Consider the following 144,179-nt stretch of genomic DNA (forward strand, 5'->3'; position numbering starts at 1 on the left):
AAAAAGTTTTCAACAAGGTCGTTTTAGACCTCAGTTTCAAACTAATTAACTCTGGCGGGAAGTATGTAAGGATCTTAAGTTTATTTTATTTTAAATCTTTACTATCACTTCTTATTTTCTACTTCCGGCCAGAATTAAAAGCTTTAACTTATTTATGTAAATTTGTCTGGCGAACGCCAAGTACTTAAGTTGTGGCTTTTTGCCAAGCGAGAGAGAGGAAGGAGTTAGTAGAAGCAGGCCGCTTGCCTTAGCAGTTGTACTCGGTTGCTGGTTGCCTTCCAGGCCAGAGGTTTAATCCTCTTGATAATTTTAAACGTATTGTAGTGTTAACAGTTCTCTGTACTACATACGGCTTCCTGTTAATATACGGCCAATCTTCCACGTAGGCCCTTTTTTATTATTCCAAAGTTAATTTAGAGTTTAGTTAATATTTTTATATTCTTACGTTCAGACCACAAGTGGTTGGTCTCTGTATTCCGAAGTACGGAAATCATTTAAAGAGTGAAAAATAAAGGGTTTCGTATACCCTTCCTGTGTATCTTGTCTACTTCCCACATTTATTGAACATAGCTTTAGTAAGCTCCCTGTTCCGAGTCAGGTTCTTGAATGTTCCCCAAGCAAGTAAGGTGGAACACGGAACCTGATAAAGTAAGGGAAAAAGATAAAATCTTGATTTGAAACAAAAGCGAGAACTTATGAATATTTATTTTTATTTGGTATTTTTACCACATTTATACTAAGCAAACTAGATTGCAGTGTACAGAAAGTAGAAAAAAATTGAAACAGGAACTAAGAGTTTATTAAAATTAAAAAAAAGCCATAGCAATATTTTAATAACAAGGTACAAAATAAAGGAAATTATTGCATCAAATCCGAGGGATTAAAAATAATACTTTGGATGTCGAAATGAAACCATAGCACTAATGAACGTAAATTTTTTCTAGATAATTAGTTAAGTGCAGAAAACTGTGATACGATTTCTGAATTAAAAAAGGAAACACAGCGGGCTATTATTGTAAACTTATACCAATATTTAATTTTATTTTGTTTATGTTCGGTTTTACTTGTTTTGTTACTTATTATTACTTATTATCGTGTTTGCATTTTTTGATTTTAACTTATGAATTTTACACTTTTCTTTTGCGTTTTGTTAACCATTAATTTAAGTATATATATACATATATACATATATATATATACATATACTGACATTTTCAAACTGTATATAATTTGTAATTTTCATCAGTTTGACAGATTTAGGAGCTTGAGTCCAGGTAATCTGATGTATAGCATTATATCTTTATAGGTTATACCTGCATTTTATGTAGCCGTATGTCTTATTTTGATTAATTACCTTTTCATCGCTATCGTTCATCCAGAATGGCAACTTTCAGTGCATGTTTTGACACAGCAAAATGAACCTCAAAACATTCATAAATATGAAATCATTAACTTGCCTACCGCAACTTATAAGGTATTTCTACCGCCTTCTTCGCATGCCTTCGTGGTGTGTTGGTCTGCACGCTAGGCGCGTATTCCAGAGGTCCGCGGTTCGATTCCCGGCGAGGGCGTTGCTAAGTTATCATCTTGCCTGTTTCTAAAAATACCTAATGTCTCTACAAACGTAATTTATATAGATATATGTGTGTGTGTGTGTGTATTTTTAACGCAGGTTTTGCATAATATATATATATATATATTACCGTGCGTCTATAATATACACTAGTGTGCAAAACGTAAGCAACTTACCATATTTTGGCCACAATTCTTCAAAAATCAACTGAGAGACATGAAATTCATACTACAGAGGCTGAAAGTAGTACTTAAAGGATGAGGAAAGTATATTAGCAAAAAATGAATAGGTCACAGTATTAAGTACAGAACGAATAAAAAACGTCTTTATTGAGAGAATGGCGTTGGCACAAAAATTTTATGGCCAAAAGGAAGAAAAACAAATTAAAGATCCTTAGTAAGGGGTATGACCTCTCCTAACTGCAACGGTTGTGTGTCGGTACTCAACACCACGTTATCTACTAATTCTTGGTGCAAGAGTTCCCATTCTTCAAGGAACATCTATTTCAGTTGGCTAGTGTTCTACGGAGGGTAAGATCGCTAAGCCAGGCATCTTCCTAAAGTATCTCACATATTCAATGGGCTTTCAATCACGACAGCACGCTTACCAAGCCATTCTGTTGATATCTTCACTTTTCAGCTCCTTAACAGCAAGACCATGTAAAGTTGTATATTGCCATCCATAAAAACAAAGTCGGTACCAATAGCACCTTGCAAAAGACGCACGTGGTGGAGGAAAATTTCATCACAGTAACTTTCTCCGGCAAGTGAACGTCTGTCGAAACTACAGAGCTCCATCCAACCGTTCATCATAATGCCTGCTCGTACAAGTACTCCAGTACCACCTCAACAGTTTCTTTCCCTGATGTTAGTGGGATGAAAGCGTCTCGCTACCCCTTTGCCTGTCAACTGGCTTGGAGAATCGTTTGTCATACCGAAACGACTCTCACGTTTAAAGAGGATGTGATTCCATTGATGAGGTTTCTAGTCTTTGTATTCTTTACACCACTGGAAACAGTGTAGTCGATGGGGGACTGCTGTTTATATTACGTAGCGTTCAGGACACGAGCGAATAGGACACCTTTATAAAGTTAATTGGCTGCAATAAACTGGGACTGCTGAGCAGAGTTCTTTGCTGTCTGGTTTCGATCCTTTTTCGCTTGCAGGGCGATATATCGATCACCAGTCACCGTTGCTTTCCTTGGCTGACCAATATCAACATTTTTTACAGCTGTACCTGTTGTATGAAAGTATTTCAAAGTTCGTTTATCAATTTCAAACACTCGGGCGTCAGACGCCAATTTAACCCTCCTCAAGCTTGCCAATCATTCTACACCTGTAAAGCCGTCCTGATTTTTTCTTGCAGCCGTACTGCGCGTACAATCTCACTCTCACTTACCAGAAGAATGCCTAAAAATGCGCCTTTCTTTCTTCTTTTTAAGCTGTTTCGCCCAGCACTGACGCCTTGCGTTTTTGCGTTGCCTAACGTACCCTTCGATATCATATTGCTAATATTTGCAATATTTGCATATGCATCATCTGAGTTGGATTTTTATTTTACTGGCCGTAAAAAGCTCTTTTCAACGATTTCTTAGTTTAAGTTGAAAAATGAATTTGTTACTTAAAATTTTGGATACCAGAGTACATTTTTTATCGAAGGATTATATATATACTAGCAGCTACGCGACCAGCCTTCGTCTGGCTTTTAAATGTGTCGGAAAAATACCTAAAGACAACATCAAACGTTAAATTAAAAAAACTGAGCAGAATTTTTCTCTGAAGAAAAATTTTATCAAAAAAATTTTTTTTAATTTAAAAAATGTATTTACATACAAGTATAACAAACTGCAATATCCCTTAATACAATATTAATTATTCTAATAAATAAACTAACCAACTTCCCGTTGCAAAATCTTCGGAATTCAAATAGTAAAAAGGAACTAATTCAGAAGTCAAACAACAAAAACAGCGTTATATTTACAAAACTTTCACAGGGCTAGTTTCGATGGTTTTCCCGAACCACCATCCTCAGCTGCAAAACCGCAAATGCGGTTTTGCAGTCCATATGCGGTTTTGCAGCTGAAGATGGTGGTTCGGAAAAACCATCGAAACTAGTCCTGTGAAAGTTTTGTAAATATAACGCTGATTTTTGTTCTTTGACTTCTGAATTAGTATTTATTCGGCGTGTTATTGTGTCTTAATTAGTAAAAAGGAAGTTAAAAACTTTGTTTCCTAAAAACAAATCATACAAAATATTTTATATAACTGAAATTATATATAATTAAAACATAATATAAAAAATTACAATGAAATAAGCAGTAAATCTCATATTTTCAAGAGATAACACTCCAGTCCAGTATCCAAAGCAATGAATCAAAAACTGTTGCCCAAACCACATTTCTAAAAGAATGAAACTATCATCAGAAAGCAATAACCAATCAAAATTGTGCTTTGTGGATAACATAATTCAAAATATACAAACCTCTTTACCATTAGCTAAGAGAGAGCGAAAAAAGAAGAGAGAGAGAGCGAAAAAAAAAGGAAATTCTTTCTGTTGTGCCTCGCGAGACACACTTGCACGTCAGAATAAGAAGATTGCGATGTTCGTGTTGCGTGTCCAAAAATCAAAAGAAAAAAAGCAGCATTTTATCTCCTACTTTCAACAGCCAGCAGTCCAGTATACAAAGCACTGAATGAAAAACTCTTGCCAAAACCACATTTCTAAAAAAATGAATTTATTCAAAATGATGCGATAAAATCGAAAGGATAACATAAAATATGATTCGAATTTTGAAACAATCGCTTCGAGGTGCACTGGCTCTTCTCTAGATGCACCTATATACCGAATTTCGTAGCCCTCGGTCTATTAGCACGAATGAAAGACACACAGACAGACTCTTTCTTTTAATATGCGTAGAGGTGTTACAGCAGGTTTGATTAATTGCTAGAAAGGAATTAGAAGAATTTTCTATTATAAAATAATCCAACTATTATTTGGTTCGTAAATGATTCGGCAGCCATTTACATAGTTATACTTGGTGTGAACCTGTAACTTTAAGTCTAGTCCTATAACCTTACTAGGAAAGTCATGAGTTATCGCTATGTCTAAAATAACATGTCAAAACATACAAAGGATTTTCATAGCCTTTTAACAAAAACAAGGCTCGTCTCGTGCTACAGGTAACCAATGCTTCTGGTAATGCAATTAAATCACAACGCTTAAATCAATTTATATGTTAGTGAGTGGTCTAAGACTACAAAGTTAAATAATGAGCTACAAGCTGGCTCAGATATTCTAATGACGCGTAAGTTTAAAATATCGGCTTCTAGAGCATATGAAAACGAGATAATTGCATTTATCTGGAGCTGGAAGCAATCTAACCACGCAGCGCAAATGCCAAGAACTGTCTCTCTCTACGTATATATCTAAAATCCTTAGCTTAAATACACAGCAGCCAGCTAATTTGCATTCTAGCGAGGAATAAGGAAACAAGAAATTAAAATTAAGATCAAAATCATAATAAATGGTACTAAATAAACTTTTTTAAAGAAATTATAATAAAATGTTAAATCATATTTTCTTCATTAGCATATTTATTAAAATGAGAATCAAATTACGAAAGCAATCTTTAATATTCAGTAATAAGTAAAGGAATAATTGTCACCAAAGACTTATTTGCTGACCAGTGGCAGAGTGGATAAACCCACTGAATACTCATAGTTTGAACCAGGCTAACGGTGGGTGACATAAATGCTTTATATATATATATTAAGCAGTCGCAGTATCTAAACTGCATCGAATTTAAAATATCAGATTAAATTATTATCTCTCTAGCTAGTCATCCAGACGGCATAGTGGTTAGGGGAGCCTAATGCGGTACCGAAGGACCCGGGTTCGAATCCCGGAGAAGGCATGGATGTTTGTAAATGTATAGTATCTTTGCGGCATGGGGCACTCTAAATATATAGCGAGCCGAAAGTCCTTTCGTGTGGATTGGTCGTAGGGGAGAGGGGTGGGAGACCATCGGGCATTCCCGCGGGGCTCTCCTTCAACATTGGGGTGGAAATAGTCTAACCTCCTTTAGGCTCTGGAAACCATTCTTCCATGAAATTCATGTACAAGAAAACAACAACATCTCTTTATCTAAGGAATACTAAATGGAACTTTATTTCATGCATTTTTCACTTTTATTAAGAATTCTTGAGAAAATACTTCTAAACAAATATGCTAAATCAGGCATATGTGGCATATGGTATGAATTTGGAATATCGTAGTACACAAAATTTTCAGAATTTCAGTGAAATATATATAAAACAAATCTGCAGACATAGTGAGAGTCAAACTATGCACCATCAATAAACTATTCAAAACCAGAACAAGAAATTCCTAAAAGCAAATCACGACGTTTCCTATTATCGAGCACGTTATCTTCAGGATATGGAGGACTGATATGCCCATTCATTGATCCATAAGACAATATGGATGGATATCTTTAATTCCTTATAAACCTCATCATTAAATATAAATGATGCAACCATCTCGATAAATACTAGTGCACATTTTAATTCTACAGCGAATAAAGTACAATAATTTTCATCAAATAGCATTTTTAAATACGCTTTAAGAACATGAATATTTGAAGAAAATATTACTAAATGGAATGGTTTAGAAACTCTAAAAATAGATCACGTTTCAATTAATTTTTGCTCGAATTATTGTAATTTATCCATTCTGCTTCCACGTGAATTATTTATTGTATTTCACATTAATATTATATTTAAAGTATTTTAATTTTCCCAGGAAATTTCCTGGAACGAAAATACAGTAAAACCGTACGAGAATTCTAATAAAGAGAGAACCTGGAATCTCAGAAAGAATTTAGAATTTCGCCTCCCCAAGTATTAAAACAAAACAGAAACCATTGGTAACTTGAAAATGTAGCGCCCTCTATAGTTTGCGAAACTAAAACCTCAAATGAATGGATATCGTCTCAGATCAATGATAACCTTAGTTTCGGATGGATGTTGGATGGATAAGTGTGTTGCGCAGTTTCAAGAAATTTAAATGTTATACCAGTTTTACACGTGAGTGAATGAAGTCGGAAAAGCTTAACTTCTCAGAAACACCGATACATATCTTTCGCTAGAAATTTTTAAAATATTTCAGTTAATTCTTGATATGTTTGAAAAATACTTTTGTACCAATAATAACCCATTCCTGACGAGTATTTTGTTCAATGATAAAAATATGAATTTGAGAAAAATTAAATTGCAGACTATAAAGAAAATTCTGCAAACGTTGAGAACGGAAAGTAAGCAATAGTAGATATAACTCTGAATGTTAATTATGCATTTAATACTAGTAATTTTATTATCTTAAAACTGTCTTCTAAGTTCTTTTAAATAACAGAATTATTATGCATTGCTGTTGAAACATTTTAGATGTTATTTGATAAATTTTTGCGATAACTTAAAGCTTCGTAAACTTTAATATATGTTTAATGATCTAAAGCTATTTTTTCTGAAATTCATTTTAAACAAGTGCATTATTATGAATTGTAGTTGAAATTTCGGTCTTTAAAAATAAAGCCGAATGAGTCCTTACAAATGATGAAGCATTTTTAATTAATCTTTGATGAAGGATTTAGTAGTTTATAAAATAAAAGAAAGGAAAGATAAATTTGCCAAAATGCAATAAATGCAGTTTATGAAAATAAAAAATAATGCAACTGGAAATTTATAAAACTGTATTTTCTAATTTGCATATAGTTAAAGCATATTAGTGAGCAAGTTTTTAGCATTTACGAATTCATTTTTTGCTGGCTTATAATACAAATTTCGGATCTTAAATCTAAAAGACTGTGATGCTAAATTACCTGCTTTAGCGTTTTATTCTTTATATGAATATACATGTTACACATATTATTCAGAAAAAAACAAATAAAACTTTAACGTAAATGTATTGCAAAAAAGGGAAACTGTATTTCTGGCTCTGCTCATTTCTAAAGTATATTATTATGATTAAGGGAAAATATATTTGTGACTATGTTCATTAAATTTCATTTTCCTACTTTTGTCCACTTAAAAAAATATTCAATTGATAAGCGGAGGAAAAGTCATAATTTTGTCTGTTTCCAGATAATGTTACTATAAACGAGCAAAAAATATTCTTCTGATATGTATCCATTTCTAAAATGTGTCATAATAAAAATAGAGAAAATAGCGTTTCTTCTTTCGGCCATCTCTTGAAAGCTATTATTATGATAGAAGAAAGAAACTGTAATAATTTTAATTGCTATTAGAACAATATTTTATACAGGCGAGAAAAAATTTATTACATTTTTGGCATATTTAAATAAGCATTGTTATGAGCAAAGACAAAGCTCATTCCAGTTTTCTCCACCTCTAAAAGGTGTTATTAAGACCATGTAAATAATTTCTTTCCTAATTTTGTTCTCTTCACAAAACTTTATTTGAGATGGATATACCAATCAAAGCCTCAGTGATAAGTGAACCTGATACGGAAATTGACACTTTTATCTTGAATGTTACGAACAACAGTAACTTAAATATTTCCAGTATATACCCGGACCTTCCTTATTACTTAACATTCAATGAAGAATCGATTAGAGAAGTCGTTCTATACAGCCTCATGTTTGTACTGGCAGCTGCCGGTAATCTTCCCGTTTTTGTGACTCTCATTCGAAACAGGCATCGGAAGTCTCGTGTAAACCTGATGATCATGCATCTGGCCATTGCTGATTTGATCGTAACCTTTGTCATGATCCCGCTTGAAATAGCTTGGAGGATTACGGTGGCGTGGCTTGCTGGGAATGTATTCTGCAAAATTATGTTGTACATGCGAGCTTTTGGACCTTACCTGTCGTCGATGATTCTTGTCTGCATCAGTTTGGACAGGTACTTTGCCATCCTTCACCCTCTAAAGGTTAATGATGCTCAGCGCCGAGGAAAGATCATGCTCATTCTTGCCTGGTCTATCAGCATCCTATGTAGCATTCCACAGGTAAATTTCATTAATAATTTTAGTAGACATGTATTTTATCAAAATATAAATTATATCTATATCGGTTTCCATAAATAATTATGATTATTTAGATTGTAACATAAAAAATATAAGTTATTGAACGTAGAATCTATAAGAAATGAAGCTTTAACGTTTACTGAGCCTAATTTCTATTACAATATTCGCACCAACTGACAGTTTTTTCCCTCGTAGTATACATTTCTGGAATATAGTTAGCTTAATGTTTAAAAACTATAATAAGACTATATACTACTAGTTTTTTCTAATTTCTTTATTGACTTAACTTAGCTTTAAATTAAGTAAGGGCATTTAAATCTCTTAATTACTTATCTTCTTTCAACTTGTTTCCATGTTTAGCCTTTTAATGACTTTTCTTGTAGCATTTTCATCTTATCGAGCTAATATATGTGAGGGCCTACTGCATGCAAAAGCTTAACTTAACCGGGAAACATCTTCAAAAAAGTAGTATTATATTACAGTCATGAATTCAGGATAATGGTGTAATTTTAAAACAGAATTGCAGCTAAAAAAAATTCAAGCCATGCATTACTTTAATTAAGCTTTCCAATCACCCCTGCAGCCAAAATGAAATTGAAATATCAGGGGAAATTTAATTAAATCTGGTGATGGCCATTATGTGAGAGTGAAAGATATAATTAATGAAATTGCAGAGTCATTAGTTATTTTAAGCAGGAGATGGGGAAAATGTGCAATACTCTTGCCGGGACTCGAACCTAAACCTCTCGAATACGTGCCGAGTGTGCTACCGTTACACCAAGAAAACATTCTGGAAGTAGAGAGAAAATATCTGATATACTCTCCCTTTTAAAGGGCGACTGGGATTAGGGCACCCAATGACCAAATCCTGATGGTGAAGAATTATAATCCACCACTTTTTAGTTCGGGGTCGCATTGTAGAAACATAAAGTTATTTTGAAGCATGGGACATGAAAAATGAGCAATGCCTTCACCGGGACTCGAACCTGGACCTCTTGAATACGCGCCGAGTGTGCTACCGTTACACCACGAAAGTATGCTGGAAGGAGGGAGAAAATGAATTATAATATTAATAACTGAGATTATAATTAATTGAGACCCCTGGTCTTTCATTAATTGACAGTATAATTAAATAATAGTTTTGAATATGATCAATGTTCACGTTCTTCAGATACCCATTTCATAGGAACCGTTAGGGGTTGTTTTATGTAGTTTTCACTGTAATTCTAAATTCAAGATTTTCGTTACGCAAACAGTTTAATTTAAAACATATGAACTCTGTTGTACTGCTTAATAACGAAAACAATTACTATTTTATGACTGTAAGATGATTAATGATTAAGAATTAAATTATTAATTATTAAATTAATGAAGAAAATTAAAGATTTCGAAATCTGTTTCAAATTACGAAAATTACTAAAGATCAGGGCAGTACATTTGACTACAATGAACAAAACATCCTCAAACTAGCAACATTTCCAAATCATCCTAATCTAGGTGTAAGACATATTTCAGAAGGGTAACGCGATAGGAAAATTTCAATTTTTTCCACCCGTATTTTATTACTATCTATATCAATTACTATCCTATATAAGGAAAGGTAGTTAGCGCTCAGTATTTACACCCTTAATTTAATGAGAGTTTAGTCCAGATTTGGTACTTTACTACGGCATAGCTCTCTACGACTGTCTGCTTCAGGAAGGAGCTTTCGAGAAGAACTTTCTAAAGAAAGCTGCAAGTTACTTACGAAGAAAACTGAGAAAATATAGAAATTTTAGGAAAACATTTATTTTACTCTGTTAGTTTAAAGCTACCTTTTTAGAAATTCCTTTAACCAAGCAATAGTGGAACGGTTGTAAGGCATTTCTCCCGCCTTCCAAGCGTGCCTTCGTGGTGTGGTGGTTAGCCCACTGAGCCGGTATTTCAGAAGTCCGTAGTTCGATTCTCGGCGAAGGCGTTGCTAATTTTTCATCTCTTCTGCTTCCAGAAAACACCTAATGTCTCTACAGTGGCACCCGAACTAAAAGGGTTGTGGATGATGACTCTCCACACCCAGGATTTGGCGATTGGGTCCCCTAAAAACCGCAGTCGCCCTTTAAAAGGGGGAGTATGTAAGGTATTTCTCCCGCCTTCCTAGCGTGACTTCGTGGTGTAGTGGTCAGCATACTGAGCTGGTATTTCAGAGGTCCGTGGTTCGATTCCCGGCGAAGGCGTTTCTAATTTTTCATCTCTTCTGCTTCCACAAATTACCTAATATCTCTACACGGTAAATACTTGAACTAAGATGATTCTCACCAGGTTAGCTTTCCAGAAAATAAATGACTGGCTTTTGAAATTTCCATGGACGTTTAAATGCGTAATGTCTATAAGAGCCGATTAGAAAGATTTCTATGCAAGCACCTGTTTCTAACGAAAAGCACTCTATTATTTTATCATACTTTATTGCAAACTGAAATATATTGTTTCTATGTGTAGAATTCATCTGAATGCTTTATCGCCAGACCTTTTGATTTGCATCATCTCCTTTTAAGTAAAATATAGTCATGCAGTAGCAGAGAATTGTAATTTGTGTTTGGTTTTAATTATGTTGTAGGGTTTATATTTATTTTAACTAACATTTATTTTAAGTTTAAACTATCTTTCCTGTCAAGCCTTACTTTCCCCTGGAACTGCCAATGCCAGAATATGTAAATTTGAGTAGAACGCGCAAGCATTCAAATTATCAGCGGAAGTAGTATGATTTAAATAGAAGGAAACTAGTTCGGTGAGAGAGTTATTCTTACTTAGCGAGCGCGGAGGTAGAAATCGAGAATTGAAGGACCCCGCGTTGCGGCCTATGTGCTTGGCGGGAAGTAGTTGCAATTGTTCCAGTGAGCTTCAAGTCTGCTGAATTAGCTGCGGTATTTGTAAAACGCGGTGAGTTAGTTATTTTAGAGAGCCTCGTAGTTAGAATATTGTTACGAATTTGGTATTTAAAAAGCAAATGTTAGTTCAATTATAAATTAAATGGTTTTATTTCTCGCGCAGTGCAGCGCGTGACGAATATTAAAAGAAAGCTAAGCCGGAAAATTGAAAATACAAGAGCGCGTGCATTAAATAAATAAATATCTCTTTTTGATTTCGAGAAAGTACTGGAAAATTCTAGCGCGTGATTTTAAAATCTTAGAAAAGGAGGAAAACATCTCAGTTTGTAGTAGTTGCTTAGTTTGTTGTTGTTTAAAAAACTACTGTTGTTGATTGTAGCGAATCGCGGATTAGCGTTCTTTAGCTGTTTTGAATTACGTTCTATTGGACATTTGAGTAGTTAAAAGAAAACTACTGTGAGATATTGTAATACTGCGTGATAATTTGAGAAAATTTAAGCAGTTTTGTTGTGATAATAATAAATTTTTGTTCATTTTTCATCGGACTTGTGCATTCATTTAGTAACGAATCCGTACGCACGCAACAATATTGTCTTTACTTTCTTTTTAGGTTTTTATTTTTATTTGACTGCCTAGTTGGCACAGTTTGTAAGCGTCAAGAGGACGCAATTGTAATTTAGTACGTAGAATAAAAAGGGACTTAAACCCTTTATAAGACTTTGTGGTTTATACAAGCTTTCACAGTCACCTCTTGGTTGCGTGCTAGTTAGAGGCGCGCAACGTTATATTGGCGCCCGAACACTTATCGAACTGAAATGGCCGAAAATTGGATGGAAGCCGCTGGACAACACCAAGAAATGACAACGCAGTTAGAAGGATTTGGATACCTGGTCCAGACTTTGAGAGCATCAATCAAGCCAAACGTCTATTTCGACGGAAAAAATTCGGTGGCGGTATTTTTAGAAGGTATAGAAAACCACTTTCAGCTCTACCCTGTGCCTGAAAGACAAAAAGTTGCCATCGCCACATCAGCACTAAGAGGACAGGCCACGCTATGGTGGAAAAATATAGGCAAATTTCTTCTAGGTGAATTTGGAAGCCCGACGTATAGATTTGAAAATTTCAAAAAATCGTTAGTAAAGGCCTTCCCCATAGTGAAAGATCGCGCACGGCTGGAAGCCGAACTATATAGTTTCTATCAACGGGATACAGCAGAATTGACGGACTTTATTTTACGAAAAATCAAGCTAACGGATATGCTGTATGGCAAGAAACCCGATGAGGAGATCATTGAAATAATATTACCAAGATTGTTACCCGCTGTCCAAGACTACTTTGAAATTAGAAACCCAAGAACATTGCAGGAACTTTTCGAATTGGCGGTGAAATTTCAAAATCGCAGAATAGCGGAAAGAGCGAGAGGGGAAACATATTCTCAAAGTACCAGAAGGAAGGAGGAAACCAGAAATGGAAATCGCTCATATGGGGGAAAGAACTATCAAGCTAACGCATCGAAACTCGAAGGTCAAGGCCCAAAAAGAAAATTTGAAAATAAGCATCCGCGTACCCAGAAGACACAGATTGAAAGGAAAGCTTTAAACGACTAGAGGGGCCTGTGAAAGGGAGGGTCCAGACCCCGGAAGTTTTAGAAAAACCCTCAAATAGACATCTAAATACAGTCATCGTAAAAAACTCACAGCTGCCAATTATACAAGTCCTGGTTGGCGATGTACCAGTAGAAGCCCTCATCGATACAGGGGCAGAAGGAAATTTCATGAGTGAAAAGTTCTTCAAAAAGAATTTTTATAGGATACGACTCTTTAAAACCAGAAATACGGAAATTATAGCGGCGCAAGGAAAAACATGTCACTGCATCGGGAAAGTATCATTAAACTTACAGATAAAAGAGGAAAATCTCAAAGTATTAATTTTTGTGGTGAAACACCTCCAACACTCTCTTATTTTAGGTATGGACTTTTTAAGGGCCGCGAGGGCCAAATTAAATTTTCAAGATAGTTCCGTGGTGCTGGAGATGGACCAGAGGGTGGTGGAACCTGCGGAGACACCTGAATTGGACCTTAGCCATTTGAATGACCAGGAAAGTAAAGCAATACAGCAAGTGGTGAGTAATTTTTCTCATTTGTTTTCAGAAAAATCGGGAAACTGTCAGATCGTGACTCAAAAGATTCAATTAAATGCCGAAAAACCTTGTAGGACTAAACCTTACCGCTATGACAAACAAAAAGACGTAATCATCGAAGAACATATTCAGGAGATGTTAAAGAATAAAATAATAACGCCCATAAATAGTGAATACGCGAGTCCAGTCGTACTATGTAGGAAAAAGAACGAGTTTCCTCCTTCGGATAAAAGGGCTTGGAGGTTTGCTATCGATTATAGAAAACTAAATAGCATAACTAAATTTCCAGTTTACCCTTTGCCGGTTATAGACGAGATCATTAGACAGATCAAATCGACGAGATATATGTCTACTTTGGACTTAACGTCTGGCTACTATCAAATAGCTATGAGACCCGAAGATGTACATAAAACCGCGTTTATAACAAAATCGGGCACTTATGCATTTTTACGCATGCCTTTTGGGTTGTGTGGGGCCCCATCAACATTCCAGAGAGCTATGGACATTGTTCTAAAGCCTGTCCTAGGAAAATCAACTTTAATTTATCTAGATGATATAACGAGTAGTACGTTGGAACAACACATTAAAGATCTAGAAGAAGTTTTTAAATTATTAAAAGAGGCCGGTCTTACAATTAACGCCTCAAAATGCAAATTCGCAACTAAAGAACTTAAATATCTCGGTTATAAAATTTCGCAAAAGGGTATAGAAACGCAAGATTCAAAAATAAAAGCAATCAAGAATTTTCCACCGCCCGATTTGGCGATTGGGTCCCCTAAAAACCGCAGTCGCCCTTTAAAAGGGGGAGTATGTAAGGTATTTCTCCCGCCTTCCTAGCGTGACTTCGTGGTGTAGTGGTCAGCATACTGAGCTGGTATTTCAGAGGTCCGTGGTTCGATTCCCGGCGAAGGCGTTTCTAATTTTTCATCTCTTCTGCTTCCACAAATTACCTAATATCTCTACACGGTAAATACTTGAACTAAGATGATTCTCACCAGGTTAGCTTTCCAGAAAATAAATGACTGGCTTTTGAAATTTCCATGGACGTTTAAATGCGTAATGTCTATAAGAGCCGATTAGAAAGATTTCTATGCAAGCACCTGTTTCTAACGAAAAGCACTCTATTATTTTATCATACTTTATTGCAAACTGAAATATATTGTTTCTATGTGTAGAATTCATCTGAATGCTTTATCGCCAGACCTTTTGATTTGCATCATCTCCTTTTAAGTAAAATATAGTCATGCAGTAGCAGAGAATTGTAATTTGTGTTTGGTTTTAATTATGTTGTAGGGTTTATATTTATTTTAACTAACATTTATTTTAAGTTTAAACTATCTTTCCTGTCAAGCCTTACTTTCCCCTGGAACTGCCAATGCCAGAATATGTAAATTTGAGTAGAACGCGCAAGCATTCAAATTATCAGCGGAAGTAGTATGATTTAAATAGAAGGAAACTAGTTCGGTGAGAGAGTTATTCTTACTTAGCGAGCGCGGAGGTAGAAATCGAGAATTGAAGGACCCCGCGTTGCGGCCTATGTGCTTGGCGGGAAGTAGTTGCAATTGTTCCAGTGAGCTTCAAGTCTGCTGAATTAGCTGCGGTATTTGTAAAACGCGGTGAGTTAGTTATTTTAGAGAGCCTCGTAGTTAGAATATTGTTACGAATTTGGTATTTAAAAAGCAAATGTTAGTTCAATTATAAATTAAATGGTTTTATTTCTCGCGCAGTGCAGCGCGTGACGAATATTAAAAGAAAGCTAAGCCGGAAAATTGAAAATACAAGAGCGCGTGCATTAAATAAATAAATATCTCTTTTTGATTTCGAGAAAGTACTGGAAAATTCTAGCGCGTGATTTTAAAATCTTAGAAAAGGAGGAAAACATCTCAGTTTGTAGTAGTTGCTTAGTTTGTTGTTGTTTAAAAAACTACTGTTGTTGATTGTAGCGAATCGCGGATTAGCGTTCTTTAGCTGTTTTGAATTACGTTCTATTGGACATTTGAGTAGTTAAAAGAAAACTACTGTGAGATATTGTAATACTGCGTGATAATTTGAGAAAATTTAAGCAGTTTTGTTGTGATAATAATAAATTTTTGTTCATTTTTCATCGGACTTGTGCATTCATTTAGTAACGAATCCGTACGCACGCAACAATATTGTCTTTACTTTCTTTTTAGGTTTTTATTTTTATTTGACTGCCTAGTTGGCACAGTTTGTAAGCGTCAAGAGGACGCAATTGTAATTTAGTACGTAGAATAAAAAGGGACTTAAACCCTTTATAAGACTTTGTGGTTTATACAAGCTTTCACAGTCACCTCTTGGTTGCGTGCTAGTTAGAGGCGCGCAACGTTATATTGGCGCCCGAACACTTATCGAACTGAAATGGCCGAAAATTGGATGGAAGCCGCTGGACAACACCAAGAAATGACAACGCAGTTAGAAGGATTTGGATACCTGGTCCAGACTTTGAGAGCATCAATCAAGCCAAACGTCTATTTCGACGGAAAAAATTCGGTGGCGGTATTTTTAGAAGGTATAGAAAACCACTTTCAGCTCTACCCTGTGCCTGAAAGACAAAAAGTTGCCATCGCCACATCAGCACTAAGAGGACAGGCCACGCTATGGTGGAAAAATATAGGCAAATTTCTTCTAGGTGAATTTGGAAGCCCGACGTATAGATTTGAAAATTTCAAAAAATCGTTAGTAAAGGCCTTCCCCATAGTGAAAGATCGCGCACGGCTGGAAGCCGAACTATATAGTTTCTATCAACGGGATACAGCAGAATTGACGGACTTTATTTTACGAAAAATCAAGCTAACGGATATGCTGTATGGCAAGAAACCCGATGAGGAGATCATTGAAATAATATTACCAAGATTGTTACCCGCTGTCCAAGACTACTTTGAAATTAGAAACCCAAGAACATTGCAGGAACTTTTCGAATTGGCGGTGAAATTTCAAAATCGCAGAATAGCGGAAAGAGCGAGAGGGGAAACATATTCTCAAAGTACCAGAAGGAAGGAGGAAACCAGAAATGGAAATCGCTCATATGGGGGAAAGAACTATCAAGCTAACGCATCGAAACTCGAAGGTCAAGGCCCAAAAAGAAAATTTGAAAATAAGCATCCGCGTACCCAGAAGACACAGATTGAAAGGAAAGCTTTAAACGACTAGAGGGGCCTGTGAAAGGGAGGGTCCAGACCCCGGAAGTTTTAGAAAAACCCTCAAATAGACATCTAAATACAGTCATCGTAAAAAACTCACAGCTGCCAATTATACAAGTCCTGGTTGGCGATGTACCAGTAGAAGCCCTCATCGATACAGGGGCAGAAGGAAATTTCATGAGTGAAAAGTTCTTCAAAAAGAATTTTTATAGGATACGACTCTTTAAAACCAGAAATACGGAAATTATAGCGGCGCAAGGAAAAACATGTCACTGCATCGGGAAAGTATCATTAAACTTACAGATAAAAGAGGAAAATCTCAAAGTATTAATTTTTGTGGTGAAACACCTCCAACACTCTCTTATTTTAGGTATGGACTTTTTAAGGGCCGCGAGGGCCAAATTAAATTTTCAAGATAGTTCCGTGGTGCTGGAGATGGACCAGAGGGTGGTGGAACCTGCGGAGACACCTGAATTGGACCTTAGCCATTTGAATGACCAGGAAAGTAAAGCAATACAGCAAGTGGTGAGTAATTTTTCTCATTTGTTTTCAGAAAAATCGGGAAACTGTCAGATCGTGACTCAAAAGATTCAATTAAATGCCGAAAAACCTTGTAGGACTAAACCTTACCGCTATGACAAACAAAAAGACGTAATCATCGAAGAACATATTCAGGAGATGTTAAAGAATAAAATAATAACGCCCATAAATAGTGAATACGCGAGTCCAGTCGTACTATGTAGGAAAAAGAACGAGTTTCCTCCTTCGGATAAAAGGGCTTGGAGGTTTGCTATCGATTATAGAAAACTAAATAGCATAACTAAATTTCCAGTTTACCCTTTGCCGGTTATAGACGAGATCATTAGACAGATCAAATCGACGAGATATATGTCTACTTTGGACTTAACGTCTGGCTACTATCAAATAGCTATGAGACCCGAAGATGTACATAAAACCGCGTTTATAACAAAATCGGGCACTTATGCATTTTTACGCATGCCTTTTGGGTTGTGTGGGGCCCCATCAACATTCCAGAGAGCTATGGACATTGTTCTAAAGCCTGTCCTAGGAAAATCAACTTTAATTTATCTAGAAGATATAATTATAACGAGTAGTACGTTGGAACAACACATTAGGGACCTCGAACAAGTTTTTAAATTATTAAAAGAGGCCGGTCTTACAATTAACGCCTCAAAATGCAAGTTCGCAACTAAAGAACTTAAATATCTCGGTTATAAAATTTCACAAAAGGGTATAGAAACGCAAGATTCAAAAATAAAAGCTATTAAGAATTTCCCACCGCCCAACACCGCCAAGAAACTTTCGTCTTTCCTTGGACTATGTTCTTACTATCGATCTTTCATAAAAGATTTCGCTAATATTGTTGAACCACTCTTAGTAATCAAAAGAAAAAAGATTAAATTTACGTGGACAGCGGAAGCGAACACAGCTTTTGAAAGATTAAAAGAAGCGCTTATTAATGCCCCTGTTTTAAAATTCCCTGAGGGGGACGAAAACCTGGAAATTGCGGCAGATGCATCAGACTATGCGGTGGGTGCGGTTCTTATGCAAAATAACCATCCGCTGGCATTTTTTAGTAAAACATTGAATCAAACACAAAGGAATTATACAGCTACAGAAAGAGAAACATTAGCCGTATTAATGGCTGTACACAAATTTCGAGTTTATTTCGGCAAATCGCCAGTAACAGTCTTTTCGGATCATGCGGCTGTTGGTAGACTTTACTCGGGAAAAAACCTAACGCCCAGGTTAATAAGATGGGCTTTAAAACTCCAAGAATATAATATCACAATAAAATATAAACCGGGTAAGGAAAACAATGTAGCTGACGCACTTTCTCGTATAAAACTGGACGATGAAGGTAATGAACTTAAATGCGCTGTGTTGACTTCAAAAATTTTAGATTCTAGAGATACGGTTATTACTGAACTGAAAGCTGATCCTGAATTTGGAAATATCTATGCTTATTTGAAAGACCCCGAAAGCTTTGAGCACACAGATATCGATGCGATAAAAAATAGAGCAAAAAACTATGAAATAATAGATAATTTATTATTCTATACGAAAACAACAAACGAAAATCTTGAGTATAAGCCTGTCATCCCAGCCTCGCTTCGATTAAGCATTTTGAAGGAGTTGCACGAAAAAAAAACAGCGGGCCACCTCGGGGTCAGAAAGACTTTAAAAAGGGTACGCGAGGCGGTATATTTCCCGCAATTATACAAAATAGTAACGGCGTATGTCAGGTCCTGCAATCAATGTCAGTTAATAAATGATATTAATTACAGCCCGGCCGGGTACTTAAATAGCATTCGCGCTACATTTCCGAATGAAATTTTAGGCATAGATCTCCTTGGTCCCTTCCCCCAGAGCGAGTTAAATAAAAATCGTTTTCTTTTAGTAATAGTAGATCATTTTTCAAAATGGATAGAAATTGTTCCACTTAAACGCGCGTCAGCCAAAACAGTCGCAGATGCATTCTTACACAGATACATTTTAAAATACGGTGCACCGATAAAAGTCATTAGCGATAACGGAAAACAATTCATTAGTCAAATATTTGAAAACATATGCAATGGACTTGATATACGCCATATCAAAATGGTTCCGTATAGACCACAGGCTAACATAGCAGAAAGAGTTAATAAAAACATTGTAAAAATAATTCGCAGTTACGTTAGCACACATCACAAGCGCTGGGATGGCTACATAAATGAATTAGCTTATGCTTTAAGAACGGCACATCATGATACTACGGGAAAAACTCCAGCAGAATTATTTTTAGGCCGAAAGTTAATTACACCTTTAGATAAATTATTCTTTGTGCAACAAAGAGAGCAGGAATTTAGACAAAAGGACGTGCAAAAGCTAATTGATCAGGCACTTAAAACCTCGGATACGGCAAGAAATAGGCAGAAAATTTATTATGATAGAAAACGCCGTGAAGCAGATTTTAAAGTTGGGGATAAAGTATTGAAACTGAAATTTTCAAGTGCCCCAGACAATTTTATGGCAAAGCTAGCTCCAAAGTTTGAAGGCCCCTATGTAATTCAGGAAATCAAAGGAGTAGTCTTATATCTTAAAAACGAGAGAGGGGAAATCTGTAAAGCAAGTCCCGACCAGGTGAAAAAATACTATAATCCAAATGATTTTGAAATCCTTAAAAGTTTTTTGCAGGACTCAAGTCTAAACGAAATAGAAGGGCCAGAGACTGCAACAACTATTCCACCACCCAAGAAACGGAGAACTGAAGAGAGACCTAGCACTTCTACAACCCGGACGTCGGTATCAAAAAGAAAAAATGAGTTTCAAACTCCGGCGTTTAAGAAAAACAAAAATACAGATGAACCGGGTAAAGAAACCGTGGTAAAGACGAAAACACCACCTACAAAAGATGGCAGGAGAAATTACACATCAAGGAGAACGCGCACACGGCCACAGAGTCAGGTGCCAGCAAGGCCGCCGTTCCGGAAACTGAAACGCCAACAGGAGGCACAGAAGTACGAGGAACAGAAGAAATCCAAGGACTCCAGACCGGAGGACGTCAAGACCAGCCGTCCCAGGCAGAAACGCAAAGGCCAACAACCAGACGATTACTCCGTCAAGAGGCCAGCATGTAGAGGACGCAAAAGAAAGATCAACGGGGACGACACGCGGAGATCAATAAGGAGAAGATTGACATCCATGACACCTCTAACTTGGGATCAATTTTGTCAAAAACGGATGACGGAGTTTCAAGCATCGAAAATTCAAAGATAAGTTAAAACCTTCTATAAATTTTTTTTCTCTTTTGTTCCGAAATGTTATGCATAAGTACGAAGTTCTATGTTTTGACGAAAGTCAATATGTCTCGGTTGAGACTTAGTTTTGTTTTACTTTATTTAGCTAAGGCAAAAGTATTATTTTCTTTAAGTGTAAAAGCTAAAAACAAGCATTTTCTGTTGGTCGAAAGACTAATTCTGTTATGTTAAAGCCAAAATTTGGCCGGAGATAAAAATAACTTCGTATTCTTGTACTAATAAGAATTTTAGTTTCAGTGCCACCAGCTTGGTGAAGAATGAGTAAAGTAAAAATTTATTTTCTCTTATTCATTTTATGGTAAATTGTAAAAAGCATATGTATTAAACTTTTGTAAATGTATGTAAATACTTGCATGTTATGTAAAAGTAGAATTTAGTCTAGAAGCATAAAATTGTAGATGCTAAAAGTGAATGCTTAAAAGCAATGAAGTCAAAATTTAAGTAGTAAATTGTAGATAAAGTCATGCTTTAGAGCGAAACCCTGCATGTTTAAAGATGAATGAAGGGGAAGTTAGAATGAATGTGTTTTGTAGGGTTCTCCACCTACATTTGAATTTTTAAGACTATTAAAGTAGCTCATTGAGTTGTAGAATGTCGAGTAAGGTGTGTCTATTTGGTTGTTGAATTCTAACAAATCATGGTGGTTAGGGGAAGTGTTGTAAGACTAAAACACGAATATTCCCGTTTGACACCACACATGGTGGAGAGCCAGGGTAAAGTTAAATTAATGCTTGAAAAATTGAATGAATGTGAAGTAAGCAATAACTAAGAAAAACGAATCGTTAAAAACAAAAATTTATTGTGTCAAGAAAGTGTAAATTATAATGTATGTAGAAAGATACTGATACTTATTGCTTCCAGATGCTGGAAGGAAAGACCAAGATTGATTGATGAAGTCCAGGAAAAGTTGCTGTAAGAAGAAAGCTTTGTAACAAGCAAAAGAATTTTAGTATATAATTGTTACATAAGATTTTTTTTTTGTGTAAACGAGGCTTTCGCCAGTTAGTTCAGAATTAGATAAACTTACAACAGGTCGTTTGTAGGACCTGCTTCCAAGTTTTCCAAATTCTGGCAGCGGCAAATGTAGGGTTTATATTTATTTTAACTAACATTTATTTTAAGTTTAAACTATCTTTCCTGTCAAGCCTTACTTTCCCCTGGAACTGCCAATGCCAGAATATGTAAATTTGAGTAGAACGCGCAAGCATTCAAATTATCAGCGGAAGTAGTATGATTTAAATAGAAGGAAACTAGTTCGGTGAGAGAGTTATTCTTACTTAGCGAGCGCGGAGGTAGAAATCGAGAATTGAAGAACCCCGCGTTGCGGCCTATGTGCTTGGCGGGAAGTAGTTGCAATTGTTCCAGTGAGCTTCAAGTCTGCTGAATTAGCTGCGGTATTTGTAAAACGCGGTGAGTTAGTTATTTTAGAGAGCCTCGTAGTTAGAATATTGTCTTTACTTTCTTTTCAGGTTTTTATTTTTATTTGACTGCCTAGTTGGCACAGTTTGTAAGCGTCAAGAGGACGCAATTGTAATTTAGTACGTTGAATAAAAAGGGACTTAAACCCTTTATAAGACTCTGTGGTTTATACAAGCTTTCACAGTCACCTCTTGGTTGCGTGCTAGTTAGAGGCGCGCAACGTTATAATGTAGAAATGAATGAATGAGTTTTGTGAGACGTATGGCATGGTCTCTGTTCAAAAATATGTCTTGAGCAAGTTTTATCTTCTCAAATTTAATTCTTTAAATGTATGAAAGACTGGCAATTATCTACATTTATTAAAATAAATAATAAAAGAAATGTTAATGGTTCTTGTAACAATTTAATTTTTCTTATTTAAATAACATGATTCTCATAACAGGAAAGAGAAAATTAATAACATGTTCATCGTCAATTTCAATTGGTCTCTGGACGGCACTTATTCGTTATTACGTTCATGAAGAACCTTTTAATATATTTTGAAAATTTTTATTACAGTTCTTATCTTTGAAAACGTTACAGGAGTTCAGGATTATATCTCGTTATTTGCGTAGCATTTTAATACAGGACTCCAAGTCATATTACAATTAGATCAACCAGTCAAGCTCAAATTATGAAGCCCCTTAGCCTCTTCATACAGCTTAACTGGCACATTACACGTCAGCAAGTTCTGAGTTTGATCTTCATTTGGTCCGAAATGTTACAATGGCCCCAAATAAAGAGAGGTTCGAAGGTTAGAGGTATCTAAATTCTCGATATGCATAGCCGAGACATGCCTCACTTCTAGGTGTAAGGAAGAATTTGCCACGAGCGCATCAGCTCACATTCTGTAGGTTAAATTACATGAACCTCTATGTTAAATTGGAAATTATTTGAAAATGGACAATGGGTTTTCTCAGCTCAGTCAGTAGAGCACCTGATCGAGTTCAAGTGATTTTGGGCTCAATATTTTATCTTCTTCAATTTAGCAGCTAACTCTTTATTGCTTTGTGCATTTAAACAGATTCGTTGTGCAGAATAATCTGCTTCTGTAACACAGAAACTGCTTTGCTCGTCTCAGAATATACAATGAGGCTTTTTATATTACTACAATCCAACTGACAACTGAAAGTAATGAGATATTATTCTTTCTCTTATAACTATCTTACGAAAATAAGCATATATAAATAAACGGAGGCAAAATATACCCACCACAGAACAATACCGGAATGATCTTTTAATTAAAATCTCGATTTAATATTCATCTTCGCTGAATTCATAATGTGATTAAGATCCAATGATTTAATTTTTATTTAGTACTCTCCGTCGACCCCGTACGGTACTAATATTCTGTTGTTTCTTTAAATCGATGCCATATGTATAGCGGTTTAAATTAAGGAAAATTTTAAACGGCATTCCTTTAATTATTTATCAGAAACCAGTTTATGCACTTCAATGGCGGATTTATGAAGTGAAGGGGCATATCAGTTGGATATTTGTGAGCTCTTTGTTTTATGTTTGTTATTTTAAAAAAATAACTAATTAATTGGAGCCTTGAAACAGAGGGGGCCGAAACGATTGCGAATTGCTCCTTTGAGTAAACTGAGATTGGTAGTTTGATGCAGGAATTCATTTTAGTAATCATATTAATTTTTAAACTGTTACACAGTACTGAAAATTCGATAGCAATGTGCAGAATATGTAACTTTCGTCTTCTAGTTTTAAATAAATAGTACAATTTCGTTTTTATATCATATCAACTATAGTAGTTGTTAGCGAATACAAGAAACAAAGCATTACCATGCATTTCTAATTTGCATTTTGGAAACTTTTCCAGTTCTTAAATTTACATATTATATATATGAAAGATAATGGATCTATTAACGATTTAAAAAATCGTTTTACACTATTTGACTGATCCTCACTGACATATATTCCAGAGACTCTATTGTACGGCACAGTTATTTTTCAGATGCGTACAAAAATAAGCTCCGAACTTAGCTTATCATCAAACATCATGTTAGAACATATACCGGGTGAGGCGAAAGTTCGTTAAAACTTTAAAAATTCATAAAAAGAGGAAGAAATTACGATAAAGAAGAGCGGTTTGCAAGAAAGGACTCACAAGGACAGAACATTGTGTAACACAATTAAGACGATTCATAACACCTGTTACAGCTGAATGCAGCATGTCGGACTGAATTTCGAAATACTTACGACAGGTAGAATCTTTGAGTTCAGCCGATGTTGAAGGGGATAAATGGAACACAAGTGGTTTCAAATAGTCGCACTACCAGAAGTCGACCGGAGTGAGGTCGGGTGATCGTGGAAGCCATACGATTTTGCCACCTCGATTGATCACTCTGTCTGCCCCAAAGGTACTCACCAAGAATCGTTTTACTAGATTGGCATAATGTGGCGGTGTCGCCGTCCTACATAAAGCTTATTACAGATAACACACTTATTTGATTTAATGCGGGCACGACTTTATCACTCAAAAGAATGAGATAACGGTTACTGTGCACGTTTTCGGCCAGATATGTTACACGGTTCTTCAAAAAAGAATGGTCTGACAATGAAAGATGAGGTGAAGCCGCACTAGATCTTCATTTTGGCTGGATGCAATGACTTCTTCGTGTATTCATGAAGATTTGACGTCGCCCATATACGAGTGTTCTAGGCGTTGACATGCCCGTTCAGTGTGAAGTGCGCATCCTCCATCCAGAAAACGCTGAACACGCTTTCAGTTCTTGCCTTAGACCACTCGGCAAATGGATCATAGCTGTGTCTCCCGGTCGTAACTCATACAGTGATTGCAATTAAAAGAGATAGAGATGCAATATACCGTGAAGGATACATCGAATCGATGAGTGAGACCCATCCAGTATCCTTCCAGCTATACGAGCACTGCCACTCCCTATGGATGATTCCTCCACTATATCATTCATAGTGGTTTCCACGGCAGTAATTCGGCGCTTCACCAACGAGGGTCTTCCACTTCGTGATCGATTCTCCAAAGAGCCAGTTTCTTAGAACCGTGGGACAAGCTTTAGTATTTCAGAACATGGTACAGGGCCATTCCTTGTCTTCAGTCCTTTCGTCGTGCGAAATTTCGTCATGCGAAAACGCAACAGTTGCCGACTCTCCCATTCAAATAGAACACCTTCAACAACAACGCTAGCTTGGGTAAATGATAGCATTCTGAAAGAGGAAGATAAATCCTCGTGTATGACAGTTTTTTACTGCAAGATTAATTTGCATTATTCTGCTAAATCTCTCGCATGTCAGCGCACTCTACCGGTGGCATTTTTAACTAAAATTGTTTTTGCTGCTAAAACCATCCGACTTCCTTGTGAGTATTTTCTTGAAAAACGCACTTCTTTATCATAATTTCTTCTTTTTTTTTTATGAATATTTAACGTATAACTTTCTCAGTTGTAGCCGAAGATTGAACGAGTAATATAACTCCAGTTCTATATGTGAATGCATGAAGTTTGAATGATAGCTTTTGCAAATAAATATATTATTTTCATTTTTCTAGTGTCTTATCTTTATAAAAATTAAGATTTTTCGTGTCTGTATACTGAAGAAATCTTCATTTGAATAAAATAAACATTTAAATCCTGCTACAGGATTCGAAGCAATAATAGAATCCTTTATAAAGATGTTAAATAAAATGTAGCTTATAACAGGTGTCTATAGAAAATCAATTGGTAACATAAACATTATGGTTATTTAACTGCGATGACTTTGTACTGAGAAGTCAGTCACCTACAATTGTCGATGTTGTTTCTTTTTACTGGAAATTTGTATACGGCAATTGCTTGATGATGATCTTCTGGACATTTGCTATGTCTCCTGCAGGACAGAAATGTTATCAGAACTAAAAACTAATGCTTATTGGATGTGCCTCAAATTTACTCTTCTGATAATCTAAGTCAAATCTGAGTCTGTATTTCATAATAAATATTTCTCATCTTGATGGGTACTAACAGCCCGCTTATTTCATTAAAACATTTTAAGAACCCCTTATACCCAGCAGACAGAACCTTTTTTTTTTTATCTAAACATTTTTAATAGCCTGGGTTAAGAATGCTACGTGCAAATTAAATAATCGACTTTAGGAAGTTCAGCCCGCTCAGAACACAATAGATTTTATTATCCCAAGTGTCAGTTTAACTTCGTTATTACCATTTTTTCCACAATTTTCCCCGAAGCGCTTGCACAAGTGTAGTCTGTAGTTTGCCAAACGTAACTATCTTGCATTAGAAGGATTTGAAAGCTCCCACCAAATCATTTTCTTTGCAATTTGGCTGTAGATATTCATAAATATTTTGTAAGGTATTTTCTACCTCCTTCCAGCATGCCTTCGTGGTGTATCAGTAGCACAATCGGCCCGTATTCTAGAGGTCCAGGTTCGAGTCCCGGCGAAGACACTCACATTTTTTACATCTCCTGCTTCAAAATAACGTAATGGTTTTACAGTTTAAAATACAGGTTTTAGACATTTCTTAACAAATATCGTTTTTATTGAATAAAAGTTTTGACAAAAAGCGACTTTAATTTTACTATTGCATGTTTGAACCTGATTATAGAAATGCAGCCGTTTTTTCATACAGATTGAACACATTTTTATGATTGTTCAGATTTTGCGAGTTTTAAACTATCTGTTTTATAATTGTTATTCGATATACAACATTTAAAGCGTACCGCTTTTCTTTAAAGCGTAGTTCTTTAAAAAGCTTGCTCGTTTTCTCCTAGCAATTGTACTGTATTGCTTTTGGTTCTATCTTTTTTAGAAGCCGATCTCTCTTAGCTTTTGCCTCGCAAAAGTCTTTGATCCGTAATCAACTTTTCCTTTTCTGTCAGCAGTCTTACATATTTAATGATAGTTTTTTTGAAGAGAAACAATCTGCTTTAATCTGCTGGTTAGAAAATCAAAAACGCTCTGCCGTAAATGCTAGACTAACTATAAAATGAGTTCCCTCCAATTTTCTTATTCAAATTTCCATGAGGTACTATGAGATTCAGTAGTTTTGCTTCCATATCTTTTGGGTTTTATGTGTGTCGAGAACTTGTTGGTAATCCTGGAGCAAAGACATTCTGTAGTATAAACGTAATAATGATATCAACGGGTGTATCCATTTAAGACAATGAGCAATTAAATTTTCCAAATATTCGTTGCGCAATACCGTTTGGTTAAATGCAACTCGTGATCTTTGAGCTTCAGCTGTTTTCGGTCTAATTTACAGACTCAACTTGATTTCCCATTCACCTTCTGGTTAATCTCCTGAAAATACTGACTGATGACGATTTTCAGATGAACATTCGTACAGATTTCAAATTTCATGCATGTCAATAATTACAATATCAGTATTAAAAGCACTGATCACGCAACAACTTCAGACGAAATTAAATCACAAACTTCAGATGAAATTAGATATGTTCCTACATCTTTAAGATTTACTTTTTTCTCTTGGTATAAAATTATATACAGTAATTTTAACCCATTAATTTTATATGAATGTGGTATTCATTAAAATGCTGCTTTAATATTCTAATATTTCTATTCCAGAGTGTCATTTTTCACGTAGAAAACCATCCTGATTATCCACAGTTTCTGCAGTGTGTCAGTTTCAACTTTTTTCCTTCGCTTTATCACAAGATGGTGTACAATATCTTCTGTCTGTTAGCTCTATATGGAGTGCCTTTGTTAATTATAATTGCGTGTTATTCTCGCATACTTTGGGAAATTTCAAGAAGATCCAGAGAGTCTGATGGTAAGTATAATAATCATCAGCAATTCATATAAAAATTTACAACATTTATATAAATAGATGTATTTTGTTATAATGTGGATATTGATTTAATATCTAATGCAATGATACTTAGGATGCCAAAGGCCTCACCTCACGAATAATTCGGTTCACGAGCAATTATTTGAACAAAAAACGCCTCGGATGACAAATGGTGTCTCGAGAGACGAAAACGCCTCGGATGGCGTATTTTCAAATGAGCAACTTACGGTTTTCGAAAATATTTCGGAAACTTCTGGAAACATCATTTTAATATTTTCCATTGTTTAACTGTCATTAAGAAAGCTGGCAGGGAGTTATTACTGGACCTTTTTCTTACTTACGATATTGTGTCTCCAAGCTTGGGTTGAGAAAATTAACAATAGGCACCTAATGAAATTACTGGAGAGCAATAAAAATAAGTTCAACAAGAAAGAGCTGAACAGCGTAAGAAGGAACATAAAAAGATCTTGAAACATAGGTCTCCAGATGAAGATGAAGAAAGATGTGAGAATCCTAATTCCCTGATTCACAAAATTTGTGCGAAATGGTGTAAGATGCAAAGCTTTCACGCAGCGATATTATTCTAATAAAGTAGTTGTAAACTAGAGCATAATCACTTTCAATGAAACTGCTTGTGTTGCACAACCAGTCGAGAAAAAAGGGATAAAATCCATACTTGATGTACGAAATTCAACATGCGTTTCTCATGTCTTAGGACATATGCTAGATTTATTATAGCATTGTTCTAATACATTATCTACCAAGAAGTATTTGGACACCCATGCAAATACCGATATTTGCGGTCATGATACAGATCACGTCCTCCACCATTAAATATTGCGTAGGAAAGAACATTGGCATTAGTGACAAGCAAGATGCTACAAAGTGAAGAGTTAACTGATTTCGAGAAAGGTGGAATTGTCAGGTATCACAAAAATTTCCGATCTTTAAGGGGCATATCTAGTAAGCTGAATTACCCAAATTCGACACAACATACTATGTATATGTGATTATGGTAAATGTGATTCAGAAGCGCATTGCGAGCGGTGATTAGACCTGAGAACCTGAGAGATATGGACCGACGGGTGCTGTCTAGAGAAATTCGGAAGAGCCGCACCCAGCTGATGGGCCACATACTCCAGGAGTTTCAACAGGCAACCGAGAATGCTATTTTGAGGAATACCATTCATAAGACAAAAGTACATCTACGTGGTTTTCATGGTCGTGCTGCTGCCTTTGACAAAATGTCCAACCGCGCTGCTCGGTTAATGTGGTGCAAAGCACGCTGACAGTGGACCATTATTCAGTGGAACCGAGTTCATTGAAGCCACGAATCAAGATTCACTGTCTGTGGTTCGGATTTCAGGGTCTAGAACTCGCTTTTGCCTGTAGAACGTCTGCTTCCAGAATGCATTTTGCCCACACTTAACTTCGGCGGAGTTAGAATTATGATCTGGGAGTGTTTCTCCTGGTATGGACTAAACCCTTGGTCCTCATTCATGGTAAACTCAACAGCGACGCATATTGAACTATTTGGTATGACAGTGGGATACCTACATTGTCGCATTTTTATGAATTGGGTCCATGTTACTTTCAGGACGACATCGCCAGCTGTCATGTTGCGAGGCCCACCATGGATTGATATGATGACAATGTATGAATGGGCTGACTTGCCCAAAGTCCAGATCTGAATGCTATCGAGAACCTCTAGGACGAGTTCGATAGCCGAATTAAAGGGCGCAACAACCGTCTGATATATGTGAAAAAGCTGACATGTCTCTTCCAAGCCGTTATGCACGGACTTGTGAAAAGCATGCCCCAGAGAGTTTCGCAATTTGTAAAACTGGTATGTCATCTCAGAAAAAGTCCGATTTTCAGTCAAAATTCTCATATTAGAATAATACTGTATATTAATCTTATATATATATATATTCTAATAGAGAATGAAAAGATTTTTTAGACGAATTTCGTCAATCGCCTGAGTAGAATGGAAAATATAGAAGTGTCTCCCTCTATTTTTTTCTTTTGAGTGGCTGTACATTGAGACACAGCTATGTCTCCTTTTAGAAACATCTAAAGACATAGGCACAATAAATCACACTGGACAAATTTTGAATAAAATGGAGGCTTGGTGAGTTTCAAATAGATATGACTTATGTTATGAGAAAAGGAAAAGATAAAAAAATAGTTGTTTGTTAAAGAAAATTACTCCACGTTTTTACAAAAGAAAATTCCACATTGTTCTCATCATTTTACACTAAAGCCATTCACTCTCCTTTCGTGTATATACCGTAGAATTAAGTTATGTTTTCGGCTTTTTATAGTCTATTTTTACTTCTTTGTACGAAGTAAGGAAGTATTGTAATCTCAAAAATTTTTCAGTATCTGTTTACCAGACGTACAGAATAAAGGACTCTTGCTCTGGATTAAGTTTTGCAATATACATGTCTTAAGCGGCATATTGCTGGTATCTTGACACTTGCATGGAGCTATACATTTTCTTCATTTCTTTCAACTGTGTTAATTATTATCATTTTGGAGCTGCGATATGGATCAGTATTCGTTTCCATCTCCTTTTATTATTCAGAAAATCATCCAATTAAGACGTAAGAATATTTTATACGAAAATGTTATGAAATCTCGTTTTCTTTGATAGTATATAATGTACGAAACTTTTAAGACCTTAAGCGAATTATCAATATAACTTGTATAATATAATTTCACACAGACTGAGAAAGGACCCTTTTATTGAACTCAAATAAAAGTTAACAGAACTCATCATTCGTGCTTACAGTATAGCCAGCATTTATCACTTAAACCAAAAATAATAAGTTTGACTTAACTAAGCAAATGTAAATTAGCCCAACGGCTACACAGATAGAGAAACGCGTAAGTTGGTTTGGACCTAAGGTCGGCGTGACAAGCCTAAATGACTCGAATTACGCAACGCAGCAGAATACAGCTCTCAAGAGAATCAAATTAATAATGTGGCATTCAGCAGGCAGAAGACGCTCTAATTCAAATCTCTAAAACCTTCCTTTAAATACAATCTCCTTTCTATCTCATTTGAATATACGTAAGTTAGAAATTTACATTCTGGCAGATAAATGGAAAACGGGAAGGTAAGAAATGCAAATTAACATAAAATAACTGGTTAATGAAACTAAATGAATCCTTACAATGTACCTGATGTGCCCAAATTTCTTTCCTCTTTTTTTCTACATTTACCTTGAGATTTTTTGCAATTATTTTTGAACGGTGGACTAAGCACATTCATCCTATTATTCCTTTCCAGTCATGTTTTTTCTTAAATTGAAAGTTCTATTCCATTAACTTCTAACTGTGCATCTTCAACTCTCTACTTTCAAATACTTAGGAATTTGTTGTTTCAACTTAGTGATAATATTTGTTTTAAAAAATCCGTACTTAGAGTTAAAATTTATTTCAGTGATTGAATACATTTTATTTTTACAGTCTGGTCCCATTTTAATGACGAACTCAAGCCATTTCTTGTTCTGCTAGTCCTTCAAATTATGTGACGTTAACAATTGCTAACAACTGCCAAAATATCCTATTATAATGATTAAAATATTTTTCTATAGTTACGAGAAATAAACTTTATATTATTTCGAAGTAAACGACACGTTCTAGACATATATACTTTTTTTTTTTTTTTCCCCATTTCTTCATTTCTAATTGAATCTAAATGATATACGAGTACTTTTCACATAAACTAAAGTACTTGTGTTGAACTTTTACTAGATATTTATTGTCCATTAATATTAACATATATAATGAAGCAAGTAATATCATTAAAATATTTACTAAGATCTAAGATTTTTAGATAATTACAGATAACCAAAACTAAATTATCTGTCTGATTCTGCTGCTATTGCCAAACATTAGAGCACAAAATTTAAATTCAGTATAAAACCTCAGTGATTAACTTACTACTTCCTGCTTCAGGAAAAGGATTGTTTAAGCAAAACGCGTTCACCTAAGCCTGATACTACAATGATTCCATTATTATTACCACTAGCAAAATGAGATAGCTGGTATCTTCTGTCTTCCTTCTAAGTGTATAAATCGTTCTCAACTTCATGCTAAGAGCAGTATTTTGGATATGTGAATAACATGTTGTGAATAGACATCTATCTTTTCCACTAGCTATACAGCAGCACATTAATGGGAAATGCTACAAATGACTCAGAATTATGCGTAAGCTTCAGTTTTAGAAGCATAGAGAATAAGTTATAATTTAAAACTTCCTCTGCAAAAGGATCAGTTCACATTTTGTAGATCAAAACTTGTGAAAATATGTGGGTGAAAATATTCTTCGATCCCTCTCTCTCACACACAAAGTACTAAACATTGCAGCAGCGAAAGTATATAGGAAAAACTTTTAAAATCTTAAAGCGCATGTCTACGATATTGTCATCTTGTGATATTTTGTAAATGTTTTATTTCTTACAACGAAGGTTTGTAAGTAGTAATTGTGCCATGTGAATACAAGCCAGTTTCCCTTACCAAGATGATTTTTTCCCCCGTGTTAAAATCTCAGTGACATCATTCGGCGGATACCGACTTTTACAAAAGCTTGGTTACTAATAATTAATGTAATTGAATTATACTAATTAATAATATATTTCTATTCGCCTCTCCTAATCATTAGTTATGTAGCTATTTTAAACATTTGTGACAGTCCATTCTGAAACACCATCATCTCAATTCAATTTTAATGAATTCAAAAATGCACTTCTTATTGAATTTTCTTCTCATCTTTCGTTCAAGTATTCTTTACTTTGTTTGCAGAAAAAATGATCATCAAGCTGAATTACGGTTCTCGAGATTTCTTTCATAAATTACAATGTTGATAAAAAGGGAAACGTAATTCACTTGTGCTGTAAATGATACATTAACGGATTTCTTTTAGAGTTTTCTACGATATTTTTGTCATTTTTAAAGGAAATAACAGACAATTAAGATAATATTTTTTTTAAAATTTCTTTTGCTCTTAACGAGGGGAAAACTTTTCTTTAGTGATTTCTAAATCCACGAAAGGGACATTTTTACATCACTTCTTTTTAACACAGGAAACAAACTTATGCTGCCATAATACAGCAAGTATTTGGCTGGAAACGATGCACTTCTCCTGAGGATATCAAACGCAAAATATCTTTTGGTTTAATGAATGAAAAAACTGCTAGTTTACACCTAGAAAAATAAGCTATGATTTATAAATCAAGCCTAATTATCTCAAGTTTATTTGATGCTTTTGAAAAATTATTTTTAGCTTGGTTTGGATCTTATCAGGTACTCTTCCAGATGTAAGGTCTTTATTTATGTAGAGAGTTCGAAAATTATAACTACAGTTTTCATTTCACCAGCAGATATGTACTTTCAAAATATATAAGTTCGAAAATTTTATAATTGCGATTAAAAAAGTTTGAAAGAATATATCTATTAATATAAGATTTAAATTTTTTATAGTTCCCTTGGAACAAAGTTTCCAGTTTTCACGTATAACAAACAGCCAATATTCACTTATCTTTAACAAAGCCAATATTCACCTATCTTAACAAAGCCAATATTCACTTATCTTTCAATAATTTATTTAATTCAATGGAAAAGAAAGGATGATTAGATACGTTACATTTCTTCAGCTGTCCTAATCAGTATATTAGTTAGTGCTTGTAGCTGCGTAAGTGAGTAGTATCTTTGCGGCATGGAGACACTTAAAGTACACGGAGAATCCTCTCCAGTGTTTCTTTGTAGGGAAGGAAGATATGATAAATCTGATACTTTACCCTTGTATGGCCATGTACTTTGACTTTGCATTGATTTCGGAGGGTAGCTTTAGATAGTTGCGATCTCCGGACGATATCCGATTAGTCTATGTAAGCCTCCCGGGTGTCCGGACCTTCTCTCACCTGTCACCTGTAGGGAAAGAAGGTGGGAAAATCTTGGATTTTTCCTTTAAAAATGAAACGGAACTAGGCAAAGTCGTATCTTCATCTATAAAGTGTCCAGGGCCCATGCCGACGACAGACGCAATTCTGTGCTTTCTCGCCATGATAAAATTCGTGGACATTTTCCGGTATTACTACGAGACAAGTGACATAAGCAACAATAATACCACTTTTTGAAGTATAATACACATCTTCATAGTAGCGTTTGATAAAAGTTTAGGAATATTTATTAACTCTGCTAGTTGTGAAGGTATTTTTCTCTTTCTGCTGTCGCAATAGAAGACACAACCTATTTTATAACTAGCATCTGCATGCCAGTAAGTAACAGAAACAGGGTTACTTGAAAATTTGCGTATGGTGTCACTAATTTACTGACACTTAAAATGGCTTACCATAATGTGATATCTGCTTTAAAATATTTAAAAACTAAAACTACTGCATGTTAAAATGCGCCATAAATATTATGAAAAGAAAGCTACGGTTTAGCCATGTGTAATTTATAGACCTTTGTAGGGTGACTGGAAAGATGGCATAAAACCACTTGAAATGTTAGTGCCACCAAGCAAATTTCACATTCCTCCAGTCCAGCACTTTCATTTTCTATGTTTTACTCAGCACATATGCATGACATGTTCTCTTATAATTCGGATGTATAAACACTTTCAAAATGTGCATATCTGGAAAATAAAGCTACTTTATATTTCTGAGTAAAAATCAAAAATCGTCAGAGGATTTTGTACCATTTAAAAGATCGGTTCTTCTTCGAACATCTTTTTATACCCAACAAGCCATCTCTATTAGGAGCTTTTACGTCAACGGAATACGCCAATGTTTTAATTGCATCAAATATAAATTTTTTCAAACCATTGGCATGTACTATCATATATCAATTGCCTGTTTTAAATTAAACAGTATATTTTCTAAAACAGATTGTAAGAGTTTAAAGGAATTTTCTTACATGTGACACATCCATAGATTACTCTTTTTAACCTCAAATGGTAGCAGCATATAATTGCAGTAGTAATGTGTGAAGAAAGATGAGAGTATGGGAGATTTAATTTTAAAATTTATCCTGCCTCAAGTAATAATGATGATAACTCTTTTTGAAATTTGATAATCAGAACTTGGTTGGGGTATTTCATATATTTTTATCGGTGCTACACATAAAACTCATATTTATATATTTTTTAAACTTCTGCGCTTTCAGTGGTTAATTGAAAGAAACAGAAGTTTTACTCTAAATATTGTTTCTTACACTTAAGTATGTATTTTTGTCACTATGTTGTCGAATACATTATATCAAACTGTTTATAAGCTAAGGAAATTGTTTACGAAACAACGAATTGAAATTAATTAAAATGTTCTTATCCGAAAGACAATGTTCCATCAGTGAATAAACAGTTACGGCTTCCGAATACTAGGCCTTGAAACTGGGATAAATACCAAGTGAACGGGCCGGCTATATGGTTGGCTTTGGAGGTTTTCCATATATAACGTGAATACGAGATAGTTTCCTTTAGAAAACTTTTCTCGAAAGCATCCTTCTTCTTAGACAGGTAACATTCGTGCTCTTTGCCATATTCCAGAAAACTATAACATAACTTAAAAGAAAAATAATACATTTTTTATTTGAATAATGGTTTTTTACATAAATAAATAGAGTTTTGAGCTCGAATGCATTTTTTTATCTGTTTCTATAATAATAAATATCAAAACAGGAAATAAAAGAAAAGTTTTCATTCGTTGTATTTTTCTCATTGTGTATTTTCTCAGCAATATTCATTGTATATCTTATTTTAGGAGACTTATCCCAGGAACCTCGCTACAGACAACGATTGTGTCTCAGAAGGTCTGACATCGCCCATATTGAAAGAGCCCGCGCAAGAACTCTCCGAATGACAATTATTATTGTACTGACATTTTTTGGGTGTTGGACACCTTATGTAGTCATAGTGTTGTGGTACGTTTTCGATCCAGTTTCTGCAGATAAAGTAGATTCCCGCATTCAGTCTTCGTTGTTCATGTTCGCAGTATCTAATTCTTGCGTCAACCCTCTCGTCTACGGGAGTTATGTCCTCAATTTCAAGCAGGTTTTTAAGAACATCTTTTGCAGAAAACAAGCATCAAACATCGGATCTGCGAACCACACTCAGATTACTACACCAGCTAAACGGATACCCATCAGAGAACCAATTCAGAAGGCTATATCCGTGCATTTGAGTTTGAATGGGATAGATACATATTCATCCTTGGTGAAGAAGGAAGACATACTTATCATGTCAAATCTGCAACATCATAACAGCTGTGGGAAGCTGCCGAATGAAAGCCGAACATGCTGTTCAAAGACTAAAATCGAAGCTAATATTCATAGTCTAGATCGTTAAGTTTGCGGATTATGCAAGAGGCAGGTTTTTACTTAAATAATCCTGACATAAATTTAAAACTTATAATTATTAAGGTATCCGACATTGTTCTAATCGTCAGTTTTAATGAAATGTTTCAAAAAATTATTAATTTATTTTAAAGCTTACACATGTGTAAAGTCATTAGGATTTTTGAGACAGAAGACATGAAAAATGAGCAGTGCCTTTGCCGGGACTCAAACCTGGATCTCTCGAATACGCGCCGAGTATGCTACCGTTACACCACGAACGGTTTATTTTAACCAAAAAATTCCGAGTTCCATGCTCGACTCCATTCCGGATATGAATTCCTGGGGTATCTACAGGATTCCTTGACAGTGTTTTTTAATTTACATTGGTCAAACTAAGAGAGCCTTAAAATTTCGCGTTAAGGAACATGAGGCATATCTGAGAAAAAAGGAAACACAGAAGTCTTCTGTTGACCAGCATTGCTGGTCCGAAAATCACACTTTAAATTTTTCTGCAGCCAAAGTTATTCAAAAAAAAACTTCCATTGGTGAATTAGATTTTTTAGAGACATTTCACATTGAAAAAAATCTTTCTGTTCTATTTAACGACCCTAATTCCAATCCATCTTTGCCTTCAGCCTTTGAGGAAATTATGTTTTATTTATCATTTCATCAACAGGTGGTGCCAGTAGCTTAATTTATGTCCAGTCTTTTATTATCTTATCTAATCAGTATATCTTATTTGGTTCCTTTGTGCTTTTGCAGTTGAGGATGATTGTTGGGTAAAACCATCGAAACAATTTCTGTTAAAATTTGAGAACATAACGCTGATTTTTGTTGTTTGACTTCTAAATTAATTAATGTTTAATGTTTTATAATTAACACTTTGAGCCTCAAAAATATAATGTTAATAATAATTCTTCCATGAATTCTTTGTATATACATTGAATCTATTCAGATTGTTATGAAAATTATTATTAATCAACATGATTTTTGAAAAACGGAGTTCGTACTTTCATATTCTCATAGAAATTGTGTCCTAGAAAACATGGATAATTTCAGCACTGGTAGATGGCCAATTCCAAATATTATTCGCAAAAGCTAAAAAATTGAAAATATTTATATTTTCATGGATTTACTGTATAATTATTAATTATACAGTAGGATTATTAATTATTAAGTTAGGATTCTAAAGTATTAAAGCTTTATGAATATTAATAGCATATTTTTATTTCCTGAAAACTTATAAAGTTTAACACTACTTGTGTTAAACTTCTTTCGGCATACAAGATATAACAAAATTATAATATATTAAAGAATGTTATACATTAGTAAATCACAAAAAAGGGGGGAAAAATCACTGAAGTTTGAGGGAGGAAATAAGCATTAAATTATCCTAATTTATATTTATTAACCGACCTCTCAAGGCAAATCGAAAATTATGTTAAAAAGTTCCAAATTTTTAAATTAAATATTTTTTTGTCGTGAGGAATCAAACGTTTTTTTTTTTTTTTAGGGATAGGGGAAAGTTAAACTTCATACATTTTATAAAACTGATTTTCTTTAATTTAAAAATGCCAGGCACGAATATTTGCGACATTATAAACATTTTTCCAACTGGAAGTGTATATCTGCGACAAAATGCTGCGAAAATAAAAACTGCTTAATAATTTTTGTGGACACTGCGTATATTGAACGAAATATATTAACCTCATAAAAGAATTCAGAAAAACCAACTACTAGATTAAGGATTTATTTACCAAATTTTAAGCCTAGTATGTGATTTTTAATGCAGTTTTAATCATAATATTATTATAATAATATGAGTTTTAGAATAATTATACGCTCAAGAGAAATGAATAAGTTGCTTTCATTAGTTTTTAGTAGCATATAAATATCTAACACTTCTTCAGGACATCGCAGAAGTTTCATGTCTTGTTGAAAGAACTCATGACAGTGCAAGTAAGTATAAATGCAATCCTTTAAAGACTGCTACGCTGATAAGACCGAATGTTATTCCTCAATACTCAAAGGTGACAAAGCAGTTTCAGCTGATGTATTGGGAATCTCCTAATTTTATTAATATTCGTGTTAAAGCTTAAAATTGTATGATTATTTATACAATTTACAGCTATGAATTTGTAATCCGTAATATCGTGTCTTGTTAAACTTAGTAATGTAACATGACTGCTTTAATTCAGAAGATGGGTAGATTAATTTTCTTTCTACACAATCACATTTTTCTCAGCTTTTACCCTTTAAACAACTAAACGATAACATTCGGTTTGAAGGATTGCATTTATACTTACTTACACTGTCATGTGTTCTTTCAACGAGACATGAAACTTCTGCGATGTCCTGAAGAAGCCTTAGATATTTATATGCTATTAAAAACTAATGAAGGCAACATATTCATTTCTCTTGAGCATATAATCATTTTAAAATAATAATCCTGATGCCCCTCAAACTCTTGTTTAAATTGTATGTTGAATCGCATAAAATGACTTTCGTGGTGCGTAGGCTCTTAACCCTTTGTGGCTCAGTGTTACATAGAACATCCAAATTGAATCGATTCTGAAACCTTTAAATTCAACCGTAAATAGATAAAAATGCCTTTATAATATACTTTGAACTTTTCTTTTTAAACAGTAGATAGCAGCATATCACAAGGAGACACAGAATTTTCATTTATTATGAGTTATTAAAATCCACTTTTTTCAAGTAATTTTCTCTAGTTTTTTAATGATATATAAAATTTTATTTGGAAAAAAAATTAGGCATAATTTTGCTGGCTGTACTGCAAATTATTTGTTCTATATTTTTTTTTAATCTTTCATACAAAAATCATACGCAGAATCCCTGAATAAAACTGGGTGTTCCATTAGCGGGAACACGGCGACTTTAGCGATCTCATGCTGTTACGAATCAGAACATCTGTGCTTAGGAGAGAACATCCGTTGTTTACGTTTTCTGTTTCTGTTGTGTTGGGCGGGAATGAATTCAAACAAAGCAGTATTGAGGGATGAGGTGTGTTTTGTGTTATGAAAGCCTTAATATTGGCATCTCGAATTTTTCGGGAGTAGTTTTATTAGTAGCTTGACTCATCTTTACTTAGACGTGCGCGAATTTTTTGCTGTTGCATTTTAGTCTCATTCCCGTTTATTTCCAACAATTGTGTATATATTTTTCGTGTATGTATACATTATAGGCTTATTTTTCTTTATTGTTAATATTAATCGTAGTTAATTTTTTTATTATTAATTTTCCATAAATGGCGCGGAGAGCTCTATCTCTTTCCGAAAATTTGTAAATATTTCTGTATATACGACTCGTGTATATAGATATTTATCTCATTTATCCGTATATATTCAAGAATATTGTGCATATCCAGGAAACCTTATATACAGCCATAATACAGAGTTTTTTTATTCTTATACAAACGCTTCTACTCATTTTCGTGCTTCACTGCAATGCTCGTTTAGTCGCACTTTTAAAAGCTCTGGCGGCGCAGTGTTCCACCTCATGGAACACCCACAGAATTAAAACGGTGTGTGCAATATTTACAAAATTTTACCTGTACACTCCTTTAGGACTAAATAAACTGCATACAACTTTTTTTGTTGAAATTCCGACGTTAACGTATAGTGCGCCGCAAAGGGTTAATCGCTCACAAGCATTTACCACAGCAGCCTGAATTCAACAAAGAATCGTTATCTTATCTTATTTTTCTTGAACACTGCGTGCAACAACATCACGCTTGTTCAGCATTGCTAAAAGTCTGTGGATCTCGACATCGAACCCGCTATCGACACCCTTCGCTAATATTATTTGCTCCACGAAGTGCACATGGAATCCTTTATGACAGCTTACTGATAGTTACAGTCTTCCTAATTATGAAAATATTTGAGATTCTATTAGTAAATTTACGTTTGCGCAGTCTCTACAGATTATCATTATATTACGCCCAAGTTTGAGCTGTTCTGGAATACTGGAGCGGTTATAGGATGTATTGGTTGTTATCACGCTCTTCAATATTCTTCATCGTAACTTCATTTGTAAATTGTAATATGTCTAACGTTTAATTTTAAATTACGCATTTTTTATATGTTTTTGCATATATTACATAGTTACAAAGTTGGAAATTTTCCTGTTTACTTTAAGAATTTTTATGTTTAACGGGAATTTCTGTTCGCGTTTTGTCAACAGTGCACATTCGTAATATATCTTAAAACTTCTGATTGGGCTTTTAACATTCTGTCTATAATTCTTATTTATAAATGCATCTCAAAGCTTCTGAGTCATTCATTCATTATTTAAATCTTCCTTGTGAAGAAAGTGGTGCTCTTTATAGTAAATAAATAATCATTTTATAAATGTATTTTTCAAGTGAAGTATGTAGAAACAATCTGAAATAACTAGCCAGTTGGTTTTGAAGTAATTGTTCTTTTTATTGATACATTCTTAAATTTCCTTGAACTATTACATAGATGTAATTTTCAGTTTTAATTGTTGTATACTAGGAATAATGTTTTATCAAAATGTAAGTATTTGCAAGGATGTACTGTTGAAAGAGTAAATAAATTTAATAAGCATGTCTCAAATTTATTTTTGGAGTTTGATTATATTAAATATTTTATTATTATAGATTGGCCATCAATGAATACGCAACTAATTTTTTTTTTTTAATTTCAGCTAAATGTTAATATTGGTTACCTGAAAACGCCGAAAGTTTAAGGATTTTCAAATTCTAAGCACTAAAATAATAATGTGAAAAAAGTTGGAAATTTAATACACAATTTTGGAATAAGTTTAAGAATTGTTATGTCAAGCAATACGTTTGAAGAAATTAAAAACACTACTTATTATACAAGATTTAAGAGATCATATTTTTGATTTTATACAATTAATTAAAAATCTTTTGATCGAAATTTGAAATAATGAAGTTTACCGGAACAACAATGGAAAAAATGCTAAAAAAGGATATATTTGGTTTTATTTTTACTCTTATTTTTTCCCCTTAATTTTCTTTTATGCATTGTTACCGAGCTTCTACTAATTAAAAATCTGACTTGAGTCTTGATAACAAAACCTTTTTCCCCAAACGGTGTTAACACTGATATTTTAAAATTAGATTATTTTGCATCGAACTAAAATAAGCTATTGAGTTACAAAGAAGTTTTGCTGCAGCTTTTTAAAAGCTTTAAAATTACTATTTTTTGATCAAAAGCTGTTTATGTATTGCTCAATATTCCATGCCATGAAAATATTTAAATTAATATAATGTGTTTATCGGAAAATGAGAATTTCATGTAAGGATTTAATTTTTGATTTTTATAGTTAAATAAACTTCTTACAAAACCCTTTCTTTCCGTTTGAAAAATATAAGAAGGCAAAAGAGGAAATATAATTTTATTACTAAAATGCTAAGATCTTTTCAGGAGTGAATAAAAAGTTCTGTATGTAAGAAATTTACATGAGTCTAAAAATTAAAACAATACGAAAACTATAGTTTTTTACACCTGCCCCACAGTCATACTATTAATATTTTTTAAATTCATATTTCTTAGGAGTAAAGATCTGTGCCTCACGAACATTGAAATCGTTGATCTGAGCCAAGTATCAGATTTAAGGGTATTTTAGGTTCTAAGAGACCTTGATGCTCTATGCGCTAACGCACCGTCATGTAATCAATAAGCTTTACTGCTCTATACCGTAAAATATGTTCTTTATTAAGTAATAGATATAGGCATTCTCTCAGGACCATAACAACTTGTGTGATTAATATGTTCAGAATCATGACTCTTGTAGTTGTTATAAAAACATGGTAGACTACGGAGAATATCATTAATGTGAAACTTAAGTACCTGTGTAGCTCACCGGTGATCGAATAAATGAGGTCGCTGGTAAATGGCAATTTGAGCAGAGTTCTAATCCTGACAAAGGGCTGCCAGAATATTTATGTGAATATTTTTATGTGTAATGTAAATCCGAAAACATTTCTGCTATAAACCCCTCCATGAAGGAATTCCTCTCCTTAAGCAAATAGATTCATGAGTTTTACTGAATTCAATTAACTAAAGTAAGACTAACCAAAGCACAGAAAAGTGCAATAAAATGGGTTTTATTAGTGAAAGATACAACATGCATTTTCTTCTCCATCGAAGTGCATTTATAAGAGCTTTATCGGCTTTGTCCCTTGTGTGAAGATGCCTTTTATGAACTATGAACTACTTACTCATTTAGTATACTCCCAAATATTTTATGAAAGTTAGAACTTTTCATTTACTGAAAGTCATGTAGAGTATGTTTTGTGTTTAAACGTAGGTTGTGTAAAAGGAATCCGGAGGTATTTTGTAGTGTGTTTCTGGCACAGTTTGCCCTCTGCATTCGTTTACTAATGGAAAAATGAGCTGGCTATATTAGGACTACTTCTTATACTAGATAGATACATGTGTACATTAAGTACACCAGCAAAATTGCTATAGCAGGAAAGAAAGCAAATAGCATAATCTCCTTTATTATACATATACAATATATTCACAGAAAGACATGATGGAATTTGGAATTGCTTTGGGTACACAAGGTGCAGAATTCAATACACAGATCTTCCACCTCTGGCAGCAACAATGACTGCAATCCTACTAAACATCGCTTTGAACTGAGCCTGAATGGTAGATATGGATATTTCATTCCATGCGCCTTCAAATCCATGCCAGAGTTCATCAGTCATAGTGACCGACGAATGGTGGCGTGCCAGTCTCTTGCCAACCTATGACCAGATGCTCTCAGTTAGTGAGAGATCTGCAGAACGTGCTGACAAGAGAAACAGTCGAACATTCTCTGTACCGATGAAGATCAGGACAGCACAGCAAACTCTCGGTATTGCAGTAGCTTATTGAAAGGTCGCATGCGTCTCGCTGTCCTAGAAGACAGAGCATAGCCGCGGGCCTTAATATGTCAGAAATGTAACGGCGGCTGCCCACATTACTAGCTATGCGAGCAAAGAGTGACGAGGATGTGTACCTAATGGTATTCTGTACCAGCACGCCAGGTGCTGGGTCCGTATATAAAGAGGATGTATGCAGCGTGCCTCTACACACTGATACGTCCACCATGATGTTGAAACCAGAACCGGAATGCGTGTGAGAAGACCTCTTGGTACCATTCCTGTGTCCAGTGTCTTCATTGGTGCAACCTTGTAGACATGCTTGTCTCAGCTGATGCGTTAATGGAAGCCGCAACAATGGTCCCTGTACTGACAGTCTGTGGTACTGTAGACGTCATCTTGGACATCAGACACGTTCTTGAATCAGGATACTTCACGTGGATGTACAATCCCACAAAGCATAGGACACAGCATGTCTGTCCTCTCAGACATTAGTATCCTGAGGCCGTTGAGATCTTGCATGACTTTCAGTATGCTCCTCAAGAACATATTGATTCTATATTCACCTGACAACCGTAGGATCCTGACTAACGTGAGCAGCAGTATCTCGGAACCATAAACCGTAGTCCTTATACGCCATGACCCTCTCCCGATCGAATTTCGATACATTGCTGATAGGAATTTATTCTTCTTACAAGAGGCATAACCTCACATTTACACAAACAATCAGCATTCAAATGTGCTTTACAAATGATAAATCAACTTTGCAATCTTCCCATTTATAAAAAATGCAGATAGTGTCTCTCGTACCTGCACTGTGGAAATGCGTTAAAATGTTAATCATCTGGATGTCGCAGTATGTAATAGACTTCATGCAAGTTTGACGTTTGTTGCATGCTGCCTTCATGATATAGCAATTTTAATCCCAACTGTGCATCTTGAGAGTAGGGAGAATAAATTTTGAATTATATTTCTAGCATATTTTCATTTAGAAATACTCCATGAAACTCACGTACAGTCTTCTGCTTGTTTCAAGACGGCTTCACGTAAACCTCGTACATAGGAGACAGTCACATGCCTTCCAAAATATAATTTCCAAAATATAATTGCACTCCAAAATATAATTGCACTCCAAAATATAATTGCACTCCAAAATATAATTGCAGCCGCCCCTGTTACTTGCTATGCAAAGAAAAGATGATCTGGATGTGTACCCAATTGCACTTCATACCAGCACGCCAACCGCAGGGCCCATATGACGATGACGAATGCAAGTTGGTAACGTTCGTTCTTCTCATTGCATCCACGCTTAAAGTGATGCTGTACGCAGAACAGAATTCATCTAAAACGACAGTGTGGTCCCACTTCTGTGTTCATTGTCGCACAACATATCTGTGCTCTCGGGTCACCCTCCCAAGTACTGACCATTAGTGTCCCAGGACCATTGAGCTCCTGGATGGCGTTCAGTATGGCTTTTCCGAATTCGTCGATTTCACACTTATCTGACAGCGGCGGAATCGCGGCCAAACGAGCAGCAATGTCACAGAACGATATACCTTTGCTTCGATAGGCCACGATCCTGATGAGGTTGATTTTCGAGACGGGCTGGGAGAAGTTTCTTCTTCTTGCACGAAGAATAACTTGTGTATGCGATGGAATTTTAATTATTTCGTCATCCAAGTATGTAGTACCTTTCACTGAAATTTGACGTTTGTTGTATGCTGTTTCCATGGTGTAGCAATTTTAATGGAAAAATTGTATAAAATCTGGTTTAGAGGTCCTCTGAAAGGCGCAATCTTGCGGGTTTTCGTTCAGTAAATCCAATCTATTGTCGCATGAACTACATTATACTAAAAATTTGAAGCAGAAATATTAGAAGAATCTTTACAAGCTCTTTATTGACTTTTACCTTATAAAAGATTAATACAAAGTGGTAATTTTATCTTAAGTCCTTACATACGAAGAAGCCTATGATTAGTTTGGGCATAAGGAGTATGTTCAGCTGGCATTCCTTAGATAATAGCTATGATAACATGATTTTGCCCAGGCATACAAAATTTTGTTTAATAGTTCCAGCGGGAATAAAATTCAAGCGTCATGTACCCTTCCTCTTCTTCCACAAATCCCTTGACTAGATTTTTCATATGAAGAAGTATAAAGTGCAGTGATTTCGCGCAGACACTACAATTACACACGTCAGCATTTTACATAGCATTTGCACTTAGTCATTAGCTCAAAAGCTGGCAATGCTAACCATCCTACCGATCGGATAACATTAGTGCGGGCAACAGGTATAAATAAAGCATGCCTTCAAAGCATGCCAAGGCAAAGTTTTGCATTTGATTACAATTAGATTTATAGAAAATGTATGCAATTTGAAGAATCATTCTGCTCTATAATTTGCTGCTTGAAATAATGGCAATATAAAATTTTCCTTTGAGAAGAATTCTCCAAGTTAAATTCCTTTGAAATATATTAAATTTTTCTAGAAAAGTTTCTCTAGTTTAAATCTGATCTTACCCTGATTTATAATCATTTACTTGTCCAGTGAAACATAATTTACGACCCTTTTTTCAGTAGAAAGGGAAAATTCCAATCAACAAACATATGAACGAATTGAAATGTAAAAATAGTGCGTACGTAATAATATAAAATAGTGCTACGTGAGCGTCAGGGGTTCGTAATGGATTGGTTGCCCACAGAATTGATGACAGATTGATAAAATTTATAAGGTATTTCTGCCGATTTCTTAGCATGTCTTCGTTGTGTAGTGGTCAACTTACTCGGTGCTTATTCGAGAGGTCCGTGGTTCGAATCCCGGCGATGGTATTGCTCATTTTTCATTGCTCCTTTCAAAAAATATCCTAATGACTCTACAGTGGCTCCCGAACTAAGAAAAGGTGAGGGATCAGGATTCTCCACCGCCGGGATTTGGCGATTGGGTCCCCTAATCTCCAGTCGCCCTTTAAAAGAGAAGTATATGAAGTATTTCTCCCGCCTTCTTAGCATGCTTTCGTGGTGTAGTGGTCAGCATTATGGTCCATGGTTCGAGTCATTGTTCGGGCGCCACTGTAGAGACATTAGGTTTATTTTGAAAGGAGAGATGAAAAACTCGCAATGCGCTCGAACCACGGGCCTCTCGAATATGTGACGAGTGCGCTGACCATTACACCACGAAGGCATGCGAAGAAGGTGGGAGAAATATCTTATAAATTAATTAAAAAAAAACCTTTTCAGTTATGAAACTCTTTGCAGAAGAGTACTCGTGCAGTTCTTCTCGTAAGACAGAACACAGTCAGTAATTACTACTTCAGACTGCTAAGAACGTTGAACACAAGACAGTGCAAAAAGCTTCAAATACGTAATCTCGCACACTGATCTCTCAATACTCTGAGTTAAATTCTATCCAGTACCTTTAACTTCTCTAAATTTCTGGAAAGCATACACAGTTATAGTCACATACGGCCGGATACTGTGACATATAGATTGGGATCGGGGCAGTTACAATTAAACAGGTTTCGGACCAAAATGTTGCTAAATGGTAGCCAAGTTTAACGATTTTTGGCGATATTTCAACAGATCTGGCAAAACGTTTGGTCGCCAAAATTATAGCCAAGTTGGTGCTATGTCGTCGGTTTTTCGAGATAGCCATTTACAGAAGCTGTTCGAACATTCTTTAGGCGTTTTTACTTTGCTGTTTAAAAAACCGTCTTCTAATTGCAATTTTTTTAACTGCATCTATACTTTTGAAAGCATAAATTATCGTCTGCTGCTTGAAAATTTTGCTTTCATGCGAAATATCACTTTTAAATTGCTATGATTTTGTTCTTTCCAAAGAAAATTATTCGTATCCATTTATTTAAAAATGGTGTGAAAGCCATGGTTTGTCGATATCTAAATATACGATAGGTCATGTTGTCAGTAACAAAGGAAAAAAACGTCAAAGTTTAGCTTCAAGTGGATAAATTGTTCCAAATACGGAATGAAAAACTGAATGTTTCGAGTATTGAAAAGGTAAGATCGTTACCTTTAACGAAGATCCGCCAATTCAAAAGACATTTGCAAAATCACTAAAATTCTCAATGATAACTGTAAGCAAAGTGATTAATACTGATTTGAACCTAAAAAGACGAAAAAACACAATGTGCATCGTCTTTCTCCACGACATATCGCCGAATGCAGAACGCGCTGCAGAATTCTTTATGAGAAATATTTATCCGAACAAAAATGGAAAATTATTGTCAAAATAGACTAATCTTGGGTGTACTTAAATAACTGCAATAAATAGAGATCCATTTATTACCATCAAAGAGGAAAACAAATCTTAAAACATGGTTCAAGGAATCTAAAGAAAGTTTCCTTAATGGTTTTATGATTGTTGCTGGTTTTTATTACAACGGCAGATTAAAAATAAAGAGAGGGGAGACAGATGTTAAGATCAACTCCACATATTATTAAGAACACACTTTATACCCAATTTTCAAATATGTAATAATTCTTTTTACACGCAGTGTGATAAGTCAGTAGAATTGCATCAAGACAAAGCAAGCAACCACACGTCAAAATCATTTTAAAATATGGGCTGTTCACACGTCAACTTACAACCTCCTTAAACTTTGAAAAGCTGTTGGAAAGCATGGGTTTAAATACATCTTCCGATGATATAAATGACTTTATTGTCTTGAAAAATACCGTAAAGGTAATGAAAAATAGGAGTTATCAAATGAAACATTTAAAACATAAAAAGTTTAGGTAAAATATTTCCGTAATTACAATAAAAATCGTCTAAAAAATATGTGAACAGTGTCTCTACTTCTGTGCTAAACGGACTTATCCAATTAATCCTGTTTTTCGGCAATGTTTCGCAATCCATGTCATATTATACAAGAAACACTACAACTTACATGTAATTCTATTAAAACTATTTACATATATACATACATTCCTTCCATACATTGTTATATACATTCCTAACATTATGTAATATTATTTTCCTGATTAAAATTCAATTTTTCCTAGAACGGTAATTCTACTTTAAATTTGATTTTAACCTGATTTAAAATTATTCATGTGTCCACCGAAATATAATTTACATACGTTTTACAGTAAAAGTAAAAGAAGAAACTTTCACTTAACAAATGTGTGACCAGTTTTAAACTTAAAAATAGTATATGCTATAATATTTTTTCTCTTTATGAATATGAAACTTTCCTTACAAATTTCTCACTGCGAATTCAGAAACAGGAATTCTTTCTTTACTAATTAATGGTGCAACTGACGCAGCATGCAGAATTTTGCCACACTCCATCCTTCCCTTGCAGATACCTTCTGTTCTTCCAAACCTTCGTATTATTCGTTTCCCTTCTACAAGACTTATATTAGCATCTTTTTCGATTAACGAAAGGAATTTAAAAAGGACTTTCGACATACGAAAAAAAAAAGACGACATTTGAAAATATCATTCAGCGTTTTCTAATTTGACGAGCATTGTTAATAAATTGGCGGCATTATTAGTAACAGGTATTATAGATGTGACTGATGAATTACAACAAAAAGGTAAGACTGTTAAGTTGTGTGACTGCAAAGCAATTAGTGTCAGATATTACTTTCAATATTCTAATAAGAATCAAATACATAATGTTCTAATGTATAAAATCATTTGCCGCCTAGATGGTAAAGTGGTTAGGGAAGCCTACTGCGATACCGAAGTGTCCATGGATGTTGTACTAAGTAACTAAGCTAAGACATACAGGTTTTCTACTGCACTGTTGCAGGTACTTCCCAGTAACAGGAGAGACCTGGCTTTGTGGAGAACTCAGGTGGATCCTGTGGCAAGAGGTCGTGAGGAGGAAGCTAGAAGAGAAAAGAGAAGAAAATGCTGAATTGGTTGCCCTCTGATGTCGGTGGAAGTGAAGAAAAGCAGTGGAAAAGATGGGAAAACTTTCTTGAAAGTGCATGTAGAAACTGTAGCCGCTTGGGTGATGCCATCTCTCGTCAGCCGTGGAAAGGGTTAAATGTGGATCTAGTCTGTCGCCATCTGGTGCTGAATGGATGTTGTGCAGCATGTGGGACCTTCAAATATGCGGCGAGCCGAAAATCCTTTCCAGAGGTTAGTGGTAGGGTAAGAAGGGTGGGATACCCTCAAACCCTTTCCCCGGGGTTCTTTCCTTCAAAATTGGAGCCGGAAATGAACGAAATCGTACTCTCACCTGTATAGTGCTCAAGACTTTTCCAACGACAGGCGAAATCTTTTTCTCCTTGCCAAGATAAATTTCGTGGGCTTGTTCTGATGCCACTATCAGACAAGTGAGACATAGAGTGGTTTCAGACATTCAGCATTTAATGATTTTACCTATCATCCGCTCTCGGACAGAAATGGACAGAAATGGTGACCCTCAGCTCAGCAATCCAAATTAATAATAAATTATGCTATAACACTTTCATTTCAGAAGCTGCAGCAGAGATAAGAGATATTAAAAAGTGAAGGATATCTACGCTACCAGGGAATTGAAATAATTCTTCAAACTACTTTATTCACAATAACATCCCAAGACCATATGTGACTAAAGGCAAAAAATAACCTTGCACACTGTTGCAGCGTTAAAAACGAATACTTTTATATTATATGCTCCTTTATTATTATGTCCGTTAATTTTTTTTCATTTTTATTATTTTCTTTTAATTTTTAAAACAAGCAGTTATAGCTGCAATTTCTAACAGTAGTTTTACCTAGTCAAGAAAATAAAGCGCACAATGTTTTAGTTTTTACAAGTGGATAATCAACGGGAAAATTAGAATAATTAGTATAAAAGATGGCCATTAATGAGGCAAAAGAAAGTTCTCTAATACGTTTACATAAAAATAATTATTTTCTATGATTTTTATGTATTATGTTTTCAGCGTGGTAAAAATTAATCATTAGTACTTTTTTCAAGAATCATTTTTATTACTTAATTAGCTTTCAATAGAAAGAATAACCATAACTGAAGTAATTAATATATGTGAATATACATCAATGTTTTTTTTTTTAATCTAAATTTCTGAAACGGTCCTTAATAGGACGTCTTTTATTTTTTGATTAATGAAAGTGGGCCTGATGCTAGTTTCCTATAAATGTAATGTCTGATTTTCTAATATTTACAACTATCGATCCTCGTTGATTGCAAGTGATATATATCTTAAATTGTGAACGAGGTGCACACATAAAGTAACCGAGCAAATTCTTATAAATGAGAAAAAGATTAACTTATAAATAAATTTATCTCCTTCAAAATGATCGCCAGAGGAGCCTACATTATTTTTTTAAGTTTCTTTAGTTCATCGCTTATAAGTTATGGAACTAACCTTACGTGTGGATTTGGAGTGAAAAACTATGACACTTGATGAAGTATCGAAACACACTTTATTTGCCAGTATTGTCAGGACAGCTCCAAAACACGTTTTACAGTCGTCGATGAACTACTATGAACACGCTGACATGATTAGCGACACAGCCCTCAGGTTATCAAGCTATCACGGTGGAGACAGCTTCCTGCAAAGCACCCGACTCTGCTTTCCGGAGTACAGCTCCCGACTCTGCTTGGTCGTTCTCGGAACTCCACGTAATCTCGAGACTCTTCACGCTACAACTCGCGATGCACTCGACGACACACAGAGCACAGCTCCCGACTCTTCGGTTCAGTCGTTTCTGGAGCTCAACACGCTCTCTCGACGATGCACTAACCGCGATACACTAACAGACTCCTTCGGTGCACTCGACGACCCACTCGGCACTCGCTGCCCGGCTGTCAACTTGATCGACTCTGCAGGGATTGACTCGCTAGACGAGACACCAACTCGATACTAACTAACTCGCACTCTAGACGAGGCACACACACACTAGCTGACTGCGGAACAGCAGGGTTTATATAGCTTTCGGCTTGTGTTCGGGAACATTCTGGGCTAAACCGGTAAGAATTCGTTCCAGAAGTTTCTCCAGCCGTCCATGGTATATCGCCAATTTTGTCGCCAAATGGGCGATTTCTCGTCAAATGTTGCAACCTTGCCTTCCCTTGCCATTTTTATGGCAACCCTAAACTACTTTGCGGGGATCTTACAGCGCCTGTACATTTCGTAACAATATTTTGTGGGAGTTTTGACTAAACCATCTTTGAAACTAATTTGACTCCATACTTAAGTATGCATTTGATTCAGATTTAGATATTCTTTCTTAGACTTCATTTTTATTTGATTTAGACTTCATTTCTTCACGGATTCAAATATCCGTGAGGCCGTATATTAGTAAAAACAGTATGCAATATCTTGATACTCTCCTGCAATCAAATTTGACGCTCAACTCCATGTAAATCGTTTCTTCCTTTCGAATTTGCTCATTTTATTCTGCACTATGCAGGTAAAACACATGTAAATTTTATGTTTAAAAATCCTAACGTTTACTACCTTTGTTAACTGAATAAGCTGTTCATTCAAATGTAACTGTAGGTATTTTCAATGCTACTCTCATATAATTATTGGCTGAAATACAGCTCACTAGCAAGTTCTAGTAAGGTGAAATTACACGGGACTTTGTTCTATAGATGGGAAGAGATAATAGTCTGAAATAGTAGAAAGAGTAATACTAAAGAAAATTTAATTTTGAAGGCAACTGTCAAAATTATGAGATTATGTAAATATTTCAGCATTTAGCATTGTTTAATTAGTTATTGCATTTTATTTTATTAGAGTCATGCAATTTTTCTCGACATGTCAAACATGTATAATACAATTATACAATTTTTGTACCATTGTGAAAATCAGTTACATAGGACATAGATATACGATAATTAATTACCTCCTTTCTCGTGAATCAAGCCCATGCGAGGACATCAACGCTCGATCCCCTCTTTCTGGTCGTTCTTTAAATGTGGGAGAATATAAGGAGTTAATTCTGTTCCCGTGGCATGCTCTCGTGATGTGACTAGTAGCAGGTTCGGTTAACAATCGAAATATCCACAATTCCAGTACCGGCGAGAAAATAATGAATTTTTCATGTTTCCCTCGCTGAAAGCATAAAAACTGCACAATGTTCTGTTGGTAAACTGATATTTAAAAGCAACTAGCTTCACATTTGATTTCTAATTTACCTCCACAAATAATTTGATAAGCAATAAAGAAGAATGTAATACAGCAGCTAATTTTCTATTTTCTTCCGCTAATAAAAATTAAATTATCCGGTTAAATTATCCGGTTGCTTTGCAAATTATTATAGAAACGTATTGGAGAAAGCTTATACAAATCCAGTCTAATAATTCGAAAAACGTAGTGAATCCCCACTGACTATGTAATTTTTGTCGTTTCTACGAATCACCTGTTCATTTACATTTTCTTTCATAGTAATTATTTTCTATTAATTCGAAGAATTGTAAAAACAGATGAAAAATATTTCGAATTTTTTATTTCCTCTTCTTTAAACTTCTGTATCTTCATAAATTCCTTAATTCAGATTCATAATCAATTAGGCATAAGCATTGTCAATGAAATAGGCATACGTACCTCTTGCAATAAATTCGTTTTTTTTTTTTTTTTTTTTTTCCTGTTACAGAACAAAATACCTTTTACAGTAATATTATTTTTTCTTTAAAGTAAGCACTTTCAATGAAAAGTTTTAAAATGTAGTTTTTTTGAAAATTGTTTTAAGCAGTTAACCTCAAAGTTATATTTCTTACGTTTAAAAAAACTTTTACAACAGTCGAAATGAGTTGGTGACGAAATTATGTTTCCTCGCTAGAAGTATTAATGTCCGGAAAAGTTAAATCCAAATCTATTCAGAAATTTTATTCCTTAACGTGATAATTATACTTTTCCAGTTTGATGTGACGGGAATAACTCACATTAACGTACCTAACAACAAAGACGTTACATCCTTTTCCTTCACAGCATAACCATGTTTTCATTGTTACTCTTGCTACTATTTCTGCTGACTGATTTCTACATACAATCCCACAATCTAAAAATCATCTAGTGCCAATTTTCTACAAAGGCCTGTGTCGAGAGTATGTGAATCTTCAAATTCTCATATGATCTCTTTTTAAATTTGACGGTTTTTCGAAACTAAAGTGGCGACAAACTATTCCCCCTATGTTAAAGTTTATTCTCGATTTAATGCAGAAATCCTCGATACAAAGTATTTCCTTGGATTATTTGTGGATACCTTTTGTAATGATTCTGTAAAAGTCTAATTTTTTTATTTCTTTTAAGAATAGTTAGTTAGATAAGAATAGAAAATAGAAAGTTATTCCCATTACCTAAGCAGGAATTCGAAGAGAAATTATCTAAATTCTTTTAGAGATTTTGCAATATGCTTTTAGCATGAATATTGTCTAAGAGAAGTTCTAAATTATACATAATACACTCAAATATATATAGCTATGAAACTCTTAACATTTTTTTAAAAAGTGAAAAAGCCAATAAATTATTTTTACTCTTTTTATGTTTAATTTACAATGTTATCCACTTCAAGCTGATTAGATATTGCACTGAAAGCGACAGTACAGATAGTAAATCCCAGTTCTTAAAAGTTGTGTTGGATTTCTTAGCAAACTGTAGAATTAATTTTGAGTTCAATACACTATTATCGAAAAATTATAAAAATTCGAAGTGCATATGAATTACGAATGATGTAAAATTAATTCTTTAATTTAACATTCTAAAGCTCGCTGAAATCCCTAAATTCATGTAATTTTGTAAGGATTATGTTAATTTATCTAAAAGTTAATTTGAGTTAAAGTTACTGTCCTATCCTTTCTTAATTTCAAGCTTACAACTTCCGGCCAGAATCTATTTTTAGCATCGCGTTTGAATGCAGATGAAGAGAAGTATTTAACTGTGAAGTTCTAGTGACTTCGAGAGAGAGAAACAGTGATTCTGACTAGCGCGCGTTCGCCTTTTTAGGCTACTCTTTCTTAAGCTATTATTACGCTCGGCCATACTTTAGGCCCTTGATAGCTTTGCCGTTATTTAGCGTTAAGGGGCTAACTCTGATAGAATCTTGATAGCTTTAGCTATATTTTTACTTCCTTGTACGAAGTAAAAAGGAAGTATTGTAATCGCGAAAAGTTTCAGGAAGCATATTTCAACGAAAATATCCATTTTGACTTCTATCGAATGCAATTTAACGATGTTTTTGCGTTATATCTGTACTTAAGGACAGAATAAAATACTCTTTTCCTTCAAAAAAATTATAAAACTGCTTTAAAATTAATTCTGAAGAGAATTTTTCGTGGCGTCTGTACGAACGTATGTACGTACGTTCGTGCGTACGTACGTATCTCACATAACTCAAAAACGAGTAGCCTCAGAACGTTGAAATTTTGTATATAGGACTGCTATAACATGTAGATGTGCACCTCGTATTTTGGTTACAATCGGCAGCACCAAACGTATATAAATATATTTATATATTGTAAGGATCCTAAGTTTTACTAACGTTTATTTTGTTTTAAATCTTTACTATCACTTCTTATTTTCCACTTCCGGCCAGAATTAAAAGCTTTAACTTATTTATGCAAATTTGTCTTGCTAACGCCAAGTACTTAAGTTGTGGCTTTTTGCCAAGCAAGAGAGAGGAAGGAGTTATTAGAAGCAGGCCGCTGGCCATAGTAGTTTTACTCGGTTGCTGGTTGCCTTCAAGGCCAGAGGTTTAGTCCTCTTGATAACTTCACACGTATCGTAATTTTAGCAGCTCTCTGTACTACATACGGATTTTGTTAAATAACGGCCAATCTTAAAGTTAGGCACTTGTATATTAATCCAAAGTTAGTTCAGTTAGAGTTTTAGTTAGTAGTTTTATATTCTTACGTTCAGACCACAAGTGGTTGGTCACTGTATTCCGAAGTTCCGGAAATCACTGTAAAGATAGAAAAATAAGGGGTTTCGTATACCCTTTCTGTGTGTATTGTCTACTGCACAATTTATGGAACATAACTTGAGTAAGCTCCCTGTTCCGAGTTAGGACAGTTCATGTTTCCAAAGCAGGTAAAGAGGAACACAAGACCTGATAGTGGCGAACGACGAAGAAGAATAACTATGGCCGAGTTTCAAGAAGAACCTGTGGTGCCTGCAAAAGCGGCTCAGAATCCAGAAATGCCAGCTGCCGCCCTGGAAGGATTTGGGTATATCGTACAGACTGTGCGCGCATCGATGAAACCTGAAGCAACATTTAATGGAAACTCACCGGTAACCAGTTTTTTTGGAAAAATTGGATGACCGCTTCATGCTGTATCCAGTCCATGAGTTCCAGAAAGTCACCTTAGCTACCAGCGCTTTGAAGGGCCAAGCGCTTAATTGGTTCAAATGTATAGGCAGAAACCTCTTGGGTCAAGCGGGAAGCCCACCTATACTTACGAACATTTCAAGACTGCCTTAGTAAAAGCCTTCCCTGTCGTAAAAAATCGTTCAAAATTAGATGCGGAACTCTTCATCATATACCAGCAACGAACTGAAAATCTCTCAAGCTTTACTTTAAGAAATATTCACGTCTTTAGACTCTTGTATGGAAGCCGTCCGGATCCTGAGATAATCCAAGTGATTTTGCCGAGGTTACTTCCCCAAGTACAAGACTTCATTGAATTATGGAATCCGACTTCACTGGAAAAGTTATTTGAGCTAGCAATCCAGTTTGAAAGTAGATGAACGGCGGACATTGAAAGAAGACGCCAGTATGAGCAACGAAGCCAATTTAGTGCGCCAAGACCACAGCAAAAGCAAGAACACGGCTACGGAAGCAAATCGAATCAGTGGGCAAGGAAACCTGAGTATCCAAAAGCAACCGGCGAACGTCGACAGTTCAATAGTAAGCCAGAAAAAAAGTCTGAAGGCCAGCGGAAAAAGAAGGAAGGCATGGAAAAGAAGACAGAAAATTTAAACTAAAACGGATTTCTGCTGACGGGAGGGTGCGGAAATCCGAAGACCAAGAAAACCTCTCTTCCTTCAAGTTAAATAGAGTTATTGTGAAAAATTTGACTCTTCCAAAGATTGAAGTTTTGGTGAACAACATTCCAGCCACCGCCATCCTGGATACAGGCGCGCAGTGTTCCTGTGTGGCAGAAGATTTTTTTAGGAAGTATTTCCGTAGATACCGAATATATAATTAGGATAATACGAGAGTGTTAGCTGCGCAGGGAGAAAAATGCAAATGCATAGGTAAAATACCATTATATATTCGCATTAAGGACGAGCAAGTAAAGATCACGTTCTTTATCGTAAAAAATTTACAAGAACATGTCATTTTAGGGATAGATTTTCTTTCAGAGGCAGAAGCAACGCTGGATTTCAACCAAGCGTCCCTTAAGCTGACCATGCAACCAGTTCGGGAAGAAAAAAGAGAACCACCCACATTAAACCTTAACCACCTACCTAAGGGAGAGCAACAAAAAATTCGACAAGTGGTAAGTGAATTTGCTTCGTTATTTAGTGATATTCCTGGATTTACTCAAGTTACTGACCATAGTATCGACACAGGAGATTCACTGCCAGTTCGCCACAAGCCGTATCGGTATGATAAGAATAAAGAAAAAATTATAGAGTGGCACATTTGAGATATGTTACTTAAAAAGATCATAATGCCCATCTCAAGTAGTTATGCTAGCCCGGTTGTGTTATGTAAGAAAAATAATGACTATCCAGTAACACATCCGAAAAGGGGGCGTTTTGCAATTGACTATCGTAAATTAAACTCCATGACTAAATATCCGGTATATCCGTTACCTGTTATTGAAGAAATTTTAAGGAACATAACTTCTACGAAATATATGACTACGTTAGACTTAACGACTGGTTATTTTCAAATAGGTGTTAAACCAGAAGATGTGCCTAAGACTGCTTTTATAACCACGTCTGGCACTTATGCATTCTTGCGTATGCCGTTTGGCCTTTCAGGGGCACCGGCAACATTTCAGCGATGTATGGACATTGTGCTAAGGCCTGTTCTAGGAAAGACCACATTTATCTATTTAGACGATATCATTATTACTAGTGATAATCTGGACCAACATGTACAGGATTTAAGACAGGTGTTTTCATTATTAAATGAGGCCGGTCTAAAAGATAATGTCGAAAAGTGCAAATTTGCAGCCCCTGAATTAAAATGCTTAGGTTACAAAATATCTCAGAAAGGAATCGAGACAGACGAATCAAAAATAATCGCTGTGCAAAAGTATCCGCCGCCAAATACGGCGAAGAAGCACTCTTCTTTTCTAGGACTTTGTTCATATTATAGGTCCTTTATAAAATATTTTGCAGCTATTGCTGAACCATAGTTAAAGTTAAAAAGGAAAAAGGAATGATTCTCGTGGACGGTCGAAGCCAATAGTGCTTTCGAAAAATTAAAGCAAGCATTAACGCAAGCCCCTGTTTTGAAATTTCCTGAAAACGATGAGAATTTAGAAATTTCAGCGGATGCTTCGGATTATGCGGTAGGAGCTGTACTTTCGCAAAATCAACAGCCCGTGGCATTTTTAGTAGAACTTTAAATCAAACACAAAGAAATTATTCCGCGACTGAGAGAGAGGCACTTGCAGTTCTGTTAGCAGTGCAAAAGTTCCGAGTCTATTTTGGAAGGGCGCCAATAACAGTGTATTCTGATCATGCGGCGGTAGCTAAATTGTACTCAGGGAAAAACTTATCCCCAAGGTTAATAAGATGGGCACTCAAGTTACAAGAGTATAATCTGGTAATTAAGCACACCCCCCGAAAAGGAAAATATCGTAGCAGATGCCCTATCCAGAATAAAAATAGATGAAGAAGATAATACTGTAAAGGTGGCAGTGCTCACAGCATGTACGATACATTCCCGAGAAATTGTAATAACCGAACTGGATGAGGATCCTGAATTTAAAAATATTTATGATTATTTAAAGGATCCTGAAAATTTTAGCCACCAAGATATTGTGGCGATAAGAAATAGGGCGGCCCATTACGAGCTAATAGATGGTCTATTATCTTATACAAAAACTATGAATTCCAACAACGAATTTCGACCTGTTATCCCAGCTAGTCTTAGATTAAATATACTTCAGGAGTTACACGACCTCCCCTTTAGCTTCTCATGCTGGTATTCGAAAAACCATCCAACGCGTACGCGAAGCAGTTTATTTTCCTGAGCTGCAAAAGTTAACAAGGGCGTATGTCCACTACTGCCCAACATGTCAAGCAGTTAATTATATTAATTTCCGCTCGGCCGGGTTTCTAAATAGCATTAAATCGGAATTTCCAAATGAAATAATTGGCATCGATTTATTGGGCCCTTTCCCAAAAAGTCAGTTAAATAAAAGTCGGTATCTCCTTGTTATGGTTGATCATTCTAGTAAGTGGACCGAATTTGTTCCCTTAAAACGAGCCTCCGCGAAATTATTTAATGATTTTATTTTAAATAAATATATTTTAAAATACGGGGCGCCCCTAAAAGTTATATCGGATATAGGTCCTCAATTTGTAAGTAATATATTTGAAGACATGTGCCAAAAACTGAGCATACGTCATTTAAAAATGGTTCCGTATCGGCCGCAATCAAATATAGCGGAACGGGTCAATAGAAATATAGTGAAAATTATCCGTAGTTATGTTAAAAAGTTTCATAAAAGCTGGGATAACTATGTCAATGAATTAGCTTTCGCCCTTAGGACCGCAAAACATGATACGACGGGCAAAACTCCTGCTGGGTTATTTTAAGGCAGAAAGATTATAACGCCGTTAGATAAATTATTTTATGTTCAACAAAGAGCCCCAGAATTTAAAATGGGCGATATGGAAAAATTAATTAAAGAAGCAAAAAAGAACTATCTGAAGTAGCACAAAGAAAACAGAAGCTCTATTATGATATGAAACGACGGGGAGTAACTTATAAAGTAGGGGATGAAGTGTTAAAAATTAAGCATTCACTTTCTTCAGCACCAGAAGATATAACTGCCAAATTTTATCCACGATTTGAAGGACCATATGTCATAGAAAAAGTAACTCAGGCTGTAGTGGTGTTAAAAGCCAGGAATACTGAAACCTGCACTGCAAACGTTGACCAGATAAAACCATTTTATAATCGTAATAAAATGCCAATATTTCAAGATCTTTTGCAGGATCAGGCACGGCAGGCACAAGCTCCAGAGGTGGAACAACGACAATCACAAGGGCAAGCCATTAGTAGACAGGAGCAATTGAAAAGAAAGTTCCCCCGTTGGAAAACTGAAGGTAACAAGAAAAAGAAACCGTTCCACCGACCAGAAAAGAGAGGGCATGACCACCCCCAGAATGAAGGGAGAAGTACGACTAATGCAAAGAGGGCCAGGAGAAATGATAATTTTATTTAATAAATTCTGGCAAGAAAGAAGTTTTAGTCTGAAAGACTTTTGAAATGTAGTATTTCAAAGTAGAAGAGTTGGCACTTGCTTGGAAAAGAACAGAAGTTAACAATGTACTACTAATGTATGTTTTAAAATGCGTAAAATTAACGGCATGTTAATATGTCCTTATATACAATGTGAACTGTTATCTTTAAAGTTAAGAAATACTGTGATATGTTAAAAGTGAAAATATTAGAGTAATGCCAAAAATTTTAACTTATTGGTGTGACTGTAAAAAGAGCAAATTATTGTGAATATGTGTTAAAGGTTGAATGAATGTAGTTAGGCTCTCTGACGCTACACTTCAGAGTTAGCCACTTTTCAGAATAGTACCTCAGGGTTTAGAGATGAATATAAGGTGTGTTCTGAGGTCTTGTTATGTTGAAGTTTAACACGTTAGTATTTTGATTGCAGGCGGTAGTGTTGAACATTTGTACATAGACACGCTCGTGTTTGGTGTTTTTCTTCACAACACATGTCAGAGAGCACGGGGAGATAATTAAATAACGTCATGAATGAAATAAGAATGTTAAAAGAGAAATATAAGTATTCATGTTACTTGCCATTTAATTGTGTAACATTTCATTAAGCATCTGGAAGGGACCAGATTTCAACTAAGAAACTCCTGTTTAGATGCAGTACAGATGAAAAAATCTTGTCCATGGAGTTGATAATGTAAAAACGACTTTTTTAATTTCTAGTTTCTAGTGAGAAATGTTTGTAAAATATTGGCCTCGCGTTAGATTCTAGAGCTAAAAGTTTTCAACAAGGTCGTTTTAGACCTCAGTTTCAAACTAATTAACTCTGGCGGGAAGTATGTAAGGATCCTAAGTTTTACTAACGTTTATTTTATTTTAAATCTTTACTATCACTTCTTATTTTCTACTTCCGGCCAGAATTAAAAGCTTTAAATTATTTATGTAAATTTGTCTTGCTAACGCCAAGTACTTAAGTTGTGGCTTTTTGCCAAGCAAGAGAGAGGAAGGAGTTATTAGAAGCAAGCCGCTTGCCATAGTAGTTTTACTCGGTTGCTGGTTGCCTTCAAGGCCAGAGGTTTAGTCCTCTTGATAACTTCAAACGTATCGTAGTTTTAGCAGCTCTCTGTACTACATACAGATTTTGTTAAATAACGGCCAATCTTAAAGTTAGACACCTGTATATTAATTCAAAGTTAGTTTTAGTTAGAGTTTTAGTTAGTAGTTTTATATTCTTACGTTCAGACCACAAGTGGTTGGTCTCTGTATTCCGAAGTTCTGGAAATCTCTGTAAAGATAGAAAAATAAAGGGTTTCGTATACCCTTCCTGTGTGTATTGTCTACTGCACAATTTATTGAACATAGCTTGAGTAAGCTCCCTGTTCCGAGTCAGGACAGTTCATGTTTCCAAAGCAGGTAAAGAGGAACACAAGACCTGATAATATTGTTGCGTGCTTACGAATTCGTAATAGATTGAATGCACAGAGGTCCGATGATTGGTTGATCAAATTTATTTTGTCAAAAGACACACCTCCGAGTTCTGGAACTTTACACAGAAATAATTTTACAGGTGTTCGCAGTATCACAGAGTACAATCAGTAGTTATACTTCAAACACTCTGAAGTCGCTATTAACTAATAGCTCACAACAACAACAACAACAGAGAGCAGATGCTCTTTCGGGTCTCGTAATAGTTTTCATTCGGCCTCCGAGATATTTCTAGTACTTTCTGCTTCTCGAAATGACTGGAAGGAACATAAGGATCAAATACAGTTATATTTATACATGAAATCAATTGCATTTATTCAGTTACCATACTTATTACAGTGATACAGAACCCGGACCAAAATGTCACCAAACGGTCACCAAGTTTGGCAACTTTTGGCGATTTTTCTCCAAATTTGGAGACAAAAATTAGTCTTCAAAACCATTGCCAGCTTAGTGATATCTCCCCAAATTAGCGAGATAACGATTTACTCAATGTTAAATAGACTTGCCTCTGTATTCTAATTTTTCCGGCAAGCTTCGTTCCTTTAGATTTTCATGTTACACTGTACAAAAGAAATAGAACAGTTTCACATATAACTGCACTAAAAGCATCTATCTATGTATGAAATTTAGCAATATGTATCTTTCAGGCCTCTTATTCGACTTATTGTGGAAACAAGTTTAGACACAAAGAACATGAGCATTGCGCATTATAACATCATAAATTCTCTACTTCAATGGTTCCCTCAAAAAATGGGTCGTGATACAATATTTGCCTGGTCAAGAAGAGTTTTGAAATATTTTGTTTTATTATATAACTATGGCTATTTATATGAAATTATTCATTCATTTGTAGTTGTTAACTAATTATACACGATTAATTAGTCCATTTCTATAAGTATGCATATTCATTTCTTTCATTTCTTATCGCCATACCCGTGGCCGTGTAATTAAGAGAGCTGAATATTGGAGTTCTACCTGGGTTCGATCCCATTCGAATGCTCTGGCTTCATAGTTGGTTTCCACTTTTTCCCCATGGGAATGGGAGCCAGTATCAGTTAGAAAGTCCTCCACAAAGGTATCCTTTCCCTTAGGGAGATTACCTTCGTGAGTTTTGCCAATATTCAAATAATCTACTCGAATCTCAGTTTTCAATGGTTCCATGAAAAATGGGTCATGATAAATATTTGCCTGGTTAGGAAGAGTTTTGAAATATTTTATTTTATCATAAAACTATGAATATTTATTTGAAATCATTCATTCATTTGTAGTTGTTACTGATTATACATGATTGTTTAGTCCATTTATATAAGTATGCATATTTATTTCTTCCATTTCTTATCGGCATACCAGTGGCCGAGTAATTAAGACGACTGAATATTGGAAGTTTGACTTGGGTTCGATCCCAATCGAATGCTCTGTCTTCATGGTTGGTTTCCACTTTTTACCCATGGGAATGCGAGCCAGTGTCCGTTAGAAAGTCCTCCACAAAGGCATCCTTCCCCTTAGGGAGATTGCTTTCGTGAGTTTTGCCCATATTCAAATAAGCTACTCGTTTCTCAACTTTCTGCTTTTCTCTGTTATCCTTTTTCTATACGTACATGTGGGTCGCAAAAAGGATCGTTCATGTATGGATATGCATAAAACACTAAAAGTTTAGGAAACATTGATCTACCCAAATGTATTTAATGAAACCGGATCCTCAAACAATTGGTTATTCGGAGCCCATACATAGATACCGTTTGTGTTTCTAGGATTGTGTAAGGAGTTCGAATCCTTTTGAAGTCACTGCACATTTTTCAGATCTTCTACTCCGAAGCCAAATGCCTAATGGTGACGAAACATTTTTACGTTAATGCAGTTAAACATTTTTACGTCATATTCTTTACTTGTATTTGAAAATTAAGCATAGTTTCGGTTTGAATTCCACCAGACATTTTTAAGGTATTCGACTTTACGAAATTGCAACTAACCTCGAATAACAGAAAACAGAAATCATTAAGAAGTCTGTTAAAAATATCCATCCGTAAACATAAATAAAAGAAAATTTAAAAAGGGGCAGAAAGAATGCAATGAGTGAAAAACATGTTTCTTTATTTACGCTTTTCCACTTATTTGTTTCCATTCCCCTCGTTCCAAATGTTTAATTGCGTTTCTTAAGAAATTTATTGTATTTTTTATTCATTTCATTCTACGGGTATATAATTCTGTAGCTAAAATTAAGATATGGAATTTCGTTTTCGAAAATAAATTTATAAAAGTCTTCCATTCATATGTAGGCTCACCAGCAACTAGAGCTGAAATCGCTTAATACTGGTAGTTTGACTCAAATCCCGTTAAACTGGTTGCATGGGAGTTTCAGTGCTTCTCCATCTGAAGCGTGAATAAGAGCCATTTTATGTTAAAATATCCATGGAAAAATGCATTTTAGGTAGATAACTGTTACGTGGTTTGGTATTTTCAAAATAATGCTAATCTCATACGCGTGTTCCATAACAACTACATGTCGTTATACAGTTAGTCAGCGCTTACTCTAACAAAAACTCTGTGATATATTTAAACAAAACATTCATGAAACTATATTCATGAAATCTAAGGACAAAAGAAAAAACATGATTAAATCAAAATTATCAGTACAACGTATTTTATTCAGAAAAATATTTCATTACAGTTGCAAAAGAATTGTTAGAATTCTTAAATACATGTTATATTTGGCATGTTTTCAGATTTCAGTTCATCATTTTTTCTTCTGTCTTGAATCAAAAGGAATGCCGCCTGCATTGTTCACAGTAGAATGAATTCAAGTATCTCATAATTCTGTGGAAACTTTGATTGTAACACGAATTGCTAATAAAAGAAGGTTTATTTGGTATAGCTAATTCATTATGGTTGTACAACGTAGAGTTTATACCGTTAAATAGGATTTTATTTTAAATTGGAATAGGATAAGGGCGTGGAAATCTCTGTGTCTAAATAAATTGCTATTAATTCTCCTTTGTATACCGGTTTTTGAAGCTGCTTCTGTATTGCAGCTAAATTGAAAGAATTCAGATAATTTTAGTTTAAAGGAAATGGAGGGTTTGAATTGGGGAGGGAATATGTATCATTCACATCAAAGTTTCGGTTTGCAGAAAGGCGATGAGCAAAGGAATTAATTTGATTGAGATATTGGTAATTATTGGTAATAATAACTTAATGTGATAATAATAATGTTATAATTCTGGTTTACATTTTAAAATGAAAGAACTGAACCAACTCTGGTATTTTTATCACCATTATGATCTCCAGCTTCACCTCGAGAAAAAGTGGATTCAGTTGTCAGTTTTCCTTGTCAACAATTAAGTTTATTCTTAGCTTTACAGCATGATACTATGAAATGAATTAACCACTCTGTTTTCACACCCATTACTATTTATTATTAATTATTGGTAATAATAACTTAATGTGATAATAATAATGTTATAATTCTGGTTTACATTTTAAAATGAAAGAACTGAACCAACTCTGGTATTTTTATCACCATTATGATCTCCAGCTTCACCTCGAGAAAAAGTGGATTCAGTTGTCAGTTTTCCTTGTCAACAATTAAGTTTATGCTTAGCTTTACAGCATGATACGATGAAATGAATCAACCACTCTGTTTTCACACCCATTACTATTTCCACCTTCCTTTTTAGAAAAAAAATGGATGTGGAATAGATTTATGCATTTGAAATATAAGTTGGTGCTTCGTTTCATAAGTTAAGCTGAAAATACTAATTAATATCTGTGATTTTAAAACCATATTTATCACTTTTGCCTTGAGAAAAAGTTGAATTCGGAAAAGGCTTTTGATATTCGCTATTTAAGTTAGTATTTTGGTTTACAACCTAAGGAAACGAAACAATTTATGTATTTTCAAAACCATTAACATCTCCAACTTTACCTTCAGAATAAAAGACATTTGGAAGAAGTTACCTGCCTTGGTTAAATTAATTTTTTCTTGAGTAAGGCTGGGGAATCCATCAATTCTTGTATTTTGATAACCATTGTTATTCCAACCGTCTTATCAAGAATAAAGTGGATTTGGAGTAGGTTTCTGATATTCATTATTTAATTTCATGTTTTGACTTATAGTGTGAGGCTGAAAAAAATGAAATCTGTTCGGATAACCTTTATTATTCAAACTTCCTCCTTAAAAATAGGCTGGAATTGGAATAAATAAATTCCTGGTATTCATCATTTAAATTAATGTTTTGATGTGTGTTTTGATAACCGTTATTATTTCAATCTTCCTTTTGAGAATAAGGAGAATTTTGTAAAGGTTCCTGATATTCATTATTTAAATTAGTGTTTTGATTTATAGCATAAAGCTGAGGAAACGTATTATCACCTGCGGTTTGATATCCGTTATTATCCCAACGATCTTCTTGAGAATAAGGTGGATATTGGACGGCTTCCTGGTACTTATTATATAAGTCAATGTTTTGATTTACAGCATCCGGCTGAAAAAATGAATCACTGTCTGTGTTTTGATAAACTTTATTATTCAAACTTTCATCTTGAGGATAAGGTGGATTCAGAATAGGTTCCTGATATTCATTATTTAAATTAGAGTTTCGATTTACAGAGTATGGCTGAGGAAAGGAATCAATCCCCTTTTCTTGATACTCGTTATTATTAAAAGCGTCTTTGAATATGGTGGGTTTAGGATAAGTTTGGGAATATGGGGGTTTAGGATAAGTTTAAGAATATGGGGGCTTACGATAGGTTCGAGAATATGGTGGGTTTAGGATAGGTTCCTGATATTCATTATTTAGTTTAGAGATTTGATTTACAGCGTAAGGCTGAGGAAACAAATCACTCCTTGTGTTATCATAACCTTCATTATTAAAACTTTCTCCTTGAGGATAAGATGGATTCAGAATAGGTTTCTGATAATCGTTATTTAAATTAGTGTTTTGATTTACAGCGTATGGCTGAGGAAAGGAATCAATCCCCGTGTCTTGATACCCGTTATTATCAAAAGCGTCTTTGAATATGGGGGTTTATAATAAGTTTTAGAATATGGGGGTTCAAGATAGGTTCGAGAATATGGTGAGTTTAAGATACGTTCCTGATATTCATTATTTAGTTTAGAGATTTGACTGTAAGGCTGAGGAAACAAATCAGTCCTTGTGTTATTATAACCTTCATTATTAAAACTTTTTCCTTGAGAATAAGATGGATTTGGAATAGGTTCCTGATATTCATTATTTAGTTTAGTGTTTTGGTTTACAGTGTATGAGTGAGGAAACGAATCAATTTCTGCATTTTGACTCCCGTTATTACTCCAGCCGTCTACTTGCGAATAAGATGGGTCTAGGATAGGTTCATGATATTCATCATTTAGTTTAGCGTTTTGATTTATAGCGTAAATCTGAGGAAATGAATCAATCCCTATTTTTTGATACACGTTATTATTCCATCCGTCTTCTTGAGAAAAAGGTAGGTTTCGGATAGGTTCCAGATAGTCATAATTTAGTTTAGTGTTTTGATTTATAGAGTAAGGCTGAGGAAATGAATCAATCCCTGTCTTTTGAAACGCGTTATTATTCCGACCGTCTTCTTGAGAATAGAGCGGGTTTAGGATAGGTTCCTGATATTTATTATTTAGTACAGTGTCTTCATTTATAGTATAAGCCTGAGGAAACGAAACAGTCTCTACTTTCTTATAACCGTTACTACTCCAGCTACCTTCTTGAGAATTAGGTGGGCTTAGGACAGGTACCTGATATTCGTTATTTAGTTTAGTGTTTCGGTTTACAGCGTAAGGCTGCGGAAACGAATTAGTCCCTATGTTTTGATTACCTTTATTATTCAAACTTTCTCCTTGAGAATGGGGTGAATTCGGAATATGTTCCTGATATTCATTATTTAGTACAGTGTCTTCATTTATAGTGTAAGCCTGAGGAAAAGAATCAATCTCTACATTCTGATAACCGTTACTATTCCAGCTATCTTCTTGAGAAATAGGTGGGTTTAGGACAGATACCTGATATTTATTATTTAGTTTAGTGTTTATATTTATAGCGTAAGGATGAGGAAATGAATCAGTCTCTGTGTTTTCATGATCTTTATTATTTAAACTTTCTCCTTGCGAATGAACTAAATTTGGAATGGTTTTCTGATATTCATTATTTAATACAGTTTTTTTCATTTATAGCGTAAGCCTTAGGAAACGAGTCAATCTCTGCATTTTGATAACCGTTATTACTCCAACTATTTTCTTGAGAATAAGGTGGGTTTAGGACAGGTACCTGATATTCATTATTTAGTTTAGTGTTTTGGTTTATAGCGTAAGACTGATGATACGGATCAATCTCTATATTTTGATACCTGTTATTATTCCATCCGTCTTCTTGAGAATAAAGTGGATTTGGAATAGATTTTTGATATTCAATACTTAATTTAGTTTTTCGATTTACAATGTATGGCTGAGGAAACGAGTCAATCCCCCTATTTTTATAACCATTATTATTCCAGCCTTCTCCTTGAGATAAGGGTGCGTCTCGAGAGTAAGGTGGATTTGAAATTGGTTCATGATATTGACTTTTTAAGATACTGTTTTGATTTATGGCATGATACTGAGGAAACGAATCAACCACTGTATTTTGATGATCGTAATTAAGCCTACTTTCGGTTCGAGAAAAAGGTACATTCTGAATGATTTTCTCGCATTCATTATCTAAGTTAATGTTTTGATTTACAGGATAAAGTTGAGAAAAAATATTGTGCCCTATGTTTTGAGAACCGCTTTTATTTTCTGCTTTGCCTTGAGAAAGAGATGGTTTTGAAGTTGATTGTATATGTCCATTTTTTACGTTCGTGTTTTGTTTTCCATTGTAAGACTGAAAAAACGAATTAACTCCGATATTTTCATAGTTATTATTAGTTTCGTCTGCTGAATCTGATATAGTATTTTGACTTTTAACTAAAGATTCTGAATCACCTTGAGAAACAAATAAATTAAGTATGGTTGAGTGGTTTTTATTTTTAAAATTAGTATTTTTATTTACAGTGAGATTCTCAGAAAGCAGTTTACCCTGTTCGTTTTTTTCATCATTGTTGTTTGAAATGTTTTCATCTAATATAACGGTTTCGGGAATTTTATTTTTAACTAAATAGGGAAAAATTTTGTTGTTTTGATATACATCCGAATTTTGAGACACTGTTACAATCTTTACTCTATTATCGCTTGCACGTTTTAGGCTAGCTGTGATAGCAGTTGATGCGAAGGATGATGCATCTGATTTATTCACATTACTTTCGAACTTTATATCGTCTGTTTCAGGATTAGAAATAACAATAAATTCTTCACTCTGATCATTATAATTATAATAATCTGGATTATAATAATTTAAGTCCCAGTTACAGTCATATTTTAAGTCACCGCAATAATAATCGCTGTAGTAATAAGCACAGCAATAATAATTGTAATAACAGTCATCATAATTGTATTCCGAGCCATCATAGTAGTAATCTAGTACGTTATACAGGTATTCTAAGCAATTGTTATAATAGTCGTCGTAGTAGGAGCCATTGTAATAATAGTCATCGCAATCGTCTTCTGATAGCTGACATATGGCTGCTAAGCACTATATGATAAAAGAAAAATGAAGATTAAAATCAAATTGCTCAAAAATAAGAAGATACATTTAAACATACTTTTTATTTTTACCTTATTTAATACTTCTGTTTATCACATTTTTCTGTTTACGTAATGAGAAAATTCAATGAAATAATACATCCTTAGAATTTCATTGCATTTTTCCATTGGTTGAAAATAAATTATCTGTTCAGTTGTGGGAAAATAGTGTTTTCTCCAAATCTTATAGTAATTAAAATATCCGTTTTTGGCAATTATACTGATTTGTATTAAAATTTTCATTATTCTTTTGAACTAAATTAAATTTATTATGGAATTAGATAGTTTTCCTGATATTCGTTATTGCTAATATAATTTGTTAGGAAAAGAAATATAAGATATTCTACATTTATTTAAACTTTCGTGATATTTTTATTATTGATGTATCCCCAATGTGTGTTTCCTTAAAATAACAGTAATTAATTTTTCATTTTGTCCGGAAACTTATCTGCAGTTTTCAGAATTTCTCAATATTCTCCGAAAGAAGAGTTAAAATTACAAAGCCTAGACTTTATTCCTTAAAAAGACTACTACATCATCTTATCGTTCTGTCGAAATGAATTTTAAGTAACAAATGTTCCATTTCATTTTCTTGATTAAGATGTTTAGCAATAAACTAGCTCTATAACATGTACACTGCACAAAAAAAAGGGGGAGGACAGTTCTATATCTCCCGTTCTACTGGGCCGATTGACAAAATTCAAATTGCGTTTTTCATGTCTCGAAAGCGCGACTTATGATATATATTATATTTATATATAGCACTGTTCTAACATAGGTATTTTGACACAAAATCGGACATTTTCTGAAATAACATACCAATTTTTTTCACATTTCGATTCTGCCACTCAAATTATGCCTAGATATTAAATTTTGAAATATTTGGTGCTAAATATATGGAGAAATTCAAAAATTCATGTTGGCGAAATTTTTTCAGGTTGGCCAAGAATAATTCACTTGGCGAACTTCTTAATATATGGCAAACAAGTTTCCTTTCCCTTCCACTATGCCGGAGCGGAAAAAAAAAAGACACCTCGTTCCTACCTTTTTACATTGTGTATTAGCGGGAAAAAAATTCACATCGTTTCTACTTCCAAATAATTTTAGCAAAGTGTTTAAACCACATCTAATGTTTTATCGCACTCAACAAGTATGCGAAATTTCAAAACGCGCCAATACATAAATTCACGTATATCTTCGGAAATTTTGAATAAGAAATTGTAATTTTTTGCAGATATGCTTAGAAATACGTCTACTTTAAGATGATGGTAAAAATTTTATAAATTATAATTCAAATTTGAGAAATTTATTAAAATTATTTAAAAACACAAATTTTAAAAACAAATCATGAAAAATGATTGAATTTTATTTGGAATGAACTTGAATTTCGAAATGTAAAAGGAAGAATCAAATAAACTTAAAAAAAAGAGAGATTAATAAATATATACCAAACTCAATTAACATTGAGGAGCTAAAATTTTGAGAGCTAACTTTTTAAAAAGCACTCGTGCAATTTAAAAAAAACTTAACAGTTTGGCGTATTTTAAGTCGTAGAATCGAAATATGGAAAAACATTTGTATATGTTATTTTAGAAAAGGTCCGACTTTGTGTCGAAATACCTATAATAGAACAATGCTATATATAAATCAAATACATATCCTAAGTCGCGCTTTCGAGACATGAAAAACGCAAGTTGAATTTCGTCAATCGACCCAGTAGAACGGGAAACATAGAACTGTCCCCCTCCCCACTTTTTTTCTCTTTTTTTCGCAGTGTACATTATAAGCGGAGTAATAGCAGACCAGCGTAAAACTACTTGAATCATCCAAATTTCTCCTTCTATGATAACAGGTCAGCGGCAGTACAACGCAAGTAAGAGAAAAAAGTATATTTCTAATAAAGTCCATGGTAATTATACTCTGATGCCACTGGAAAGAAATGGGAAGAAATGTCCCCGGTCGACAAGTTTTCATTCTAAAATGTGGATTTGATTTTTGATGTATTAATGTTTTAGAGAAAGAGAATGAATTAATATAGATTAGAAGATTTGGCAATTAACAAATGTCTCAAAATAGCTATGACTTAATTAAAATATTTACCATCTGATTAAAATTCTGCTGTTAAAAATAGAATTATTCCCCCCTCTCCCCACCTTTTTTTTTTTTTTTTTTTTTATATATATATATAATGATATTTGTAAAGAGAAACGCATCGATACTGTTGCATTTATATAACTTTCATACTGTTAAACTTGAAAGAAAACTGAATAGCTATATTTATATGTTAAAAACACACGTAACATTATTAATGCGCTTATCCGAACCCTAGATTTTTTGCATTTTGAAAGTATTCTCTTAAATAAAAAAAAAGTACATTGCAATGCAATCGATAATTGACTCAAGAAACGCAAAAATTATATCAGGATTTTATTTTGAATATTTTGAAGTGATTTAATTAAAAATTTGTGCTTAAAATATTTTCTTCGGCATATGAAGTTAAACATACAAAAAATATTCTGTTGTCCATAATTCTTAAAGTCCTGTAAAATTTAAGCTACTGAAAGACATTAAAGCACACCCTCAAAAATGAATTGCATACATTTTAAACATTTGAAGAAAAATTGATGAAGCTCAGACATCTCATTTTGTGTTTCTACAATATTTGTTAGCTGATGCATTTTAAATCTTACTTTATCATCTGATGCTATAATTTTAATTGTACGTTTGTTTCTTTGGAAGTATTTTCCACTTGACATCTGATAACAGAATTAAGCATTATTTATATTATTAACTAGGCATTCTAAATCTGAATTTCTTGAAAAGAGTGTAAATTAATGTCAGTTTTTTAGCTATATATGATAAATAAGAATTCTTGTTTCCCTACGCATAAATAATATCTAAAAGATTTATCAGAAAAAATATTTAAAACACGCTGCTGAAGATTTTGTAAATCAGTTTGTAAGAAAGAAACGTATTGAAAAAATATATTAATTACTTTCTGAATTTTACAGCAGATTTAACTTTGCACGCTTTTTTAATGAATTGATAAGGTTGTGATAATTAAAGACAATTTTTAATTTGGAAACTATGAATGGAAGATTCCTGATTTAGGAATTTTCTTGTGGATTTTGTATTTAATATTACAGAAATTTAGGAACGTACTTGCAAAGGGGAGAAACAGATTGAAAAAGCCCTCTTTTCTTGATGCTGAGTCTCTTGATAACAGTGGCATTTTATTATGCATAAGACTGCTATGAAATTTGAATATAAGCTACAGAAATTCAGTAGCAAGTAATAGCAGACCAGCGTAAAACTACTTGAATCATCCAAATTTCTCCTTCTATGATAACAGGTCAGCGGCAGTACAACGCAAGTAAGAGAAAAAAGTATATTTCTAATAAAGTCCATGGTAATTATACTCTGATGCCACTGGAAAGAAATGGGAAGAAATGTCCCCGTTCGACAAGTTTTCATTCTAAAATGTGGATTTGATTTTTGATGTATTAATGTTTTAGAGAAAGAGAATGAATTAATATAGATTAGAAGATTTGGCAATTAACAAATGTCTCAAAATAGCTATGACTTGATTAAAATATTTACCATCTGATTAAAATTCTGCTGTTAAAAATAGAATTATTCCCCCCTCTCCCCACCTTTTTTTTTTATTTTTTTATTTATTTTTTATTTTTTATAATGATATTTGTAAAGAGAAACGCATCGATACTGTTGCATTTATATAACTTTCATACTGTTAAACTTGAAAGAAAACTGAATGGCTATATTTATATGTTAAAAATACACGTAACATTATTAATGCGCTTATCCGAACCCTAGATTTTTTGCATTTTGAAAGTATTCTCTTAAATAAAAAAAAAGTACATTGCAATGCAATCGATAATTGACTCAAATAATCGATAATTGACTCAGTTACGGAATTCGATTACTTTTGGAGGCCCACCAGCGGCCGAGCGGTAAAGTCGCTGAACACTGGTAGTTCGGTCCGAGGTTCGAATCCCGCGAACGGGCTGGCTGCATGGGTGTTTTCATGGTTTTCCCCATGTGTAACGTGTGTACGAGCCAGTTTCCCTTAGAAAGTCCTCCACGAAAGGCATCCCTCCTCTTAGGCAGATAGCCCTAGTGTGCTTTGCCATAATTAAATACACCACCACCGATTACTTTTGGTTATCAAAGAAATGATTTTTGTGTGTCATTAATTAATGAAATTCTTGTAGATCTTGAAAAGAAAATAAATTGATCCCATAGAAGCAGATAATTAAAATAATGAATACTTCAGATAATTCATATGGTGAGAAAACATGGGAGACAAAAAAAGTGAATTTAAAAAATACTAGTAAAAAATGTAATCTTTGATGAATTGAAAAATATTTAAAACTCAATATGCACAAGCAAAGCAATGTGCAGGTATATTCAGTAGAAACGAATAATGGTATTTTGTTATACATTGATTTATCAGGTGAATATTTGTATATAAATCTATAGATAAAACTTAACATATGTATTAATTTGCAGAATTTTATATTTCATAACAGATTGTTGAAAGAAAGAGGACGATATTTTCTAAACTTAAAAAATTTTATATATTTAGAACTAATTAAAGTCAAACAATAAACAGTTATCGGAGAGGTCAACAGCAAGAATCAGGATAATATTTGTAAATTTTGCAGGACTAGTTTCGATGGTTTTCGTTTGGATATAAGGGAACTGATATCAGTTTTTCTTATGTGCGTGCTCATTATGGATTCTATGGAAATGAAAGAGCTGATTTCTTAGCTAAAGACGCCTTAAATTTACCCATAGATATCAATATCATTCCAAAGAGCTATTGAAAATGCTTTCATAAGAAGAAACTTTAGTCTCAGTGGAATGATAATATATTTCATCTTATACTGCTGATTGCACAAAAAAGATCTTTCCCTCTGTTTATTATAGACTGCAAAAAAAAAACTTACTTCAAGATGTGGAACATTTGAATTTTTTCATGTCCTACCTTTGATGGCCCTAGATTATACTTGCAGAATGATTTGAAATTGCTCGGCATGACTTCGCCAATGAGCATATCTGTTTTCGTGAAATCCAGACTGCTGTTTTTCTTCGTTTCGTTTGTACATGCAATATTGAATGTTTTAGTTAATTTACTTTTATAAGCCCTCTGTTGTACATCTGTGGCACACTGGAGATTGTATGCGTTCAAAGTAAAAAAGACTACAGAGCCATTGAAACTAGTCCTGCAAAATTTACGAATATTACGCTGATTCTTGTTGTTTGACTTCACCATTAGTCATTATTCGGCGTGTTAAACAGTTGTTCATACTGATGCCTATATTATTAGGTAATTTCTATTGTATGAAAAAAGATTTTAATATGTCTGAAGCTTTTACGTTCATTATTTTACAAATCGTTCTTATCGAAACAACATTTTGTTAAGATATGTAGTCTTATATTAAATATATACTTTTATTCAGATATTCTGAATACAAAGTAAGTAAATATATGTAGAACTTATAAAAACAGTGAGTTAAAAAATGAAATAATATTTTATTACACACAGTGGTCCAATAAAACAGACTATATTCAATAAAGGCGTTATAGCGAGCCTTTGCAACAGTCTCAGATAGGTAAGTTATAGAATAAATAAGATGTGAGTTTTATACTTTCCCTTTTCAACGCCTAAAATTCGCAGGTCGGTCCAACCTAATATCCTAAGTTTTTGAGATAAGAATGTGGTATGTAAAGACTCGAAAGAGACGTCTTAGCGTAAAAGTAAATGAAGGCAAAGACTTGAAATAGATGTCTTGGGGACAGTCGCAATGGCAGAGATTTTAGCGGACATATGGGCGTCTTAAAGACGGCATGATGCGATGTTTTTGCAACATTATGCGCGAAGTGATTGCTAACCGTCATTACATCACCGTGCTACTTGAATTCCTCTATCGGAACTCACTCACTTGGTTTAGTACTTTTGATACTCATGGAAGTATAGATGTAATGTCAGTTTGTTAACATTCTTCATAAATTAGCCATCGCGTTGTTTTGGATAGCTCAAATTGTCTGAAAATGTTTACTCTATAGAATCAATCATCTTAGAGAGAACGGCAGGGTTAAAAAATAAAAACTTTGAGAAATAAGATGGCTGTAGCATCATAAGAATCTGCTTCTGAACAAACAGACGAAAACTTCTTTATTAAATGTCTTTGATCAAACTGCAACATCGCTCACAATAGTAGAAAGTTGTTTTAATACTCTTTGAACTCAACGCGCAGTTTCGGATGATGTCAATAGTCATATTTCTTCTACACATAATATTCTAACGACCAATCAGTTTTTAACAGCCAGATACAGCCATTTTCAACAAGCTTTAAGCACATGATATGGCTTTGGTTTGAAATCTAAGCTTAACATACATAAAAATATGCTGTTTTATCTTTTTAGTTTTAAATCAACGGGAACACTGCAAACATTTAAATAAATTAACAGCAAACTTAATTTTGAATGGTATCGAAAGAAACATAAGCGATCCGAAGAACAAGAAAATTTGGTAAATTGGAGCTCTCCTGTACTTCTGTTACAGGCATTTAAAATCAACTTAATCCACAAGTGCAGTTGAATTTATTTAAGGTAATGTTATCCAGTGTTATTTAGGTAGCTAAAGACATTTTCACAGAAACTTTCCTGAGAGAAAAGGGCTCACATTCACATTATACATGATGTAACCTCGAAAATATCCATGCGGGTGCTCATTTGTCTGTTTCATAGCCAAGAAGATGCTGAATATGCCGTCAGATGACTTTCATCAGCAAGATCGTTAACAATATCAGTGATAACAGGTAAAATTTGGATTCATAAACTGGAATATAATAAAAATTGTTAAATTATCTGCTAAAAGTAAATTATTCATTCCCAAAATTAAATCAAGGGTGAAGCTATTAACCTTGTTTTAATCTTGACTTTATCTGAAATACATGAATAACGTAAATAAAGATAGTAGGTGCACACAGGTAGGAGCTCTCCTGTTAGCTTCACCCCTTGTATCTTAGAGCTGGCAGCTCTTCTTTCAAATTTTTTTTAAAAACTACACCACTCTACGCGCATTAATTTTGGCTTTGATTGTTTCACGACTACTTGAAAGGTTAACACTCCGATCTCTTTGAGTCTAAACTGATTTAATCCATGTTCTGTTGTAAATAATGTTCTTTAATGTCATTTATAATTTCAATTTTACATTCCTTATGATGTTTATATTTCCTTTATTGCCCTGTACTTTTTTATTTGAATACTTATTTAATTTCTAAGTGAACTTATACTCAAGATTAAACTTTTGAAAAATTATAGATAAATTCTAATTTTCTGCTTATTATAATTTTGGTTATTACCATTTCCTACGTTTTCTAACTGCTTTCGGATTAACCATGCCTTTGCATTAACCCTAGAGAGTCACATTAGAGCCTTAACGTCAGTCCTAGAGCCCTGTTAATCGTTAGTCTACGTAATGTGAAAAATATTAACAACTGAAATAATTTAAACTAATAATAATTTTAATTATACAAAAAAATGTTATTTTTTGCATTAATTAAACTTTTCACTATGCGCATACGACTCGGAATTTTCTTGCAGTTCTCAAAAGTCTCCATCTTTGTTGCAGGCAGTTCCGGATGAATATCGTCCTTTCTAATATCACCTTCAATTCTGCCCAGAGCACTACTGACGCATTCCTAGCTAATAAACGATCGATTCTGGACCTCTCTTTTTCTTTCTTTTTTTTTTTTTTTTTAGTCCAAAGGGATTTGAATCCCGAAGGACTATTAGTTTCGTTTTGGCATTTTGCGTCGGACTCATAAATGTCGGTTCACTTTTCAAACTGTTGCCACAAAATGTTAAAGTCCTGCATTATATTTGAAGAAATTAAATAATGAAAAATCTGCATAAATGTATGTACATTTCTCGTATTGTGATAAAACAACGGTACATAGAGTCATCGAATTTTGAATAACGTAATCCTCCAACGAATATGAGCATGTGGAAGACCAAATTTGAAATTTGTTTTATGATCGATTTCCTATTTTTTAAAACTTTGACGAATTTTTGATTAACAAACTCAAGGATTTCAAAGCGAGCAATGGCAACGTTGTGCAGAAAAAACATTTTTATCTCCAGCGCGTGAGTCTCTGTATCGGAAATTCTAAAGATATGCTCGTTTTAAAACTATTTTGCGATATTGCTGTTGCACTGGATCTTATGGTTTAAGTGCGAGGAACGTGATATTTAATAAAGAAAGGTAACACACAAAATGTTAAAAAACGCCCCTTTGGACGTAATTTAAAATCTGAAACATTTCAGATTTTTTTTTCGTTATTGAATTAAGATTTCAAAATCCCCCTTAACTTATCTGATAGGTCTATCGAAGTTAGATTATTAGTTAGGCGACCGATGTTTTAGTTTTAAATTATAGGCAGGTTTCCAATTTTGACTAAATTTTTTCAACAAATTCTTATCCTCGGCCTATATTCGGAAATGTATGCTACATATTTCCATACCTTTAAAAATGGCTACTAATTCTTGAGATCATGGCTTAAAGAATATGTCAAACTGTGTTTAGTCTTCTTCGAATCTTACGACCTTTCGTCACTTCTAGCCTAATTTAAATGCGTGGTACTTTGTTTTGGCTAGTTACTCATAAAACTACTCTTTCCTTCTTTTAACGCCTTCATTCTTATAATTTTGTGAAACAAATTAAATTTGTGTTTCATAAGGATATTTATTATTTCTTTAGTTAAACTGCGCTAAATGAGTTTAATGGTGAGATGCATTTGAATTTTTTACGTCAAATTTCAAAGTAAGGCTGTAGTGACATTACCTGCACGCGCATTTCGTGTTTGGAACGAAGTACATATTCAGTTTATTTGTTGCATAAACGATTTTTTTATTAGAAATGACTGGAAATACACTGGACTTTCCAAAAAACAGACAGACGAATTTTTTAAAATTTTTTTGTTGTTGATGTTGCTTTTTAAGCTTTATTTACGTCTGATTCAATGAAGTCTACAGTAGCAATTTCGAACCCTACTTTCAGTGTTCCCCGAAAGATAATTTGAAAACCATTGATCTAAATATTGTCTTTTAGACATTTTAACAACATATGACTCTTTTCAAGCTTACAATTTTGCGCTTAGCCAGATATGTTTTATCTTATATGTGCTTGAGGTTTTTGTACATTTTGGGTGCAAAAACATGGCTAATAATATGTTTTTGTGTTTAATAACATTACTGCTAATTATTACTTTCCATGGAATTTTGAACAATCTTTGTATAGTTAAAAACACTTTTACAATTATCTTTTTATTTCAAACACCAGCGTAAAAGCATCATGGAGCCTTTATTCTATACTTAATCATGTTTAGCGCCTTTTGATAGATTTCTTTTGAACTTTTCGCTGTGTAAATTTAAAATAATTGCTTCTTCGATTTACAAAAAAAAAAAAAAAATTACGTCACCATTCAACTTACGAAAATTTTCTATGAATGTTCTACTTTCATAAATCGAAAGGAACATTATTTTCTCTTCCTAGTAAAAATTTAATTTTTTAAATAAACAAGATGGCTCGTAGTTACTTTATTCCGAAATTTATTGAAGTTGCAGTGTATAAATTTTGCAACGCAGTACTCAGACAAGTTATTAGTTTCTGTTTAATGTATTTAATCTTTTAGTAGCTCTTTAAATTTTTCTCTATATATATATTTATTTTTACACGCTTATAAATACACCTTTAAAATTATTCCCCAAACTGATTGTAAACTTAATTTTCAAACATGTTTGAAAGCTATTTTACAAACTAAATTTTAATCCCAGTCTGCAAAAAAGAAGAGAGATGAAAATAGTAATAGCTTATTTTTAAATAGTATGTAAATTTCTTTAGAAAGTCTTAAATTTTGCATTATTTTAACCCTTCCCCCCCCCCACAAATTAGTGGTGTATTAATACTTCCCCCTCCCAGCAATGTCTTGCTGAGGTGAAAAGTATCAATACACCACTAATAATGTGTCAATACAATTTCATTTGGCCTCCAATTAAAACAAGGTTTTGCGCACCCACCGTTCTAATAACCTAATGCCATTTATTATTTTAGCTTCATGTTCAACTTCATGTTTATTTTAGCTTCATGTATTTGAAGAAATTTTCAATTTCTGTGTTCAAATTTAAAAACAGAATATGAGATTTTCTCATGGTCTTTTACAAAGCTATTGAGTTGAATCTAATAACAGGAAGCGTATTTCGTGTAAAAAAAAAATCAAAGAGGATTTTAAAGGTGTGTTGTTGACAATGAATTATGGCAAAGCACTCAAAATCCTGAGAAGTCTAAAGTTTTATGACCCATAAAATAGTTGGTTGTGTATACTATTTGTTAAAGATTCGTAAAGATGAGAAAATATCGATACTAATTATCGATATTTTCTCAGACTACTGTATTTAACTTTTTATTGCAAAGCAAAAAAAAAAAAACTTTTTGGTACTTGTATTGAATTTCAGTACACACCTAATTGACTTTCAACATTTAGCATGCAAAATTTGAAAGACGGTTAACTGAAAGTTTTATCCTTATTTCAGAAAATTTTACTGTGTAATCAAACGATGTGATTCTCTTTCGCAACAAATGCAAAATTTCTTCTAACGGTAAGTTAAAAATCCGATTTATGAAAAATATATCATTATGAAAATAACATGTCTATTTTGTTGGATGATTATTGTTGCGATTTTCTTGTTGAACATAAATAAAAATAGATCAGAATTGTAATTCTGCAGCAATCTTGCATCATTCATTCCTAATAAAGTTCAGCGGCAAGACAATTTTTTTAAACGTGTCTTTTTTAGTCCAAAGGGGCTTTGTCCCTGAAGAACTATTGTTTTTGTTTTGCGATTTTACGTTGAAAACTTTAAAAGGATGTATCACTTTTCAAAATGTTGCCACCTAATGTTAGAGTCCTGCATTATATTTGACGAAATTAAATAATGAAACATCTGCATAAATGTATGTCTATTTCTCGCATTGTGATAAACAACGGTACCTAGAGCCATCAATTTTGAAGGACATAATCCTACTGCGCATGTGGAAGCCCAAATTTGAAATTTGTTTTATTATCGATTTCATATTTTGTAAAACTTTAACGAATTTTTGATTAACAAACTCATCGATTTAAAAGTGAACAGTGACAATACTCTGTGGAGGGGGGGGGGTTATCTCCAGCGCGCGGAACTGTGTATCGGAAATTCTAAAGATATACTCATTTTAAAATTATTTTGCGGCATTGCTGTTGAACTGAATTTTATAGTTTAAGCGCAAAGAACATGATGTTCAATAAATAAAGGTAACACACAAAACGTTAAAAAAAAGCCCCTTTGGACGTAATTTAAAATCTGAAACCTCTATAATTACGTTATAAAATACATTCTCCCTCCTTTCCGCATGCTTTTGTGGTGTAACTGGGAGCACACTCGGTTTGCGTATTCGGAAGGTCAGGAGTTCGAATCTTGGCGAGGGCATTGCACAATTTTCACTGTCTTCAGCAACAAAAAACCTAATGTATATAGTGGCGCCCAAACTAAAATTTGGTGGACGATCATTCGTCACCACTAGAACTTGGAGATCGAGCCTCTTTATCCTCGTGGAAGGCATATTATATTTTTGACATGTCCAGCAACAAAAAAAAAAAAAAAAAAAAAAAAAAACCTAACGACTCTACATTGGTGCCCGAACTGTAACGTGGTGGATGATAATTCATCATCACCAGGCGACTGGGTCCCCTCATTTCCATTTTGTCCTTAAAATGAGGAGTATGTAAGCTATTTTCTTCCTCTTTTCCACATGCCTTCGGGGTGAAACTAAAAGCACACTCGATGCGTATTCGGAAGATCTGGAATTCGAATCCCCGCGAGGGTTTTGCAAATTTTTTACGTTTCCCGCAACAAAAAGTCTAATGATTCTACGATGTTACAAAAATCCTTTACATATACTGCTTTTGATAACGATATCTTAAATTAAACAATTATTTTTTTTTAAACAGTTCGAAGTCGATCTACTATGTTCCGAAAACGACGAGAGTTTGAGGCCATCTAATATAAGCAAAAAAGCAGAAAATGTGGCAAAAAAAAATTGCAAAATTTCTCTAGGAATATCAGTGCTCAACAATCCACGAGCTCCCAAGTTTGTAATCAGTTATTAAGTTTTTCAAGAGTTCTTAACAGGAAATTTGAACTCGCTTCGCATTCTCGTGAGATTTGTTTCTTTGCTCCTACCAGCAAATCTCTAAACACATCTCAGTTTTTGACTAATAATCACATTATTGTCATTCCCCGCGCTTCTATACACTGAATTCAATTTCTAATGATTTCGTTTTCCTCTTCAAACTGGAAATGTAACTAAAAGGACGATGCTTTAGTAATGTTTTGTATTCAGCTGAAATCGACTTTTAACGGATTAATAGAGAGTTTGAGGAATGGAAATACCATGTGAGATCATTGCATGCTTTGGTAGCGAAAACAGAATAAATAAATTCAGTATCTATTTTTGTAAAATTCTAAATCTTTACGTTATCTCTGATGTATAGAAATAAATTTAAAAAATAGTCTGAATGCAAAAGAGCCTTCAATACTTTGTGATTTCACTTTTTTATTTAACAAAAATATGAAATTTGATGTTAAAATAATAATGATTGTATATAAGTTAAGAGAACACACCCCTTTTGCTAACATTCAAAGATACTTTCTATTACTAAGCCAGGAGACTCCCACAGTCGTGAAGAAATAGCACACAGAGGAAAGTATTTAAACTGCCCTTTTATTTGACTTGCCAACTCTTCAACAAAAATGCTTAAGACTAACAGGCTGACTCATCAACCTACACCGGTGAATAGACTTTAACTAAACCGCCAAAACGGCGTATCAGCAACTCAGTTTAACAGCAGAAAGGACACAATAGCCAAAGAATCTCTAATCTTAGAGATTCTTTGCAATAGCCACGTGCGCTAGGCTAGCGAAATCACACTCTGACTAACTTTTTCTTTTCACCCGTTTAAATTCTCTTCTTCACTTTAACTTAATTTGCTTGCATTCTGGAGAGAAAATGCGACGGGAAATTTAGGAGTTCAGAAAAGATAACAAAAATTAGAATAATTAATTATTTAAACTAAGGGAAACCTTACAGTATGCTGCATTAATAAGGATTTAATTCCATTTATAACTAGAACATTATATTTGTGATAGATGATTTTTCAACTGTCATTTACTTTATTGAACCATTTTCCGGAATAAAGTCTTATAAATACGGAGTTATGATTTTCATTATATTCTAACTAAGAAAATATATATTCGTATTTATTCATTAATTCAAAATTTATGGCGGAGCCTTCAGTTATGTACAATTCCAATTATCCGAAACGAAGATAATTGGAATTCATGTAATCTAGATCTATCGTCCTTTTTCAAGATTTAATACGCTTCTCTCCAATATATTACCACATTTTCAACTTTATTAGCTTATATATTTGGTGAAAATAGATGATACAGTGTACAGCTTCTTAAAATGCTTTAAAACTGATTTTTACAAATGCATGGGACGTATGTGGAATATATAATCCATAAGTCCCAAGGGATTAGAAATTATTTATTGTGCATAGACAAATTATTCTTTGCTTACTTGGTGAGTAATTTTATCATATTGCATCAGTCAAAGTATAATATCATGGTTAAATTTTTGATGGCTAAAACAAGTTATGTTTTACATAAATAATAATTTCTTTATTAAATTTTAGACAGTGAAACTCAAAAACGAAATTGTACTTGCATATTTAAGTTTTAAAATAAATAAAAAAATTAATTTCATCGTTTTCTATTTGTATTTATTTTACATTTTATTCAATATGCTTATGATTGTTTTCTATTTTATATTTCGTTCTTTTTATATTTATCTTCATTATGTTCTCTTTTTATTGTTTTTAATGCTATTATTGTGTGCTCAAGAAATTAAAACAATTCTATTGTTTAATATCACTAAAAATGTTTTAAAATATTTCAATTTTTTTTAGCTGTACAATTGTTTTTTGGAGCGAAACGTGATAAATGAAAAGATAAAACTCCCACACTCACATAAAAATAAATAATATCTGACTTAGAGGGAAAAAGACTACCAAATTATTTGGATTTTTCATTTATCTTGATGGGCTGGGATCTTCGTGAGTCCGTGTATCTGGTGCCCTGTAGAATTTCAGGTTTAACACTGCTGTACATCAACTGATAATCAGTTCAACAATTTAAAATGTATTTCCTACAAGTAAAATGGCTTAGTCAGACCCAAATATTTAAATCGTAATTATAAAATTTGCGACAAAAATTTTTAATTTAAATTCTGAAATAATTCACTGATCCAAACCCATCATCATTTAATTAACCACTGTCCCAAATTTGTATTACTGGATATTAGCTGTAGATTATTTATCCATAAATTCAAGTTTTTAACCTCTATGCAGAATTTAAAATCTTGATAATAACCATTTGTCAAATCAGTACGATCATAGTTTTTTTAAAAAGGCCTCTATAGAAATGCAACGCGAAATCTTTCAAATTTAGGGATGATAATGCTTTGTTAATTTAACTTCACGTTATACTTTTTATGATGATTTTTTCTTATGACAGTTTTAAATTTTCTTTTGGTACCAGTAACTACAATTATCAGAAAAATTTGAAACACTTTGCATAAAACATTTTACTAAAACAGCTGAATTCAACTAGAAAGTTTCACGCTTCTAGAGTTTTTTAATTTGTAAATTATCTCATCGATATCTCTCATTGAAATAATTATAATTTACCTGGATAAATCAAACTATTTATAAGTATTAAATATTTTCTTCAATGTTGTTCGTGAATCTCTTGTAGATCTCAGAGAAATCACAAATTTTCGTGAAATTTGTCTTCGAAATATAAAATAAAGAAATCTGAAATTTCCTGAAAAATCTCAGCAGCCTAAAAACTTAATTTCTTTAAAATTCATAAATTATCTGCCATGTCATAAACACAAGTTAATGGAGTTTCAAATTCACTCACTAAAACTATTAGTATAATAAATATTTATTCTCTGACTGTTCTTAATCTTCTTTAACTGTTACAGTTTTTTCCGATTCGGATGGAATTTTGTTGAGTTGGTCTTCATATTCCAAAGGAAAATATAATTCAGAATCGAAGCTATATTAATAATTGTCCTATATAATATTGCAATTTAAATCCAAATTAAAGGACATTTATTTGTGGTTAAAACTGAATCCATTCTCATTAAACCTCGCTTAAGTTTTAGCTCTGCAAATATTGGGCTGCGACCCTTCCCAGAAAAAAGCTATCGCAAAGCGAAATCACTTAACGAGGTATTCTTATAGCAATTATTTTTTTATTGTAAAAATAATTTGAAAATTAATCTGGCAATGAGGAAAAGCTAAAATCAAAGTTTTAAAAATAATTCAATCCATAAGCGAGGTGATCGCAAAAGATAGAAAGAATTCTGAAGACATTTTAATTCAACTGTGGATATTACATGTGTGAATACAACAGCTTTTAGCCCGTTTAAAAAATATTCTTATTCGTAGCCCAAAAGGGACGTTAGTCTCGAAACGACATTTTGCGTCGAAACATTTAAATGCGTTGTATCACTTTTTTCACTGTTGCCAACAAATGTTATCGCCCTGTATTATATTTAAAGAAATTAAATACTAAAAAATTAAATGAATTTATGTATATTTCTCGCACTGTGAATAAAACAACGGGGCCTGCAGCCATCAAATTTTGAATAATGTAGTCCTCCACGCAAATATGACCACCTGGAAGCCGGAATTTTGAATTTAGAATTTGTTTCATTACCTATTTCATATTCTGTAATATTTTAACGAATTTTCGATTAAGAAACTCAACGATTTCAAAGCGAGCAATGTCAACACTGGGCGGAATAAAACACTTTTATCTCCAGCACGCGAAACTACTTATTGGAAATTATAAAGATATGTTGTTTTAAATTATTTTATAATTTTGTTGTTGAATCAAATTTTATCTGGGGTAAGCGCGAAGAACGTGTTATTTAATAATTAAAGTACACGCACAAAACGTTAATAATAAAAAGAAAAAAAAGAAAAAAAGAAGATTTTGTAAAGCCATCTTAGTAAGAATACTGAGCATTCATTTGATGAATTGAGAAAATACTGAAAAAAATTATGCCAACACTTAACGCTGCTTCGGGAGTTCTAAATGTACACTGTTATGCTGCTTTCAAAATTTTTGTAATTTTGCTGTTGAATTGCATATGGTGTAAGTTCAAAAACAATTATGCGTAATAATAAAGCTAAAAAGTCAAAAGTGATAGGTTAACAGGAGTGAGTGTAACATCAGACTGGTAGACTGTGAGCTCAGTGAGAGCATAAAAAACCTTAATAAACCCTTTTGAGCGATCATTAAAATCTGAAACCTTTCCAATTTTATTTTATTATTGTTATTTCTGGAATTAAGTAATTATGCGTAATCTTCATGTTTTTGATGCAAAATGTTTGAAAATTATTCTGATGATAGCAATTATTAATACTAAAAGAACTTTTTATTAAATTTCCTGAGAAACTAAATAGGAATCAGTCATTCTCATAATATAGGGCCTAGATAAAGCGAAAATATATCGGAAATGTAAATCCCTCTTTCAATTCATACAGGAGTGATCTCACTCGTAGCACATGAAACAGAATTATAAAATACTTTCAACTGTGATAAATATTCAATAAGAAAATTAAGTTTGAATTCACATCATCTTGTTATGAATTGTTACAGTTCTGTTCGAAAAATAATCAATAATTATGTTACAAATTTTTTAGCCTTAAGTTAATAGTAGACAATATAAAATACTTAAAGGATGATAACACATATTTAATTATTTGGAAAAAAAAATTTTTTTGTCAGCATTAACAGCACTGTGAAACAAAAAGCAACAGTTTTGACAGCAAATATAACAGTCATTCTAAATTTTAGATTTATTGAATTAAATGTTCTCAATAAAGTATATTATGACTTCTTTGGAAACATAAATCTGCGCCCATGAAGTACATTTACAAATTTTTTATCAATTCAATCACTGTTTCTTGTGTCCTTATTTTAATTTCCTTTGATTTTGATCTTCCAGTTCATATGTCGTAAGAAATCATTTTCAGTCACCATTATCCCATACATATAACTAATTATTTTATGAGCACTGGTGTAGAAATGCAAAAGATGCATTTTTCTTTATATCTCTGGCTATTCTTTTGTATGTTCGAGATCTTTGTATAGCATTTACAGCAGCCATTTTAGCTTTTCAATAAGAATTGCGTCCTTTATTCTGCTAAGCATACATAACTCTGGAATTTATGTTGCTGCCTTGGTTTGCAAAATATTCATTGAGTAAATCATAATATGAATCAAAATCATAAAATCCACTATATCCGCTGATACCGAAATCGTCACCGTAATTTGCAAGATAATCATATATATTGAAAGGATAATAAGGATAAGCACCTAATGCACCATAATAATAAGGGAAACCAAGTCCTAAACCGAGGCCAACATTTTCAATGTTACTGTCAGCAGCTCCACCAAGTCCCAGTCCTAAACCAAGGCCAGCATTTTCAATGTTACCGTCCCCGACTCCACCAAGTCCCAGTCCCAAACCAAGGTCAACATTTCCACCAAGTCCCAGTCCCAAACCAAGGTCAACATTTCCACCAAGTCCCAGTCCCAAACCAAGGTCAACATTTCCACCAAGTCCCAGTCCTAAACCAAGGTCAACACTTTCACTGTTACTGTCAGCAAGAGATCCATCAGGATTATCATCATCGCTATCGGAGTCCAAGTCCGAGCCATCAGATTCTGTTGCAGAAGTGCTTCCTGAAGGTTCTGTACTTGCTCCTTCACAGACTGAATCAGGCACAGATTGTAGACACTCTCCTGTTATGCACTGCATTATAAAAGAAAGGACGAAATCATGCTTCTCATCAATAAAAATATTCATTAATAAATGTCTTTAATTTATTGTTAAAAACTCTGGACATCCTTTTGTTATCAGGTTTTACTGTTAATAACATGATTGAAATTACACAGGGTATTCCAGAATAAAGGTGCCAAACTTAGGGTATATTCTAGGATAAAAAAAGATAAGCAAAAATAAATCTTACCGACATAAGGCGAGAAATGGGTAACTTAGAGTTAGCAATGAACTTGGCAACGAGAGCATGCAAAGGTGGCACTGTTTATCCTTAAGCATACAGATCCTTTTTGTCACAAATGTCTTCTTTATATGGAAGACACCTTCCAATAAGTCTGCACAGGCTAATCAGCTAGCCTTCGCATCCTCTTGTCAATAATGTTCAAAGTCTCGCTCATAAACTGCATGTTGCCTGCTGTATGTTCAACAGACATTTTTTGCGTATTTTGGCCACTGCGCACTGCCAGCGTTTATCGGCTTCAGTTTAAGATACTAAGATACTCCACAGATTAAGATAGCATTTGCAACCGCTTGTCATAATTGACCAGCGCCTCCTAGCTTGAAAATTAAAGCATTTCCCGCTTAATGCTGGGGGTTGCCCTGACTGATGTAGTGGTTAGCGATGCTGGCGGCTGGCGTATTGTTGGGTCGGGGTTTGAAACCCATAGATGTTTGTAAATACATATCGTCTGTGTGCCATGAGGGAACTAAAAATACAGGAGTGCCGAAAGTCCTCTCCAGTGATCTGGTGGTAGGAAAAGAGAGGTGGGAGACCCATGAACCCGTCCCAAGGGATACTTTCCATCAAAATTGGGGGGGGGCAGCTTTGCCGCCAGTTATTGCTGTGGAACTATATCTAAACAACCAGATCTGAAATTATGGTGAACGGCTCACTTCTTTCTCTGTTAAGTAGTTAATAGGACACTGTTTGCTTGTTTTCTGCCGCAGCATGTACTCTCGCTGTTTACCAACTTTATTCTGGCATACCATGCATTTACTGAAAAGCATTGTAATCAGTATTTTATATACTCAGTAATTCCTTCATAATTTTATGTATAGAATTTCAATTCGAAAAGAGTTTATACTATCTTTATTAAAAATTTTAGCCGCCCAGAGGGGATAGCGGTTAGCGCCTTTACCTGCCGTACCGAAGGGCTTGGTTCGAAACCCGGAGAAAGCATGTATGTTTAGAAATGCTTAGCGTCTCTGCGACATGAGGGCACTCACGTGTAACCCAAAAGTCCTCTTTTGTGGTTTGGTGGTAGGGAAGAAGGGTGGGAGAGCCTCGGTCCACCCCCCCCCGAGACAGCTCTTTCTCGAAAGTGGAGTGGAAGTAGAAATTCAACCTCCCTGAGACCCCGGCAAAATTCTTGTTGGATATATGGACTCGACAACAAACACACATTAAAAATTTTAGAGTAATTTATTTGGAATTTTAGACAATACTTCTTTGCTACATTTTGATATCACGATCTGCTTTTTAGCTCACCACTTGTAAACGAAAGATATTAAAAATATACTCTTTTAATTCTGATTTTTCTAGGAAAACTGTCTTAATATTTAACTTGACCAAAATTATTGAAAATGATGACCAGATTTCAAATTAGATGATTTCAAACCTATTATAAATGTATCAATTTCATATACACCAAATAAAAAAGGAAGATCTCTAAAATTTAGAATTTCGTCAAAATCATATTGCAAAATGTTGTCATATTTTCTTGGATAACTCACACTGGGCACAATGATTTTGTGCTTCAAGCTGCATTCTTATGAAACCAAATTTTATAAAGTAAATTTCATGTTAGAAATGTGTTAAGGTATTGAGTTTGTTCAACACTACTTGCAAAACTACGTGATCTCATCAACTATTATTACTGCTGTAGGGACATTAGAAAAATATGCTAAAATAAATCTGAAAGGAATTTAATGCTTAGTTGTGTAAGTAAAGTAACATCGGTAGAATATTTACAAGTAAAATTTATTATATTATTTTTCATTTATTTCATTCTTTCTCGTTTACTGTTTATAAATTTAACATATGAAGCCGTTTGAAATCATGTCAGCCATTCTGAAAAATACCTAATTCTTTTAATTTTTGATTTAAAAATTATTTTATGGCTTTGATTTTCAAAACAGAATATCTAGATACAAAGATTTTAAACTTATACGGAAAATTCTCTCTTTTTCATTTCTTATTATAATACACACAAATACCTAGGAACATTAAGTTTCCTGATTACCGTAAATTAATTATCTTGTTTTAGCCACAGTTCAGAAGGGCTGTCGCTTCAAAGTGTATTCTGTGATAAGGAATTAATCAAAGTTATTTATCTAATTTTCCAGTTTCAGTAACTGTACAAATAAAGTTTAGCAAAACTTAGATGAAGCCAAAAAAAAAGTTTATGTTTTGTTTTAACAAGTCACTTAGCATTGTGCATCATTCTATAATTTAGATGAAAACTTTGGGAATGGTTTTGGAACTGACCACGTACTGTCTTTAACGTATCCTTTATCCGCAGCAGTAATGATGTGATTTTTGATTTGTTTCAAAGTTTGCCGCAATATTCAGCTGATTACATGCAAACATTTCTTAGAGAACTAAAAAATTGCTATAAGCTAAAAAATTACTTTATTACTGTTGTGGAGTTAGTGACAATGAAACTGTGGAACACATATGAGAGGAATTCGAATAAAATCTTGCTGTTGCTTGTGTAACTTTAAGTCACACAGATAATTTATAAAACGAGACACAAAATTTAGGACAATTTTATTTTGCTTGATATATTTCTAATCATTGTGTTTTGGTAATCATCGAAATTTAATCTTTTGATATAGTCATTTGAGTAAGCCATGTTATACAACCCAATAATAAGTTACGTGCTCTAGCATGACAGGTTCTCTAACAATAAATATTGCAATTATTATGTTTCATATAATTTTAAAGGTGAGAGATCCGAGGCAATGCCTTATTTTTTTTTTTTTAATTTTTATTAATCTATCCTTTTCAAGTTGCACTTTCTAGTGCTGTTTTTAGTGCGAAAAATTGTAATATTTTTTCGCTCTCTTTGATCATTTCAGGCATTATGCAAAGTTATCTAACGTCGAAGAAACCTCATCATGATTCAAAAAAGAATAGCAGTTAGCTGTTAAACTGTACATTATATCCTACTAATGCGTAAACTTCGCTCTACCCGCGTGCCTCTCCAAAAACGGAAACTAGGTTAATAGCGGGAATAATTAGAATAACATACCAAATTGGTCATTAAAAGTTTAATATAAGTATTTATAAGTAAAATATAACAAGATCAGCACGCGTATTCTTCTAGATTAAAATGCTTAAATTCGAGAGGCACTAGCATTAAATGTTGGATTGTTCAAAGCGTGTATTTTTCCACCTAGGAATGATACTACTACTTAAGAAACTGTACTTCTTGATATTTTTTCGGAGTTATAATCCACTAAGTACAGCTGCACATGAAATATAAAGTTAAGAAGGGTATATATAATAAGGCAAAGCATAACAGACAATAAAATTAATGAGTATCTAAATGCAATGTAATATAGTATTTATAAACACATGGCATTCAGTTATATGAAAACTGCTCAGGTATTTAATTTCAAACAGTACTTTCTTTTTTCTTTTTCTTCAAGTTTTATAATTTTAGATCAGTATTAATTAAATAACTTGATATTAATTTTAACAATATTAATTTATTTCTAATTTGTTTTTAAATAAAATTGCATTCGTTTTCAAATAAAGATATTAGTAAAATTATCAAGTAAATCATTACAAGAAAAAAAGACGATCTATAGTGTATGATATTATGTAATATCTTGTGACTAGTTTTGCAAGATATACTACGTTTTTTAATATTACACGGGTGTACTTAAAACTACGCGTAAAAATAATTATCTCAGAATAAAGCGCTTAGTAAAAAAAAATCAGATTATCGTCATAGAAATTTTACTTTATAAGCAATTTGAAAATTCGCCGAAAACAGAACAATAACTGAAAGTGTGAGAAAGTGCCATTTTTAAACTGGATATTAAAAATCATGGATCGTGGAGAGGTGAAATCAAATGTAAGACACCATTTATATTAAAATCACATGCAAGCATAAAAGAACAAAACGGTAATTCAAGATGAACACAAAATACAAATGAAAGCTAAAAATTGTTAAGTTTTTTAAATAGTTATGTAAAACCTACTCATATGGTGTGATTTTGATTTAAATATACATATAATCGATTCTCGAATTTTTTGTGTGCAGATTGAGTTCTGTCAAAAAACAAATTTGCTTATTAGAGAATGACGAGAAAAATACTATCTTAAGATATCAAACAAACTTGTGTGCGAAAGGTGCAGAATGAGAAAATTGCTCTTTATTGCTATTTATAATATAGTTTCTACATTCCTAATCACGTTTGTATTTACAGCATCTGCATTTTTACTTTAAATACTGTTTAATATACGTTAACAAATTAACTTATTCTTCAGAATCACAAGCTCATTCAGTGTTTGAAAACAGGCTACATCATTAACAGTGCCTATTTAAACTCTCTCACTAGCACGGAGTTTCACTAAAAAGGCTCAAATTTGTTCTTGGAAATATTTCAGGATGTACGTATATATACGTTCTTATAGACATCATCAAAAATATACTAGGCTCTATATATACGGCCTTTGATGGTCAGAGGGTTAAGTATAACTGGGGTTATTCTGTTTCCTTTTCGGATTAATCGTGAATTTGAGTTAATCGCGGAAGTCGATCTCTAAATTGAACAGGATAGAAAAAGATTTTTTACTCTCATAATTTGCTGAATGAAGTATAAAGAGAGAAAGTAAAAAGTTTAAAGAGTTTTAAATTAATTTTTCAGACATCAAGTAAATTAGGACAAAAAAGGTAAATTGCAGGAAATTTTTAATTTTTTATAATATGTTTTTTTCCGTAGGAGAATTTCAGTGTCAGACAGTTATCCTTATAATATGGATATAATCTGACATCACCTTACGCATTATGACAAGGAAGCACCTGTACATTTCAATTTCTAAAAGGAGAACTTAAGAGCTTCAAATTCCCTTCAAGTCCGACTGTCATCTCAACGTAGAGAATTTAAAATTTTGCAAATAGAGAATTAGAATTCTCTATTCGCAACATTTTTAACCAGCAGCCGAGGGGTAAGATAGCTGAAAACTGGTAATTCGTTTTCATGGAACTGGCTGCCTGTATTGGTGCTTTTGTGATTTTATCTCTGTGTAATTTGAATACGAGCCACTTTCTATTAAAGTTTCCTCCACGTCGGCATTCCCCTTTCTAAGACAGATAGCCCGCGTGTGCTTTGCCATTATTCAAAGTAACAGTACATATTCTAAAGTAGCAATCTAATGTTGATTGTTCAGTGGAACGAATTCTTTAAAATCTACTTCAACTAGTTTTAAATATTTGGTATTACAGTATCACAAAAAGTTTGTAATTCTGCACCTTTTCATCTGAATAACACTTATATAAAAATAGATTTTTAATTGTATTCATAAAACTCCTTATACTAGATTTATTCTAAAGCAATTTCAGTTTAATATTGTTTCTTGAAGAACTTAAACAATTTGCAAGCATTTAATAGTACTTTTGTAATAATAATAATAATATGTTCCAAGAAAAGTGAAGATTCGTAATTTTTACACTTTAATTTGACAATATTCCTTTCCTCACACCTTCTCACATCCAGTCAAACAGGAAAGAGGATAATACGTTCGATTTCCTTCATACGTTCGATTTTATTTCATATCATAATTTTTGAATCAAACAACGTGTTTTTGTAATTAAAATGTCATCATATAAAACGAATTCAATTTTGTATAAGCATATAATGAATTCTAAAGATAAGAATTAACTTTTTAAACTATAACTCAGATTTAACCAACTTTAATATGAAGTATAATATAAACTATAGTTTGCTTGCCCATATGTATGACAACGCTAAATTTATTTTTACCTATTTTGATACCATTAATGTTCTTGGAAAGAATAGGATTTGTAACATTCAAGAGAGCCAAAAAATTCTAAACCTTAATAAAATTTGTGTATAGAAAAATATTAACTAGGAATAGAAACAAGCTTTATTGTGCTACATTGTAAAATAGCGTTTAAAATTATCATGTCATTACGAAAATTCCATTAGTGTGGCATCGTTAAATGCACAAGTGAGGTAAAAGTACATTACTGCAAACTGTCGTATTTCTGTGTAGCACGACAGGTACTGCCAATGTCAGAACCAAAAAGGCTGTGCCACATGGAAATCTCCGCCATGTTTAAGGAAAAGGATAAGCATTTTTCTGTGCAATTTTAAATAGCACTAAAGGAATTACGAGTGCATTCCCATATGGCAATAAAAAGAAATACAAATGAATCACCATACGGCAGTACTATCCCTGCATTTGATAATTTCTGTGTGGCATTATAAGCCAATAACGTTGAAGCCTTGTCTTGTTTACATTAACCATTTAGATTAAAAGAAATAATATTTTTAATCCAAAGAAAAAAAAACATAATTTATAATAATTTTTTTTTAATTTTTTTAACCACATAAAGCATTTTTTTTTAAATTATAAGAATGCAAATTCCTGTACATGCAGTTACATAAAATTGAAAAAAATCATACTTTTATTTGAATTACCATCTTGAATAAGAAATATTTTTTTCCAAGAACATCTTTAAGCAAATTTAAATTTTTTTTTAAATTCTTTAATTTTCGTCTGACGTGTCTTTTGATTCTGAATCTTAAATAAAGCGCTATTAATCGAATTCAGTTCTTGAAATGTTTTCTCGCTTCTATTATTATACACAAAAAAATTCCTGAGGATGTCAATTCAGTGGATAGCAGTGTGAAAAGAAGGTGAAATTATTTTTTCATTTTGTTCTTCATCCTCGCTACTTATATTTACCTGGAAAAATGTTTTCAATCGCTTCTTCGACTGTGCATAAGTTTGACATCATTACATTGGCACCACAGTTTACGAATTCCTCGACTGTAATGTCTAATTCTATTAGCTTCTAATCTTCAACATCCATAATCACTGCTTCATCATCGTTTTCATCGTCAACGTTTTCACTTGACACTGGGTTTGAAAAATCTCTCTTTAATGAAGTTATTTTTAATTGTTTGTAGCTTTACTTGAGTCCAGGCAAGTAAAATCATATTCTTATCCTCAAAATTATTAACATTTTTCTGTGTTGTATTTCTTTTAGTTATATTTTGAAGGGCTATTTGAATCAATCTAGAACATTTTAAAATTCTTAATGACAGCCAGATGTAAAGGCTGTACTACACTAGTGCAGTGTGCTAGGAAGAAAACAATATTCATCTCAGCAAGAAATCTGTCATTTGGATAGGCGGTACACTGATCCATAAAAGGTAAAATTTTGTGATTTTGTCTGCTGATAATTTTGTCCATTTTCTTGAGCCATTTTGAAAATTATCTTCAGTCATCCAAGCTTTCTTATTTAATTTGTATTCTAATGGCAGAGTTTTAACATGTTTGAGGCAGCCTGGTTTTTGAAACTTTCCAGTAACTAAAGGAGTTATTTTCCCCGTACCTTCAGTATCTGCACAAATTAAAGCAAAATGAAACATTCTTTACGTTGCTTAGCTCCATGACACTGGTCATCTTTGAAATCTACGGTTTCTGAAGGCATAAGTTAAAATAATAGAGTAGTTTCGTCAACATTAAAAATGTCTTTAATTCATATCTATCTATTTTAGTGCATAAATTCTTGAACCACTCTTCAACTGACCAGGCAAGCTTTTTGATTCTCCATTTATTATATGACATGAAATTCCATGACACAGTTTAACCCTTTGAAGGCCAAAACGCTCGAGACAGCCCTTCATTCAAAATGGAAGCTTCCTTGTTAGGAAGTAGAAAAGATGATATTTAAAATCTTCGCACCTCTTTGTGCGTGAATGAACGGAGAGGGAAGGAAACGGACGGGACGGTTAATGGACGGAAACGGGCGTTTCGGTATTTTAAGCATACAGATTAACGAGCCGAAAAGGAAGGATTTTCAAGCTGCTGAAAACCTATTTTCTTTAAGAAATAACATACAGATTAATGGCTTTATCTAAAATCTGAAACTTTGGAATATCTGTTAAATGCGTTGTGTTCATATTAAGCAGTATGTAATTTATTTAATGATTCAGCCCGGGAGTAAGAAATAAGGACTGACACTTCAAAACTATTCTTCATATTCAAAGCAACAATCAGTAGGGTTTAAACTGAGAATAAATAAACTGAAACTTTCAAATACATTTATTTCCATAATTAGCCATAAAAGTCAAATATATAAGATATCTCACCTGCAAAACACTTGCAACATCTTCGATGGTCAACGCTTGCTGGAAAAAATGTATAATTAACATTTACATATTTTTATGTAAACTTGCAATGAGTAATACATAATTATTAACGCAAATCCCTTTCGATAAATTTGTTACTAAGAAAAGATTCATTATTGACACAGCAATCGCTTAGAATAAACTGTAAATAATCCTTTTTTTTCTTTGATTAATAAATAACATTTTACGTATTTCCACTTAATTTCGTGACGTAATAAAGTGTGATACTAAAGTGACATAATAAAATTTAAAATGTTTAACATAAAATTTCAGTTAATTTATGTAACTAAATTCCTTGCTCAAAAGCGGGGTTTTTTTTCTGACCAATGATGAAGGTAGATTATTACAGATTAAGCTACAATTGTTATTTTAATAATGATTAATACCATAGCATAAATGCATGTACTAGTAGGAAAGGTTAGATTTTCCGAACATCCTTTTGCAGTTTATTAACTTTTCTTTATTCAAAAATTTCAAAAATCATATCTTATATTAACAAAAAAATTAAAATCATATAAATATTTTTAAATATCTACTCCGCCACCAATTCGATATTTATAATTAACCTGAGTCGTTTTATAAAAAATTAATTTTTCTTTCAAATCTCTGTTAATGTCTAACTTATATTTTACTCAACTGACTTAAAATGAACCATACTACGAAACTTTTCAAAATATAGAAAAAGTACTAATATCATAGGTAAGTATGGTACACAAAATAAAATGGGCCAATAGAAATGTTTTTGTCAAAGAAATTTGTTAGTGATAATTTTAATCAGTAGCTATTATTTGAATAAATAGGCTTGAATATCATATAAATGTTTGTATATATTAATATACATTTCTATTATTATACAAATAATATATTCATAAGATAACAGTGCCTAAGAACAACGTACTTCGATCTTACCGAACGTATACCGAACTTCGAACGTACTTCGATCTAGGACTTAGCATTTAAAAAGATTAAAAAGATTTTTTAAAAGTTTGACATTGTTTTCTTTGCAAAAACCTACACAGAAGCGAAGGTAGCTTTTGCAAAATACGAAAGATGCATTCATAGATTGTTGCATTAATAGTATTTGCATTAAGACATTTCTGCCTAAAAAAGTATTTTACTCAAATATAAATAACATCCATATACTATCCTGTTCAGTATCCTATTACAAGTATTAACATTAAAACGCCTAGATAGAGTTACTTGAACTTTTCGAGACGTATTGGTACATTATGAGTACATTATTAGATCATTTTCACCGTATTGTAGTTAATAGAAAAGGTTTTAAAACTCGTTATCTAATAACATCCATATATTGATTAAGTGTTGCATAATATTCAATATCAGTTTTCCATCTTAGTTTACATAATATCATACGAATCAAGATTAAATATTTCTCATTGTTCCTAAAATCCATCTCAATATTTTGATTGCAAGATATAGAATGCAAACATAGAACTTTAAGCGAAATTTTAGGTATTAATCCGAAATTTGAATAATCCTATTGTAGAATGTTTGATAATATATAAATGTGAGATAAAATTTTAATTATAATTTGTAATAGCTTCTTAAGCCTCCTTTTGAAATTTGAAATTTCTAGTTTGGTTATTTATGCTTTCCTATGGTACAACTAGCAATATATATTATATAGCTATATAACGATCTATACTATATAATGAACTAACTTTCTGAAGTGCGTCATTTCAGAATTATTTCCCAGTCATATGATTTCTATATAAGGCTAATGATGTAAGTTTTTTCATAATGTTTAGAATGAAACTGAAGTGTTTTACCCAATAAAACTGAAAAATTTAAACAAACTGGGTTTTTTTTTTTTTTTTTTTTTTTTTTTTTTTTACCAATAAACATGTAGATGTATATAGATAAGCACACACATCTAAACATATACATAACATTTTAGAAGTTTCAAAATAAGGATTATTAATTATAAAGCACGCAGTATGCAGCGAAATTAGTTAAATAATCAAGCTATAACAATTAAAGTAAATTTAGTGATTCACAATCTAACAGGAAGAGCATACACCAAAACTGGAACAAAAACAAAACAGCTCAATAAAGTAAAATAATAAAAATAGTATAATAAATAGATGGCGATTCTTTGGTTCTTTTCAAGGAGCAGCAAAAACGTTTCAACGGAGCCACGTTTCAGAATTTTATCTGGCTCATTTTAATAAACCAAAAGTAAATGCTAAATAAAAGACAAATTAAAATAATGAATGAAACTGGAATATTTTAATAAATAAGACTGTAATAAAATATAGTACAATTTTTTTAGAAAAACAAATATTAACTAAAATAATACTTTGATAAATATTGTACTATAATTAATAATTATACAATTAATTTTTTGAAATACTGATTTTATTAAATATTTCTAATTTGAATAATTGCTTAAATGGTTTCTAATTCTGAAAAATTCTTATTTTATATTGTTTAAGTTTTATACGGCATTTTTTATTTTGGGTCACGTAAAAGCAGATTATATTTTTATGCTTTATTTAAAAGGCTAAAAAAATATACTTTATTTTACTTCATGCTTCATTTTCATTATAGAAATGTTAATAATCTTGATTATTTTTAGTAATTTAATTTGCTTTTATTTGGCGCTTACTTTTGATTTATTTCATGAATTCTAATCATCCAGATATAATTCAGAAACGTGGCTCAGATGAAAATTTGTCAGCTGCTCCCTAAAATAGACCAAAGAATTTTCAACAATTTGTTATATTCTTTTTATTATGTTATTAAAGGGAGTTTTTGGTTTTCATGCATATTTTCATGTACGGCCGAAGGCTGTACGGTAGGCTTAAAGTTACGACGTGGTCCGAAGGCAGAACATGCTGTACTAAGAACTTCTGATCTCTTCTACGGAAGTGACTGAACTTCCCAATCAATACTGGTTCTACCTCATTTACATAAAACGCGACACTGAAAACTCATTCTGGTAGGGAGTTGTAGTTAGGAGAAAAGAAAGGAAAGGGTTTCAAAATTAAAAATGTCTGTTAGAAAATTAAAATAATTCCTACAGCCTTTCAGATGTACACCATTGGTCATCCAAAAGACAACATGAAGAAGGACAAGAGATAATAAAACAAAATTAATTTCAGAGATTACATATAGTATCAGTGTTAATTGATTTGAAATACAGCCTTTATTGAGGAGAGGAAGCTAAAAAAATCAGTAATGAGTGTTGCTTGCATGTTTGTCGATAACCATTGCTACACAACACAGCAGTGAATGAAAGAGGCTTTGGATGTGTTGTTGCGAATGGCAGACTATACTATCTCCCCACGTAACCAAAGTTCATCTCGTGTGCGAGTGCGACATGCCGTGCTAGGCGTTCTCCAGTCATTGATCAGACATGTTCGATGGGGGATAGATCTGGAGAATGTGTAGGTCAGGATAACAATGCAGTATGATGGGCTAAGCTGAAGACTTGAATATTGAAAGCAACGCATGGTTGTGCGTTTTTCTGTTGAAATATGGCAGCAGGCAGTCCCTAAAGGTAAGGAAGGAGAACAGATTGTAAAACCTCGCATATATAGCGTGGGCTGATATGTGTACAGATAATGCATACTTGGAGTACGTCGAAGTGGAATACAATACCACCCCACACCATATCACCAAGTGCAAGACCAATATGACTATGCATAACACAACGTATGACGATGCATAGTCGAGAAGCCTCTCTCCGCGATGTTCTCAAACTCTAATCCGACCATCATGGCACTGTAGACAGAAGCGTCATTCGTCCGAAAACGCAATGTCTGCTATTCGGATGTCCATCTCCGCCGTTCAGACAGACAGACAGACAAAGTAGACAGATGTCGTGCACTACTTTCAAACGAAAACGCCCGTGGCTTAAAGTTAAAGGTAAGCGAAGCAATGGACGCCTACACTACAGTCTATTGTACTGTAACGACGTCGAATTGTTCTTGCAGACACCGATTATTATGTCACAGCCTGCATTCATTGTGATACGGTTGCGGATGTGTCAGTGCCATGCATGCAATATACCTGTTTTCTCGCGGAGTGGTGCGAAGAGGCGGTTTCAATCGTTCCTGTCCGTTAGTCTTTCCCTCTTGCATCCATCAGTTTCATATTCGTATGACTGTTGCTTGCGTACGTCCGACACGTGATGACCGATTTCCTAGAAGGATAAGCAGCAATCTGTGTATGCAATGATTCTACCTCGGTTGAACTCAGAAGCATGCTTAAATGATACTCATGCTTTTCTACGAGCATACTGCAGTTGTAAACACACACACACAAAAAAAAAAAAAAAAAAAAAAGAACTCATGAACAGAACGATAACGATTCATGTTATTCAAAACGGCAGTCTTTCCTCTTCTTATATAAAGATTGTGAGGAACGTTGCAGTCGCCCATGATCTGCTCTAAAATCATAATTATTTGCATGTTCCAACGCGGTATACACATGATACAAATTTCATGCTGTTTTAATGTTTCCTTCATGGTGTTGCGGTTTGAATGGTATATACAGTGGTGGCTAAAATTGTGGACACTTTTGGAAATTTTTATGTTTTGAACTTTGTATGCTTATAGAAAATGTTACGTTTCGCAAAATGCAAATTTGTATATATCATTTTAAAGAGAATTTATTACTGAGTTCAATACAAAACACAAAATTCAATTATTTGCAATACAAAAAAAAGTTATATGTACTTTAATATAAATAAAAAACACAGCTATGAAGTGGTTTGTAATGTCCAGCTTTTCTGGCCAATCACTGTTCTTGTTCTCAGAACCAATCAAATGTTAGTAACTGCCAGTAGAAGCTGACATCATGTTTACATTTGAAACAATTCGTTATTTTGCTTTGTTCTGTAGAAGGAGGACCTGTTTCTTATACACTGCAATTACAAGTAGGAATTTTTGTAAAAATGTTTAATATTTAGTCAAGAAGCAATGACATCAAATAAAAGAGTAGATTGGACACCTAGAAAGAGATGTAATATTATTGTGTTACGAGAAAGTGGTCTTTCCTATGCTGAAATTGCAAGACAGGTGGGTGGTTCAGTGACTACATCTGGAGTCCGAAAGTTTTGTTTACGATATCAGGAGACAAATTCAATAAAAAACAAAGAAGAAAAAGGCCGAAAAAGGTGCACCACATCTATTGATGACAGAAGAATAAAAAGACTATGTCTCCAAGATAGAAAAATGTCATCAGCGGCCATCAGAAGTGATCTGAATGATGCTGGTGTTTCTGTCAGTTCAAGAACAATCAGAAGAAGATTAACAGATGTTGGACTTAGAGGTAGAATTCCACGAAAAAAGCCTTATCTTAATTTTCAGCAACGAAAAAAAAAAAAAAAAAAAAAAAGACTACAGTGGGCATAGGAACACATTAATTGGACATATGATCAGTGGTCACAAGTTATATGGAGTGATGAAACTAAGATATCGTTATTCGGTAGTGATGGGCGAAAATATGTAAGATGTAGAATAGGAGAAGAGCTACATCCTGACTGCATTCAAGCAACTGTGAAGAACCCAGTTAGTGTTATGATTTGGTCATGCATGTCAGCAGATGGTATTGGTCGCCTTCATGTCATCGATGGGACACTGAATGCCAGAAAATACATTGACACTATTCTGGAACCAAAACTTCTACCTTCCATTAGAGATCTTTTTCCCAACAATGCCTCGTTTATTTTTCAGCAGGATTCTGCTCCTTGCCACACGGCCAAAATATCGAAAGAGTGGTTTCGTACAAAGAGCATTAAATTGTTGTCGTGGCCAGGAAACTATCCTGACCTCAATCCTATCGAAAATTTGTGGCACCGTTTGAAAACTCCTGTCCGAATGAGGCGCCCATCAAATAAAATGGAACTAATTGAGGCTATAATTGTTTCCTGGCATCATGTAATAACGAAAGAAGAGCTTAAAACTCTTGTCAGCTCAATGAAACGTCGATGTGAAGCTGTAATAAAAAATAAAGAGTACCCTACTAAGTACTGATAACTCACTGCAATCATCACTATCTAATGTATATCGATAACTATTATCGTTTAACTTTTTTTGTATTGCAAATAATTGAATTTTGTGTTTTGTATTGAATTCAGTAATAAATTCTCTTTAAAATGATATATACAAGTTTGCATTTTGTGAAACGTAACGTTTTCTATAAGCATACAAAGTTCAAAAACATAAAAATTTCCAAAAGTGTCCACAAGTTTGACCCCCACTGTATATATATATATATGTGTGTGTGTGTGTGTGTGTGTGTAAAATATAAAAAAATATGATGGCTTTACTCTTCGCGAACACGCAACCTTTAGTTAACTTTCTGCAATTCAGGATTGTCCCCTAGACCAGTACCTTCCAGAACATTCGCGCCTATTACATAACCGCTACTATAAATAACGAATGCGCTCCAATTTTGCGTCAGAAGCTTCTCTTTCCCTGTGCTGCTAGGACCTATGCTGCTACGCTTCTCATCTTTCTTTCTTTGTTAGATTAATATGATGCAGAAAGTCAAAATGTAATCGTACTTAGGAACTCATTATTGAATTTGTAATTTGGAGAACATCGTTGGAAAAGGAAATTGATCTGCTATTTGAATTAAATAAGTATGAGCAATTAAAAATGAAATTCCTCTGTGCGTCGTCATTGGATATCCTCCTTATCGCTCTGCAAAAAGCCATGCCTGAACTTTGATGCCAAGCTTCACTATATACGAAAGTAGCTAGACAACGGGAATTAGAGAGACCTTTCTCACCCCTTTTTAATTTTGAAGACATCTCGATTTTTAATTTTTACATTTAGTTTTTACGAGATAGCTTTTACTATTTTACTATTGTTTCTAGTTGTTACATGATTTTACAATTTTGCTAAGAATTTTAACTTTAAACAGCCTTTTATTACTGAAATAAGAATTTTATTTCTGAATACTGTTTGAGAGATTAATTATTATTCTGACTGCTTCAAATTGAAGAGGAAGGTAAATAAAGTAATTAGGCAGCTGTAAAAATGGTATAAATGATTAATCTAAAAATGCATATTTTCATAAATTAAGATTTTTTACAATACGCAATTTTTAATGATTTGGTATAAATAAAAAATCTGAAAGTTTACTTTTATTTATAATATAAAATTACTAAAACTTTGTAAAAATAGAGAAGATGAAACTCACAAAAATTAGCTAACCAAACAAAATACAGTTTGAATTGTTTCCACAAATATTACCTATTTTTTCATCTTTGTTAACGTAGGAAAACATTAAACGCTTTAGCTTTCCACACTAGAAGCCCACCAGGGCAGAGCAATAAAGTCGCTGAACACTAGTAATTCCGAGCTGGTTTCGATTCCAGGCGAACGAGCTGGTTCAATGAGTGGTTTTGTAGTTTTCCCCTATGTGTAACGTGTATACGAGCCAGTTCTGGCTAGAAAATCCTCTACGGAGGCATTCCTCCCGCAAGGAAATAGCCCTGCTATGCTTACCGTAATCTCAATAAACCAAACCAAACTGTCCCCACTCTTTAATCCTCATAGCTGGAATAAGATCACGAAAATTACTTCCGCAAAAAACAGCAGCATTAAGTAACCCGATATGATGTGCCTTTTGATTACTTGAATTCCGTTTTAAACAGTCTTGAGCATCAAGAATGCATATGCTTTTGGTTTTCTTTTAAATGAGAAATTGAATAATTTAATTTCTTTTTAGCACACGATATTTTTAAACGTATCTACAAAATGAAAGAGTAATTTTCCTATTTACACAAAAAACTATTTTCCATACAAGTAATAAAATTCAATTAATGCATTTAGATGCAATTAAGATATTTAGAAATACTTCACAAAATATTTTCCAACTGTCCAAAACAGCTTACCTTTTTGTTCGCATTTACCACCACAGTAGCATCCTGAAAAATACATAATACCAGAAGTGTTGGTATTCTAATAAAATTGCTAATTACAAAAACATATACATCACACAACTAAATATTACACAGCAAAATATTCGAGCCATTTTTTTCACCTAGTCACGTTTATTATGTGTGTAATAGTGTAATGACGATTTATAGATTCTGATAATCACATAAAAATTATTTTACTGTTATAATCATGCAAGATTTATATCAAACGTACATATGATAAAAATCTTTCCTAAATCAAACTGATGTAAAGAAAAAGAGATAGTAGGCACATGCGTTCAAAAATAAAACATTTTTTCCTTATTTATGTGTGGCTTGATAAATTTTAAATTATGCAAATATATCAATAATGTGCATCTAAAACATATATTCTAAGCGCTTACAAAAACATGCATTATGTTACTCTGCAAAATACAGAGACCCTGATCAAAATTGTAGTTTTGAAAATAGTGGAAAATAATGAAATAATCCGTTGAGTTTGTAGAGTTTACATTTGGCTATTTATTACAGTCAAATTATTTTATACTAGATTATTTTATGTTACTTTGTAATTCCAGGACTTTTTCAAATCAACTCGCTTTGGAAGTATTTGAATTTCACTGCACTAACAGAAGCTTTTGTACGCATAGGGGTATTATCTAAAGATGCTTCATTGCTGTATTACATTTGAAAACTTACGCTTTCTATCTGCAAAGATTAGATTAACAGCGTAAACTCTTTATGGCATCTCCTCACATTTCTTGTTCAGGTAAATGAAGTTTTAATTTCCGTTCTTAGCGTTCTCGCTATGTTATTAATATCATAAAAGGCATAAGAAGAACTCTAGTAAGCAGGGACCCCGTGCTATACCATAAGCTATAAGCAAGAAATCAGAATTTTCAACCCCTAGGCCTTTAATTGAAGAAATGGCGTAACTTGATACAGAAGCCGACTAATCAAAGCGAAATACATGGCGTCATTTTCTGTATAGCGAAGTGTTCTTCTTCTGCAGAGAGGCAACCCAAAATTCATAGTTCGCAAACATTTCATAACTAAGTTCCGTGCCGCTAGATCTCGTCTCCTTAGAACTTCCCGCCTTTTTTTTTTTTTTTTTTTGGGGGGGGGGGGCAAATAACATCAATCTGAGTAGAGCAGTTCGTTCTGGGTACTGATTTATGTACGTTCCTGCTAACAGCACCCGACCATTTTATAGATGTACGGAAACAAAACAATTGCAAACAGTGTGCTTGAAATTTTGCTTTTCGTCAGAAAGACTGCAACTGAGGGAATCGAAAGATTTTATACACATTGCAGTGAAATTATGTGTTAAGTCTTTCGGATCATTTTAGTAGTCTTTCGCACTATTTTAATATTTCACTCCTTTCTGCTCGCCTCTAGATTTTCAAGTTGCGGCAAACTTCTATTAACATGCATCTTTTTTTCGACTCTGGAAAATCTCTCTTCCACTTAAAATTTACTCAAAGCATCATCTTTAAAAGATATTCCAAGCCTAATTCCAACCATGGTCTTAGCTGTAGTTTTGCTTAAGCAAAATTTCACTAACATTCTTTGTTTTTTATGGTCACACATTGCAAAAATGATTTGGCAATGCCAGCAGATATATGCGTAAATTAGAACTCAGGACATAATTCCCTAGTGAATTAATGACCCTCGTATTTTTCTCCCAAACTCAAATTATCATACTGTCTCCTCACAGTAAATGCGAATGCAAGCAGAGTCATTCATCAAATGCATCTAAAAAGAAATACAGTTATAGAGTTATACTTTAGCAGCAGGATTTCGTTTTACACCTCTAGTAATCACGTTTTAACTCTTCAGCAAGTAGCTGAAAGTCACTATACTTGTTGCTACATAAAGCCGACGGATACGTTTTATGAGTGATTTTATCTCTTATTGTTTTCAGGATTCACACGATTAGCAGCATTTACATGATTAGAAGTTAAAATTGTACCAAATACATTATAAGTTTGTGTGCACGAAAACTTAAAAATATTTTCATCAATATATCCGTGAGGAAAATAAGCTGTGAAAACTAAGCGATTTATTTCTAATTAATGTAGATTGGTCAGCAAAAGAAAAAATTCCATTTATCTCCGCTAATTTACGTGCCAGCAGGTCTAAAACGTGTTCCTTAATTGCCGATGCTGATGAACTGATAATGCTTATTTAAGCTTTTACCCCAAGGCGTTGGCGTTGAATAAAATTTTAGAGCACGAGGCACACTGCTGATGAGGCGAAAGAATAAAATTCAAATTCAAGTTCGGCGGAATTCAAACTCAAGGATGTGAATTTTGTGACACAAAAAGGAAGCTCTTCTACTTATTACATGAGAAAAATCTTGCTGTCATGATGGTGTCATCTTCAAGAATTAATCCGTTTTAGCGAAGTTGAAGATGGTTTTTTTTTTACTCTGAAGGGCAACAGTTAATTTATCTTTTAACGATTTGCTTGTTTGAGTTCTTTCAGCAGAGGAATGATGGACCATGTTGACTTATCAGTCATCAGATTTACTGTATCATATGCTTCTGGTGTGATTCATCATTAGCATTTCAGTTTTATTTTCTGAGGGTTTTATCGACAAGGCTGATATCTTCAGTTCTTTTAGGTCTCGAAAATCTTCATTCGTCCTGAAAAGCAGTTTTCTCTGCAAGCAATCTGAGAATTTAGGTTTTGAAATTTCTTCAATAACTCTGGACATCCTCGATAACTGCTTACAAGAGGGTCTTAGCAAAACATTCTAGTAGGAGTGCCACTTTTCTTTGGACGGCAAGCATTATTCTTGTAATTCTCACTGCATTTCACGCATCTTATTTAACTGTAACATATATGCTGTAAGAGTCCAAATTTATGGCATTTAAAGAATTGCTTTGGCCTTTTCTTTGGGTTAAACTGCTCGGTAGGTACATCTATTCTAAGTACATTTCTGACGCTGAAGACGGCTTTAACAGCCTCCTTTTGCTGTAGTTCCAAAGCGGTAAGTTGTAGCTGTAGCTCCAAAGTTGTAAGTTGCTTTAGTTGAAATTTTCTGCCTTTTTAGTATTCTTTAATTGCTTCTTGAGGAACCGTTCTAGGAAATCTCTTCAATATGGCTTTTACAGTCATTTCGTTTTTTTGTTTGAAAGGTGTGGAAATGGAGTTTTTCATCTTCAGATTGAACTGAACTTCACTGTAGTCATGAGAGATTTTCACTTAAATTTATCCGAAAAAGCTCAGTGGTATTACACTCAAGAGCTTATAATGGCCCGTGTTTGGACCAAATAAGCATTCCATTAATGTATCACGTATTCTTAGACTTTGAGATTTGTCTCTTACATCCATACAGAACAGATCTATTTGCTATGCAGAGTACCAACAGTGATTGCGATTCTTATGTCTAAACAGTATTCATCATACAGTGTAAGGGTGGATTAAGGAGAAAACTTCATCTAGTCCTGGTTGCCATTATTCTAGCAACTTGACCAAGGTTCTCTTTGTTGAGACAAAATGATTAAATGGCGATGCGAATGAAATTTCTATAAATCACTTTACAATGGACTTTGTGCTAATAATTTTTCGAATGAAATTTTAAACGAATTTAATAACCTTTAAAAAACCAATTAAGCTCAAATTTTTTCAGACAATTTAATAAGCTATTGAAGATTAAGAAATTTTAATTTCTAAATAATATAAACATGATTACGTTCAATATGCCTGTTCTTTTTAAGAAGTGCAGCAATATTTTTTTGCTAAATATTTCTTGTGATTAACATTAAGTACTAATTATGTATTAAAAGTGACTTACGCAAAGTTCTCCATCGATAGAACGGACTCCTTTCAGGTCTCCAAAGCACTGCAAAGTAAATTACAGTAAATGATTTCTTATCACAGAAGAATATTATTTTTAAGAAACCTTTTATGCATTATTCATTCATTCGAAAATACAGTAGAAAGTTTTCATTTTCTACTCTGTTTATCCTTAAGCAACAGAAAAAAGAAAAAAAGGCAAGTACTGTTGTTATCTTTTTTATTATAACTAGACAATACACTACAAATGAATTGATTTAATTTTATATGCCAAATAACCAAAAGTTACCAAATAAGCAGTCAAAACAGAAGAAAGTCGTAACTTTTGATAATAGCCTTTCGCCTTCGAAATCTAACCAGTGATGTATTAGTACACCGCCATAAAAATTTTAATCTCTAAAAATGAATTTTTATGGAAGCCAGACAAATATTAAATTTTATGTAGTTTTACTAAAAGGTATCATTTTTTACAAACTTAAAGTAGTCTGAACACCTACAATATTCAATCCATTTTCTAAATTCCATACATCTACGACCAATTAGTTCTCCAACAGATATTTAGTCGCATAGTTTCTTTGAAACACTTGCTATAAATGCTTCTCTGCATGAGGAGACATAGCCGCTCAGACGGGAGAAAGTAGTAGTGACTCTGACTGCCGTACTGAAGGGCCCGGGTTCGAATTCCGGATAAAGCATGGATTTAAATTGTCTTTCCCTTCATAGGAGGTAATGGTTACCGCCTAATAGGTGGATCCATAATAAAATGACTACCGCTTCTGGCTTTCGTAACGGTCAATGCCTAAAATGGCTATTGCCCGCCATAAGAAAAAAAGGAAAGAAAAAACATGAAGAGACATATCTCTGAACAAGTATCTTTGGACGTCTGGACTCCAGAAGGTATAAACATTAGCATGTCGGAAACATTGTTGCCGCAGATTTATTTGGTGACAGTTAATGAAACTGCGTATGGAAATCTCGTGTCTGAAAAACTAGGATAGTTACTGAGTCAGCTTTTGGCTTGCTGAATAACATATACCGTGAACTGTTTGGCGTTTTTTGTTATTATTTTAACAGACTTAATTTATGATGCAATATTTATTTCAGATCACATTTATTTCCGATTCATTTCTTTATAAAGAGAATATATTTTAGAACTTTTTCACATTGCAAGCCATTTGTTATTGTAAACTAACATGTGTAAGCGATGTATTTTTTATCTCATTTATTAGAATAACTAAATCTACTAGAACATATTTGGCTGTTTAAAGGGATTATCAGTGGCCGAGCGGTAAAATTGTTGAACACTGGTAGTTTCGACCTGGGTTCGATTCCAGGTGAATGGTCGGGTTGTACGGGCGTTTTCTTTGTTTTCCCCATGTGTAACATGTATATGAGTCAGTTTCCAGTAGAAAGTCCTCTACGAATTCATCCCTCCCCTTAGATAACCTTAGTGTGCTTTGCCACTACCAAATAAACCAAAGCAAAGGGATTACCTTATATTATGAGAATTCTCCCAAAACAAGGAAAGTCTAATGTAACGTCTGTTTACATTTGAGCATATTATCAGTTTCTATTGTTGAGATTTTTCTCTTATTAGACGAAGTCTAAGCTAGACTTATAAACTTAAAAGCGCTGAAGCGATTTTTCGTTTATTAGACTAAGCTAGACTTGAATTACCATTAAGAGAAATTCAAAGATATAAAAATACTTACATCTAGAAGACACTGGAAATAATCGTCATATCCTTCTTTTAACTCATCTGGATCATCGCCTGCTAAATATCATAAACAGTTATTATTACAGAGGGTGTTATGCATATCGATATAAAGGTAATAACCACAGCTAAAGAATAGTCACCAGATAAAACACATTAATCTCCCTTACGAAAACAGAGATTTCTTAGTCATATCTTTTATCAAATGTTTAAAATAGAACTGATCATTTAAAGCTAAGCATTCTGAATTTATCGCTAAAGTTTCACAAGTAAATTTTTCTGAATTAATTTTTCTTTTATAAATACTACTGTGTACAAATATCTGAAATAGCAGAACATTATTCTGAACACCTGGAACACATCAGAGACAGTTCTTTTGTCAGTCTTCTTCCGTCTGATAAAAGATTACATAGACTAGAAAAGATTTAAAAGATTGAAAACGCAGTAGGAAACTGAAGATCTTAAATCAAATTAGTAACACATTCATATAAAAATATATTCCAATTTGAGCCCGAAAGTATTCATAGGATGCAGAAGCACAAGATGAGGATACTAACGTATATTATGAAGCATAGCTCTTACCGGGAGGATTATTAAGAATATTTACAGGGTTTTTAAATGAATCCTATATAAACGTTATTATCCTATATAACCGTCGTGATATTCATCAAAGCATTGACTTCTTGCAAAAAGAAAATTTTCGTCTAGTCTAATTTCCGTCTGCAATAATTTATTTATAAAGACTGTGTCATTAACTAATTGTAAATGAAACAAGTTTTCGTAAAATATTCGAATCTGAATTTTTTTCATTAGTAACATGAATTAGAATTTCACTCAAGAAATGTATTTATAATGAAAGGACGAACTGAATTCAAATAAATAATTGTTTTAACTTCAACAGAAAACGGATATTCAGTTGTACATGCAGGTTAAGCCTATTTCATCTGCAGAACTTTTTGCATTATTTAGCATCTATAGTCCTGATACGCTTGAAGAAATTATTGCTTGAGGCTTCGTGAAGCGCTATCAAATAATCCATATATTACCGAAATTAGTAAGAATATATGTGCTTTATGGAAATGCTGTTTGAAACGTGCTCTGAGAATTCACCACCAAGGTAGGTTTTAGATATAAAATGCATTAAATAAACGTATTACGTTACATGACAAAAGGGACTAAAAACTAGACTACAAAAGCTAGATTTAAGACAGCTTTCTTTCATTCTTGTTACTAACGTATTATTCCTACGTTATTCAAAACCTCGTACTGCTAAAACAATTACAGTACTCTTGCCACAGACCGCGAATTTCATCATTTGAACAAATGCCGATGAAGGCATGATTTTTTCGATTAATGAACATCTAGAAGAAATCATGTGAAATAAGACTGTGATACAAAAGCAAATCAAACAATTACAATTCGTATATAACACTGGTACTGTCTTTGTTGAACAAGCCAGATATAACAGTATCCGTTTCTGTAACTACACAGTTATTTTTTAAATATATGGATATTTCTTGCCTTATACATCAATGAAAGTGAAACATATTCATGAATGCATTATTAGAACTAAACAAAACTTATATGCAATTAGTACAAACTCTTTTGCCTTCACCCAAAATAATCAACTTGTGCAGACCTTTATTTATTGCTATAACAGTCTTGTTTACAAAAATTAACCGCCCCTATTCTAGTCTTGTTCGAGTGTCAAGATATATTGTGATACAATAAATAACTTTATTATAGTTCTTGGTCACAGCAGTCCAGTAAACAGGATGAGTCTAGATGTATTTTGATAAATGCAAGAGACTCTTCAACAGAATTTCACGGAAGCTTGGGTGTTTAGCCGATGTTCTCAGTGTAGCATATCGGGAAAGCAGTCTTTTGATAAGTAATTAAAGAAAATTAAAATGTATTGCTTATGTTTATATCCATATTTTTTCAGTCTTGCACACGCAGACATATACACAGGAAAAAAATTATTGCATATATGCCGGAGAACACCATTCAATGCCTTCTAATGGCATAACACAGAGATGAATTTCCATCTTTCTCGGATATCGCAACCTCTAAGGTATATCTTCTCTCAGATAAATATGAGAGCAGTATAGTGCACTTCTAAAACTTGTAGCTCTGTTTAGATTTACATTTTGAATATAAATTAATTATGATAATTATAAATAGTTTATTATGATTTGTGCATACCATTCTAAAACAATTTCACTTATTTATAGAGTATTTCCGTGACGGTAAATATATCAAATTTGACTTGCTTTGTTTGTGTAAACTAGTATCAAACCCTAAAAGACATTAAGCGAATTATCGCTGTGCCTGAGGTAACAACAATCTTGAAAATATTTAAAACAACCTTTATATGTAAATAAAACTTGATCATAAATGCCCTTCCTGTGCTTGAACATCAGCCTCCCTGAAAAGGACGCATGCGCCAAAAAAATACACTTTTTCCAGCGGAAATTTGGCAATAAAAGCAATAAAAATTGCAGTCAGCTTACAAGTCATTTAGATTCTTTTTATTTGCTACATGCAGCAGCAAACTTCAAAAATCTTTCTCCAATAGTACAAGAAATCTTTTATCTTCTCCAAGAAGAAAGCATAATTAAAATTCCTCTTGACAGGATGAAAGCACATGCGCGGAATAAGGGAATAAAGACATGAAAAAGTATACTCTCTTGCTAAAGATGCAGCTACTCTAAAGCTGATTCCGAAGATATGAACTTAAAAATGGCCTATGGCAGGTGTTCTCAACCGGAGGTACGCGTATCACTGGTGGTACGCAAAAGAAAAATACGTGGTACGCAAAGAAGCAAGATATTTTTAACTATTAAATTCAAAAATTAAAATCCCAACGTCCTAATTAAGTTTTTTCTCTGACACTCGTAAATTTATGCGATCTGAGCTTTGTTCAAGACTGGTGGTGGTAGTAGGACTTTGAAGTGGTGGTACTAAAGGTTTTCAATTTTTGTTTAGATGATACGCGTTAGTCAAAAAGTTGAGAACCGCTGGCCTAAGGCATACCTGAAAAAAGAAACACACAAGAAAAATCTGACAGAACAAATGGAATTCTGTTCTCCAATGCAGGACAGTTCAACACAATAAAAGGGAAAAGATGTCTCAATTAACCCCTTTTAAATCAATTCATATCTGGACATGGACCCTTCCCCACTTATTATTACGAGAGAAATATCTCTTCCTCAGACCACTGTGTAACGAAAGAGGGTTTCTACGGTACTACCTCTTCTCATGTCCATTCACGTAAGCACATCACAGCTTTAAACCACCTACAAAAGAACTCGAGTTTTGAAAATATATCATAAACAATCCAAAATTTCCTCAGAAAATCAACAGCATTATAAAATACCTTTCCAAACAAGGTAAGATATTTGTGAGAAATAACTATTACGAAAAAATCTTTATATTTGTATATTAATTCTTCTAAATAAAACTACATGAAAATGTTTTGGAAAGTTTGCACAGAGCGTCTGTAAGTTGTTTCACTGGATCAGCAGTACCAGACAGATCTTGTACCACCATATGTTAAAATCCTGGTGTCCCATATGCTTATTCCTGCGCTGTACTATGGTTACTATTTTATGTCCGAGAAAGTAACTTCAGGTTCATTTTCTTAAACATTGCTCTCGTACATATATGTTCAAATACAAGCTTCTTAAGTTAAGGTATAGAATTTTATGAAAATTGTTTCAATACTATGGATTGAAAAATTCCTAAAAATAAAATTTAACTTTTCATGTAGTCACCATTGAGAAAAATTTCATTTGTATACCGATGTCAAATAATTTCTTGAAATAATGCTATTTAATGAAGTAACCAATCATCTGACTTTTTTTTACTTCTATATAACAAACAAAAGGCAAATCTAAATTATCACAATTTACTTCAGTTTGATCCATTTGTTTCTGAAATGTCAATTATGTGATCACATTATCTAGAATTCCGACAACGAGACAAAAACTCTCTTACGGCGAGGAAGTATCATTTGGAAAAATCTTTTGAGTTTCAGGAGTATGGACGTTTAAAAGAGAGTGAGGTCAAATGTTTCAAAACAGACAATTTTTATCCGTTGGAAATAATCTGAAGTCTAAAATTGTTGCTAAGAAGCCGGGGCTAGATCGTCTAAGAAAACCAAATTCTTTCAAAATCGGTTAATATCCTTAACTACCCAAAGCATATAAGAAAACTGACGAATAGGCTGCTGGCTATCTCGCAACTACTGATGAAACTTTTGCATTACAGCAAATTTTAAGCAGAGCAATAAATGAGAAAAACTTCTCGCGCCATAAAAGCCAGTAGTTTGACCTTAAAACGATCGGCGGAGCTTCACATTGACGGTTCGAGTCCCACTCAAAACTGATTTTTACTCGACGCTGCAACTTGCAATTTCAGACTTGTACAATTTTAGCTCATCACTTTTACTTTATTTACAGTAAATGTTTTAGAAAAATGCTTTCTACCTCCTCGCAATTGATTAATTTTGTCTCCACTTCAAAATTGCTCTTAACTACGTACTCTCTACCATGACGACAGATGGCGACACTTATGCAGACTTTAGCTAACCACTTACAACAGGAGAACTTAAAATAATAGTAAGTTAAATCTAAAATTTAAATTCAAAAAAACTAGTAGCCGAAAGGCTACACAGTGAATTTAATGTGAAGTCGACTCTGAAATTATTCGCCGTGAAATCCAAGTATTGGCAATTCTAATGCAAGCTCATCTCAGTAGCATAGCCACGAGAGACAGAACACGTCTCTAGTTAATTATGTCACGAATTAGTCTTTCAATCTGAAAATTGCACCTTAAAATACAAGCAAATTAAGTTTGCATTCTGGGAGGTAAACAGAAAGGGAGAAGTGATGGTACAACTCGAAAACATAAAATAACTGGTTAATTAACATAACGGAACCTCACATACAAATGCTAAAAGGAATCTGCTTTTTCCCCACATAATATTTTTTCCTAAATTTTCGTTCTCATATTACCTCAGTTTTATTTGTTTTATAATAAAATTTTGCAACAAATACATTTATGCTCAATATTTTAGTTTGAATTTGGGTGTTATGATGCCATGTATGACCAGAGTCGTAGCTAGGGTTTTCAGCGCTCAGGGACAACTGAAGATTTCGCGCCCCCTACTGCTTGCTAAGGATGGAAAACATTTAATTCTAAAATGTCGTAACATCTGTTTGGCGCCCCTTGGATTCTGCGCCCGGGGACAGATGCCCCCCTTGCCCCCCTCTAGCTACGCCCCTGTGTATGACCTCAAATAAATTCACTCAGTTTTGAAAATTAGTGTTTTTGTGCATGTAAAAGAAATTTTTAAAACGAAAGTAATCCTTTCATAATTTGAAAATAAAATATTTCATAATTTTACATACAGAATTCGCGGCTATATTATCAATAAGTGATTTGAAAGAAAGGCAACAAGTTAAATAGCAGAGGCTGCTTTATTCAAGACAAAATTTGTAATCGGTTAAATGAGTAAATTTTGCTTTTTTACTGATCCATGCATTTTTTCCTTAGTTTCGGTAATGGGCACGGAAAATAGTTTATTCAATACATTCATTATTTAATGATTCAGCGAATTTGCACTCAAAGATCCTTTAGTTTTTAGATAATAAAAGCATAATACTATTTTACAAAGGCAGACTTTATTTTTACTAAAGAATTCCATCCTGGATGTGGAAATTATTTTCCTAAAATGGGTTATTTTATTTTAGAAAACTTTGCAGTTGCAAGTATACACTTAATAATTAATATTTGAGGTAATAAAATCCGTTGTCACCTTTTTATTAACTTTGTATGCAATCAACCACCTATTCAATAAGACATTTTAATTATTCGAGTCCATTCTTCTGTATGTCTATAGAAAAAAAAAAAAAAAAATTCTTTTTGGAGGCCATTCATACGAATGCTTCCTCTTTCAAGAGGTATATACGCCTTCCTAAGCATAGAATAAATGGAAGAAAGTCTAGGAAACCACGATATAAGTGAGAAGTTCCAGTCTCAAATATTTAATTCTATCCGCCCCGAGTATGTATTGTGGCGAACAGTTAGTAATGTTTTCAAATGTATTCATTGCAATATCTGAGGTAAAGGCCAGTATAGGAAATTGCATGAATTAAATTTGTGCGTGCTAGTAACGTTTCAGCACAGTAAACAAAAATGTAGATGATACTGCTGTCGATTTCAGTAATGCATAGGTTATTCGATGTTTAAGGGCTACTTCAAATTTGATGATAGTCATATGTCTAACGCAAATACTTAAGTTATAAAGATCAATGCACTCAATTCGCATGCAAATCTTCTTTAAATTATGAATCTGAAATCAGCCATCACTAAATGAAAGACATCATCTAAATAATATAACCAAACTTATGATCTTACCGAGTCCAGGTGTAATGAAAAGAAGAAGGAAGATGCCGTATGGTAACATATTCCTCTCCGAGACTGCTATCTTTGTTACTCTCTACTTGAAAACCAGCCAGTTATATTTGCTGTGAACCTCACAACACGTTCTATAGAAAATGGACATCATTTTCTTGTCAACTGATTTTAGAGCATTTGCATCAATGACGTATGCGATTTTCCCCCTGCTTCCAAATTAGAACAGGTGGACGTTGTACGCGAGGGAGGAAAGGTATTAAACTGTAGATCTCTGAGCTGATAATGCTGCTCAATTACGACAGCGTTTTCAGAAACAGAAATCTTATTCTCTTTATCACAGATGGCACTATAATCACAAAGTCATGCCTGAAAACAGCGATGGCACGCCGTCGCAATCATTAAACATAGTTTTGACGCAATGAGATAACTATGCTCGCATTCAAGAATTTTCCTGACACAGAAAAATGTATTAGGAAACAAAAATGTTTAATCTTTTTGTTCATGGTTTAAAGATGATAAAAAATCGATTAAATCAGGAGCGTACGAGTTTTATATGCGAAAATGTTCTCGCAATTACTTTTACATTTCCTTGTATATTGAAAATACATGTTCAAAGACTCGAATAACAAAAAAACGAAAATTATAACGTTAAACACCGCATACATTATTTTTTTATAACCGTGTCTGTAAATATGTAATTTAGTAACGGGTAGAAATTCCACAGCCAACTCTTTCTATTCAAATTATAATAGCCCCTTTTATACCAGTATAACAAATTGAACAATTTAGTAATGCACGCATTTTAAATTATTTTATCCATGTTTTATTTGATTTTAGAAAGTTTCAAAACTTACTTATAGCTTAGTCATTCAAATTTTCAAATCACCTTAAGTTGCCTTTCCAAGTCGTTGTCATCGTATTTGCTTTACTCCATTACTTATTCTTATGGTCTGCCAGTATTATGATCAAAACATATTGATAATAATTCAGCGAAACACAAGATTTCCTTTACCGGTCAATACTTATTATTCTCACAAGACTTTCCTTTATCAGTCAATATTTATTATTCTCTCCTCAAAGTGATCTTCTACGACTGTAATGTAGGTCTGCCAAACTTTTCTTGAATTCCCAAAACATATTTCAGAGACATTTTCATGAAATCCTTCAGGACATACCAAAATATCTGTCATTGCTCCAGTAAACTCACATTGGTGACCATGAAACAGAAGTTACCAGAGAGAAAAAATAAGAAAAAAAAAAAAAAAAAAATCACATGGCGGCATATCAGATGAAGTTCGAAGCTTGTGAAGCCATGTTTATCAAATTTTTCAGTCAATTTTTCTTTTCCAAAATTTCACGAGCAAGCATCCTGAACAGGTGCATTATCGTGGGGCAAGATCCATCAGTTTACCTCACCACAATTTGTATAATTTTTCCGCGAAATGCTTCTCGCGAATGAAACAAACAATCCAAGTAAATATTCTTTCTGCGCAGTTTCACCATTTACTAAAATCCGATGATGCATAATGCCATAAAGAATCGAAGAAAATATTCAAGATTACCTTGTTTTCCGACCGACTTTGAAATGATGTTCGGTCTAGCTTCACCTTTCAAACGCAGTTCAGCTGTTTCTGTATCAAAAGCATAGATTGAATGTAATCACTGGTAATAATGTGCTTAAATTGCACGCCTTGAGAAAGCATCTCTTAGACCACTTAAGCATGTTACTGTTTTCGGAAAACATTCAAAGGTTTTAGAAAAACTCTAGAAGCGTCGCACAGCAAATCCAAATGACCTTTCAACACCACTTGACAGCATCAAAATGATATATATATGAACTCGTTCAATAATATTTCTAATTATTGAACAGTTGCGGCTAAGCACGAGGATCCCTGATTTGATCGACATGTAGATCATTAACTGACGCGAATGGTCTTTCAGAGCGTGGTTCTTTAATTTAGTCAGACAGTACAATTCAGAACCTATTAAATAACTTTAAAAGACTAAATACAATGTATCACGATTCCAAGTGCAAAATCTTTGTCAACAGTTAATCATGTGATAATTTACTTTATGACTTTTCAAGTTTTAAATTTTCCATATGTTTTATCTTTCTTGTGTGTTTGCACATCTCCAAACGATTAGATGCTTCTTTTTAGTCATTTGTATATACTTCACAGTGTAGAGTTCTTGTATAAATCTACCAGCGACTGTCGTCGAATATTGACTCTTTATAATTTCGAGGCCATTACATTATTTTCTATCCTATATTCGCCGTTTCGCCAGTTCCAGTATACTTTCACACTAATGTAGTGAGGTACTTTGGGCATAATTTCATATTTTCCACCATTTCTTTCAGGAGATATTTCCAGAGACACAGGAAAAGCGCGGCAAGTGCACGTCTGAACAAGCTTTATGTTCTAAGTTTATAAGCCAGAGCGTTCGCAATTTCAGCCGGCCATTGTGGAGCTGTTTGAAGTTCGTGGTGAAGATGTTCGAGCTGGTGAGTTTTCATCTGCGTGAAAACTTTGTTAACAGCAATCGTGCAAATAGCAGAGCCAGATGACAAAAATCTAAATTAAAACTTTTAGAGGTGTTAATAATTTAATTCTGTGTTGTCCGTCAAATACCGCTAAAAGCGGAAGTAAATTTTATTACCTATTTTAGGTTTGCACTTCGAGGTGAAGTCAAAATAAATCATACGTAGTTTTATATTAGTTCATTTATTTTATTTTCAGGTACTGACAGTTAAAAACAGTACGAAAATTCGTCTAACAGTCTAGAAAGTTAGGCTAGCATTTAGCTATAGTTGAACTGAACTTATACAATAGTTGAGTGGGAAAAGAGGCAGCATTGCAGAAGTACGCAAGGTGAATCGAATGCAGTGTGTAATTTTAGCAATTTTAGATTAGCTTCGGCTAAATTTCAACCCGTTAGGATGGCTAAAAACACGTTGGATAGTTTCCGTTAGGCTATTAGATCACACAAAGGCTTTCTGCCTAAGGGAAGAGATGCCTTTGTGGAGCATTTTCCAAACAAACTCGTGTCCACTGGCACGTATTCATATTACTAATAGGGAGAGTCATGAAAACCAATGACGCAACCAGCAGCTCGTTCACCTGAGTTCGAACCAACGAAGTCGTTGGTTCGAACCCGATCGAGCTATTAGTATCCAGCGATCTTAATAATTCGGCCACTGGCGAGGCAGAGAGCTTCAGAGTTCTAGATTGCATGCAAGCGTCAGTGAAACCAACATGGGCCATGTAGACTAGCTCGACAAGTGGTTTTAAATTTCACTGTAGCAAAATACTATAGAGAGAGTTTTATAGTGATTGTACAACTAAATATCTCTTGAACGACTATTTGCAGTTTCATGTTTCCAGTTTTAAAAATTAATCAAATAAGGTAGATTTTCAGATTGGGCCAGGTTTAGGTAAGTGGCAGGATTTAATAAAAAATTATTAAATTTAAATTCAGCTAGTTTTTGTTTATTCTACCAAAATTCTTTCGGAATAGAATCGATTCTGTAAAGTGAAAAATTTGCTTATGAAAAAACTATAAGAATGGCTTAAAACGATCTCATCCAATATAAAGAATTTCCTGGATAGCTGACTTAAGGACCAAATAAAAACTGAATTTCCTTTTAGTAAAAATTTCAAGGCCTTTCTAAATTATTAACAGAATCTGTGCTTCTAAATGAATATTTTCTTTTTCCTTGAACGAAAAGGCTTTTTTTTTTTTTTTTTTTTTTTTAGAAACTGAACACACAACATGCGTAACTAAATATAGGCGTATTTGTAAACAGCCCTAAAAATTTTTAATTTTTAATATCGCTGATAATTTTTTCTACAGAAGTGAGAATTTTTTACTCGAATAAATAGATTAAGGAAAACACTTTTTTTTCTTTTACACTAACAAAATTTCTTTTTTAAAGTTTTACCTTTAGTTGAAAACTGTTGAAGGCTTAAAATTTACTTTATTTGATTTAGCTCTGAAACTGAAATCGAGGATTTTACAACTAACTGTTAAAGTGATATTTGATTGTGCAAACGTTCTGAAATGCTTTGCGTAAAAACACAACAGTCTTTCTGAAACAAAGAAATTTAGATAAATTAAAAAAACTTTTATTATATAAGAGAAGTAATCTTCGTACTTCTTCAACTAATTCAATGACAGAAAAAGAAAATCAGTCTCTTTAGTATAGAAGGAAAAGTTGGTATTAATCCCTATTTATCTAGCAGCAGATTTCATTCCTGCCCTTTGGAATAAATATGCAGCAAAGTAAAGTTAAAAAGTAAAGTGACACAGCATTAACTCGGCTTATTGGCTTAATTCAGTCTTCCTGATCCTTAGTTGATTAAATGTCCTATGCGAAGTTCATACAGATAAGATAAATATTTTTAGAAAACTACTTGTACCAAAATAAAACAAAAAAAATCCATTGTGATACATGTTTGAAAACATGTTATATGTTTATAAACTTTATTGTCTAATGTTAATTATAAACACAACTCATATTTTTATTCCATTCTCCCATGAAGTCGACAATGGTAACTATACATGCTCATGTACATATCCATTCCCATTCTCTGATTTTAAAAACCTATTAGCAACCGAACGGTAAAGTTACTGAACACTGGTAGTTCGATCTTGATTCCATTTTGAGTGAACGGGTTGGCTGCATGGGCCTTTTCGTTGTTTGCCTTGCCCCATGTGTTACAGATACAGTTTAGTTTCTCTTAGAAAATCCTCTACTTGTACCAAAATAAAACAAAAAAAATCCATTGTGATACATGTTTGAAAACATGTTATATGTTTATAAACTTTATTGTCTAATGTTAATTATAAACACAACTCATATATTTATTTTACGAAGGTATCTTCCAGCTTAAGCAAATACTCTCGCGTACTTTGCCCATAATCAACTAAACTTCTGATTTTAAAAAAACGCGTCAGTCGTAGTATGTTGTGAGAAATGTGTTGTGAGAAAATTTGTGCTTATTCACTGAAAACTCACTATCGAATTTTTCGACATAAAATGTCACCACCCTTTCCTAAGTTGGCGGGAGGTAATATTACTACACTGTTATATAAATACTTATATTATTTTTCGTACCTTTCAGTCGCAGATTTTTCCGGTTATCAAAGATTAAATTTTAATCAGAATCAGACAGAGTCGTAGCTAGGGTTTTCAGCGCCCAGGGACAACTGAAGATTTCGCGCCCCTACTGCTTGGCAAGGACGGAAAACATTTAATTCTAAAATTTCGTAATATCAATTTGGGGCCCCTTGGATGCTGCGCCCGAGAACATATGTCCCCCCTTGCCCCCCTCTATCTACGTCCCTGGAATCAGAATCGCATTTTAATAACTGTTCCTTATTTTCCTATAATACTCCTCAGTAGAACCCAGATTAACGAACACTTTTATGAGTACGGTATATTCTTACTCTCGGAAAACAACTGTACTGAATGTTGTATCGATTTTCTTTTATTTGTCTTTATTATTTGAAACTCCGTGCATGAAAATCCATTGTAGATAGTAGATTGGTACTACAACGGAGTCCTTAGCTTTGAAATCCAGTCTCCGTAGAAATAAAAGACACATTTTAAATTTTTAAATTGTTCACGAACAATTTGAGGATAATACTCGGAGGTAAGTTCGAATATTCCATAATGGTTTCAGAAGTCAAACAACAAAAATTGATTTTTGTTGTTTGACTTCTGAATCGGTATTTGTTCGGCGTGTTATTGTGTCTTAATTCCATAATGGTTTAAGTTACATGACCACGCAAGCTGTTCTAGCTATGAATTCATAATAACAATTCAGAATGGGAGACTGGAATGAGGAAAATGCACACAAAGTTCATAATGTTTATTTAAAAAGTTCGAAAAATAAAATTTCAAAAACGACCAAATTAAACAACAAATACACCATGTAAAATTTAATTCAGTAGAAAAGTATAGATTAAGAACAAAAATATAAGGAAGTAATACGAATTAAAGCTCAGTAAAGAGATACAAACGTACTAAAAATGTAAAAAAGCAAAATTAATAATAAATATACACAAACGAGCAAACACAAGTAAATAAACACTCGCGAGCAAACACAGAGTTATTACAATTGTCTGGTTAAAGATAGCCATAATGCGTTTAAAGTTAAGGGAACATTGTTATCATAATTATAGATGAACATAATATTATTTCTAGTGTTGCGGGGATTCTCATGAAAATTGTGTAGCAGGTGAACAAAATGGGCAGCAAATGTGCTATATTAAATCCTTGGTTGATTCTGTTACTTCTAATATACTAAAGACTATCGGAGATTTGTTGTAAATAAATTCGTGTTACAATACAACTGCTTATATTTTTATTCTTAAAACATTTGTGCTCATCAGATGTATAATAAAAGATATATCTCAATAATAAGATGAGACTCGCACTTTTGTTCATTATTATAAACATTAAAATAGGAAAGGCTGAAAAGTGATACTGTATCATTTAAATTGCAAAACCTTTTATAACCGTAATATTTTGCCCCCAAATAGCTGCATCTTTCCATATCCGAATATTCAGTGAACGAAAATTGCATGGGTCCTCGTTGCTCAGATCAATTGTCATGTACCACAGCGTATACTGCATTCTTTCATCTACTGAATTAATTACTAATAAACTGTTCCTAAAAGTCTACTATTAAACAAATCTGTTCTATAATGACAGTATTTCGTCTTAAATCATAAGAGCAGAATAAATTTTCAACACAACATAGCACTATTCAATTGCTGTTTGCAAAGAAAGATTTAGATGTGGGCAAGAAGAGCTTAACAAATAAAAGGGCGTCTGATTATTGTTGAGTATCTTAGCAGTTCTCAAGGATTTAAGCTCTAATATGAGGAATTTGTTTAATCATACAGATAAATGTACAGATAAAAACGAAAAGAAACGTATCATAATCTTTATGCTAGCTTTACCCATTCTTTGTTCTTTCGCAGCTGCGAATTGTAGATAGAACAGAAACATTCGAAAAACTCCTTGCTAAATGCTGCCCTCACGAATATTCGTGTTTGAAAATGAATATATTCTTGAAATCTAGGCTTTCGAAACGAATTTCAAGATTTACTACTCGAATACGTCACTATAGGAAGAGTGTTATGATTTCATACCAGCGCATGATTTAGATTAATTCGTATCAAATAAAATTAAATATAATTAAAATATAAAAAATAGACGCAAGTTACGCCCAAAACAAAAGACTGCAGTTAGATTGCAATAAACAATAAAAATCCATTAGTGAATTCAAAGATGAAAGTAGTTTTCTTTTCAGTATTGATAGGAGAGGATAAATAAGAGTCCATTTTTTTAAGGCGGAAAGATACAATTTAATTCAAACTTATCTCAAAATGATTGCACCGTTTATGAATACATTCATAAACTGGTATCAAATATTTCCAAAGTTTAAAAAAGCTATCTTTTGCATTTTGGGATAGATTTGACAAGATTATGACTAGTATACCGTAAAGAACTTTATACGTGTAATATGCGAACATATTTATTATATACACTCTTTTGCAAAAAAATCGAAGCACCATGAAGTATTTTTGCGATCGTGAAGAAATTTGGTATGCAAAAACATCTTGATCGAACATGCAAATGATCAAAGTTTCAAGGCAAATGAACAAGAATTGCGATCATAGCGCGCATTTCTAGTGCGCAATTCGCAAAGTATAAAACCAGTAACAGAAGAGGAAAATTTATCTTTTTTTTTTTTGTTGTTGTTGTTGCTGCCACCATAAAAAAAGCAATTAATGATGCTGTTACGACTAAATCGAAGACCTTACAGAAAACTAAATGACTTCGAACGTGGTCGCATTGTAGGGTTGCGAGAAGCTGGGTGATCATACCGAACAATAAGCCGCCACTTGCAATGTGCAGACACTGGTGTGCAAACATGTTAGCAGCAATGATTGCTACAAGGAAATTGCCGACAAAATGAAGGCTCTGAAAGGCCAAGGAGCACAAATGCGAGGCAAGATAGGATGATTGTTCGCTAAGCCCGAACCGCCCCAACGCTGTCATTGTCGACTATTCAACGCACTACAGCCATGTGTATACCTCCCGTGGTACCGTCCACCATCTCACGGCGCTTGTCTGAGGCGGGGTTACGCTCACAGAGGCCTTTAAGACGTTTGCCTTTGACCCCCACAACATCGGCGGAGTCTTCTGAAGTGGTGTCGCATCCGATCATCATGGCTGTCATCAGACTGGCATCGTATAGTGTTCAGCGATGAATCCTGCTTCAGTCTTGAAGCAGATAACCACCGTGTTCGTGTCTAGAGAGTAAAACAAAGGCTGATTGGGACCAGTGGTCCCAATCAGCCTTTGTTTTACTTTGTTTACAGCCATAACCCCTGGTGTAATGGTATGGGGCGCTATTTCTTATGACAGCTAGTCATCTTTAGTCATCCTCCGTACATCTTTAACAGCTTAACGATATATTGATACCATCCTGCAGCCGGTTGCATTACCCTTCATAGCACGTCCTCCTGGGGTCATTTTCCAACGAGATAATGCCAGGCCACATACGCTCGCATGTCTCTGGACTGTCTCCGTGCGGTTGATACTCTTCCTTGGCCAGCAAGGTCACCAGACCTTTCACCAATCGAGCATATCTGAGACTTGGTAGGCCGCCAGATTCAGGCATCACAAAATATCGCAGATCTGAGCGACAACTGATGAACGCGTGGCAGAATGTCGCGGGATGACATTAGAAACCTCTACCACTCTTTGTCTCGACGAATTCAAGCATGCATTGCCGCCAGGGGCGGTTCGACCAACTACTAATTTGAACACTGAATGGGTGATTATGAGCTGTGAACAGGTACTATGACATGGATTTTTTAATCCTTTTATTATCTGTGTATGAGCTATACACATATTTAATCTCATCAAAAACAACCACATCCTTCATAGTGCTTCGATTTTTTTGAAAAAGAGTGTATATTTCTATAGCACGACGTCTTTCCATCAGGCCTGGCTCTAGCATTTTCGGTGTCTTGGGCGATTACTGCTGCTTCCTGTAAATTAAATTTGATATTTAAAACTAATATATATCTTAATTACTTATTTAAAGTTGCAAGCATACACTTAACACTTGTAAAATATTATAGATGAAATCACTGATGATGTCATTATATTGCATACATTCAGCTTTAAGATCAGACTGATTGATGGCTGTCTGTTGTACCGTTAGTTGACATTTGTATTGCAATACGTTGCAAATTTTGCCAGTTTTCTCTAATGAGCTCTTATTTAGTTTTTCAAAATGATAAGCAAATGGTAAGTATACGCTCATCTTAATGGACTGCTGAAATCATTGCTTCAATGAAGAAATTTTTCTATTCATTTATCTATTCATGAAGAAATATTTTTTCAACTGCTTTGCTAGATTTACTAAAGTTTTATTGGAATGTTCTTACTTAAAAACAGTTTATCGAATTTTGTGGTTTTGAATATAGATTACAATACCATAAATAAAATACACAATGAATGAAAAATAAGAGTTCAGACACAACTTCTAGATGTAGAAATAAAAACTCGATTTTAAAATTAAAAAACTATTCTTTGGAAAGGTGCACGCTAACAAAAGCTAAACCTGTAAAATTATTGAAATAAAATACAAGAAAAAATCCCGTCTTGAAAGAAAGAATTAGTTTCAGCATTTACTTATCAACGTTATGTATCGCGCCAGATATCTAGACAGTGGTTTCGTGAGCAAGATTAACGGCATAATACAGTACAATATTTTAATATTTAAGTTCTTATCAAGATAATCGCCTTCAATAAATCTTCGCCTTAGGGAGTTGGCCTGCCTATGTTGCCTATGCCTGCAGTCGGGCCGGTTTTTAATCCATATTCAAACATCTTCCGTATTGGTGTTATTAACGTACGTTTCTTATTGCTTGTAGAAGAATATCTGGAGCGTCTGTTGTAGGAACTCCAATAAAAGTAACTAATACCAAATCTCATTTAAACCATGAATTGGAATAATATTCTAATTAAATTTTAACTGAATATTCATTTAAGAAGTTGAAAAGTAATACAAGACGCTTATTAAAAAATTTGTTCTCCTTTCGCAGCATTAGGGCGTTCAGTTACATAAGCTGATGCGCTGATGTTATCTTCATATCTGCATTAAATGCTTCTAAGACAATTCGTGCTTGTTTCTTTAAAAAAATTCAACATCCTACTTTGAGGTTAAGCACCTCGTCTAAACTTTAAAAGGCCACATAATTTCAAAAATCATATTCAGGCCAAACAATTATGCCTAGAGTAAATAAAATGTTATTGGTTCATTTCTAGCCATGATTTTTAACCAAAGGTTGGACAGTGTTTAAAACTATAGATACAGCTGCTGAAAGAATTACCAATCCCGAAACAAACCACTGGTACGAGGAGCGTCTAAAAATCGTAGCAATCACTAAAATAGTTGGTAAAAGCTGTCTGACTTTTCAAGGTACAAGCGACAAGTTGTTTGAATATAAAAACGGCATTACCCTGAAAACAGTTGAGTTCCTATTGAATCTGAATTTGACCCCTTTATGTATAATAGCACATGCGTAAAGTGATTAAAAAAGAGGAGACTAAAGTATACTACCTCGAGAAAAATATACAAAGCGAAGTATAGACCAGCTGCATCAAAGTGTGAAATCTCATTATTGACGAATTTAAAAACATATTTTTGCATAATTTTAGATTGCACTCCTGACATTAGTAAGGTAGAACAAATGACTCTTGTAAACAGATATGTTTCAAACAATAAATCTGATTGATGTCAATGGGATTGAAATAAAAATGAAGAAAACCTTTGTGGGTTTTCTACTAGTTAAAAGGTCCAAAGGGAAATAAAGAAATTATAATTAGGAATTAATAAACCTGAAAATATAATTGGAGAACTTAATGGCTTGGGTTTAAATTTACAGGAGATCAAGGAGCAAGGATATGACAACAGGTCCGGAATGAGGGGCAATAAAGCAGGAGTGTCATCTGGAATTAAATAATTTACTTCGTGAGCATTGTATGTTACGTATAGTAGCCACTCTCTAAATCTAATTATTAATGACACGGCAAATTCTTTGGAAGCCACTAGATTCTTCAATGAGGTCAAAAGGAATGTATTTATTTTTTTCGGCATCTACTTTTCAATGGACATTACTTCTAAAACGTGTTCAAGGATTAACTTTGAAACCATTGTCACTTGATGGGAGGGCAGCACCTTAGCAGTCAGTCTCATATTAAGCAGCAAGAATTCCTAAGAAATTAATTTAAAATAAATAGAGGACCGGTCATATGACCGTAGATATGAAAATCTTGAAGATATTTTAGATATTTGACGTTAAGAAAGTTTCTTAGATCTAAGGGCGCCAAACTTCAGAAGCGGTATGTTAGCTGTGAGTGCTTGAAAAATATTGATATGTTAAGTCCCACATAATCGAAATTTACACATATCGATTTTTTCTTACACTTAAAATATATAGTTCGTATTTATACTGTTTACATCTAAAATCCAAAAATGTTTACAATCCTTATTTCTAAAGAGACCAATTACAAAAGAACTTAAAAAAATTTAATTAAATAACCATATATACCATTGATATACTTACATATTATATATCGGGTTTTAACGACAGTTTCTTGCCACTGCAAATATCGTCTGGGCAAACAGTTCGCGCGTTCAATAATATTTTGTCAAACGATTTTTGGTACTTGAAAGAAAAGAGTTATTGTGAAATCAAAAGAAAATATCATTACAAAACGTCAGCTACGAATGTCACCAAATCATGTTTACAGCTTCATGTACTAATGCTGTATCACATGACATTTTGAAGGTTTACTACCGAAAGTTCAAAAACAAGGACTATGAAATTCAAGAAGCAGAGCGCTCTGGCCGGCCTACTGATATTGATGAGGCCGGCTTGCGAGAACTTGTGGAAGAAGATCAGGATTAGTATGCAACCACTAGAGAGCTTGCTAAGAAATTAGACATAAGTGATATATCCATTAGTCGCGCTATGCATCGCGTAAACTTGATGTACAAAACTAACTAATATCAGTTCAATCGCTGGGTGCCGCATGAGTTTACTCAAAAAGATAAGAACATACGTGTTCAGGCTTCCACTAATCTGATTGAATATCAACCCAAGGACAAAATTCTGGACTGGATCATCACTTGTGATGAAAAGTGGATTTACTTCAACCACATAGGCCGAAAAGGAGGTTGGTCTGCGACCGGTGACCCCGTCGGCAGCATCACAAAGCGCAATTTGACTAACAGGTCATGCTTTGTATCTGATGGGGATTGCCATGGAATTATCTACAAAGAGTATCTGGTAAAAGGTAAGACCCTAGACAGTAAGCTGTACAGTGAAATGCTAGTCCATGCTGAAGCTCGGAGCCTGATACGGCCCTAAGCTATTTGAGATATAGGGCCCTTTATAAGTCTGTTATAATATATTTTAATACTATTTATATTATATTTTAATTTCCTAGGCCCCCAAGAAAGTGGGGGCCCTAAGCTCTAGCTTGTGTAGCTTATATGTAAATCCGGCTCTGTTGATGCTGTTATCAAGGAGAAACTGAACTGAGTCAAACTGACATGCATGCAGCCGTAAAAAGGTAATGTTCCAACAAGATAATGCAAAACCATATGTGTCTGCATGCACCAGCTGGACTCTGTACGGACTCGAATGGGATCTTTTGTCATACCCATTATATAGCCATGACATTACTCCTTTGGACTTCTACATTTTTCACACCTGCAGCTACATCATGCTGGTGTTATCTTGCATTCTGCACAGGACGTCCGAAATGAGATTCATCTGTTTTTGGACTCGCGGCCACCTAGTTCTGGGCCGAAGACTTTGAAAAATTACCAAGACTTGGGCAGAAAACCATATATTTGGGTGGTGATTATTATCCGCACTAAGGAACTACTTTCATGTTTTTTTTTTTTTTTTTTCTAACTTTATTAAGAACTTTTTTGGAGGAAAACTTTCGTTACAACAAGATATATTTCATAACAGAACGGAAAATATCAGCATGTGTGAGAGTGCGATATTACAATATTCAAAGATTTCAGGGTTATGGAGGATACTTTTTTAAGACATTCATTACGGCAATCTATATATGCCGGCATGGCCTATGGAGAGCTATTTTTACAGGAACAAACAAGTGTATTATTGGACAGTTAAGACCTTTAATTTTAAGCCATTGTTTAACAAACAAAATAAAAAATGTATTATATTTAACTCTATTTTATCAGCGCAAAAGCAGCTATTAATCTCAAAGCAGGATTTTGCGTCGGTTCGCTATAAAGCGGGAATCACTTTTTAAATTGTTGCCATCAAATATCATCGCGTTGTATTATTTTTAAAGAAATAAAATAACGAAGAATCTGCATGCATGTACAGTGGAACCTCGAGATACGAGTTTAATTTGTTCCAGCTTTGAGCTCGTATAGCGAATTTGTCATATCTACAAACAAACTTCTCCAATGAAAATAATTTTATTTCACGTTAAATGAAAATCCAGTTAATCCGTTCCACAGCCCCAAAAATATCAACATAAAAATCAATTTTTCTAATAAATAACACTGGTAAATAAATAATATAACCGTAGTTTCCTAATAAATAACACTGGTAAATAATATAACATTCGCGATATGACGTTTGACTTCTACGCCAAAAACATCAGTTGAATCTGAAGGATATTTGCCATTCTCAAACACAACGCAGCAGAAGTGGAACAGCAAATTATGACCTCTCATCAAAAGACGCTACCACGAGATAAGAGTTTAATTTGTTCCAGCACTGAGCTGGTATAGCGAATTTCTCGCGTCTAGAAACAAACTTCTCCATTGAAAATAATGGAAATCCAGTTAATCCGTTCTGCAACCCCAAATATATCAACATAAAAATCAATTTTTCTAATAAATAACACTGGTAAATAATATAACCGCAGTTTACCTTTATGAAGAGTCCTGACTGGCGATAGGGTTGTGGGGAAGACGAAACGGGTTACTGTGGGAATGGAGAATCCCACTCTGATTCGGGAAGGCTCTCTCTTCTTGAGAATTTTACCCCACTAGAAGCACGTTCTTAGTCAAAATACCTTAACTTTCTTTTTTGCTTTACCAAAAACTTATCTAAAAAATTTGCTTCTGTCTCCTTTTAAAGATGCCTCTAAAATGCGACACCACATTGTCATTAGAAAGTTCATGGTGCGCCCACACACTGCTTTATTAGGGCAATTTTCTTCAAAAAAAGTTTTCACTTGTTCCCACTTTGCCAACACCTCTTTAATCTTGCTGGAAGAGAGGGCCTCATCTCCTGTTCCCCCCTTCCCTAACGAAAGCTCTCTTCTATCACCTCTTGTTCTTTGTGAAGTTCTTTAAATTCGTATGTTGCAAGTTCTTCACTAAGCATCATCCACATCCAGACTCATACTTTTCCCCAAAGATACAATTTCTTCGACTAGCTGCACTATGTTGTCACAGCTTGAGGTTTGAAACCTAAGTCAGGAATACTCTGAGGCAACAGATTTTTCCATGCTGAATTCAGGATCCTCACTGAGACTTCTTCCTTAGCCTTATCCGTGAGGTTTAAACAATTTAGAACGTTGAAGTAATCCTTCCAAAATTCTCTGAGGGTCAGGCTTGTATTTTATGTCACTTCAAAACACCTTTAAAACAAGGCCTTCGTGTACAACTTATTAAATTTGTAAATAACTTGCTGGTTCATTGGCTGGAGAAGTGGAGTGGAAATGGGAGGAAAAAACTTGAAATTTATGAACTAAATTTCCTCCAGAAAATCATCTTCAAGCCCTGGAGGATGTGCAGGAGCTTTATCAAGCATGAGCAACGCCTTGAGTGGCAACTTAGTATCGTGAAGGTATTTCTTCACTGAGGGACCAAAAACTTCATTGACCCATTCGATCAAAAACTGCCATGTTACCTAGGCTTTGCTGTTGGCCCGACACATCACATTCAGTTGGTTTTTGTGCATCTCCCCACTCTTAAAACTCATAGATTTTCTGAGAGGTAGAGGAGCAACGCCTCGATTTTACAATCTCCACTTGCGATGGCACAAAACAAGAGGGTAAGCCTATCTTTTATTGGCCTGTGGGCAGGCAAAGATTTCTACTCTTGCCTAATGTAGGTTCTCTTAGGCATTTTGTTAAAAAAAAAAAAAAAAAAAAAAAAGCTTATGTTTATCTGAATTCTTTCTTAATTTCAACGGCCATAGCTTTCATCTTTTTCTTTGCAGCACTATCTGAGACAAAAATCTTCTTGGGAGGCATCGTGAAATAATTATTTTCATGTTAAATGTAAAAAAACAATTAATTAACTCACAAGCAAACAAAGACGTAGGGCAAAGAATACCGAGTGATCTGACAAAGGGATTTCCTAACTCGAGCCTGATCTGGAAACACATCACGCATACCAACAGCTTGTCTCGTTACTCGAGTCAATTTACAGACGAAATTTTCTTTCATACTTTCCTCGTATCTTGAATTTCTCGTACCTAGAGGTGCTCGTATTTCGAGGTTCCACTGTATTTATATTACTCACATTGTGAAAAAACAACAGTACCTAGAGACATCAAATTTGGAATGACGTGGTTCTTATCCAAAAGCATGTGCACCTGGAAGATGAATATTTTATTTCTAATTTGTTTTATATTTTATGAAACCTTAATGAATTTTTCATTAACACATTCAAGAATTTGAAAGTGAGCAGTAGCAACACTGTTCGGAATAAAACACATTTATCTCCAGCGTGCGAGACTGTCTATTGGAAATTCTAATGATATGTTGTTTTTTTAATAATTTGTGATTTTGCTGTTGAATTTTATGTGGTATACGTGCAAAGAACATGACATTCAAGTTAGAAAATTAACACAGGAAAAAAGTTAATAAGAAAAAGAGAAAAAAAAAATTTAATTCCTCAGCCCTTCCTCCTGATCAGACACCTCTGTGAACAGCACAATTTAAACACCCACAGGAGATGATGACCTTTCATATACTGCATTTAAAAAAAGATTAAATTTTATTTGCTGGTAAATTTTTTATTTTTTAAAATATAGAAATCATACCATACATCAACTGAAACAAAGGAAGTGAAAATTTTTAAAAATGCACTGTTACAATCAGGATGCCCCAAATGTTCTAACAATGTAGCAATTAGGGATGATACTTAAAAAACACCCTTAATGAATTCTGGAGGAAAATATTCCCAAAGATTAATTTCTGAGGACATGAGTAAGGTTATTTGATGATGGCGAAGCCACAAGGGTTATTTTCCAAAAAGGGATGCCTCCGTGAATGATTTTCCGAGGAAAACTGGCTCATATTCACGTTGTACATGAGAAAAACCAAACAAGCCATTTTCCTGAGTTTAAACTCAAAGCAGCTCAAACTATCAGTATTTAACTATCTTACCATTCAGTCATTGGTGGGGTCTCGAAGATCTGGGAGCTTATAAGCATAACACATGGAACCTGACTGACTAAGTGACAAGGAAGAATCACATTCAAGAATGCAAATGATTTAATGAACTGCAACGTTTCATACTGTCTCTATGAGTTGATGCAGAACTCATTTTCTAATTATTATGAATAACAAGTTTGTAAGAAAATTAATTTGTTTTGAAATAACTTATACATTGATTAGAATTTGCAATAAGGGATGTGAATATAGTCAATTCAGTTAATATAATTGCCATTATAAATTCTTTTTGAAGTGACTTATACATTGATTAGAACCTGTTATAAGGGATATGAATAGAGTCAATTCATTTAAATCACTTTATAAACGTAATTCACCATTATAAATGTAATAAAAATCTCATTGCATTTATGGTTCCTCTAAATCAAAATGAATACTTAAAAAAATACAAATGTAGCATTTTATTATAAAAACAAAACAACACTTTCATACTACAAAATATTTTATTAAATAAATGTAAAGAAACTATCTGGTGTCATAAAGCAGTTTTTAATAAATATATTGCTATAAAGTAATAAGCTCACAATACAGATGCAGCAACTAGTTACATGTGCTTCAGTATATTCAAAAATAATTAACAATATATAACAGAACAATAGCTGTTCATACATAAACCATAAAGCAAATGCTGTCCAATTCCACGACGAATCACAATAAGATTAAAATAATTACAATAAAATTAAAATAATTAAAACATATAACTTTAATATAATCTATATTGAGCATTTAACATAGCTAATTAAGACATAATTTAGGAATTCAAAAGTTTGTCTTTTTCATACCATTACCTAGAATTTAACTATTCTTATGGATTTTCTTAATGAATTGATATTTGAATACATGCACAACAATTAATAAAAACTTCAACAAACAGCCATTTAGAAAAATTCATGCTTATTCATTATGAAATTAAAACTGCTAAGAATAGTCATTTAATTTTTACTATTACTAGACAAAATGTTATTTTAACAAATTCCACAAAAACTTTATAAAGGCATTCAGTGAATTTCAAAAAAGAAGCATTACTTTAAAAACTAAAGAATTCAATTCTGATTTATAACTTAGTTTTATTGTACAGCACTTGTTTCTAATATTGACACACTCTTATTTATTAATTATAATTAAAAATGAATGCTTGCCATAAATTAGAACACAGTTAAGAATTAGATATATAAAAGGTACAATTTTCTAACAATTTAGCACTTTTGATTTTTTGAGGGACTATGATTAATGTATAAAATTTGTCTTAATTACAATATACATCCAGATACCAAAACTGTAACAGATTTTTTTAAGGATAAACTGTGACATAGAATTAATTCACTCTGCATTAACAATTAATTTAGGTTGAAATTCTACCCTTATACATAAATAACAACATTGATAAATTATAAGTATCTATGAAGCAAGAATGCACATTTGTAATTGTGTGTACATATATATACATGTGTGTGCATGTATAATAGTACTTATAAATATCTATATCACAAAAACATATATCAACTTACATATAATTTGCTTTCAGCACATTTTTCTGCCTTTCATAAAATAACAATATTAGAATAAGTTTGAAAAAAGCATTTTTCAACAAAAGTTTAATTTGAAAGGATAAATAATTAATTTTAAGTATGTACACACATACACAGATTTATTGCACTTCAACTATATACACTAATATATAAAAGTGTAAAATTATAACACTCACCAGTAGAAGTTACCCGTTTGGCTATGTATTCTGTGAATGAAAACACAAAGAAAAAAGCATTGTTTATGAATTCGGAAAACAGTTAAGATTTCAAAATGCTGGACATCTACTACCAGAAAATTTTACTAAGTTTTACTTAGCATTGGAAATACAAAAAGCATAATATGTGCAATTCCTTCATGATTAAAATATTTAGCACAAAACCAATTTAAGAAATCTTCAATCTTAAGATATTTTTAATGCCACATTGTGAAATTAGAAAAAAAAAAAAAAAAAAAACTTTCATACACATTTATACGCATACATAATTCATACTCATTCATATTCTGACAATTTTAATAGCAAATTCAGCTTTTCAAATATAAATAACAGCATTTCTTTATGCAGTTTTACAAATCACTTAAAATAATAAAATTAAAAAAAAAATTGCTTAATATGGCAACTATAAATAAATCACAGTTAATTCAGGATTTTTATCTAAATCGATGCATTTTGTAAATAAATTTTTACTTAATTCTACAATTTCTCTGTTATAAAATCTTAAGCATTAATATGCAATACATAATTATGCCACATTTGCAAGCTTAGGTCATGAATTTTACTTATTAAATCACACATAAGTACCTGAGAAATGTGGGAAATTTTCCTATATTCCTATTTTTTAAGTCACCTCATTCTTAGTAAAATATATTCTAAGTGCAACTCATTGCAAATAGTTTTTTTCATAATGCTCAACAGAAAAATATTTTCATAATTTAAATTGATATGAATATATTAAAAAATAAAAATAGAAACTACTTAATACAATATTGCTAAATGCCATTTTTCTTCTGTCTAGTTTCATGCCAAATATCTAATGTATTTCTATTGTTTTAAATATTGTACTTGTATACTTCTTATGCACGTACACGCATTTCATGCTATTATGTCTAAATTGAAAAATAAATATACTGAATACTTAAATTCAAATATAGAAAAGTAAGAAAACAAACCTAGGAAAAATAGGAATGATCAAAGGGTGGATGTAAAATCAAAAAGGAGAAGGAATGAGTAAACAATAAATTACAGATAGTGTAAGATATTTGTTTTAAATTGAATATAAAAAATTATGTAAGAAAAAGAGAGATATTACACAGACAAATGTTAGAAAGCTAAAATTTACCAACATAGAAAAAGTAGCTGCACTAATGTAGTACATCATGCTAAGATAACACAAAAATGCTTTAAAAACATTACAGGATGCATAAATTTATTCAGAATTCAGGCTGAATAAATTTGATTAGAGTAGTAGTAAATAAATAAAAGCTAAGGATCACAAAACAAAAACTTTGCTGTATTGTTGAGTTATTTAAAAAATAATAAGATGAAATAAAGTCTAGCATGTGTTATTAAAAACAAAATGTCTAAAAACAAATTATATGTCCCATTAAATGATATAACATGGATTGTAAATCTAATGCACAATAGTCAACAAGAAAACATTATAAGAATAAATTATAAAGCAATTCTTTCAAACAGCGCATATGAATTTTGTAAACTGAAACATATTGTGCCAGGAAAAGCAAACTTTCATTGCAATAGAAAAATAAGTGTATGCTACCTAATGTCTATTATAGCTTGATGAATCGAAGCAAATAACAACCATTTCCAATCCTTTCCAGAAGAATTTGTTCAGCAACTCTTTATATTTAAGAAAAAGAGCATCCAAATGCTAGTAATTTACGAGTGACCAGAAGTAGGTCATTGAAAATGTTCTTAACTCAGCCAGTTATTTAAAAAAACCTCTTCAGGAACATAGTAAAACAATATGCTTTGTTACTAAATATGATTTCCTTGCTTACTAAGGCCAAAAACAAATTGCTGTACTATGTTTTAAAGATAGAGTGGATAAAAGTAACAGGCAGTCAAAAACATGCTATTGAAGAAAGACTAGATAATGAACCAGATGATTTACATTTACAAATTTTATATTTCAATATATCAAATATATGAGTATCTTTACAAATTACATAACACAAGCATTATCATAAATGTCAATGAATGTAAGCATGTGTATAACAAAGTAAAGAAACTTACATACATGTAGAGAAAATCTGACACACTGTAATAGCTCTATTATTATACTGTATAGAAAATTAAAAAAAAAAAAATCTCATTTTAGTAAATTAATACAAATTATTTATGATCCTTCTTATTATAGCCCCTGTTGTTTAAATGATATTAAGATTATTGCTAAGTTTTAATTAAGAAAAAGTTAAGAACTTCCATAGCAGACATATTTATTTCTTCCATACAGTTTATGCTGCCATTGTTTCAAATAAAGAATAAAAAATTAGAAGCAAGAATTATAGAATTTAAAGCTTCCTATCCCAAGGATTTTCACAGTGTAACATTAAACTTACAACTTTTTTACAATACGACTAACTTTCTTGTTAAAGTATGCAAAGGAAATCTTATTTAAAAGCTCTTCTTAAGACAGGCAGAATAAAAGTAATTCATGTTAGGACTGGCAGTCAGTTGGCAATGGTTTGAGACATGAGTTGGCGTTATTTAAATAAAGAGCTGCAATAATATGGAAGAGCATAATTTTATTTAGCTGATTAGCATTCTTAATACAAATAAATCTTTCTTTCCCCCCTGGCTTTACTTCTTTGACCATGACTACTGTTGCTTTATGAGCATTTCCTACTGCAATTAATTCTGATTAATACAGTCTGCTGTATTTTTATAAGTATTTCTACATTTCATAATGTAAAGCTTATAATTATCTGCTTATCATGAAACTAGGAAGAAGTACAAGATATCTCAAATATATTACTTAAAAAATATCAAAAATATAAAAAATATCTTCTCTAATAATTTTGTAAACATTTATCACATGTTTATTGAATAAAGATTAAAAAATTGCACACAAAGGGAAAAAAGTTCATTCATGTCAAAAATATGAAAATTACATTGCTTGATAGCTAACACAAAGTACACCTTTTAATATATGCACAGATTAAGTACAAGATTATTCATAACTTATATAATTAAAAAAATGTCAATCTATATGTATAAACATATATATATATATATATATATATATATATATATATATATACTTGTATTGCATTTCAATAATTTTGATTACACAGAAATTCCCATCAAGAACACAAGTTAAAAGAGCTGAAAAAAGGGGAAGAAGAATGATTAAAAAGTTTGAAAACAATTCATACTAGAACAACTCTTCTATGGCAACACAGATTACATATCATTAATTTAAAACATTCATAGATTACTCCAACATATAATTAAACTGTATGAAAAATGCTAATTGTAAAGATTCTACTTTCCAAGCATGGATGATTATAAATTAACTTTTATATTATTTAAATATATATATTATATGTGTAAATATTAACAAGTATGTATAGATTTGGATATTTTATAATTAACATTTTAGAGCTTAAAGAAGGCAATAAATATTTTTGCATGAAAAATTTAAATGTGATCAATTCAATTTTACAGTGTTTTGATTTAAAAAAAAATAGCATTAAATTCTAACAGGAAAGGGTAAAACAATTTTATAACAACAGTTGCTCAAAACATAAAGTTCTTAAGCATTTCTCAAAAATAACTAAATCACTGAATTTAAAGGTAATTTTTAAAAGAAAAAAAAAACTCATAATAGCAGTCTTAACAATTTTTTTTGAAAGAGAAAAATTGACCTTATTTAAGGCACAGGAAGAGTGCTTATTATATAAAATGGAAGACTGATGTTTCATTTGCTATTAGATTGTGCTACCAGCACATGTATTTAAACATACTTTAACTTGAAAAATTAAATAGTATTCTATATATCAGTAAATATAAAAACAATACTAGTAAATTTATTAACATTAGCAAAATAAATAGTATTAGGAAATATAGGTAGTAATATATTATTAAGTATAAAAACTGCAGCTACATAAATTCATATTAAATAAAATGCAAACAAATATGCAGCATATTCATTAGATTTTTATATACAAAGCTCAATACATTTTGAAAATTTATATATATAACTATATATATAAATTTATATATAAAGTCATAAACACAAAATTACTAATAAATTTCAAACAAATAACATGCATTTTAAATAATAATCTCTTTTAAAGCAACAATCTTTTAGCACTGGATTTCATTTTGTAGTTCTTAGAGAAGGCTTCAGTAAAAACAAAACTTATTGCTTATCATTTAATTTAGTAAACCTGCTAGATTTGCTTATTTCAGATTTATTTAATTTACATAAAAATTTTTTTAAAAATTAATTCTGCAAAAATTAGTGATTTTAGAGCAAGTACATAAAAGCTGTATTTTCATCATTTAACTGTTACTGCATAATATTCTTGAATATATTTTACATTCAGTTGGTTAAAACACATTTATGAATAGAATTCATAAAAACAATTTTTAAAACCACATTTAATCAAATTTAACAGATTCTTGTAAACTGCATTTTATTTCCATGAGTTACATAACAGAAGACAGAAGCACAGCAGAGCAACTCTCCTTTTATTTAGTTATTTTATTTAAAAACACATTAGTACACAATATTTTATTTTAAAACACAGATGTGAATTCTTATAAAATAAATTTATTCTTAGTTTTCTTACAACTAGCAGCTTTGTGTTCCTTTTAATTTGTAACAAAGATTTTTCACATCTTGACAATATTTATGGATGGCACCAAATTCTTTAGTATAAAGACATACACAGGGTTGCCACTCAAAGAGGAGAATGAAATTCCCTGACTTTTCCAGGTTTTCCAGGTATGTTTCGAGAAAATTCCAGTCTATCCGCGTAATGTACGTTGGCTGTGCTAAGAGGTAAATTAATTATGGTATTACTTGTATTGTGTAGCAAATTCACTTAATTATTCAATAAATCCCAGAGGACATTTATTCTTAATTATTCTTGGTACACTTTGTTTGATAATTTTGTTTACTTTTCCGCTTAAAAAACTTAATAAAATTTAAGATATATACATTGGATAACAACTGTACGTTTTATTTAATTATTACTCATGATCATCCCCAGTTCAACACGAAGCTAATCCGGTTCTTATAAATCACAACGCAATGCTAAAAGTTAGGTTAGATTTTAGGTAAATTTAATTTGTGTGAGGTGTATTCTTAAATGGCACCTTAACACTTGAAAACACAAATATAATTATAATAGGAGTTGTTTTCTCCACTGGAGATTGAAATTTGAATCTGCCCAATCTGGAATAAAATAAGGCTTTTTTTGCAGACATTCTGCAGCTAAACGAAAGAAAGAAATCTATTTAATGATTTTTTTTTACTAAATTGAGGTATTTTATATTTATTTCGCAGCATACATAAGGAAAAAATATGTGCATTAAATTTCGTGATGTCATCATACTGCTAGAATTAATTTCAGGATTATGCCAGACAAAATTTCCTGAAATTTGGAAATATTATTTACTAATGATAAATAAATTTAGAGGGAAGAAGCAACATTTAATGATATGAATAACATAAAAATAAAGATAATTACTTAAAAATTTAATTAGAATAATCAACGATATTTTAGCGAATATAGTTATATATGGTTATCCTAGATGATTGATTACTATTTTTTTATTTTACTGCAAAATGACAAGGTATTTATTAAAAAGAAAGGAAAAGAAAAAAAAGATTTTGTGGTAAAATCCTAGTATACGATACGACCTTCGCATGATTTTGAAAATTAAGAACGTCTATGTAAAAAGCGAAGGGAAAATTTGCCAAGGGATTTCACGACAGAACGGCCAGAATTTCCCTCTCCGCGATGTGTACAGGAAATTGAGAAACACGTGTTAAGAAGAAACGTTCTTTCACAAAAAAGAAAACTACGAAAATCCGTTTTAAAATTATTGCGAAAATCCAAGAAAAAACGTTCTTTGATAAAACGTTTCTTCTTGGATTTTTCACAATAATTTTAAAAACGGATTTTCGTAGATTTATTTTTCCCCCGTCAAAATAACTAATCCATGAATTAATTTACTTGCGCCAAAAAATATTTTCTTTTCCTTTAGAGTTTAAAGACATTTTAAACGATATTCATTTTATGAACTCTTAATAACGTGACCTTCGAACTTCGACACCGGTTTCGAGCTTTGGCGACATATATATCGCGCATGCACAGCTGTTTCCCGCTATGATGGAACCGAGCCACGTCTGTTGCAGAGAAGTTTTCCTTCTTTACAATACATACTTTTTTAATTCTAACCTTCATGGTACCGTATACTAGGATTAAACCCATTTTGTTTCATACGAGAACAGGTACTTTCTTTGGTTCATTCACTGCACATGCGATTCTCGAGGTTACTGGAAACCAAAAGTTGCGGGAAACTTGCTTGCCTTTCTAAAAAGACAATCAAATTGAAGCTGCGAAAATTGGCTCTATGCCAGCTGCCCGAATGACACTCACATGATACACAATTCGCCAAAAAAGTGATCTCTTCTGACGTCGGCGCAAAACTCGCCTTTTTTGGCGGGATCATTGTATGAAATTCCCTGACTTTTCCAGATTTTGACTAAAACACTTAAATTCCCTGACATTTCCCTGAATTTTTTGGTCAATTTCCGAATTTCCTGACTTTTTCCGGTTTTCCAGGTAGCGTGGCAACCCTGCATACATTTAAATTAGGAGGAAAGATTTAAGTTTTGGATGATGAATATCAGAGTGCCTGCTTCAAGGCCATATGCACTTGAATGGTCTTATGTGTTCAGAGTGCATATGGCCTGCTTCAAGGCCATGTTGCTAACTTTGATTCTCTAGCAGTTAAAATTATGTGGTGTTGAGTAATTCTTGCCATTAGGCTTGTTTATGCCCAATTTGGTCAGAGCCAGCTTGCATGCTAGTTAACTGTGAAGCTGTTACCATTATCTTTGAGTTAAGCCAAAAGTGTTGACTTCTGTAAGCATGAATTAGTGCCTTTGGTTGGTTAGTTCCTAAACTTCATTTGGATTAATAAATGGGTCCTTTGCACCCTTTCCTTGTCTCTGTGATACTTACAAGAGATAGAGATAATTCGCATGTCATCTTTTAGAGTTTTTGGATCTAGTTTATGTTACCAAAGTTTCACAAAACTCCCTAGTGGCACCTGATGATTTGAAACAAATCATCTCAGGAAACAGCAAAATTTACTTTTGCCCTCTCAATGCTGCAAGTTCTGCTGACTGCAGTTAATCCCATGAAGGGATTTGGATTTATTATTGATAAAATAAAGGCTAATATGAAACCAGCAGTCATTTTTGATGGGAAAAACTATGTGACAAATTTTCTCGAACAATTAAATTCCCATTTCCTACTACATCCAGCGCCAGTGGCACAAAAAGTCACTATACTGCTGCACTTCAAGTCCAGACCACCACATGGTATACATGCATTGGGAAATTTGAGTTAAGTGAGCTAGGAAGCAATATCTACACATCTGAGAATTTAAAAAATGCTCTTATTAAAGCATTCCCCATTGTAAAAGACAAGGCCAGGTTCGAATCAGAGCTATATTAGAATCAGAGCTATATCTAGATTATAGTCGAGGGCTTGACAGATTTTCTCTTATGCAAAGTACAAATTTTTAATTTGTTGTACAGCAACAGGCCAGATGAAAATATTATTCAAGTTATTTGGCTAAGGTTACAACCCCCAATCAAAGATTATTTTGAGCTCCCAAATCCAACAACATAGGAAAGTCTATTCTAATTAAGCAGCAAGTTCCCAAAGAGACAAATGGCAGAAAAAAAAAAAAAAATAGCGGGTTATGATGAGAGGCCAAATGAGCAAAGTTTTAGAGCAACACCTCAGTGAAAAACTGCAGTTTGTGTCAAAAAAATAATCTGAGAGTACAAGGAAGAATTTAACCACGAGTGAAGGTCACTAAACTTACAGGCAAAAGAAAAATCAAGAGGACAAGTTAAACTAGGAATGGCACAAGAGGACACAATCTCTCTCTGGAATAAAAAAAATCCTTCAGAAGTTCAAATAAATATCATAATGATGAAAAATTTGGAGCTGCCAATTGTGCAGGTGTTACTGAACAATATCCCTGCAGAAGCAATGATCGATACACAAACTCAATGTAGTTTTATTTCAAAAATGTTTTTAACTTGCGAGGGACAAATGTTAGTGCCACACAAGGCAAGCAGTATACATGCATTGGTAAGATGTTATTACATGTATATGTGTAGGATGAGACAGAAGAAGTTATTTTCTCTGTTGTAAGAAATGTTCAAGCCGCCGTAATTTTAGGGGTAGGTTTTCCGAAAGTGGCAGAGATCTCAATTTGCAAAGATACTCTAATGCATCACTTAGGAGAGTGAAGGTTCCATAAATGCTTATTAGGTAACATATTGTTACGTACTAACATATGTACAGCATGATATGTGTGATGAAAGGAATTTACAAGCTTAAACAGTATCAATTTTAAAAATGAATAATGTAATATTTTTATTTGGTAGTTACTTAAATTTCTACTTTGTATAAACTATACCTTTTAAAAATGTTAGCATGATTCTTTAGAAGTTAAAAAAAAAAAAAAAAAAAAAAAAATCGCATTTATTACTGTAATCTTTGTAATTCCTGAAATTTTTATGAACTCCTACAATTTACTCTACAACTACCTAGTAAAATCTCATCTCATTTAGAAGTGATTAACGTACTACTTTAATGATAAACATCAGATGCAATTTTTTAATATATACATGAAATATTATTAAACAAAAACTTACTACAGATAAAGAAAAGCCTATTAGCATGAGTAACGAATAGGTTTAGCACAAACCTTTAAAAACTTTTCACACTTAAAATATACTAAGATTTTCTTGAATATGATCATATAATTTTAGTAATGACAAAGAAACTATAGATCTGATATAAATAAAACTGACAACACAAATTTTTATAAAAAAATATGAAGTTATTTTAAAATATGTGATTTTCTCTTCTTCTTATATAACAAAAAGGTATTAAATATCTCTAGAACCATTACTGGTCAAAAATGTTTCGAAATAACATTTTTAAATATGTCTAAAGTTCCTGAAAATACCATTTGTTAGCCCCTGATGCATTTTCCCTCTTATTTTAAATTACGCTGTCTCTTTTTTAAGTCATTATAACTTAAGCAGATATGTAAGAACATTTTCAGAAATATCAAATGGTATAAAATTATGATTAGTCTAACAAATCTCAGTTTTAAAGTATAAGAATACTCCTCATATAATTTTTCAGGAATTTATTTTTAAGTTTTATTCTCTCTATTAAAATTAATTAAATCTAAAAATAATAAAAGAAATGATCTACAGTGCTTCCTCTTCCTAAACAAGAACATAATTAATTTTATAATTCTGAGTAAATATACACACACATTTAAGCATTGGTGGACAACAGTATCTATCTAGAAGGATGGAGAAAATTCTCATCCCATATATAACGAAAATCATCACAGTTTTCGACATTTTAAAATTGTTGGTGGGTTTTCAATGTCATTCTTACTCTGTATTAATTTTAATTCCATTGAAGCAGAACAAGATGGGTCTTTCAAAGCTGCAATAAAATACAAATTAATCGTGAAAAATATTTAAAAAAAAAAAAAATCTCAATACACATTCTTTCACTTCTGTTAATACATAAAAACATACCTGATGCATAATCTAATGTTCTTTCTAAAACACGTTTCAATGAATTGATAGTTCTTTCACAGGAAATCTTAAACAAAATAGAATAAAACTGTTTTTTAATTAAATATACTATAAATTTTCTTTGAAATATTATTAGATGTAAGATTAAAATCCTATTTCATAAAAGATAATGCAATTCAGAAAGTTAGACAAATAGCATTCAAACTAAAAAAAAAGAGAGAAAAGAAACACTCTTCATTAACATATATTTTTTCTATGTCTATGTATAACGTCAATGTTTTTCTACATCTATTGATTATGTTCAACATTACTTTTTGACACTGACTATAATTTTCAAATCTAGACATTCGTATAATTAAATTCATAAAAAAAGCAAAATCTACAGTATTTTAGTCAATACAAACATAATTCTTGATTTAATCAGATTCTGATTTAAAGAAAATTGATATCAATTTTTATCGCAAGTGATTTTTTTCATGATTTATATGCTCCTTTAAAATTCACTATGCATGGCTAAGTAAAAATTAAAATTAAAAAAAAATATTATTATTTATGATATAGTAAGAACATAAGTTAATACTTACAACTAAATCTCCATTAGTCCTTGCCATCCAAGCTAAAAGCAAGGCTGAAAACAAGTCTCCAGTGCCAGTAAATATTGCATCTAACTTTGGAATTTCCATTGAAACAATAGTTCGGCCATCTACAATTAACAATAATAATAAAAAGAAAAACACTGAAATATAAACTGTCACATTATCACAATACACATTAATAAACACAAAATTTGCCTTTCCAAAGTACCAAAACGTAGGTAATCAAAAATTGAAAAAATATCTCAAATTTATTTAAAAACAAAGATGGTTAAAAAAAATTCTTTCAATCAAAACTTAAATATGGCTACAATTTACCTGAAATTAAATACTTAGCAGAAAAACAATATACAGTAAAACCCAAAACGTTAGCATACAGATAACTGGAACTCAAATTATTTAGATTGCATATTCTCTTTCCTTGACCATGTAAAATTAATTAATTAAATTTTTAATTAAGTTTACACTTAATAACATGTACCGCATTGTTCATTTTAATGGTTTATCATGATAATTAGTTTTAACATATACTGAAAACAGAAATAAAATTACTTTTACGGTAATATATCCTTTTTCTGGAAAAATGATATGGCATCTTCCTTACTCCTTGGTAAATTAAAATTTTTTAAAATGTTTAAACTGAAAAAAGACTATTATGATAACATGCAGTTTGTCAGTTTCAGCAAACAGAAAGAAGTTGAAAGTCAAAATACTATTTTTTAAATATAATTTCGCAACACCTTCTTTACAATGTTTAAATTGAGAAAAGACTATTACGATACCATGGACTT

The 144,179-nt window shown here is 33.2% G+C and overlaps 3 protein-coding genes across 6 annotated transcripts in view; 1 reads left to right on the top strand and 2 right to left on the bottom strand.

Moving 5' to 3' along the window:
- The first annotated feature begins 8,050 nt into the window (after positions 1-8,050).
- Positions 8,051-36,209, top strand: LOC118203814 (adipokinetic hormone/corazonin-related peptide receptor variant I-like). Its single transcript, XM_085809913.1, has 3 exons — positions 8,051-8,596; positions 27,634-27,838; positions 35,626-36,209. Exons 1-3 carry the CDS (start codon positions 8,051-8,053, stop codon positions 36,207-36,209), a joined length of 1,335 nt encoding a protein of 444 aa, XP_085666039.1.
- Positions 36,210-63,542: 27,333 nt separating this feature from the next.
- LOC118203791 (uncharacterized) lies at positions 63,543-115,165 on the bottom strand. 3 transcript variants are annotated; one of them, XM_035376085.2, is made up of 6 exons: positions 114,863-115,165; positions 108,438-108,496; positions 106,724-106,771; positions 102,898-102,930; positions 94,986-95,024; positions 63,543-68,531 (listed from the first exon to the last, which is right to left on the bottom strand). In XM_035376085.2, the coding sequence occupies exons 1-6, from the start codon at positions 114,909-114,911 to the stop codon at positions 67,071-67,073; spliced, it is 1,689 nt and encodes a 562-aa protein (XP_035231976.1). In that variant the 5' UTR covers positions 114,912-115,165; the 3' UTR covers positions 63,543-67,070. The 3 variants fall into 3 exon arrangements, with proteins under 3 accessions (XP_035231976.1, XP_035231969.1, XP_035231985.1); XM_035376078.2 differs by having other exon boundaries at positions 108,438-108,499; positions 114,863-115,150; XM_035376094.2 differs by lacking the exon at positions 63,543-68,531 and adding an exon at positions 85,517-86,600 and having other exon boundaries at positions 108,438-108,499; positions 114,863-115,044.
- Positions 115,166-131,844: 16,679 nt separating this feature from the next.
- The window catches only part of Pdxk (pyridoxal kinase), a 58,227-nt gene continuing 45,892 nt past the window's right edge, over positions 131,845-144,179 (bottom strand). Inside the window, exons 8-11 of one of the 2 annotated variants that reach the window (XR_015039427.1) lie at positions 143,380-143,498; positions 142,796-142,862; positions 142,522-142,700; positions 131,845-136,293 (exon numbers count right to left, since the gene is read on the bottom strand). Coding sequence is in view for 1 of the 2 variants with exons in the window: in XM_085810668.1 (XP_085666794.1) it covers positions 142,597-142,700; positions 142,796-142,862; positions 143,380-143,498 (290 nt within the window). In the remaining variant the exon portion in view is untranslated. Of the gene's footprint in view, positions 142,701-142,795; positions 142,863-143,379; positions 143,499-144,179 lie in introns of both variants that reach the window. The other variant, XM_085810668.1, reaches the window with a different exon arrangement.

The sequence above is a fragment of the Stegodyphus dumicola genome, chromosome 2 (assembly GCF_044657685.1).
Source record: "Stegodyphus dumicola isolate Sdum_Otavi_A_Nest chromosome 2, ASM4465768v1".
Classification (NCBI taxonomy): Eukaryota; Metazoa; Arthropoda; class Arachnida; order Araneae; family Eresidae; genus Stegodyphus; species Stegodyphus dumicola.

Coding starts and splice junctions, on each gene's coding strand:
- LOC118203791 (XM_035376078.2), bottom strand. CDS start 114,911: ATGTTACCATACGGCATCTTCCTTCTTCTTTTCATTACACCTGGACTC. Junction 106,772..108,437: donor ATTTCCAGTGTCTTCTAGAT/GTAAGTATTTTT, acceptor TTTACTTTGCAG/TGCTTTGGAGACCTGAAAGG. Junction 68,532..94,985: donor ATGTTGCAAGTGTTTTGCAG/GTGAGATATCTT, acceptor TTTATCATATAG/TGCTTAGCAGCCATATGTCA.
- LOC118203814 (XM_085809913.1), top strand. CDS start 8,051: ATGGATATACCAATCAAAGCCTCAGTGATAAGTGAACCTGATACGGAA. Junction 8,597..27,633: donor TCCTATGTAGCATTCCACAG/GTAAATTTCATT, acceptor TTTCTATTCCAG/AGTGTCATTTTTCACGTAGA. Junction 27,839..35,625: donor AAGATCCAGAGAGTCTGATG/GTAAGTATAATA, acceptor ATCTTATTTTAG/GAGACTTATCCCAGGAACCT.